The sequence below is a fragment of the Convolutriloba macropyga genome, chromosome 2, assembly GCF_964194025.1.
Source record: "Convolutriloba macropyga chromosome 2, txConMacr16.3, whole genome shotgun sequence".
In the NCBI taxonomy this organism is placed as follows: domain Eukaryota; kingdom Metazoa; phylum Xenacoelomorpha; order Acoela; family Convolutidae; genus Convolutriloba; species Convolutriloba macropyga.
In genome coordinates, this window is record NC_134469.1 from 60855854 (window position 1) to 60981300 (window position 125447).

The 125447-nt window shown below is 36.5% G+C and overlaps 1 protein-coding gene across 4 annotated transcripts; it reads right to left on the reverse strand.

Moving 5' to 3' along the window:
* Window positions 1-22235: 22235 nt before the first annotated feature.
* On the reverse strand, window positions 22236-121480 carry LOC142334576 (ankyrin repeat and EF-hand domain-containing protein 1-like). Of its 4 annotated transcripts, none has more exons than XM_075382706.1 (16): window positions 121343-121480; window positions 120677-120954; window positions 108431-108612; window positions 105222-105344; window positions 104575-104718; window positions 90302-90455; window positions 89136-89326; window positions 84205-84374; window positions 74271-74401; window positions 73500-73698; window positions 66785-66891; window positions 66189-66338; window positions 61158-61292; window positions 58809-58994; window positions 52991-53149; window positions 22236-22512 (listed from the first exon to the last, which is right to left on the reverse strand). In XM_075382706.1, exons 2-16 carry the CDS (start codon window positions 120825-120827, stop codon window positions 22313-22315), a joined length of 2382 nt encoding a protein of 793 aa, XP_075238821.1. In that variant the 5' UTR covers window positions 120828-120954; window positions 121343-121480; the 3' UTR covers window positions 22236-22312. The 4 variants fall into 4 exon arrangements, with proteins under 4 accessions (XP_075238821.1, XP_075238822.1, XP_075238824.1 ...); XM_075382707.1 differs by having other exon boundaries at window positions 120677-120942; window positions 121343-121462; XM_075382709.1 differs by having other exon boundaries at window positions 120677-120942; window positions 121348-121459.
* Between the last annotated feature and the right edge of the window lie 3967 nt (window positions 121481-125447).

The window sequence follows — 125447 nt, forward strand, 5'->3', positions numbered from 1 at the left end:
TTTTAAAGATTAAAAATACTTTTCTAGAAAAGGTTTTCCTGATTATATTACGAGAAGTGGAGCTTTACTGATCCATTTCATTGTAATTTAGAATTATTTGCTGCTGAGTGATTAAATGTCTATGCTTTTGAAGGTAGTTTGTGGTAATTTTTGTATTTCACTCCAAGTTTCACTATTTAATACATTAGGTGTGCCCCCCCCAAGTCTATTAAGAGATCAGTTTCAAGATGTGGTGGAGAAATTGTTTTTTATGATCGAGTGTTTGTCGTGTGTATATCGTAAGTGGTAATACACAAATAAAACTTTCACACGATGTAGAAAGGATGTATTTTTCTGTGAGATTGTTACATTTTTCCTGACAATTGAAGTAATCGTCTTGTGTATCTGGATTTAACTCTAAAAGTAATTCATTGAACTGTTGTTCTAGAAGTTGTTCTTCTGAAGCAATTTGTGTTTCCATATGTTCTGTGTTAGACGTTGTATCATCTGTTTGATCTTGGTTTAAAAGTGAACTAAGGTAGTTTCTTACATTTCTAAGGCAATTACGCGAGAAGGGTTGACGTGAGCGATTGCTATCTCTATTATAATTAGGTGATTGTGGACTAGAATTATTAGAATAGTAGTTATTTTTTTGTTGTAATTGGGTTTTTTCCGAGAGTTTGGTCCTCTTAGGTAGGATGAACCCAACTTACTTGATGATTTAAACGTATTTTTTCCAAAAAAAGTTTTGAGTTTGTAAAGGATGATGTATTGGGACCTCTGTGTCGGGAAATGTCTCGAATATCCCGACTTTTGTTTTTAGAGCGATAGGAAAACGGTAGTGGTTTACCAGTCAGATTGTTTGAGTTCGGGAGATTTTTGTTCCCTTTCTTCGCTTGATTGAAATTTTGTTTTTGGAAGTAGGGATCATCTAGTGATTTTGCGAGAAAAAGAAAGTTTTTTTGAAGCGGCTGTGAGGTTTTCTTTTTTGAGGACTTCGTGATATTGGTCTATTGTTTGTAACATTGTGTCTCTTGTGGTATCTTGGATGAAAACATCATCAAGATATGTGATGACTTTATTTTTTTTTGAATTAGTTGTTTGAAGATGCTGCTCATAAAAGACGAAAAGGCGGCCGGGCCAATAGAGATACCGTAAAACAAAACGTTTGAAACAAAATTGTTTTCCGTCTATGACAAAATTTGTGAGTCGTTGTGACGGTTTATTGAGTGGCATTTGATTGTAGTCAGTTTTCTTGTCAGCTATGGAGAAAACCGGGCCTTTGATACCTGTTAGTATTATTGTATGGGCTCTATTGGCCAACTATATTTGGTTTCGTCAATCGATTTGTTTGTTTGGCGGGCTTCTAGAACAATTTTAAGTGATTCTCCTTTGTTGATGACAATGACCGGAATAACAAAAGTATCTCCTGTAGAAAGGGAGTCCGTGTTTACAGGTGCAAAAAAAATCGAAATGTGTTAAAATATCAGGGAAGTGTTGTACCCTTTCATGTAATTGCAGAGGTATCCGAGAAGCTCCTTGTTTTTTGAACACCGTTGTTGCCTTTAAAAGCAAGTTTAATTCAACTTTGACTTTTCTTACACCAAATTTAGATGTGGCATAGCAATGTCTATATTTCAATAAGAGGCGTTCTAGTTGTTCAATTTGAGTTTAAGCTATCTTAATGTGTTAAAAAATGAAATTTTTGAGAAAATTTTTGTCTGTTTCTGTGGACATTGAGATATCAAATGTTATGTGGAAGATTTTCTGTTGTGTTTTGTATCCACGTTCCTGTTGCTTGGTTGGATTTAAGCAATAGAGTTTTTTTAGTGTTTCGGATGTACCGTGTGTGAGATAAATGGAAGTATGGGCGTCCATGAAATCTGTGAGTTCATTTACGCGATATATCGTTGTTTGAAAATCTTTGAGTGAAGTATCTTGTTTTGCGTATCCTATCAGTCCCTTAACAAGTGTTAGTGGGTGATCTAAATGATTTTGTATAAGAATTTGATTAAAACATTGGTAGGGATATTCGAGATTATTTACTTCTTTTATAGAAAAAAACGTATTTCTACGTAGTGGTATAAATGAGAAGCAAGATTTATAATTTATTCTTCCAGTTGCATTTTTATGTTTGCCTTCGTATGCAGTGAGTGAAAAGGTTAGGATTTTGTGCCCAAAGGATTGAAAATAGAGTGAATGGTCACCAATAACGGGAAATAACCGTGAATAATATGGAGGTAATTTTGTTGACGAATCATATAATTTTAAGGATTTCATATCATCATTTGTGAGAAGAGCATTTTAAAGATTCAACATATTTTTCTAGAAACGGTGTTCCTAGATTATTAAAACTTTGTGTTTGAAACGTGGAAAGAAGTTCGAAAGTTATATTACGAGAAGTTCTGTTTTCCGTCTGGATAGAAATTGAGCTTTACTAATCCATTTGATTGTAGTTTAGAATAATTTGCTGCTGAGAGATTAAGTGCCCATGCTTTTAATTGCAATTTGTGCTATTCTTCGATTTCACTCCAATTTTTTTTATTTATTACATTAGGCGTGGCTCCCGATCCATTAAGAAATCAACTTCAAGATGTGGTGGAGAAATTGTTTTTTTTATGATCGAGTGTTTGTTGTGTATATATCTTAAGAGGTAAACCCAAATATTACTTTTACACGGTGTAGAAAGGATGTATGTTTCTGTGAGAGTGTTACATTTTTCCTGACAATTGAAGTATTCGTTTTATGTATCTGGATATTAATTCTAAAAGTAAATAATTCAATTGTTGGTCTAGAAGTTGTTTTTCTGAAACAATTTGTGTTTCCATATGTTCCGTGTTAGATGTTGTATCGTCTGTTTGTTCTTGGTCTGAAATTGAACCAAGGTAGTTTCTTACATTTCTAAGGCAATTACGTGAGAAGGGTCGTCGTGAACGATTGCTATCCCTATTATAATTAGATGATTGTGGACTAGAATTATTTGAATAGTTGTTATTATCATTGTTATAATTAGGTTTTTTTCCGAGAATTTGATCGTTTTGTCTAGGGTGAACCCGACTTGGTGGTTTAATATTATTATTTCCATTAAAGGTTTAGATTTTTTAAAGGATGATGTTTTGGGACTCCTATGTCGAGAAATGTCTCGAATATCCCGACTGTTGCTTCTAGTGCGATAGGGAAATGGTAGTTGTTTACCAGTCATATTATTTGATGTGATTCGTTTGTTCAGGAGATTTTGATTCCCTTTCTTCACTAGAATGAAAGTTTGTTTTTGGAAGTAAGGTTAATCTAGTGATATTGCGCATCGTTTGTCAGGGCAAGTGTAATTACTGTAACCTGATCGTGATTTTTTTTACAAATTTTAAGCAAGAGGGTTTCCCCTTGACATTTGGATCATTTAAGTACTTGTGTCGTACTTCGTGGATCTAAAAGGCTATATCTTGTCCCTTGTGCGTATATCATCTTTTGTGATATTATCAATGTCTAAAGATGTATTATTGATGGAGGAGGAAAGTGTGGAATTTCTGTTTATTTTAAGTCTATCTATGTGTGTTCTAGTGATATCTTTTGATGTATTTTCTCAACTATGATCAAAGGGGAGTTATGATTCCAATGCAGTTGATTTGTGTTTTGCGATTTTTCTAAGAACCATTCGAGCTATTTGTGGATCAAGTGCTTTAAAGAGTGCGTCATTCATTTGAGCGTTTCTCATATCTGGAGCATTATTTATATATGCTTTCTGAGCCATTTGTTCAATGATTTTGAGTGCTAGTGTTTTTTTTTGTTCTGCAGAAACACGTGTAATGTTTTCTAGTAAAATTTTTGCTTGTGTTTGCGATTGTTGGTTATCAAAAGTCTTTTGGAATTCTGGGCAAAACGCTTGCCAATTTTTCCTAGTTTATAATGTTAAGGGTGCGTACCAAAACTTGGCCATTTACAGGTGTCTGTATCATGGCGATTCGCTTTAGAATCCATGCTTCATGATACAGTGAAACGACTTGCTCGGTTCCTGCTTTCATTACCACACTTGTTGTGATAATATTTACAAAATCTTCTGTTGTGTATGTGGTGTCAGTACCATCAAACGGTCTCAAGGTTTGTAATGCTTCAAGAGATGTATTGGTGTCTTTTGTAATGTTTTTAAAGGTGAATGGTTGATTTTCCGCGTTGTAGTTTTTAATTTCAAAATTATTGTAAAAAAAATGATAAATTTAAATGAATTCTCATAGAATTTCTGTGATAGTTATAAATTTTTCGGGAAATTAGTGTCAGTCATTAATACAATGTAGTGTTTCGGGCAATTTATCCATCAAGTGTGGCAATTGTCGGCTATTAGTTTTGTAGCCTGAAAAATATATTTTCCCGGGTTTTTCCAAATTCTGTGTATGTACCAAAACAAAAGTGTGAGAGAATCTATTATCTCTTCTTGTAAAAAGTCTGGGTCTTTTGCAGAACTTATTTAAAAATTTATAAGGTGAGTAAAACCTTCTAACTCTTGTCTAGCAATTTTACGGACGCTTTGTTTTTGTGATTGTAAAGCGGCAGTTTTTATTGCCAGCGCTAGGCGTTTTAGAAATTCGAATGATGATTTCCTAATCGCGTCAACTCGGTCTGGAGATAGTAATTCTGTCCAAACTCCATTGAGAAACTCAAATAGTGTATCTGATAGTGGATTAAATAATGTATCGTATATAAGTTTAAAGGATCACAGATAAAGAGAATTGAGCCCTTTATGAGTTGATTTCCAAAAATTTCAATTAAATATGAGAGGAAAGACATTCGTGAGATTTGTGAAACTTGTCTGGTAAAGTGATAAGAGGCTGCTGCTCAACTGCAAAATAGTGGTATTTAAGTTGTTTTACTGTGTTTAAAAGTAAATTTTTTTCATCTTGGTATTGATATTGTGCAATTTTACACGGTGAAATTTCTTGTACAAGAGCTTTGTTCCGTTGTCTAAGAACAGCGAATTGTAATTCATCGGAAGGTTAATCCAACTTTGATGACGTTTGGCCTGTGGGACGGCTCATTTTGCTATTACTAATGTTTTTTTGTTATTTTCTGAAGTATTTGTTGGGGTTGTGTTCCCCGTTTTCTGAACTTTAAAAGTAAGAGAATTATAAAACTATATAAACTAGTTCTAAGATTCTTCCTCGAAAAACAATTTTGTGTTTGTTGTGAGTCCTTTTCGTAGTTATAGTTTGTTAACTCACTGGTCGCACCAGTTAAGGCAGACCCAAGGTTTAAAAAATTTTTTTGCAACCTTAAGGTATAAATAGCTAGGTCTAATTATTCCTGTGCGCGAAGTAGGTTTACCTTTATCTCACAGACTAACCGACTCTGTACAACAATGAAGATAAACTTCTCCTAATACGGTGGTAAAACAATTAAACACCTGAGTCAAGAGTACACACATGGTGTATCTAAATTAACGGACTGACAACAGTCAGTGAAGTTACTGCTATATAAAAAAGAATAGTGTCTTCTCAGCCTCTGATTGGTTGGAGGAGTACATCCAGTATTTCTACTGCTACATAGCTTATGAACATTGATAAGTGGATTTACTTTTACAACAAGTTTCTCTTTTTTTCCATTTATATAATCTAGTAACAATATTTATATATTTTGGTCAAATCAAGGAGATGCTTAGTTTACTTCGGTTTTTTGGTAGCACGCTCTTAACTTTTGACCTAAAAAGCGGGATACACATGTACGTTTGCTGATGGAGCTGAGGAGCGGATCCACATTCAAATATATTCAGCTATTATCCAGAGGAACAATAGAAGCTACAATAGAATCACATACCTTACCTCTCGGCTATCACGCCACGTACAATAGAAGCTCCACTGCATTTATTTTTAGTAATTTTGGTGTCGAGATCAATTCCCGGGTCGAGGTTTGGTTAAAAATAATATAAGATTAGCGGTGAATTTTTGTAAGATTAGCGCTGAATTTAGCGGTAAACTTTTGTAAGATTTGCTATTTTAGCGGTGAAAAAATTTTTTTCACCGCTTCGTGGAAGCGCTGAAAATTTTTTTCATCGCATTATGCTCGTAGCGGTGAAAGAAAATTTTTCATCGCTACGAGCAGAATGCGGTGAAAAAATTTTTTAAGCGCTTCTACAAAGCGGTGAAAATTTTTTTCAGCGCTACCGTCAGAATGCGGTGAAAAAAAATCTTTCAGCGCTACCGTCAGAATGAGGTGAAAAATATATTCAGAGCTCCCAAATGCGGTGAAAAATTCAGCGCTGGTCGTACAAAAATTCACCGCAACATATTTTTTACATTACCTGAACCAGCACACAAGCTAGTTTTGTCAATGACAATCCGGACAGCTGCAATCATATGTGCCTATCATCTGAATTTTTTTATTCAAAGTTTACGTTCATTATTGTTCTGCGACTAGGGGTTTTCAAAGCAACATCATTTTTTTACATTACCTGAACCAGCACCCAAGCTGGTTTTTGACAATGACAATCTGGACAGCTGCAGACGTATGAGCTAATATTTTAGTTTGTTTTTTAATGCCCCAAACATTTTTAGAATTCATAATCGCAATTTATTCGAAATAATCGCAAATTTCCGTATGAAATACAAAACTTTTTTCTTAGGCAAGCTATAGCAAAAATTCTTTTTTCGTCAGACTCTAGGTACATAGTGCATACTCCATACCGAGTTTGGTGTGATTTGGACAACTCCTTGACCCGATGAAAAGGACCTATTTTTAAAATTCTTTATTCGCGAAATTCGCAAATTTCTGTAGTGAATTCCAATTTTTTTCCTAGCAAGTTATAGCAAAAATTCTTTTTTCGTCAGACTCTAGGTACATAGTGCATACTCCATACCGAGTTTGGTTTGATTTGGACAACTCCTTGACCCGGTGAGAAAGACCTATTTTTAAAATTCAATGATCGCAATTTACTTCAATGAGCGCAAATCTTACACTTTTTACTCAAATTCACCGCAAATCTTACATCTTTTAGCGATTTTTAGCGGTGACACCTCAACCCGGGTTGGTTGTATCCCAACCGCCTTTTTTCTCTGAAATATGATGTACATTTTATTCTAGAATTCCTCATGATGTCACATGACGCGAAATTTCAGATCTCAAACATCATTTTTTTGTTTTTAGAGCAGTTTCATTTGTTTTGCAAAAGATACTTGCGTATACAAATAGTTTTTGTGTTATCTGCTTTTCCGACAGCAATCAGGCTTTGGCCACCTTAACTAAAGAGTTAACAGGTGAAATAGTGCATTTATCGAACATATGTTGCATTGATGTTGATGTTCTTGTGTTAAAAGTTTTCCGTCCAGCAGTCTTAATGCCATATTTCTGATGAACACTTTTCACTTCTTCCATCGCAGCAGGAGGTTGTGTCGTGGAGGGTTGTGGGCAGGGTGTCATCACAACATTGAATCATTAAAAATTTTGTGTTTACAGATAACTTGCACGTTAACAATATTATTATAAAGGATTCATAGTAAAGTGTGATGATATTTCCAGACATATTTTTAGAATAAGAAATCGACTTGTCAGGTGGAAAGAAGGAAGATTTCAATATCCTCTTTTTGTCTCCAAAATCTAGAAATCGAAAAGTTTTGTTATTAGCGCTCAGATTCCGAAGCCTGCAGGGCTCAGAGTCCCTTGTTATGTGTGGTGGTAGACTTAGATTATTGATGTCATACTTTCAATTGCACGTTCCTTAAGGATATTAGATTTCCGGCATTTGCATTTACGCAATTGACAAACGGCGCGCTCTTCACTCGCGTTTCAGAGAGATGTGTTCAAAAATTAATTCACGGTTAATTCTGTGCAAACGGAACTGGTTGTTTGATCCTCAAAAGCGTAATGGTTGTCTGAGGCGAAGTTCCAATAGCAAAATGGTTCATCTTAGAAGCTTTAGATTTGTGCTTACATGGGAACCTTATATGTGAGAAGCCATTTGGTTGACGAACAATGCTGCTTGCTGGAGACATCAAGTGTTGGTTTTTGATCCGCGCTCTTCTCCACTAGTTGTTTGTCTTCTTGTGGGAAACAAAAATTCGTTCAGTCAAATCCCTCTTCTTCTTATCAGAGTGATCAGGGCTAATGTAGTAAAAGACTGTTTCAAGCACTCTTATCTCTGGTGAAGTTTCCAAAATTTTTCGATAGATGTTAATCTTTGTCTCATTGACTCCGTGCCTGTAGCAAGTCAGAACCTAGAATGGCTCCTAAAATTGAGGACTGACTTAACTCGAGTCGCTGTTTTTGCGCTCCTGCCGTTCAATAAAGTGAAGTTTGTCAATGCAAGCGAATGATTAAACTGCACTCGAAGCATCATTCATTGGCTTTATTTTTACCAAGGCCACATAAATTTAACTACAAAATGTAGCTGAGTTGTTTTCACACGTTGCCAAGTTTTAGCGTGCCAAAATGCCAAAATACTTAGCTGCAACTGTGTGTTGGCTCATACAAATTCCTCCATGGCTGATGTAATTCGCAGTTTTGCAAATTAATTCTTTGGAAGCAGTTTTTGCGAAGTAGCTGATAGTGTGTACGATCTTTGAGATGGTTGTCGGTTGCCAGTGTTTTTCAGCAACTAGAGCGTATACCCAGTGTCTTCGATTACTGTTCGGTTTTACAAACGGGGATACCAGTCCAAAATATAGATTTTGTATGGGGATGCAGTTGATCGTTAGAGACGTTACTGGATTGTAGCAGTGCTGTTTACAAATGATTTCGACTCTTAAACACTCTCTATACCACGAACCGGTTGTCAATGAAAAAACCAGCGTTCTTTTCAAACAAAGAAGACGGAGTGTCTACTGATAAAGGCGGTTTCACTCTCTATAGATAAAGTGCAAAAACAAGTCTTCTCACGTGATGATCATTGGGTAGAAGTACTTCTCTTTACATACAGTCATTTCAATGCACCAGCTCAGCGGATAGACACTCCTGATAGTGATAAATTTTGTGTCTCGAGTGACGATTGTTAGCCTGACTTCTGTGCTTAAATGTTTGCTTTCGAGGAAGTGCTTAACTGAAGTTCAATGATCATTTGGATGTAAAGTTTACATGAAGCTGTGGTTTATTCGAATTCATTTTCGTTCCCTATTTTGACTGCGTTCAAAATACAGCCCAGGTTGAGGTCCCAGACGGAAAGTCGATATGTCCAGACCCAGATGAACGCACGACGGGGGTGTCGTGCGTTCAAATTTACATGGTCTGGAAACAAGGAAAAACGCACGAAAGTCTGGACATGAACGCATGAATAGTCTGGTGAACGCACGAAAGTCTGATCATGAACGCACGAAAGTCTGGCGAACGCACGAAAGTTTGGTGAACGCACGAAAGTTCTGGACATGAACGCACAAAAGTCTGGTGAACGCACGAAAGTCTGGTGAACGCACGAAAGTCTGTCGAACGCACGAAAATCTGGACATGAACGCACGAAAGTCTGGACATGAACGCACGAAAGTCTGGTGAACGCACGAAAGTCTGGACATGAACGCACGAAAGTCTGGTGAACGCACGAAAGTCTGGACATGAACGCACGAAGGTCTGGTGAACGCACGAAAGTCTGGACATAGGCACTTTCCGTCTGGGACGGTCTGGACATAGGCACTTTCCGTCTGGGACGGTCTGGACATATCGACTTTCCGTCTGGGACCTCAACCTGGGAGGCTTTGCTTAGACAGGCTACAAATTTTACAAAAATTTTGTCTGATGTTTTTTTTTGGTTATTTGGGCAAGAACATTCAATTTCATGGCTTATTTGTCCCGGACTTTTCACTTTGAAAGAAAAAATTAAAAACAGTTTAAAAACGAAATTGTCATAGTACGTCAGATAATAAAATTTCAGTGATTCAACACTGACTATCAGCTGTTTTTCTTTTTCTGGCCTGGAAACCTATTTGTGTTTTCCTATAATGTATTCAGTAAAGCTCTTTCGCTAAGCATTCAGTCGGTCTCGGAGTGAAGTTATATATAGGACGGTGCACACAGTTGCTATGTCACAGTAGTGATGTTTTATGCATTCCTAATTTTAATATTTGTAATTCCATCTTCCTTTCCCGGATTTTCCTGTCCTAACTTTTGGGAATGGTCGGTCCGGCCAATACCTATCTTGGGTGGCCGACTTCATCCTGGGCAAAGCTGGCAAGAATTTCGCAACAAAAATAGATTTATGAGCACTTGAGCACTGATATCGGTCAGAAAAATCTGGTTGCTGTTCTGTTAGTACGATCTTAGAATGTCATTACGGACCAAAATTTCTCAACCTATTACTCTAATCAGAATTCATTTTTGAATTGACGATAATTTCTGATTGACTTTTTATCTCTTTTTTCTCGTTTTGTTTAAATTATAGCATTTTTCTGCATTAAAAAAACTTGCAAAACGAAGCGTTCTTTTATAAATATCAACAGCTATAAAGGTCAAATGGGTTTAAGGTGTCGTTGTCGTCTGAGTTTTGAGTTACTGTTTTCTTTTTCTGAACTCTATTAAATCGCAATGGTATTATGGTTTCCTTTAACTGACCGAACGAGTCTGTCAACTTACAAACGTTTGCTTGCCCCGAAAATCTTAAAAACAGCCCTATTTTTACACCTATAGTTTTTTTGCAGGTTCGAACTTTTTCTTTCTTTGGGACAACTATTCATCCAGTACATTTCTCTGTGCTAAAAATAATGTTTTATCAGATCGCGTGTCCATTTTATCATTGCATAAGGCACTCAGGCTTGAATAAGAGGCTTGTGAAAACGCATAGCTCCAGAGCTTTATCAAATAGCTTATTTAAGCGAACTGTACTGAAAGTACGTCATATCTTACATTGAAATATAGAATACTAAGCTAAATTAAGCTAAGTATTCAAATAAACTCATTCTAAAAATAGATTGAGGCAATTGAATAAATCATTCAGGTTGTGTAAAATGTCTAACAGACATTTTACCGTTGTATTTTTTGCTGTTTTATTAACAGAAACGGATTTATCCCAATATAGAAACTATATATACCGAATTAAAAAGTACAACGATTGATTAATTCAGATTTAGGAAATTGAAAAGTAAGAAATCAAGCAAAGAACTAACTTTCAAGGTTTTAGAAATGAGTCTGAAATCAATTATTTAACACCGCTCAATCTTTACAACAATCAAGTTAATAATAAGTTGATCGTAGTTCTTCCGTTTTTTACTCGAACGGAGTCAACTTGACTAAAAATCTAACCTTAAGTAACCTACAAATAATTGAAATTATATTAAATGCTAATTAGATGATTAAATTATATAAACTTTGTTATAAATCATTTAACTAGATTATATCTCCAAATTTACTTATTCAGATCGTTAAATAATTTTAATAGGCTTATCAGGCTTAGAAAAATAGCTTATACTAGGGGTTCGACCATCGAGTCAGAGGTTCGGATAAACTTCGCACCCCTTGCCCTCTAGAATAAATTGTTGCCTAAAGTGAGGCACGCATAATAACATCGATCTTTCTTAAACAAAAATCAGAACAAAAGTTTCAACACAATGTCTTCCAGAGGAACGCCAAGTAGTGCAGCCTCTTCAATTGTCGCGGCACAACAACTGTGAGCTCTGAATCAGGTACGGCTAGCACTGCTACTGTAACACGAGCATTAATTGATACCCCCTCTCTCATCCTAATATATTAAATGTCACATTCTCTGGAAATAACCCATGACAAAAAGCAAGTGATTTTGTGAGCTCCGTTGAAGAAAAAATAAATAATTTCTCTTCAAGTGCCACGCTACCTACAGACACCGTAGCACCAACAAATCGCCAAAATTTATTCAAAATATTTGAATCACTACTGTCCAAAACCGCATTCGAGTGGTTCAATACTGTAAACCCCACACGAACCATCTCAACCAAAGTAAGGGAGATTTCATAAATAGAGTCACAGATAGCCGTGATGGATTTAAATGTCGACTAGAAGTGGAAGGTGCCACTAGACAAAAAGGGAAATTAAAAAAATTTATGTTTCCATTGTTTTAAACATGCTGTTGATTGGGGATGGTCCGAGAAAATACTTGCAGGGTTAAACAACCTTGCCCATTTTACAACCAAAAGAAAAGTAGAGTAGAGGCATAGAGAGCAAAAATACATTGATTTTTCTATAAGAAGTCTGCAGCCCCCATCTTTAAAACGCAATGCTTCTGAATACAGAATAAAAAATCCCGATAAAACGGGAAGAATGGGAGAAATACAACACTTCTTATTAACATAAGACCTAAATTTTACCATTAGCACTGGCGGCACAGTAATACAAACAAAAGATGAAATTATTAGCCCTGAAGCACAATTTTAGGAGGTTACCAGCCTAATAAAAACTAACGAAGTTAGCGCTATTTACTCAAGGTCTTTCAAAGACCCCAACGTAAAAGAATGGCCAAATAATACACGCTTTTGCGACTATTGCCGTAATCATTGGCATTCAATTTCTAATTGCTCTAAACATGGGATTGATGAAGGGTTTAGAGCAATGAAAAGAGAACTCACTGAGGAAAATAAGAGAAAACCATTTTTCATTCCAGACTACAAGAAACAAACTAACAGTAAGCCGTATTTCAACAACCAATATCGCTTAAACAATACTAACAGCGGGAATGACAATCGCATATACGGAAATAAACATTATACCAGCTAAAAAAATCAACCCTATGAACAAAGATTCCCCCAAAACAACCAGTTTAGTCCGTATAAAAGTGACAGGAGAGAATAGTATGAACGTGGAAATCAAACCGCACCCGAACAAATTTCAGGCATCAAATAGTAGTTAGTATGATCAACAACCCCGCTCGTCCCACTCTGTCCACTGAGTAGAGGATCAAATCAAACAAACAGAATACTACGATCGAAATAATTATACCGATGCTATCACAGATTTCGTCCATTTAAACTTCTAAAGTCTCCTCAAGTCAATACAAATAGTAATCCAAAATCTAGGATTTACCTAAATACGTATTATTTCACCAACGTAGACATAAATCAAATTGATGTATACCTATTGAATACCTACGGAAATTGAAAAACCAATCGACCCAGTCTCGACATGTACAAGAATAAATAACCCCACATTTTTAGAAATGCAAAAATTGAACCATGGGGTCTTTCTCAGCCATAAGTATCACAAAATCTTATAATGGATAAAAGATACAATTGCTTGGCCATGCTACAGTAACATCATACATTGACACTTGCGGAAAATAAGAACCAAACTATAAAGTTTGGTTTACACAAGAAGGGACGTCAACCTGATTGGCGTTGGTTTCTGTCACATTTTATTTAAAGCTCTGTATTCTGATATTCCTGCTGTAGAAATAAAAACCACACAGCAGTAATAAGTTACGGAACACTAAATAGCAAAAAACAGTATCCACAGGTATCAGAGATAGAAGCAAAAATCTTGTCTCAGTCATTTTATATACAAGCACGATCAACTTAATTATATAAACACCATTTATGTTACCCTAAAGGCACTTGTTCTCTACCACACAAAAATACAGTTAACACAGAACTAGTGTATTCTAACAAATTCTGTAAACATAAAGAGGAACATCTTAACAAGAGGCTTTAAATTAGTCAGTTTGTACAGAGGCATTGGAGATTGGAGAGGTCAAATTTTACTACTACTAATATCAACTATGACTTCGCCAAAAAAAATTGTTACAAGGAAATTGTGACATTCTACTTTTCCCAATTATTTTCCAGAGCAAAGATTTTCCTTGGAGGCAAACAAATACAAATGACGCATTTCTTCCCATATTAAGTTGACTGACAACACCAGCGAGTTGCAGACCCATTATGAACTTATCATTCAAAGTTAGTTGAAGCGTGAGCAACGATCAACAGAATACGGAATGGAAAAAACAAGTCTTGTTTTTTTTGTTTCGTCTAAACGTGCGTTTCCTCTTTTTTCTATTATCTCATATTTAGACTATGTTATAAAATTCTTGATCTAGAGTCTTTCCTTTTGTGGTATAAGCTTTAGCGTAACTGCTGCCTTAGTGTTACAATTTTTTCATGAAAATGTTGATCTTTTTTTTGTTTTCAATTTCAAAAAGCTAGAATTATGTACCTTTACTTTGAATGAAAATATCTGCAATTTAGAGGCCCTTATTGTAACTCAAATCAATTTCTTCAAGGGGCCAGAGAAACCACCAGAAATCTGATCAAAGAACTTCATATTTCTTTTATGTTGTCCTCTTGTTTTTTAAAGTTTTCTTGTAAAAGAAGAGTATCATAGTTGATCATTTGAAAAAAATCAGAGTAAGTATTTCTTTAATATAATTAAATAAAAATTGCTGTAAAATCTGAAAATATAATTGATGACTTCACTGAAGAAAAAGGCGTTGAATTTTTTTGTTCTCCTTTTTAAGTAAAATTTTAGATTTTGTTTAATTTTTCGATTCCCCATGGTCCTAAATGTTGTTCTGTTTTGATTGAAATGGGAATCTGCTGATTTACAAGACAGTGAAAGACCTAAAATGGGAACCAAGAAAAGAAAAGGCCCAGGAAAATTTAAAATCTGTTGTGCTCAAAGCCTGTCACGCCTGAGAAAAGAGAATCAAGTGACTATCCAAAAAATGTGTGGGTGGCTATTTCTATTGAATGCATTTCAAGAAAATCACGAGACTGCTTTATCTGTGATAATAACTTTCTATACAAGCACTTTAAGGCCTCTGTGAAACTTGCGTGTCCGAAGCCCTACTTGACTGGATGTGCCACGAAATGGGACTGGAGAAAAAGGAAATCAAGAATATCTTTTATTGAGTTATTCAAAATAGGATCTCGATTGTTTTGTCCAAGTTTTTTTAAGAAATCAAAAATTTTTCATTAACAGCTGTTTTGAGGCAGCCTGTCCGTTACGGAAAATTGTACAAAAGCCGTTGCATTAAAATTTTATAAGTTTTCCGCGGTAGGTCTGACGAACATCTTAACAAAAGGCTTTAAATTGGTCCTTTTGTCCACGGGCATTGGAGATTGGAGAGGTCGAGTATTTAACTTCTACAAATGTCAACAATGACTTCGCCAAAAACAAAAACTTTGGATGAAGATTTTTGTAGGCTATGATGTGGGTTTTTTTAGTAAGAATAATATTTGACTATAAATTAAACGCGAGAAGGCGTAAGCTACGGTGGAAACTAAAATTTGAATTAGTGTAGGTTTTTCTTTGTTGCTTCAATGAGCACAGCTGCGAGTTTAAAAAAAAAGAAAAATATAAGCAAGAGAAATCTCTCCTCAGTGAAAATGTTTAAAGTTTTAAGACGCTTTTTTGTGTTTTTGACTACCGTTGTGCATGTTAACTTCATTTTGTATGTGCACCGATGTATCTTTGGTCTTGATCTTTTTGATCATGTTGCCTTTATTCAATTTAAATGGGTAATTTCGATTCTAGTTCAAATCTTCTAAGAAAGCAGTAACACTTGGATATTGGACAAATTTTCTTCCCAAAAGCACTCAGAACTTTTTAAAAGAGAATTGAAATGAGCTGTGTTAACTTTCATGAGTGTAAAAAATGAAAGTAGTCAATTAACAAAATATCTAAAGATAAATAAAGTAACTATAGAAAGAAAAATGCATCGTGTGTACGTGATTTACATTACTGGGCAAGAGCGAACGAAAAAGTTTCTCTGACATCACTTTTGATTTTTATTTTTTATTTCGCTTTGATAACAGGTCATTGATAGGTTGTCTCTAAAAAATTGAAGTTAAATCACGCAAACTTGGTCTCTTGAGTTTTGTCGCTTCAGAAAATCTTTGACTTGGTGTCGGTTGTTGAAATACCAATTGAAAATGCGCACTGATAAGTGTAAAAAGACGTTCAGGAATTTGATAGAAATTTTACAAGTAGTACCAAGATGTCTTTTTTATCAATGTTGGCTGCTTTCTCGTGAACAATCGCTCAATCTCAAGACCTCAGAGCGAGTCTGACAGAAATCTGATTGAATGCAGCCGGCAGAGCACCAGAAAAAGATTCATAGCGCCAGAAAAAATGACAGAGAAAACGCACAAAACTGGTACCTTAATTCGCTGTGAAAAGTTTCACATAAATACAGATAAACTTGATCTTTCGTGTTATAAATAATTGTGGCGAAAGAGAATAAGAGGTTGTTCATTCAGCTGTGTGCTACAGTAAGTATGTTTGGATCATTTTTTATTTGGCAAGGAAGGGGTTGAGCTGGGACAGGGCATGTTAGAATATCGATCAAACTAAAGTCTTAAACTTAGTGAGAATTAGAAAGAAAGTTTAACTTACCAGATTAGAAAGACAAAAGCAAATTGATTTTGATCAGAGAATTTATATAAATGAACCGTCAAGAAATGGTGCTTAGAATCAATATTAGTTTCAAATTGGTGAGTCTAAATAACTAATATTAGACTGACATTATTTGATGTAAAATCTTCCCAGCATGTATCGAATGATTATAATACCACAGGAAATGTGAACGAATTCTTAGAAAAGTGTAAATGCATACCATCTATGGTACCCCCTGCGACTGATTTCTGGGAAATCTGCAGAAGCAAACCACATTGGGTAACCCTTGCAACCCCATTGTAAATCATGGTGCTAAGATTAGTTTTGTATCTTGACTTTCTCGCACTGATAATGGGTATATATACAGCTGGTTTTTGAGCCTTTTTCATCCTCAAAATCAAATCACCATCTTGATCTAATAATCAGATCTCTCCTGTAAATCTCTAAATTCCACAGTAAAATATCATTGTTGTTATTCTCTCATTTTGAGAAATTTGTTTTTCTACTTAGTTTAAAACGCTTTTTATTCCGCTCGCGAAAACCCATAACCCAACAGGTTATGGGCCCAGCAATTTTCAAAGTCATAAAACTGATTTCTAAAACAAAACTAATTTGTTGTTGAAAGTCATAATCCTTTTCTGCTGAGTACCTTTTCTTTTCACAATTGTTTTGCCTGCTTAAACTACGATGGATCAACAGACAGTGAAGCTGCTGACCTACAGAGGAAAGGCACAGGACTTTTCAATCTGGAGCACAAGATTTGTGGCCATGATGCGGACGAAGGGACTCTACAAATCACTACTTGGGACAGAGGAGCAACCCAATGAGCCTGCACCACTAGCCAATGGGGCGAGCAATGATGAAAAGAAGAGCCACAAGTAGCTGAAGGATGAATATGAGAAGCAAGTTGCAGACATCATGGAGAAACGGCAAATTGTGTGGTGCCATCTGGCACTGACTCTAGATGCAAAAAACTTCATGCTGATAAGACTTGCTTGTGTCGGAGATCACGGCATCGGAGATGGAGTAAAGGCTTGGAAGCTTTTGCAAGAGATTTCAGAGAGTGGAGACGCCGACAGTGGTGACTTTGGTGGCACAGCTTGCTCGACTGCAGCTCGAGGATGCTGAGGATTTGGATAGCTTCTTCATCAGAGGACAGGAGTTGCTCACAAGGCTACAAGAAGCAGGGGAAGCAGTCTCAGAAACCCTGTTCAGCGCCTTGGTCCTCAATGGTCTGCCAATGAGGAATGAAATTTTGTTATACAGGAAAGCTTTAACCCGGCAACGAACTTATAAGAGTTGAGCAAAAGGCTGTCGAACTTCCATGAGAGCACAGCACAGAAGCACAAGGGACAAAGTGGTTCAGTGGCACTGGCAGTGAAGCGTGAATTCAAGAAGGGACCCATGAAAGGAAATTGCTTTGTGTGTGGGATCCCTGAACGCTTTGCCAAGGACTGCAGAAGGAAGGAGACAACACAATGCAGCAAGTATGGCGAGAAAGGTCACCTAGACAGGGCATGCAGGAGACAAAGAGACGGAGGCCAACATGAGTTAGTGGCAATGGGTCCAACATTGGCTTCACCAGACGAAGAATACTGGGCAGCTCTTACCCAGTGGAAGACAGCAGGCATGCTAGTGGACAGTGGTTGTACAGATCACATAGTGACGATCATCAATGCGTTCCTGGACTTTGTTCACATTCAATCAGTGGTCAGAAATCCCAACGGAGAGGCTTGCAGAGTAGTGGGCAGAGGCTGTGTGAGGATCAGCATACCCTCAAACAAAGGGGAATGCCAAAGAGAATTCACAACTCTTTTGTGTGTGCCGGACTATTCTTCAAACCTCTTATCAGTCCCAAGATGCACGGAGTGGGGATATAGCTTCATTTTCGAGAAAAGAAATAGCTGCATGAAACTCCAGAAGGCAACTCAGGTAAAACTAACACAAGAAAATAATTTGATTTACTTACTCTGCAGCGTTCTAGAAATCAAGATGAGTTCCAACAGCGTGAAACTTGACAGAACAAGGAACTGGCACAAACGATTGGGTCATTTGAATCCCCTGGATGGGGTCAGGAATGAAACAGAGGCAGTCGGGGAACTCAATGATGTATGCAATGTGTGCGCATTGGCCAAGATCACAATGACTCCAGTACCAAGAGTGGCAGAGACCCAAGCAAAAGAGAAGCTGGAGAGGGTGTTCACAGACGTGATGGGACCTTTCAGAGTCGAGTCACTGTCAGGGCTCCGGTTCTGCATTGTGTTTGCAGACCAGTACACGAAGTTTGTGTTCGTGCACTTGCTTAAGACAAAGAGTGAAGCACTGGCTAGCCTGAAGAAGTTTATTCTCAGTTTGGGGACACCCAAGAAGATGAGACAAGACAATTCGAAAGAGTTTCTATCAAAGCTGTTCAGGATGTACTGTTTAGATCCAGGCAATCTACTGGAGAAGACCATATCAGAGACGCCACAACATAATGGGTTAGCTGAGAGGTGCAACAGGACACTGCTGGAGATGGCAAGATGCTTGCTCATTGACTCGGGTCTTCCCAAGATGATGTGGGGAGCAGCAATTCTCCAAGCAACAAGGATCAGGAACTTGGTTGTGTGACAAGGAGAAAAAAATGCCCAGCAGAGCTGATGCGTGGTATAAAACCTAAGCTTTCAATTAATAAACTATCTATTTCTGGATGGACAGTCTTCATGAGGAAGCGGGACAGAGATGTCAGCAAACTTGAACCCAAGGCACTGGAAGGAAAGTTGTGGGTTACACTGAAGGGGACAACGGATACCTGGTGTACGTACAAACATACGCAAGGTTATGGAAGTTCGAGATGTGATCATTAAGGAGTCCGAAGTGGGCTCAATCCCTGACAACAGAGAGACGCCCGACCTTTTGGATGAGGGGTCACAGCAACTGGGGATCTGTTACCCTGATGATGGTCTTCAAAATGATGGCAACAAAGAGGAGCAGGGCACATCTACTCCAATAAAGGAAGAGCGGCATGATGCAGAGAGCGTGAACACTCAAGAAACGACAATGAAATGAGATGCCTCAAATATTGAAGAAGCAGCCCTGGATGAAGAATCTACTGCAACAAGAGGGAGTATCAGAGACTCGGAGTCACTGGAAGACAGTGAAACAGAGGAATTCTCACAGTCAGAGACAGTTGGCTTCTTTGAAGAGGCGCTAGAGCAAGCGGACAAGGCAGAGCCCAGACGAGGGACACGCGCAAGGTTTGTTCCGCATTTTTTGGAGAATACAGGACCCATCTTGCAGTGACCGAGGGTGACTATGTGGAACCCGAAACAATCTACGAAACCAAGCATGGTGACAATTGGGACCAGTGGCACCAGGCAATAAAGGACGAGGTCAAGGCACTCCAAGACAACGAGACTTGGAACCTAGTGAGACCACCCACAGACGGGGACGCCATACCGGAAAAATGGGTCTACAAAGTGAAATTGGGACCCAGTGGTCAAGTGGACAAATAAAAAGCACGCTATGTGGCGAAAGACTTCAAACAGGTCGAAGGACTGGACTACTTTGAGACTTTTGCGCCTACATGTAAGCCAGAGACATTCAGGATTCTACTTCAACTATCAGCGAAGCAGGGCCATGTGATGCACGAGTTTGATGTCAAGACGGCTTTCCTGCACTCACCAATAAGGGAAGAATTGTATCTGGAACAGCCACAGGATTTTGTAAAACAAGGATCAGATGGATAGAATTTAGTATGCCGAATTGTTAAATCAAAATACGGTTTGAAACTAACAGCTGGTATAGGGAACTGGCAAACTTCCTACTGAGACAGGGGTTCACCAGAAGCAGGAATGGCCATTGCTTGTTCGCAAGAACAGAGACAGAGGGTCACACCTTCATCTTGGTCTGGGATGACGACATCATCGTGGAATCAAGAAGCATAACAGTAATCTCCGATGAGCAACATTTCGCATGGAATACAGAGGGATAATACATGTGATTTCTGTGAGAATACAATGATTGGTCTAAGAATCAGACGAGAAGAGGGCAAGGTCACAGTCAACCAAGAACGCTACATAGAAACAATGTTTGATCGGTTTCAAATGGATCAATTCAAATCCTCAAGAACTCCAGCTGATTTGAATTTGAAACTTCAGACAGTACAGAACGCAGACGAAGAAGTAGACCAGGAGATCTACAGAAGCTTGGTTGGATCGCTTTTAAATCCGGCCAAACAGACGAGACCAGATATCATGTTCACAGTCAACATTCTGTCCAGACACATCAATGCAGCTAGCAATCAACACTGGATGTGCGGAAAAAGACTTCTGCGATATCTTCAAGGTTCAAAAGGTTTAAAACTTACTTTCACAAAAAAGGATAGTTATGATTTAGTGGGGAAAGTGATGCAGACTGGTCTGGTGACGTGAACGACAGAAAATCAACAACGGGCTACTACTTCAAGCTCAACGGACGTGGCGCAGCACTCAGCTGGGTGTCAAGAAGCAGGCCACAGTTGCTCTGACTTCATCAAAAGCAGAATATCAGTGCATGACAGCAGCAATTCGAGAAGCATTGTATCTGAAACAACTTCTGGAGGATTTCGGCATCCTACAGAAACATCTAATAGCAATTGGAGAGGACAACCAGAGTTGTATTAAATTATGCCAAAACCCAGTCATGCACAAGAGGAGCAAACACATTGAGACAAAATTTCACTTCGTTCGGGACAAGACGGAAGATGGGATTATTTCAATTCATTGCGTTCCTACTGACAAAATGGCAGCCGACATTTCCACGGTGGAAATATTCAGAACTGTTTTGATGGGAACAGTCTCTACGCAATCAGCTCAAGTCTGATTGGGGGTGTTTGAATATCGATCATTTTTTATTTGGCGAGGAAGAGTTGAGCTGGGACAGGTCATGTTTGATTATCGATCAAACTATATTCTTAAACTTAGTGAGAATTCGAAAGAAAGTTTAACTTATCAGATTAGAAAGACAAAAGCAAATTGATTTTGATCAGAGAATTTATATTAATGAAACGTCAAGAAATGGTGCTTAGAATCAATATTCGTTTCAAATTGGTGAATCTAGATAACTAATATTAGAATGAGATTATTTGATGTAAAATATTCCCAGCATGTATTGTGTGATTTTGATACCACCGGAAATTCGAACGAATTCTTAGAAAAGTGTAAATTCATACCATCTATGGTACCCCCTGCGACTGATTTCTGGGAAATCTGCAGAAGCAAACCACATTGGGTAACCCTTGCAACCCCACTGTAAATCATGGTGCTAAGATTAGTTTTGTACCTTGACTTTCTCGCACTGATAATGGGTATACATACAGCTGATTTTTGAGCCTTTTTTATCCCCAAAATCAAATCACCATCTTGATCTAATAATCAGATCTCTCCTGTAAATCTCTAAATTCCACAGTAAAATATCATTGTTGTTATTCTCTCATTTTGAGAAATTAATTTTTCTAGTTAGTTAAAAATGCTTTTTATTCCGCTTGCGAAAACCCATAACCCAACAGGGCATTAGTAAGTCCGAAGGCGGTAGAGTACAAAAAACAGCAAAACAACAATATTTTGCCCCGAAAGTCAACAGAAGTTAATGGTCGGAAAGAGAAGAAGTCAGTATTCGGGGGAAAAAATTGGATATGGGGGGAATAGATCCGTTTTGTCATGGAATAGAACTGCATTCTAAAAAGTTTTTAATTATAACTCTTATCACTAAATTGCCTGATTGTCATTTAATTTCAGGTAAATATTAATGCAGCCTCGCCAAAAATGTTTGGGTAGATTTTAGATTTTTGTTAGCGCATTCCAATGAAATGCAGCCAACAGAAGCATACCAACCGTTCATTTTAATTCGGCTTTTTAGTGGTGATTTAACGTGAACTTTTTTTTAGAGAAAACGTATTTCTTTCTGTTTCGAATTTGCTTCGCAAGAAACTATTTTCTCATTCTGTTTTCAGCTGTTCTGAGGCAACGTCATAGAAAAAGTGCGGTTAGTATTTTTTTATTAATAATACATTGAGTTTGAATAAAAAATATAAGTGAGTTAAATTCAATTTAGCAATCTAATCATCCCCTCCCAATTTGTCAGCTTTGCTCTGTGCGTTTTCACTGAAAGGCTTTTTGAATGACTTGGGGAAGTCCTTGCCTGTGCCCCACTGCTTCCTCAGTGCTTCCCTCTCTCGCAACAAGTCCTGTGATGATGGCATGTTGATCCAAGTCTTCTTGGGAACATAGGCTATGTTTTGAGCATGTTCCGGTACACCTAAGTAAGCGTAAAGGGTCAAATTAATACAGCCAAATGGGCTGAAGAATTATCCAGAATCGATCCAAGAAATGAGTTGAAATGAGCTAAACTGTGCTGAGATTATTTATGATTTTGAGCTGAATTTTAGGAAAGCTCTGCTTATTTCAACTCATTTCAAAAATGTTAAAATTATGAACAATATTTTCAATTTTAAAAATTGTTAAAACTGTGAACAATTTTTGAAATTCAACTCATTTCAAAAATTGTGGCCGAGTTCTCAATAATAATTTATGATATATAATGAACACTTGAATTAAAAACATTACAAATGCACCTTTGATTTCAGTAGCAATTAATCACTCATGTTTTCATTATATGTCCTAATCTACTGATGAGAACTCGGCCATATGTTTACAATTTTATTTGTTTATACCACCGATGCTTCCATCAGTTTTGTTTTGTTTCTGTGGATCAACTTGGTCACAAAACAAAGTAAAATACAATCTTGAAGCAAAAAACAGCTATTTTTTTCAGGATAATATTTGATGAATGCTGAAATCCAAATTTTTAAGATTGCTAATCTCTAGTTCGATTTAAAAAGAGCATCGTTTAGCTTTCGAATAAATCAAATCACTTAAACCTTATTTACTTTGGTTTATCTTTTGAATTTCAATCAGTTATTTTTGTTTATAAAATGATTATTGTAAAACAGGACAACCGCTCAAATACTCTGATTAACCCTTTTTAGATCATCAATTGCCCTCAAAAACGGTTCCACGAATAATGACACGGAGAAGACTGAGGAAAAAGTTACAGGATCGGTATGTTAGAATCGATTTTTCTTGCTGGCGAAATCCGCTTTATAGTTTTGGTATTGACATTGAAAAGCAGAAGTTACGCAAAAATCAAAGTCTAAGAGATTGCAAGGTTATTTTGTAAATCAGATTGAACAAAACATGATCAAAATACAATTTCAGTAAAGCAGGAACTAATAAACAGCAGGACAAGTCCTGACGTACAATTCAAAAACTAAACAGACTAAACAGAACACTAGACCTAGAACGTACTATGAATGGATTAGGAAAACCATTTAGAAAAAAAATCCGATCCAAAAAACCGAAACTGTAAAAATCAAAGTGAAATTGCCGCATGTGAACAAAAAACCACTAGCGAGAAAGCCAATTTTTGTTCAAACACCGTTTTCTCACTCTGCTTTAAATTTAGAGCAAAAAAATTTCACGCCGCAAAACCACTCGCTTTTTCGCTCTACTTCCTGTTTTGGCGTGACCAAAATCACTACTCCAATTTGACTTCAAAAATCATGAAAATGTGCGAACAGATCATAAAAAAAGACAGCGCCCCAATACAATTCAAATTCCTTGAATTGTAAAAAAATTCTTTGAATTGTAATAAAAGAAGAGAGAAATGATATGTGAAATAAGTCTAAAAAACAGAAGGTAAAAGAACTAAATTATGACATCGAGTTTGATTTACTAAGTTACGAACACATGTATGACATGCCCCTGTTTTCAATTAAAATTGAACAAGGATTGAAATTTTATTAGAATATTTACAGATGTTATTACTTATTCATCGGATAAAAATAATTCAACAATGTATGTACTGGTTATGAATAGCTAGTTAAAAAAACAGTTTTAATGTTTCCTGCAGTTTAGTATGGATCATTTTCAACTACACTTCCGTCATCCAATTCTGCCTCGTGTACTGTTAACTACAATAAGTCATGGGGTGCCGAATTTCGAGAATCATAAAACAGCGCATTTGCGCGTCAGGATGTGATTCTGTGCCTATGTTTGGCTAGATGTTTGTTCGCTCACAAGTTTGTGAGGATGTGTCCTGTATCGTCTCCAACATAGTAGTTTGGGGCTATAGATTTTCCAGATCTTTGGCTCCTCGGCGTCGTTTGGGTTACGGCTCAAGATTAAATTGAGTCCGAGGAATTTTAATTACGGCCAAAATAGCATGGACTCCGTGGCACTCTTCCGCTGGACTGCTTCAGATTGATCATGGGATTGCATTGATGGTGAAAATTGTTGTAACGCAGAAGGAGGAGCGGCGTCTGACGATGAAATTACTGTTTCGGGCAGCGCCCGTGGTGCTGGAAATTAATGAGGAGAGTTCTGCTTTGCGGAGAAGTTGGGCTTCTTTGGTAGGCGTAACGCGCGGTCAACGTTTGAACAAACTAATGAAATTCCGCTTCGAGGCTCTTTTTTTCTGGTTTTTCACTCATTTGTGGCCTTTTTGGACCCAGATGAAGTTTTTGGTGTGGCTCAAGACTTCTCGTGTGTTGATTTTCGGGCGCCAAGTGGTCGTGCGTTATCTTTTGAGCTGGGCGGACCTTTCCTTCTGCGTTGCAAATTTTGCTATTATTGTTCTTTCTTACAGTTACAGCGGCACTCCCCGTCTCCTGAATCTTTACGGTTGTAGGGTTTACCTTTACCATGGAAGAGCCAGTGGTGGATATTTATTAAAGGCCCTACTATTCATTGTTCAATCGTTTTTTTCCATAAATTTTTTGTGACCAATTCAATAGTACAGGTTTTCCGCACGTGTAACTAACCGAGAGACATTTTGTGATCTTAATTTGATTGCATACTTGGTTTCCGACACTGTCATATGAATTAAATAAACTTGAATTTGAGAATATTGGGACGAGATTTTTTTTATTCGAGTGATTTTGTTTTTTATAATGAATGCATGCGGGGTGCAGATATTTTAAAATTTATTTTTATGAATTTGAAATTGCAAAATTCTGACCTAATTTTGCAGCCAGGAATTTTGCATCATAAGAAGAAACTTCGTTGACTTGCTGTTTTCTCTTAAATTGTGTTTATTTAAGAAAAAGTTTGAAAACTTCTCAGTGCAACCAAAAATTCGTAAAATGCTTAATTGCTTGCTAAACTTTTTTCCCAATTTTGTCAACTTTATTTTTGATCTCGCAAAGCGGCAAGTAAAGGATTTTGTCGCAAGCTTTTGGACTTATATATTATTGACAATGATGAGTTGCTATCTCGGTTTAAAATGTAAGAACAAACCGAGTACTAAACTCCAAGCTTCCAACATTTTTTTAAATGTAGCTAGTAAAATTTTCATAACCTTTACGTATAATCTTTGATGATTACGATGTCTTTTGCTAGAGACACTTGAAAACAGGCTAACCTTGGCCTAAAAGTGTTCTCCTGGAGTATAAAGGCATAAATGAATTTCGATATTAACTTCTAAATGTAAAAGAGCAGGTTTCTTTTTTTCTAATCAATACTCTGGAAACAATTTATTATTATTATTATTATTTTTATTATTACTATTATTGTTATTATTATTATTATTATTATTATTATTATTATTATTATTATTATTATTATTATTATTATTATTATTATTATTATTATTATTATTATTATTATTATTATTATTATATGGGCGACGAGAGTTTTTATCAACGATGCCCATTTTTGCGAATGGTACTTTTTCAGTTGAAAACAGATACGGTAGAACGCGGTCAACTCAACGTGAAAGCCTCTTGTTTGTAAAAAAAATTTTAAGAGCGATGTTCTTTAAGAATAGAGAGTAGGGCCCTATAGTCAGTGAACATTTCAAATCATTATTCATTTAGATAACTTTAAAAGTATTGAATGGAACAGAACACTCCTACTCCTAAAAATCTAGTTTGTGATAATGTAGCTTTCCCCACACGAACTTATGAAAGGTGATGTGAATTCTATGGTTTTCCATACGTCTACAGTTAATTGTTCTAAGGCTGCGCCAAAATCCGAGCGAGAATTATCACAATTAACAACTAGTTTTTTTTCAGACATTGGTACTAGTAATGGACGGAGTGAATGACAAATTTGGGCTGGATTTTTCAGGTGATCTTCATTTGAGCCTTTGTTTACAATCGAAATATCAAAAGCCGTTAAATATTATACCGAAAGGCAACGTATAAATTTCAGTTAGATTAGCGTGTAGTTCATGAGTTTTTGAAACTTTGACCTGCATGTCTGTAATGCCGAGATTCCCAGTCTCACAAAGAATTGTGTGTGCTTGTCCTTTCTACGCTTCTTTTGTTAAATATACTGTTTTCAGCCGTCTTGGGAAGTAGATTTTTTTCTATATGCTTAATTAAAACAAATAGTAGAAGAACAAATAAAACTTTGCGAAGCGGAATTACTATTTTGTTGTGAGGTGCTTGCCATTTGATTTTCTTATGAACAGATTTATTAAGGAGTTTCGAATCAAGAGCTAATTTTTTGACTCATCTTTTTTGAATTACACAGGGGGAAAGTACTGATCAGAACACTTTCAAGATCAACTTGATTTTAACATGACAAATTTTAGATTAATATCACTGTAAAGTAATAGTTCTTTGTTCACTGTTTCCGGGAAAATAATCGGTGATTCCTCTTCATTTGTAAAACGTTAGCTTACTTTTTGTGAATTTTTAATCATGCGACATGCTTATTTGAGCCTTCGGTTTTGTTTGTGAGATTAGGAATTTTTACCACCTGTAACCTAATTGGACCTTGAGTTCTCATCTTTTTCACCCTATTACTAGATGAAGATGAGGAGAATTGTGTAAATACACGGCACAATGTACTAAATGGATCCCCTCCAACCATGGGTTTTATTCCTTGCGACACAATTGTACACTCCGACCCGGGATTGTACCACCCATTACTAGAAATTCGGGTGCTGTTTCTCCCTTGAAAGACGATTGGCTCTTTGCAGAATTATTGTAATTGAGGTTGGTTCGCTTCACAAATTTTCAGAACGCATTGGACGAGTTCTCCAGATTTTGTGCCGCCAATCTTTTGTTCACAATGCTACAAGCAACAGGCAAAGTGAATATCATGTCGTCTCCATTCGTAAAAGGCATTTTTAATAGCCAAAATATTCGGCTATTACAATGATTACGGATGTTAAATTGTCATCAAAGTTGATCTATTCTGATTATTACAGTTCATTGTACGGATCCTTTGGAATGAAGGTCAAGGAATTTTTGTTTGAAGCTTCTTAGCCACTTCGTTTATACTTTTTTTGTTGTTGATATTGTAAAGGTAAAACTTTTGTTGTCAAGTCTACGATGTTTTCTGCAAACCTTCTCATAATGATTAAACAGTCCACATTTTTGGCATTCTTTTCCGCGTGCAATGTGTTCTTCTTTGTGACCAGGTGTACACTGGAAGCCACAATTTCGACAGTTTGATCCCGGCGTTTTTTCATAACAGCACATCTGTTGGGCAAGAACTATTTCAAAAATTAACTGCCTTCAAGCTAGTCAAGATTATAGTCTTATTGCCAGCTTGCAATTGCTGCTGATTTGTAATCAATACTCCATTTTTATACTAACTTCTAATGTTTTACCTGCTTAGAAAGTTTCTCTATGAGTTATTTTTGCAATCTGGGACCGGTTAGATTTGTTTTGAAAGCATCTCGAAGTAGAGTTTTTTCTTTGTGTTCTAAATCACAACAAAAAGAGCAACGCAGCAAACAGTCGGTTCTTCTTTCGTTCTATCTTTGAAGCTTACGCTGTAGAAAACAAACCATTGCTTACGTCAATTTCAACTTATATCTTATAACACGTATGACAAAAAAACTTCAAGTTGAATGTTTAGAAACTGACAAAAAAAACTGTGCTTGAAGCGTTTTACACCGGAACGCGAACCCTTTTCCCATACTATAAAGTTGCATTATATCTCAGTTACAACAAAAAAACTATGAATTTTGAGTAATTTTTTTCGAACACTTTTACCATTTATTTGTTAAGCAAGGTGCATTATTTACAAAATTGAGTGTGGTAACAACGTCAAGTCATGGACATTCGAAAATCTTCAAGTTATTTTGCAAACGACACATCAAGTATGAGTGGTGATACAAATCTGTCAAAAAAACCTTTTGACGAACTATCAAAAACTGTTGTTGGTCTGGTCTAAACTAATAAGAATCAGGAATTAAAAATTTAAGAATTGGAAAAAAGCAGCAAGAGATGAACGATCGCTTGAGAGCACAAGAAGGTTATACTAGCAAAGACTGTGTGATCATTTGTAATCCACCATTAGATTCAAAAATTCAACGGAATGTGCTTAAAAATACATTAATTTTTTTGATAAATATCTTGAAATCAAACTGCGGGAGGACCGAATAAAAGTCTGCCATATTCTTCCTGGCACGGGGTCACATGTTTGCCCTGACTCAGTAATATGCAAGTTCGTGTATTTTGACGAAAAAGATCGAGTATTTGGGGCCAAAAAGAAATTGAAAAAGTTGAAGAACCCACTGAACAATCTGAACAAGTATATCAACGAGAGGCTACCAAAACATGAAGCGCAAATCAACAGTGAAGCTAAAAAGATGGGCATGATTACATGATTACATCCCCAAAAAACTGTGCAGTATCCGTAATAGTCCGGAATTCTCAAAACGAAGCTTCGTTCCAACCCGTTAACTATGTCAACGACCTCAATAAAGTCAAAAATGCCGTGTTGAGAGACCCGGCCAGAGAAAAACCAAAGTTTGGCACTAATTACTATCAAACGGTAACATCAAACGAACAAGAAAAATATTCTCCTGAAATGAAAAAACAGAGGAAATACTAAACTGGAAAAAATCCTGCCACATTTCTAAAATTCAATAATTTTTGTTTATAATAATTTGAAAATTTGAAGCTGTAACTTTGATTTTTACTCAGTACCAGTACTTCACTTTATTGTAAAAAAGTGGCTCATGCATAATTTAAATGTGACATTTAGTGCCTTCCACTAGCAACTAGCTGCATAAAACGCAGCCTGTCTTTTTTCGGCTAGGGTTTTTTCTTTTTTTTTCATTTTTTTTATTATATGAGGTTCTTCTAATTAAACTTTAGAATGTTCTGCCTTAGTGCTCGCGATATCCGCAGCCTAAAGCAGGACACACACACACACATATATATATATATATATATATATATATATTAACAGTGAATAGAACATCAGGAGGAACAAAAGTCTTGCGATATACGCAGATTAGTTGTTTACAGCTCGAGATTCATTTCTAGTTGTTTGGAATTTGTGATATTCGCAAATAACGAATGACAACTGATAATGAATCCTTGAGAAAACCAGAAAAATTTATCAAATACCGACTGGAAACGTGTTTTCTGTGATATTCGCGGAAAATGTGTCAAACAGTCGGTGTTCTTTCGTTTTGATTTGATAACCGTGTAAAAAAAGAATGCACAGGGAATTTCATTTTACAAAGAACGAGTGGTAAAAGTGTTCTAATTCAGTTAAAAGCTTGCATTAAGTTAAATGATGAAAAATAGTGTTTTGTTGCAGAACATCAGATCAATCTATAAAAATTTAAATCATTTCGAGGTTTTTTGGCGCAACAAGAAACACAGCCATTGGCTATATGCCTAACCGAAACGTGGCTAAAAGATGACAGCAACATCAAATGTTTATCGCTGAGTAGTTACCAGCTGCTTGATACAAGCAACCGGCAAATAGGAAAAGGAGGAGGAGTTGCAAAATTTGTGAGGGAAGGCGTGGTGAAAACGGTATGAGAGAAATTTTCAAGTAGGAACTGTCAATTGCTAACAACCCAAATTGAACGCAAAAATTACGAAAACGATCTCATTTTGACTGTTATATACCTCAAACCTAATACAGGTTTATCAGAGTTGTCAAAAACTTTCCAGGAATATTTTGAAAAAATAACACTCAAGACAAAACAGATGCACCTAATGTGTGGAGATTTAAATATTGATCAATCAAAAACAAATGCAAAATTTTTGACTTTAGAAAATATTCTCGGAGGGTATGATCTCAACAATGTGTCTCTGACAGGATTCACCAGGGAGACCATTAATTCTCAAACAAGAACTAATATAGTATATTGCTCACAGGAAGTGAAAGTTGAAGTACTAAAATCTAAAATAACCGATCACTACACTGTTAAAACTGAACTAGCCGAGGAAACAGAAGAAACAGGTTCAAGAAAGGAACAGTACTACAGACATTGGGCTATTCTGGAGAAAAATTCTGTGTTAGAAAAGCTAGTGTTCAAACTGAAACACAAATTACAAGGTTTTCAAGATAATTTTTGTCTCTTGGACTGCAACTCATCATTTGAAAAATCTCAACAAACTATTATTGATGAAATAAAACATTACGTGCCAGAGAAGAAATCAAAGGCTCTCAGACATAAGTCATGGATTGATAACTCAATTAAAAACCTTGCAGCAAAAAAGCAAAAACTTTATCAAAGATACATGCAACAGAAAACAAATGATAATAAAAAAAGATTTAATAAAATTAGGAAATTGCTACAGAAAAAAGTGCTTAAAAAAAGGAGAAACTTTTATCAAACGTTTTTATTCAGGAACGCCAAGCGTACTACCAAAACACTTTTCAAGACTATCAAAAGATTAGGAGGAGAGTCACAAAAAAAACAACAAGCTACTTTAACGCAGGAAGAAACTGAAAATTTCAACAAATTTTTCACCACCATCGGAAAAAAGTTAGCTGATAAACTGGTTACAAAAGGAGAAAACAACACAAAAAACAGAAGTGTCAATAGCATGTTTCTAAATAAAATCAGCGAAAAAGAGTTATCCGTGGCAATCAGAAACCTGGAAAATAAATACAGCTCAGTCTTTGATGGACTCAATAATTTTATAATCAAGAAAATACAGTTTGCTATTGTCCCGACTCTTACCTATTTGGTCAACAAATGTTTTGAAAACAGTGTTTTCCCTAACTGCTTAAAGGAAGCCGTAATTATTCCACTGTATAGAAAAGGAGATCCTAAAGTTGCTGAAAATTACAGACCAATCAGTTTGCTGCCAACAATAGGAAAACTGATTGAGAAATTGGTTCAGAAAAGAATGCTAAATTTTTTGGAAAAATTTAAACTTCTAAACAAAAATCAATTTGTATTTAGGCCAAAAAAGTGCACTGTTGAAGCCTTGGTATCTTTTATCGAGAGCGTCAGGCAAGATTGGGAGGATGGTATTACAGAAACTAAAGCTGTGTTCATCGATCTCAAAAAAAGCAATTGATACAGTTAAACATAGTATTTTTTTGGAAAAACTAGACAACTTGGGATTGAGGGGTCACATGCAAAGTTTTTTGAAATCTTATCTGAGCAAAAGGCAGCAATGTGTAAATTCAGGAAATGTACTTTAATTTTGCGGAACTCGATTATGGGGTACCACAAGGGTCAGTACTTGGACCAATTCTTTTTCTTGGGTATATAAACGACATAGATGATTACTGTAGTTAGAACTGTTTGACCTTATACGCTGAAGATACTGTTGTTAAACAAAAAGGGGAATCAACAACTGAAGTTTCCAGTCAATCTTTGAACCTGGTTAGTGATTACCTCATGAAAAACAAACTGACTATAAACTACGAAAAAACTTGTTTTATGAGCATGAAAGCCAGACGGAAAAATTCAAAGCAACAAATAAATATGAAAGAAATAAACCTAACACAGAGATCATCACTGAAATACTCAGGTATAGAATTGGATGACAATCTGAATTTCGGCGAACATATTAAAAACCTTTGCTCAAAACTGAAAAAATTCTCATGACTTTTTTACCGGCTCAGATCGATTTTAACTGTTAAACAAATGGTATTAACATACAAATTTTATGTCCAGCCTGTTAGGAGCTATGGCGTACTAGTCTACGGAACAAATAATAAAACATTAATTTTGCCAATTGAGTCAAAAAAAATAAAACAAATTACACGAATTATTTTTAATAAACCTAAATCAACCTCCACTGGCCTGGAACGCGAATCAAATCACATTTATTCGACTAGAGTCATGCATCTTTTTGAACTTTTGAAAAAATTAGCTCAAATTTTCAGAGCAGAATGCCATATTGATTGTCTCAAAAACTTAATTACTAGAAAAGAAATTGAAACACTGCAAGCAAAAATAATCCAATCAAAGCAACTTAAAACTGCAAACAAAAGCAGCGGCCTAAGTCCTAAAAGATTAGGAGTAAGAATACGAAAATTGCTTAACTTCACTTTAAAATTTTATGCTAATTTTGTTTTAGAAGTGCAACATCTGAGTGCAAGAGAACTTAAGCAGTTCTTATCTAGTTTCAGGGACAATTTTTTCGTAAACAAGTTAGAACTGTTTGCTTTGTTTTATTAACAATAACTCCATAGATCTCATAAAGTTCAGAATAAGATTTTGAGTTTTCCCCCTATTTTCTCTTAACATGATACGCCACGCATTCACACCTTGCTCATAGTAATGGTACTGGTCATCGCTAGACTAGGAACTTCTGGACCTATTGATGACCTGTCGAGTAGATTTGCTACTTTGGTACATAATTTATACCATATGTGTTGCAAACAAGTGTACATCCTACTCGAGAACAATTTATTATTATTATTGTTATTATTATTATTATTATTATTTATTATTATTATTATCGAAGCTCACCGATGATTCTAATAGTTTGACCTAGAAACGCTTTTTCAATTGCCTTGTAATGAAAAAAGACATGCTTGATGAATATGATGTTATGGGAGACGGATGAAGTCAAACCTAGATGCAAACCTGGAGGGAAAAACTTTGATCAGACAATCAATTCAGTAAAGCAGAAAATAAAAACAAATGACTGAAGGAAACAACATGAGTGACACGACTGAAATAAGTTTAACAAATAAGGAAGTAAACTAATTGAAATAAATTACGATACCAAATAAGGTCTAGTGAACTAAATTAAGATCACATATGTATGACAAGGCCAGTTAAGCTATCGTGATTCTTGGAATGCCTCACAAGCTTTTGAACAGACATTCGAACAGGACAAAAATTGACATGAAGTTGCTCCAAAGATACAAGGGGTTGTCAGGACCGAGAACTTCCATATTTAAATTTGAGCATTTTCTTACTTAAGTTCCATTTTCTGTAAAGAAGAATTCTTTACTTTAAAAGCTTGCCGTTCACTTCCAAGATCCATTCTCTAGTCATGCCACAAGGTCCATCACAGAAAATGGTACCAAACCTTTGAACGTTTTCCACTAGTGTTGCTTATTTGATACAAACTTCAGAAGAAGTGGTTTTAAGGAGTGCTCATTTAGAATAAATCTACCTGCTTTTCCATATGCAAAAAACCTTGACGGCTAAAAGTGGACGATAGCATTAAATACAGCTAATTTTCTTTTGTACCCAGCTGGAAATATCAAGGTTACTTTTTCTGTCAAATCAGAAGATCACAACTGATTTGTGGATTAAGATCGTTTTTTTGCTTTGAGTCAAATTAACTTTTTAGGATAATGAATTCACTGCAGGCGTCTCATTTATGATCTTGCAGGCTCCCATTTGGCCAAAGCGAAACTTAATAATGGAAACTTATTTGTCTTCAAAAGTCAGTTATGGCACATTCTCATCGGTTGGAAGATTTTTGATAGAGATCCTTCTGCTCAAGATGTAGTAGTTGTTGACGCTAAGGATCCTGAAATTTTCAAAAACTCAGGAAGGAAAAACGAAATTTTGGGTTTGCGAACAAGTCTTTTTGTTCAACACCGATTTCTCCTTTTAGAGGATTTTTTTCTAACGAAGTTTGGAGCTCGGTTGTTCTTGCTCTTGCTCTTGTACTTGCTCCTGACAATTTCAAATTCAGCTGGGGAGAATTTTGTTATTATAGATTGGAGGAGTTTGAGCTCTCATCGATGTGAGAATGTTTATCTTTGCTTACTGAACGGTGGCTCCTCGAGTAACCTGGGAACAATGTGAGACAGCATTGATTGCTATTGTATCATGTCTTCTCAGTGTTCAATTGACACCTCACGAAATTCAACAAAATGTTGCAAACTTAGGCAAATTGATGCACGGAAAATTCAAAGGTCCACAAATTTAGTTTGAAAAGATTTCCTGGATACCATTTCAGCGTCATTGAGTTTAAAGTCTTTTTTTATAAAACTGTTGGTTTTGTTAAAATCTGCAGAAAAATTTCGTACTGACAAAATTTTGTCAGCAATGTTTTATAATCCTCTCTTGCTTGTGCTCCTCTACCATTGTGCAAACAAATAGCACCTCTAACTTTTAAAAAAAGTATGTGTCAAATTTCATAAGGTGGAGGCGAAGTTGTGCATAAAGTAGCCTTTACGACAGATATGAACTCGAGACACTTCAAAGGTTTGCCTTGCGATCAGCCCATATTAGCCCCAATAGTTCAGGTGTCTAATCATGGAACGTGGTGAGCAGCCATGGGAAAAACGCCGCAGAATATTTACGTCGCGCCATTTGCACTCGTACTTTTTGCTCTGGCTACTTTTGGTTAACGTTACGCTGTAACCTTCGTATAGAACTGTTTGTTTAATATGTTGGTTAAGATGGGTGCGAACATATTCGCACCGATGGAGATGGTCTCTAGGAATTAGTAATTAGCGCTAGACTTATGCTTCCTGGTTGCGCTACACTTCCAGACCTCCAGTTAACTGAGTATTGAGGCTAGAAGTTCTGTGGACATCTTCAGGGTTTCCTTAGGGAAACATATCTCTCCTTGCATTCATTCCCTCCCGCTGCCAGTATGACGTTTGTTATTGGTTTTGCAGCTCGGAACCTTGTTAGTTTAATTAGGTTGTTCACATGTTCGACTGGTCTTCTGTTTGAGGGTTTAAAACAGTTACACAAGTTGTTGTTGCCACAGACGGTATAATAGTGGATGATATGGAGAACAACGTTATGTTTTTGATAGTCATTTCAGTACAAGGTCGGATATTGAGGTTTTCAGGTATTAATTTTTTTTTGCTGTAAACCTGCCATCAAAATAATTTAGAAAACTCTCTCATTAACAAAAACTAGTGATTGGCAGCGTCCTCTGCTTTCCTTTCCAGCCTATCAAGTTTCCTTGCAGCAGTAAACAGTTGGCGCCCTTGATATTAAACCTAGTCAGAAATAATCATTTTTCATGAAAACAAATCCTTCAGATCGATAAAAGGTTTGGTTTTCCCAGTTGACCAAGTGGGGTGACTTTTGTAGCTTGACTGCTGATTTGACCCATAGAATAGTTTTATAGAACCCTGATACTGATTTTCTTTTCTGAGATTCCTCGTCGTTCTATCAACTGTTTTAAAAATCTTTGCTGCCGACTGGTTGCTGCCAATAGGAGTCCCGATTGGCATGAAACTCAGCTGCTCAAGGCTGCTGCTGATGGCTGGTTTATGTTGCTGAGAGTCCTCGTTCCTACACAAAACTTGTTTACAGAACGCAGCATCCGAGTAGTTTTTGATGCTGAGACTCCTGGTTGACTTTTGAAACTGGTTGAAAGAGGGCTGTCTCGGCTTGATTGGGCTCTTGCATGGCTCCTGGGATTTTCTTTGGCATGTAACGGGGCTGTAGATTGCCGGTGTCACTTGGATTTTCGCCTGCTTGTTGGCCAAAAAATGATTTCTAGAACCAGCTTCCATCAAATTAGAGCGGGCTGCTTAGAACAAGATCTCTTTATGTATGCCGATCTAACTTGTCAAAAGATATAACAAATCGAAGTCAAAGATATATACCTAAAACATGTTTGTGCTATAAGTCTCAATTTAAAGACTGGGGACTGAAAGTGTTAATTTTTGAAAAAGAGAATCGAAATAAACACGCTTACTAATTGTTAGTTGAACCGAGATGAGCTGTTGTGGTGATGCGATACACACTTCTTGTTGTAAAATATGGTGTCGTGATTGTGTGCGAAAAAACTAAGAGAAGGAATAACTTAGAAAATTTGTTTGTTAACAAGTTGCTGAATTATAATTTACCGTTTCAACAGTAATGTTGTCAGTTTTTTTAGTTCAATTTCTGCAAGTGAAAGGACCCTTGTCTGTGGTCAAAATTGGAACAACAATAATTACGTCCTGTTTCTTTTCATAAATATCATCAGCGAAGCATCGAGCCGTAAATGAGCGGAAAACCATGTCCACGTTCACAGTGAAGCGGTTTCCTAATTTTCCTATTGGCCTAGAAATCGAGAAAATTAACTCTGCTCATCTCAAGAAATTTTTATTGTTTTTCCTTTAAAAATGATCTGAAAAATGGGGACCTTTCAGCATGTTTCTTTATTGCGTAGGCGCCTTAATTGTTCACCTTCTGCTCATATAACGTTGAAGATTTTAAGGGAATCTATTGCTTTTCTTTAGACACACCTGCTTTGCTTTTAGTAGTTTACCTTGGTTGCAATTGTCAGTCAAAGGACAGTGCAGAGCAATTGAACAAGATTAGCGGTGCCTACTAAAGTTTAGTTCTATTTACAGTTTGGATTCAGTCCTGGATAATTCAGGCCTAAACAGAGGCTCCTTAATTAATTACAAAAACCAAGCTCAATTGCTACAATATTTTAGGCCTAAGCGCGCGATATTTTTGGCTTAGCGGGTGCTAAGAGTTGTGGTAATTAACGCCTAAAAGTAGGAGCCGATATGCGAGAATAATTATCTCCTCAATTCTAGCAGCTCTGATACTACAGCTCACCCCAATTTTAAGATGAAAAGAATTTAAAAAAAGAACTATATTGCATTGTATATAATTTTAATAAGTAAATAGAATGAGTTATCTTTTCAAGTTTTATAACAATAGTATAATAAAGTTGTCATTCGCGGGCAGCCCAGCTGTAGTTAGGAAGAGGCTGCCTAAGTGTATAAATGAAACAGCAAAAGGCGATAAGGTTGTTAGAGAACAAAATTGATCTAAAACGGTTAGTCTAATGATTACAAAAAGAGTAAATTGAAGCATTTTGGCCACAATATGACTGGGTTTGGGACGGGACCGGTTCCGTCGTCTACTATATCAACCACTTCTATAACATTCTCTTGCTTTCTCTGAGTATCGCCATTCGGCAATTTCTCAGCGATTAATTTTAGTAGTTGCTTGTGAAGTTGTTTTAGCTTCTTTATCTGGTGCTGTAGTTTTCTTATTAGCTTGTTGACTTCCTTCTTTATTTCCTTATCAGACTCTTTAGCATTTTATTAAAGTTTTCTAGAGTCAGTATTTTTTCATTGAAAAAGATTTGGCCATTGCTTGGGCACTCGTTTCTGAGGCCATTTTCAGTCCATTACTAATTACAAACTACCTTTTCCAATACTCGTCGAATGCTTTTTTCCGTATCTTCGTTTTGCATTTGGAGTTTTTCAAAATTTAACTGGAGTTCCTTTAACTGGTTTTCGTTCAAAAATAACTCTTGTCAAAAACGGGTGCTTTCGTTGATTATGTGGTGACGGTTTTTTTTCTGCAGCTAGCTCTGTAGTCCTCAGAAATCCAGTGAAGACTTCATAAGGAACGTCGAAATAGCAGTCGAAGTTATGATTTTGTATCTTGTAAAATCGTTGCTCTTCGTTCTTGTTTTTGATTTGGCCCTTGTTAATTGAAATAACTGAATGACTGGCAAATTGTCCGTCCGGAGTTGTCGGACTGAGTTAGTTGGGACGTGGCAAGTCGTTATTCTATCTGTCAATTCAAATTTTTCGAAGGCTAGTTTGAGACCATAGAGCAAATTTGTTAGCAAGCGAGGGTTAATTCAATCTAGGTCTTCTTCACGCGCTTTTTGGAGTTTTAAACAGAAGTGAGGGGTTTTCCTCTGGTTTTACGGCACAAGATCATCGCAGTTTTTCTCTTTTTTTGTGAGGCATATCTCTGGTTGATCAGTTGTCAAAGGTCTTTTTTTACGGTTGATTCTTCGATTATGCTGTGGCTTGTAATTTTGAGGAGGTTGCTCTGAACCATTGCCATTAAACGATTCAAAGGGAGGCAAACAGTTTGGTGTTTGAAGTTCGTGGTTTTGTTTAGGGCTAGATTTGCTGTTTTGCTGTTGATTGTTGGGGGAACAATGGTGCCTGAACGACGACACTTTAAATGTTTGGCCTGCTGTTTTTCTTGGTTCTTTTGTTTTTAATCTAAAATATATTTTCAGTTAATTTGCCTATGTCATGACTTGCACACATTACGTAAGCAGTTCTCGTATATGCAATTAAATTGATAAAGAAATAATCTACAGTAAAAATGTTTTTAAATTGTTTTGTTGCTAATTGCGTTACTTAACAATTTTTATGCTAAATTCAGTTAATAGTGGCATTTGATAGAAATGCTTTGTTTTTCTGATAGCATTTTTTCCTAGGTTTTATCTTTTTGTTTATTTTTAGTTATGGCGCAGTTCTCACAACGGGTAAAACAATAGAGAAATTAAAAAGGGGCTAGGAATAAAACGATATGTTGCTGCAATTATTTTTGTTGCCAATTTATATTTTTTTGAGCTTTTCCATCAGATGTATTCCAACAACACTGGTGGGATATTTTTAATTGAAAAGTCGACCGCAGGAAATTTGATGATAGACAATTGCTTCAACCAGTAATAAAATTAATTTTGCATATTGGGCATTTATTTATAAAAAATAGTACAACTTCTGCAGAAATTTTCTTCATGAGTCTTGAAGTGTTTGTTTTTTGTTAATGCTATATGCGTTCGAATTTTTCTGGAAGAGTAATATATAGAAAAATATGTTACCGTAAAGTCCAAGCATGGGCTTAAACAGTTGGGGCAGTTTGGATCTGGGTATCTTTTTAAAAGACTTCTTTATAAAGAATACGATTGAAGTGGGGTCTTACATTTGGTTTAATATTATGTCATTTTTCAAAATTTTGCCAAATTTTTGAACAAATCGTGGCACAAGTTCTGCTATATCCTTTGTCCGGAGGCGCAAGTCTAGGAAAATGTGTTGCAATAACACTGCTGCAACGACACGTGCAGCTGGGGAGACTTTGAGAGCTGAAAGAGAAACAAATAATAAACGTCTTTGTTTTCTTCAAATTGTTTAGCTCCGTTGCCAAAACTTGCTTTAATTGTGAACCAAAAACTCAATCACAGTAAGAATCAGGGTTAGATCTGTGATAACATTTAATAAAATAGGTTTCATTTCTTCTGTAGAGAAGGTAAAAATTGTATGGAGAAAAGCGGGTACTAATAAAATGGTGAAAAAAAGCCATGACATGGGATATCAAATAATACAGTAGGAACGGATCAATAAATTTAAATAGACAGCTTTAAAATAATTTTCGCATGTGGAGTATTCGCTAACACAGCTTTCACAAAAATTGATGGAAGGATGAGCCAAAAAAGTGACATTTTTAGCAGTGGAATTTTGGCAGTTTGTAAGATTCGCACTGAGGCAAGAAAACTCAGAGAAAAATGTATTAAACATTGTACATTTTGAGCACATGTGGCATCCTATATCAGTAATGCCATTATTATTTGGCTGTTCATCGTCACCATTTGCGTGTAGTTTTTTGAAGACAGATACGCTTTTATGACAGACTTAGCACCGAAATGGTCCTAGTATGGAATTTGTTATGTCTATCGTTTTGTTTTGTGTATTCATTTCAAGAGGAAAAAGTGAAGGGGTATTGCCATATGATTGCTGTTCTTGTTATTTTTTGCGTTTGACTGACGATAAAGCGAAGCAAGGGGTGAAAAGAAGAGAAAAGCTTCAATTAGAAAAATGTAAACTGTTTTGGGGAGCATGATGAGGGGAATATTTCGCAGAATAAGAGGTTATCGAGGGAGAAAATTAACAAGCTAATCAAAATTGTGGTGAGTATGTCATTAGCTGTTATCGAGGGTATCTATAGGAGATATTGGAAGGGAATGTTCGAGATCAAGGATATCTTACATAACGTGCACTTCCTTGTGTTGTAGGTCATACAGTTACTTTAAATAAATTGAGTAAAATAGGTGGTTTTGAAATGACTGTGGGCCGAAATTGACATCTTAATCTGTTGGCAGGAGTCGCATTGAAAATACCGACAGTGTCTTATGATATATATGAGGGTCATAAAAATGGGACAATTAGAATTATCCCAATAAATAAAAAGCTGGTTGCGGGAAAGGATGCCAGCGAAGTGAGGGAACTGGCCCTGAAGATTATGATGTAATTTTTTTATTCTCCCGGGCAGGTAACAAATGGGGCATTCAACCTTGCGAGAGACGTCCATTTGACGAATCCTGAAGGCGTTGAAGATGTTGCCCAAGAAAAGAGTGCTCTCAAAATAGGAGATGTGGTGTCATCAATGCTCTATTTTTGTAAAGATTGGTGATGTTTTGTTATTTGTACTGAAGAAGAATTCTCAATGAGAGTGATCTGGTTCTAGCGTCATATCTTCATTTTTTTGTTTTCAGTATGACAAAAATGGATTTTTATTGACGGTATAAAACCAAAGTTGATTATTGCGAAACTTCCTTCAACTGGACTAATTTTAACAAAATTATTATTCAGATAAAACAACATTTTGCTAGTTGCTATTTTCAGAGGAGAAAGATTGAGTTTGATGTACATAAAATGGTCAAGATGAAAAAAGCAAAAGAAAGAAAAGGAGAACTTTTTAAGTATAAAAAAGAAGAGGAAGTTCTGTTTACAGAAAAAAACTTTGTGCTGATGTTTTGATTTTGAGTGACAAAAAAAATAAAATTTGACATCTGAGAGATAAATTTAAAAAACCGTTAGTTACACTATTGGTAACGTTGAGAAAGAGAATTCTCAAACATGCTGCTAATTGTCCCGTTTGATTTTGCTGAAGCCATCTTTGAACTTCTATTTATTTGATCTTTTTGTTATTTAGGAGACAGGGTGGGATAATCATTTTAGACAATTTACTTTTTAATGAAAATGTGTTCAGTTGGACGGGGAATAGCTATTCTAGATAAATAATGGCTAGGAAGAATTCCCAATACTTCAATCCCATCGTCATTTTTGTTGTGTATGCTCTACCATTTTCCCAATCTGCGAGGTTTATGATGACGAAAGGTGTCAGCTTGCACGTTGGGGTAGTATTGAAGGAATTTTTCAGTGAACTGATTTGTACCAATCTTTCGTTAAATTGGAAGATCATTATCTGAGATCTAAATCAAAACGAATGGGGTAAAACAGGTCCATTGTGTTTTGTAGGCTCGTGAAAATTTCCCAATGAGCAGAAGCAAGGTCTAAAGTAATGAAGTCGTCAATCCAGGTCACTGAGTCTACAAATTGTCATACGAGCAAAAGCGTAACTTGACCATTTTTGGAAATTTTGAACAATTTATCAAAAAAACTAAATTTTTTTAAAACGATCATTGAGGCAGAAAATCATTCTAAGGTTTTAATTTTAGAAAAAGATAAAATAGTTGGGGCAATAAGAAAGTACTATTTTGTTTGGATGACGAGAGGAAAGTGAATTCCATAAACTTGGAATTGCTAGTTAGGACCGTTCATGTTTTACAAACAGTGCTATTAGGTAGTGTTACAACGAACTACCATTCATTCTGAAAAGCCTTGTATAGCTAAAAACAGATTTTCTTGATTATCTGCTTTTATCGATAAGTCTTTCTCTGTTATGTGAATCCTTGTTGCAATGATACGTCGATACGTCTTTAGGTAGGGTTTTTAAATAGCACTAAATACGCAATTTTTTTCCGATATGGGCATTGAGGAGTAATGATAATGCTGCAAGTTTCCCAAGTACCCCAAAGTCTATTCAAAGTCTAAAACCAATAGGGAGTTATAATGTTTTATTCATATACGAAAGTTTTTCTTATCTGATGAATTGAGACTGAACGGTTCTGATTTAGAAAATACAGTTCTCAACTATTACAGTTTTCTTAGAAAGTAAGGTGATGTCGAAAATAAATGAAATGAAAAATATATAAAAAAGTTAAAAATATTCTGTTTTTTGGGTAGGTTTTGACAATTTAGAAAGTGTTACCTCAATTAACAAAGCTGAGTGATTCCTCAACTATTGCTCGTAACAGTAAAAAAAATTATATTTTTGTGCAGGTACACTCAAACTAACTATATAGTCATAGTGGAATGAAGCAATTCTGTTTTTTTGTCTCTGCATGCAATAATTGAAGCGTATACTTTGCAGTATTTTGTCCAAGCTGGGTAAACAGAACGTTGTATTGTTTGACAAACTTTTTTGCATATTCAACCGTCCTTTTTCATGTCTGAAGTAGAAAATTGAAATTTTATGTTAAGGATTCAATGGGGGTAAAAATTGGTTCCTTGTCTCCAGATCTCTTTGTAAATTTAATTTCAGAATTTTTTCTTTTTGTTTCATTTGTCAATCTTCAATTAACATCGTGCGTGTTAGAACAATTGTGCTTTTTTTCTGTTGTACTCCATGTGTGGTACTGGTCTTGAATTTTGTTTTGGGCAATTGTGGCATTGAGCCCATTTTCGACTGAAAAGACCGGTGTAAACGGAGATAAAATGAATAGATTGTACGTTGCTCCCAGCAATATTTTACAGAATGGGAGTGTTTTGTTCGAAGTGGTAAGAGTTTCGAATGCTCTAATTTTTTGACCACGCAAAAAAAATTCAATTTTTTCAAAATAAGCTTTTCTACTGAAATTTACGCTGGAACCGATTTGAGAAAATGTGTGGCGACAATAAAAATTAAGATAGTCTTGTCTGTTTATTCCCATTGCTAAAGCAAAAACATCGTTGTTCATGATCAGTTTGTCTATCTATTAAAACTTCACTAGAAAATGTTGTCAAGAATGCTTTCAAAAAAACTGAATGGAAATTGTTGTTCCAACAAGCTTTTAGTTGATTAGGTGTATAAATGCCAAAACGTTGCGATTTTTATCGCGTAATTTTGGGAACGAACATGTAAAGTTTGTTGCAAATATTCTAAAAGGTTGTAAAAAACACAGTATTTGGCAGTATATGGTAACACGGTTTATCATTATCGATACCAATCTGTAATCTGCAACACATTACTTCGTTAGCAACAGGATACGTTTGTCTAGTAAAAGCGTCCGCAAACATTAATCTATCATTAAAATGAGCAGGAATCCTGACACAATACTAATCAAAAACTTAAAGTGGTTAATTTCGTACTGCGCATTGATAAAACAAGCCTGTGCTAGCATCTGTGTCGAGAAACATTGAACGGTTGCCGTTGAGCCTGAATACAGCTAAACGATTACTTTGAGTTCATAACATAAGTATCATAAGTATCGTTTTTTGGGTGCGGTTAAATTGGCTTTGATTCATGACAACAACTATCCATTCTTGTTTTATTTTCAAGTAATTATGATAAATTATGTAGTCCATTTCTATCGCGAGATCAAGATCATAATCAAATTTATCCTTTCCGAAAAATTTTCCTTATTGGAAATCGTTAAAGGCGGCTGAATTGTGTTAATCAGCAGATGGCACTAGCTTTAATTCATTAAAACTTAAACTATTGTCAAGTTTAAGACAAAGTTAATGAAGGAATTGTTTTACAATTTTTTTATTTGGTACACTAGTTTTCATATTAAATCCACCAATATAAGAAACATATAAGGAATCTAAATTGATTCTAAAAAAAAATTTAGGTTTTCCACGCGTATTTTCTTTATATTCTAGTTTTGATATCCAGTTCAGCGAGAGGAAAAATTAGAGGACCTTCATATGGCGTCTCCGGTTTTCATTACTCTCTTTAAAACACTATAATTTATCGGGTTCATTTTCATTTTTTAGGTTTCTTCTTTTTTGTGAATGTATTTTGGTAACTTTACAAATTTCCGGTGAATCTGAATTTTCAGAGAAGGAGTTGAGCCATGTTGAAGAGCACAAGGAAGTTTATGTCCCTGATTTTTTTAATTGGTTCTATCTTTAATATCAATATCCAGAACAAATTGTTTCATCAATGTTTCAAACGAGGAGTGTCTTATTTTTCCACGACCATCAGGGAAATATTTTCTAGTCTTGTTTCTCTTTTGTGGCAGGTCACTCCGCTAACTCCGTGTTTGCTCATATGTTTACTCTTATATCATCACTAATCTCTGTTTTTTATTCTTCCTTTTTTGTTAGCGTTCAAGTATTGTTGTGTAGAAATGATTAAATCTTAAGTAGTTATGGGAGCATTGTGTACAACAAAGGAATGTGATTGCATAGCACATTGGTAACGAAAAACCATAGTATTTGTCCTCCACTGCTTTAACAAATGTGCAGTAAGATCTTTGATAAAGGGTTACTTGCGAATGTATTAATTGATCTTTTTCGGGTGTAATTTTAAAAGGCGCTACTTTACTTAAGGCTTACATGTCACTTTCATGGGGTTGAGAGCAATTGCAGTGAAAAGCTAACAGTTGATTAGAAACATCATTTAAATCAACATAGGAAATAATAATGCTTCAATATGAGTAATAAAATAAGAAAAGTATAAAATGATGACATTGAAAGAATTAAAGTTTACTTTGTTATAACAAGGATTTTTGTTTTTAATGTTTTTGTCAGCTACCAGAACCAAAAGAGCTTTCATAAATTTGGTTAGGAATAGGTACGTCGGTTTAAAACTGTCCGGTTTTATTGGTACCTAAAACAGAGTTAAATAATTCCAGCCTGGTGGAAGGAAGGAGATTTTTTGAGCGGTTAGAAGATCTTACGTTTGCACTGGTATTATTTTCTGCTTGATTATTTCGAGAACCTTGTCGTTGTGGATATTGGGCATTTGGGTTAAAACTGGCTTGAGGTCTTTGGATCGGACTTAGATTAGGGCAGTATGTACGTCTAGAATACGATTGATGTATAGGAATTGATAAACGGGAAAGATTTTTTCAACATTTCTTGAATTTGTGTTAGAGCCACTTGGGCGGCCTCCCTCGAAATCTGAATCAAGTTTGGTTGAGGTTTTATCTAATTCAATCTCTTTATTGAGACTTTCAGGATTTTGTAATAATTGTTCCACTGGAAGGTGTTCAACATTACACGGTTTTTAAAAAGGAATTTTTAGTTGAAGGGCTGTTTGTTTTTTGGATTTGTCGTGTCATTAAATTTTGTAGAAAATGTCAAAATTACTACTACAGGTTTCATTTTCTATAGTAAATCTGGAATTGTTCCCTAATCTAAATCTGGAATTGTTTTCGGAGTAAAATTTATAATACTTAACAGTAAAACTGATAAAATTTGAGTAAAATTTAATTTATTTTGGTTTTGGTGGATCAAATCTGAATAAAATTCTTTTGGGTTTTGTGAAAAGGCTAATATTCAGTCGAAAAATTGTTAAAAATTGATTAAAAATTACGCTAAATACGGTTTTGGGGGATAGAACTTAGTTGAATCGTTGTTAGTTTAAGTGAAATTGCTAAAATTTAACCATAAACCTTTGGACGATCGGGTGAATTTTGAATTTAGTTGGCTTTGGGGGGATGAATGCTGGTTAAAATTGTGTTAAATTTTGTAAAAATACTACAATTCAACGACATATTTGGTAAAAATTTTGGTAAAACTTAGGTTATATATGTTTTAGGGATATCAAATCTCTTAGAATTCTGAATATTTAGAGTGAAAATGCTAAAAATTAACAGTAAAAATTTTGAAAAGTTGGTGAAAAATGGGGTGAAAGGGTTTTGAGGGGATTATTTATGGTTAAATGTTAGCTACAAAGTATGCAAATACATCAAGTTGTCTATAAATTAACTAAGAACGGACATAGAATATCCCCACCCGGGTCAGAACATTTTTACAGTAGCAAAGAAACAACTGCCTGTCACTTTTCTAGTATAAATTTATTGCATTTGGCTTGAAAAGATATAATTTACGCTATTTGTCTTTTTTGTAGTGTGTGTTCACTGCTGTGCATGTGTTTATTTTATTATTTTTTTCCGATCGGACAGAAAAATAAAAAATTCAGAAGTGATTTCTTCCTCTGGGCGCACCAGTTATCAAAATAGATTAGGCTGCTACAGATCACACAATAAGGGATCTCTTTATTCACGCCAATCTAACTTTACAAAAGCTATAACAAATCAAAGGCAAAATATATGCCTCAGACCTGTTTTTGCATTTCATCTACATGCTTACGAACTGTTAGTTGAATCTAGGGGCGCAGGAGTGGCCCAGGGTCATGAGTTCCACACCGTGTCACTCAGCAGTCTCTCATTTTGTGCTGTTGACTTCTGTTTGTTTGATTATCTACTCTCAACCCACCATACAGGAAAATACAGACATTGCACACACTCAGAAGTCTTATAGAAGCCTAGAACTCCAGCACAGGAAAACGAAAAGCTATTTAAAAACGTTTGTCAATTTGAGTCGTTCCGGCTCGGATTAAGAAGAATTAGCATAGATGTTTCATTGTCCATTCACTATAAAATGAAAATGTCTGGCGGGGAACAAGCCCCATAGACAAACCCTGTTTGGATTAAAGTAAAAATATATATAAAAATTGCAAATAGCATGTATTTAGACATTGGTAAATTGTGCTCCTCAAGTGTGTCAAACATGAAACGCTCAAAAAGAATGACAGCGAGGGGTTTCGTAGACATCCAACTGACACCTACATCGTAGAACAATCATCCTCAACCACTGCAACATGTTACCACTGATTCAAAGCATTTTGAAGTTTCAACAATGCTCAGCTCCCTATGCGGTCTATGTTTCCAATCCTCAATGTGTAAGGTCCAGTAATGACTGTGCTACCGCAGTTTTGTGAACACGCTTATTTAACGTGTCATCAACAGTGGACGTCACCAGTGGACAATGGACTGAGCAATTGTTTGCGCTGCCGGGCCAAGATCCACGCATTAATCAATTCTTCTATTTCCAAAATAATTGTTCTACAAGCAAAATTACAAAGGTACGCAAAGTTGGCAAATCCAACGCCTAATTGTCCTAATTTCCGAGTTGCTTTGAACGACGACAAACGAAATAATGGTGTGTTTTAAGAACTCACAAATGCAGCAGAAAAGCTCGCAAATTATAAGAAAAAACCTTGATTAGAAAACTTTATTCAATGGTTGTTTTCCATCCTGGTCAGAATTGATCTGAAAACCGGCGGCTTGGGAGGCAAACGCGTATCCCGCACTGCGCCAATTTTCTAGTGAAACGCTTTCCTAATTTTCCTCTTGGCCGAGAAATCGAGAGAATTAACTCTGCTGAAGAAATTGTTATTGTTTTTCTTTTAAAAAATGTAGCAAAATTGGGAGCCTTTGAACCTGTAATTCTTGCCCTTCTGCTCATATAGCTTTAAATTTTGTGGGGAAATTTCTTGCTTTTTTTCAGATGCACCTGTTTAGCTTTTAGTAGTTTCCCTGGGTTGCAAATGTCAGTCAAAAAGCAGGGAAATTGAACAGTATTAGCGGCGCCTGCTCATATTTAGTTCTAGTTCCAGTTTGGATTTTGTCCTGGATAATCCAGGCCTAAACCGAGGCTCTTTTATTAATTAGAAAATGAAAGACGCAAATTCTAATATATCGTTAGCCTTAGCGCGCGTTAACTGGTTTGGCGGGTGCTAAGAGTAATGATATTTAACGCTTAAAAGTATGCGCCGATATGCGGGATTAATTACAGTTCATTTCTAGCAGCTCTAATACTACACTATGTAGAACTGTGAGTTGCTTGATGCCGCTTGAGATTCCGATTGGCCTGTAAAATATGTGGCAGAAAACTGCTGCTGAACGCTTATTTTTGCGGAGATTCCTGCTATAGGCTAGGAAAGTTGTTTCACAGAACGCTGTTAAGGTCTCATTCTTTCGGCTGAAAATCTTGTGTGGTCAGTAAAAGTAGGTTGCGGAATCTGTATGTGTTGGCTGCGTTCAGTAAGGGACCACTGTATCTAACTCCAAACCTAGCTGGGGTTCCACCGCTGCCTGTGTGGTGGTTGTCTCATTGGGTTCAAACTCTGTGTGTGTCTTGGCCGGACCGAAAATGGTCAGGAGTCCCGCAGCTGCCTAGATTGGTCGGTTTGCTGTCTCTAAAGGTTGGTCGAAAAGCACTACAATCATTATGATCTGATGTTGGTCGAAAAGCACTACAATCATTATGATCTGATGTTGAGTTAGATTGACCAAAAATTGGCTGGGGGGTTTCATCGATGCCTGGATTGGGTTGCTGTCAGAAAAAAAAGTGTTTCTCGGTGTAAGAACGTCGTTACCATGACGCGTGTAGTAGTCGCTTTTTTGTTTTCATTATTGCTTTGCTACTGTGAGAAATCATTTTGCAGGGTCTTGTTTTTTGTTCCGAACCCACTTGTGGGGGGAGGAACTATATACTCAAATGGGTTTTTTTTGTTCAGGCAATTTTTGCCGATCGATATATTCATCGTAGAGAAATGTTAGTGGTATCATTAAAAAGCTCGTCCTGCCTAGAATTCGACAAGAAAAAGATTGTTCTGAATTTCGCCTTTTCCGAGGAGTTTTCGATGTTTAAAATTTTGTGTGAACAAGTGATATTTGGCATGATTTTGTTCACTTTTAGGTGAATTTTCATTCAAATTAAGATTTCTATAAAAATAGTAATTCAAAATTACATTTCACTAGTTGTGGTCTCATTGGCAGAATAACTACAAAAAAAATGATTTCTAATTGGGAGCTCCTTTTTTAGAAAGGGTTTCATATTTTTTGTTTGTTTCAAGTCACCTAAAGACTAGTCGCTTTTCAGATCGAAGTTCCGTTGATAATAAAACCTCATTTACAGTCAAATGAAGCCCAATGAACAAAAAATTTGTTTTCAAGGAATCGCTCATGTATTTTTTGGCTTCGATTCTGAGTTATCGTAAATTCAATAGAAATTTTGATGTTTTTTTTTAGGTTTTACAATCTTTTTGGGGTCCTTTGGCATAAATTTTTTGACTTAAAGTGCAATAGACTTCATTACGAGCAATAAATGAACCTATCTAGCGCTTTAAATGGACATCTAATGGCTCTTAAGACTCTGAAAATGAATTGTTGGAAACTTTTTCAACGTTAACCAATCATAAACCTTTTTTCGTGAACTATAAGTCAGTTTCAGTAATTACAAGACCCCTTGTCTTCCCACTGCAACCAAAATTAGTCTGCTTAGCAGTTCTATCTTCTAACTAACGGTCATTTGACTTCAATGCCACAAAATTTCAAAGAAATAACTTTTAATTTTTTTTGCGTATTAATTGTTCCTTTTGTAATCTTATCACATTATTCTATTATTGATGGCTTGTATTGGCTTAGCAAACACGTTCAGTGGATCAGAGATAAAATTTTTAGAGAAAAACGTAGGGTTTAATTGGCTCCGACACTTTCCTCTCGCACTTTTCTAATTATTTTTGGTTTTTGCCTATTTTTACTGTTGTTTTCATAGTCATAAGACTTTTCGTTATCTCTTATTGATTACCTGTGCTTGGCAAGCATATTTGTCCGCCCATCGAGACGTTACTGGGCGTAATTATTGATATCCGTTGAAAGTTATTGAATTGAGTGTATGTCAAGACTTTAAAAAATATTTTTCCGAAAAGTTTTTTGATCATTAACCAGTCCAAAACTTATTTTTGTGAACAGTATGTCAGTCTCCGTAACAATGGGGCCTTTCTATTTTCTACTTCAACCAAAAATTTATCTAGTTATTGGTTTGATCTTTAACTATTGGTTTTATGACTTCGATGCACTTTTTTTTATTTAATTTTGCAAATCTTTTTTCACAATTTTGGTTCCCTTCGAAATTTTAACACATTATCCTAAAAAATAGTTCCAATTGGCTTAAAGAGACGTTCAACGGATCATAGATCATGTTTCCAGAGAAATGTTTATGGTTAAATGGCCCGACACTTTCTTTTAGCACTATTTTACTGAGATTTTGACTTTTGCCTTCCAATTCCTTGTATTTCACAAATTAAAATGTCTACTGATATTACGCCGTAACTGATGTTTTGTTTGTGGGAAAATATTCGTTTTCATGAAATTTTTTGAGTGGTATATTTTTGTTTGTTTTTCTCTTCTTTTAGCATGTTCGGGTAGTAACGGATCCCAATGTTCTTCAAATATGGCCCAAATGAACTTTTTTTTCAAAATGATTTTAGCTGAATTAGTATAAACAAATAGTGAAATAAAAGTACATATTATTAAGATAATAACAATCATAGATAATGGGATTTGAAATCAGTTTTCCTGTATCTTTAGTCCGTTCCCATGGCATAGTCTAACAAAGGACACATCCCATTTGTTTCATAATGTTTTTTTTTACTAAATTTTTTTAATAACAGTTATAAGCTAATGATTATTAAGAGTTTTGAAATTATTTGGTTTAAAAAATGTTCATTGAATTTTGAACTTCGCTTCATTATTCCTTCTCTTTGTCGACTTGTTACCTGGTCTCATAAAGGAAAAATTCAATCTGCGGTATAGAAAGGAAAAAAAGTTTGAGCAGTTAAGGTTTTATCTGATTGCATTTTGACGTTATTACTAGTTGCTTTTAAATTTAGATATTGAGTTTTTGCCTTGAAATCATAGTTTTTAAATTTAGATATTGAGTTTTTGCCTTGAAATAATAGTTTTTCTTTATTTTTTTCTCGTAGTCTTTTTAGTTGCAGATCTCGTGAGTGTGGTAATGTGGCATGGCATTATGTAATTCAATTAATAGTTAGGTTTTGTAACGAGTTTTTTCAGACTCAAACATATTTTTTTCTTCTTCATTTGGTTAATAATTAAGTCGAAAATGTAGGAGCGCGGGTCGGAACATAATGTGCGAACGCACATTATAGAGCCTCCTTGTTACACTTCATATGGAAATTTTTTGGCTGGATTATATCTTTTTTGATGTACATATTTAGAGTCAGCTTACAGAACGACTGCTACAAGAAGTCCTTTTAATCAAAGACGATGACAGTCCGGTACCAAGCCCGGTCATTTTGCCACCAGAATTTTTTAACTAATATAGCTCAACATTATCGCCCTTTGCGAATGATTTTAAAGCACACCAATATCGCCCTTTGCGATTGATTTTTTAGCATACCTTTATCGCCCTTTGCGATTCATTTTATAGCACAACATTATCGCCCTTTGCGATTGATTTTATATTACGACGCCATCAAACCTCGTGACTAACTGACTTACAACTTTTCGCAACCAACCAACATTTGCCACCTCCAACTCAATTGATTGCCGCCATCTCAACACGATCAACGAAAACTTGAACAGAACTCAAAACTTACCTGATCTTCAATTAAAACTTTTATATGATGTAGATTAATGTATTAAAATTCTTTCTTACTAAAAATCGGGGTCAGCTGTAGTATTACGAGAGCCGTTACAAATGAATGGATAATTAATCCCGCATTAGAGCGAACGTATTTAGGCGCTAATTAACCATTCTTTTGCCGCGCGCTAAATAAACTAACGCTTGTTAGGACTACCAGTACACAAGTATTTGAACAACTCAGTTCGACTTATTTAAATAACACAACTTTAGGCCTGGATCTCCCCGCTTATATCCAGGATAGAAAACGTACATTGTTGAACGTAGGCGGCCTGTAAAACCAGAGTTTCTTTTGATTTAAATTACTTCTGCTTTTGACAGTTGCAATGCAGATCTTTTCCCCCAAGTTCAATAAAGATGAAGCAGATTGCTTCAGGGGAAAAGACAATAGTATCATAAAAAGCCCCCAAGAAAACCATAATTGTTGCGGTTTTAGAAGAGGGGGAAAGCAGAAAACAGGCGCCTACGAAATCAATAATTGATGCTCTCAGCTTTTTAGATTTTTATTATTTTGTGGAGTTTCAATAATTTTTTTTTTGAGATAAAAAAAGAGTTAATTCTCTTGCCTTCTCGGCCAATAGGAAAATTAAGAATCACCTCACTATGAACGTGAGTTTGTGATTCGCTCCCTATCGGCCCAAACGGAGCTGAGGGGGATTCATTGTTTCTCTCAGCGAAGTGGGACGGAATAAAATTAGAGAGACAGAAACAACTTCCAGAAGTCAGCAGCAGACAACTGCTTTCATTTTTTCGAGAAATAACTTAAAATTTTGACAAGAAAATAATCGAATAACATTGTTTAAAAACTTAAACAAATATTTCTAGATTAAACTTTATAAATTTCTTTTCCCGTCAAAACTGAAGAACTACCCAACTGAACAATCGCCTTGCAGCTCATCTCGATGTCACCACAACGTAACTGGTAATTAGTAAGCTGTAACTTTATATTTACTCATTTATAAATTAAAAACTTTCAGCCCCCCAACTATTTTAAATTGAGACTTATAGCACAGACAGGTCTTAGGCATATATCTTTGCCTTCGATTTGTTATATCTTTTGTCAAGTTTGAATGACATACATAAAGAGATCCCGTATTGTAAGATCTGTAGCAGCCCAGTCAAATTTGATTGTACGAAAAATGTGTGTTTTTTTTTGTATGTAGTTTACACAATATTAAACATAAAGACGGGAAACATTTTCAAAAGCTGCATCTCAAGAATTTCTCTTAATAAATTCATCTCTTCAAACCCTCACTAAAAATAGAACTGAAAAACCAGGTTCACTTTTAGATTAAAAAAGTTTGATCTGAAATCCAGGAAGCGACAAACTTGAATGCAAAAAGTAAGATTTAGTCACGGGCTGGTATTCAGAATGTATTCAGATTAAACACTCAGCTTAAGGAAACTCCAGATTATTTGATCGCCGAACTTATCATTGACGTGTACATGTACTGTATGATTGGCCCGGGGACCTTCGATTTGAGCAAAAAATCGATTTAAACATGTTACATTTTAACATGACGGTGACCTACCTGCTGCGATGGCGGTGGCAGTTCGAATGATACTAATCTGTTGGTACTTGTCGAATATGGACTCGGGCTCTTCTGGGACTTCGTCATCTGCAGACCCCTTCTTCTTCTTTTTCTTCTTCTTTCCTTTCTTCTTTCCACTCGCTTTTCCACCTTTTTTCCCTAATCATCATCACAGCAATGAAAACTTCAATATTAATACCTTAGATTCTCATCATTGAAACCTCAAGGAATCCGATTGGGGTGATCAATTCTCAGTAAAAATTGATTCTACAAAAAATATGTTCGGCACTGTATTTTCAGTTAGTTCACGCACATATCTCTGTTCGAAAAGTAATATTTAAGTAATATGAAGTATATAGTTTAGAAAAAACAGAAAATTAAGTTCAGTCACCAGAAGTTTTTTTGTAAAAAGTCCTGCTAGTAGGTTTTTTTGGAAAAATGTAGCGATTCGGTTACAGGGCCGACATCCGGGTTAAACGTGTCCAACGAGATAGAGAATCACAGTGTGAAGTACTTCAAGTACTCTGTGCAATTGATAATTGGGTGGCCGCCGTATTGGCCGACAGGGTGTTTAGCCGACAGGCAAAAAATGAGAAATTTAGCCGACAATTTAAGTAAAATGACCGATAAAATTAATTCTAAAGCTGTGATTGGCCAATTTAAATCACTATTTCGTAAGCTGACTAGCGTAACGAAGGTCTATCTGTGGTCGCAACCCCCACCCCGTCAGGGGGCGGGGGGTTGCGGCCACGGAGAGGCCGATAGGAGGGACCAATGAGACTTTTTTGACCGATTATGATAAAACTGTCGGCTAAATTTCTCATTTTTTCCTTGTCGGCTAAACGTCCTGTCGGCCAATTTTCCCAGCACCTGATAACTGATATTATTGACGCTAGGAATAGACCTCCGTTACGCTAGTTGATAAAAACTGTGCCGCATATTTGCCCGCTAACGAAATACCGTTTTAAATTGGCCAATTAGAGCTTCAGAATTAATCTATTAGCGCATTTTACGGTAATTGTCGGCTAATATTCTCGTTTTGTTTGTCGGCTAAACGAACTGTCGGCTAATACTGCGGCAACTGATATTCTACTAGCGAGTAATCCCTATCACTGGGAGTGCCGCTAAGAAGAACAAATGGAAATTTCAACTCGTTTGAAAGCTTCTCAGCGAAAAAAATGTCTGAATAGATACCTTGCTGATTCCACGAAAACTAAATTCCAGTACTCGAGCTCGCATTAAAAGAACTTACCCAAAGTGTCAATTCAAACCAGATAGTCGATACAGGAAAAATCAATTGACGAATAAATTTAAAACCCCATGTCGAAAACTAAAAGAGCAAGGGGGGTATTATGTGATGGCAAACCATGGAAGAGGCACCATGAAAGTATTTTTTGTTCCGACCCTCTTGAGGGGGGAGGAACTATATACTCAAATGGGTTTTTTTTGTTCCGTGAATTTTCGCCGCTCGATATATTCATCGTAGAGTTGAGACTGGTATCATTAGAAAGCTCGTCCAGTGTAGAATATGGAATTAAAAAGATTTTTTTAATTTTCGTTTTCTACAGGGAGTTATCGAGGTTTAAACTTCTGAGAAATGAAGAGTGAATTCACGTTGTTTTTATTCACATTTTCCGGAATTTTTGCCTAAATTTTCGTCAATTTTGCTAAAATTTGTTATAATTTTCATGAATAGTGTCGTTGATTTTTTTTTGAAGACGAACAAGCATTGTTGATTGTTTTGATTTAATTTTTTTGGTCAAAAAATCTGGATAAACATTTCAAAATTTAGCCTTTTTCATCAAAAACAGCACGAAGTAAGCTACTTTAGTCCACTTTGATTAAATTTGGCGACAGTACACCCCCAAACAACACACATACAATCTTTGTAGACTCAGAGGGGGGCTATCTCTAATTCAGAGTCCGCTGAGAGTGCACTGTAATTAAAACTTTGCCGTTTTTTGCTAACTTTAGATGCTAATAAATGCTGAATTTATTTAGAGTTTTCAACTAACAAATTATCTATATCTACAACATTCGAAAAATCAATTGTTCCGAACGGACAATAAGTATTAGCAGGGCTAGTTTTGGGCCAATCTTGGAATGTTACAATCCAAAAAAAATCGGGTTGTAATCAGTCGGTCTTTTTTTTTTTAAAAAAAGGACTTGTTTTAATAATAAAGAACAGAACATATCAAATCAAAGCTCAGGAGTGATAGGTCCAACCAATTCGCTCGCTAAGCAGCTCCAAGCTAATGCATTTAGTTTTTTAATTGAATGTTTATGATCGTTTCTTTTTTAAAAATAATTGACTTTTCAATAAATAATGGCTGAATTAACTTTTCCTCTATTTTTTTCTTAATATGTTCAACTTCCAGCTTAGTGTCAGCAAAGAAAGACTGCTTCTTCTTTCTACTAATTTAGCATTTTTTCTCGGTTGCAGTTTTAAGCCTGAAGTTATTGTTTTCTGTCTTTGATACTACAAGATTTCAGATTTTTGTTTGTTTTGATATTTGCCAGTTTTTCACGTTTTCTAATTTTGTCACATTATCACATTATTGACAGTTCTCATGTCACCTTATTAGCATTCAAAACAAGACACAATGGAACATATTAAAATCCTGAAAGATATACATCATCGTTTTAACAGCCTCGACGACTCTTTCTTGAAGAAATCAATTGAATTTTTTTAATTTTGTCTCTAACTGTCATTTATACTTTGTCGTTTCGGTCGTATGAAATTTCCTTTATAGTGATAGTTTTCATTGCCTTTTCATGCAAGAATAGAAGAACCGATATTCTGATATTAGTAGATAGCTGATGGCTTTCATGACTTTGAAAACAATCGTTTTCCAAAATTTAAAAAAAAACTTTTTAATTTCGCAATTTTGTTCTTTTTATGTTTCTTTTTGTTACCTAATCTCGCTAGTTAATTACAGGTCAAATACGACATTATGGGTGTCAAGGGAATAAAAGGGATTGGTGGCCCAAAATCTTTTTTCAAAGAATTTGTTATGACCTTACTGGCTTCGACAACAAAAAAAACTAAATTAATTTGATTTTTGTCATATTTGACGTTCTTTTTGTAGATGCAAGAAATATTCTGGATAATTACAGGTTTCGAGGGCTTCTTTTTCATGAATAAACGACCCTATTTAAATAGCTCTTTTTGTAATTAATGTCTTTCATGACATTGAATGTAATTTTGTTTCGAAAAAAAAATTAAAAGTATTACATACTTTAGCACTTCGCTTTTTTGTCTACTTGTTACCTAATCTTACTAATGAATGGCCACGTACTACATTATAGCTGTTTGAAGAAGGCGCAATCAAATATATTTTGAGTGCCAAAATTTGGCTTGACGGTTTTGACAGCGTTTTCTGGCAAGTTTCAATTGAAATTTTGTTTGTTCTTTGTTGTTCTTTTTAGCCGCTTTAAAAAATGAATAAGGACAGGTCCTAATGCCCTTCTATAGAAGCAGTAGTAATCGTAAATTTGTGGTAATATTAATTGATTCCTAATGGTATTTATTACTTTGAAGTTAACTGTTTCAAAAAAATAATTCAATTTTTTTTACTTTACTGTTTGTGTTCTTTTTTTGTATAATTGTTACCAAACCTTTTTATGGACTGGTCGCATATGTTTTCTGGTGATTTATAAGTTATTTTTGTTTAGTTTTAGGTTTATTTGACGGTATGTTGACTTTGTTATTAAATTTAGTTTTTAAGAGTGACATAAATTTTTTGATGTAATTAATGTTTGTTGTTGTTGTTGTTTGATTTTGCTGTTCGTCTTGACTCGCTTTCTTAATACTGAGATATTACAGCAATCTAATGCATCAATAAATTGTTACTCCACTGAGTTATTTGCTTCGGAGTCTATCTTATCGTTCATACAGAACTTTTTGAAAAAGACTTGGGCTTTTTTGGGATTCGCAAAAAATCATTTTTGGGTTTTTCTATCTGTTCATCATTTGGTAGACAATTATGCCAAAATTGTGGATGGGCGGGGTCGGAACCTTAGGTGCCATTGCACATTACCGAGCTGCCTTGTTGAATTAATAAGTGTTATGCACCTGAAAATGGAGTGTATTCAATAGAGAATTGCCACAAAGGTAATGGGACTCAAGAACGCATTATTGCAACAGACAGTAATACCGCTCAAAGCAATATTACAATGAATGCTGCAAAAAATTAACCGATATTTAGAATCACAAATTTCAACCAAACTCGAAGTAATCAATCATCGCAGTAATCAAACGTTAATAAATCGCTAAATCATTGAAAAAGAATCAACGCCGACAGGACAGACCTCAATTTTCATATGGAGAAAAAAGCATACGAATGAAAAACTACGGTGCCAAAACTGTCTTATACGTTGTAAAAGGTGATTGGGAAAAAAACTAAATCTAATTAATATAATTGATAATTGTTTTCATTGATTATAATAGAGTATGCTGAAAGCAACCGCTGAGCAAAATCTATGAACAAGTTATTGACTGAAAGTTTTCACAGAAAAAGAGCTCAGCTTGGAAAATCAGTCCAAAACTAGAGAAACTACTCAAGGTTTTAATATTTTTTTAGAAATACCACTTTTCTGATCCTTATATAAAACTTTGAAACATCAAGTGGTTTTGAGTGTCGAAAATATTCTATTCGTAGAGTTATTCAAAGTTTCGTTTTCTTAGGCAGAAAGTTTGCTTTGTTTTGAGTAAACTTATTTTCTAAGCTTTTCTTGGGCCAAAAAATTCTGCGGACTATGCGCATTAGTCGCTTATTTGGCACAATCTTTTTTACCCATGATCAAAAAACGGTCACAAAAGCGTGGAACTGCACGCAATAGCTCTCAATATTTCTGTCTCCTTTGGTTTTGAAAAAACCGATAATTTAATCGTCGTTTGAGATTTAATTTCTATAATAAAATGTCAGATGTGGACATTATAGTGACAATTCAGAGCTCAAAAATTTGCATCTGCATAATGGAACAACTGGAAATACCAATTTCTGTAAATTTTTAACTGTGGGTGCAATGCTGATCGCCAGAAACCCCCTGCAATGAGACTCATTAATGCGACAACACCCTGAGCCCAACAATAGTTAATTTATAGTCTTGGCTCAAATTTTAGTTGCCCATTTATTGTTTTACGAGAGCTTGTTTGTCACCCAATGAGTGGGGATACTGTTCAAGCCGACTGTGTGGGTTGTTGAGGACGAAATTTTGAAGACCCGAATGTGTGGGTTTTTGGGAACGAACAAAAAGCAAAGACTCAATTGCGTGGGTACCAACCAATCTGTGGTTACAAGCCTAATCGTTAAAAAGCTTTCTGAGAATCAACTCAACTTCGAACTGAATTCAAGCATGAGTTCCCCATTTTAAAAATTTTCCCCATGAGATTGTAAAAATATTCAAAGTATGTTCCGCTTTTTTAAAAGAAAATAGTCGAAAATAATTGAAACCGACCAAAATTCACAATAAAATTGTCCTAAAATTTGACCAAAACGGCTGAAAAAATGCAAAAATTGTCACCAAAATGAGCTGAAAGCGCAATTGTCTGAAATTTGTCCCCAAAAAATAACTTTTGTTTTTTGTTGCAATATATATGGAATTTGCTGAATTTAGAACCGGAGATGGTTAACGCTCTGACAAAGAAGATCTTTCAAAAAGACCTGACATGTTATAAGAAGTTGTCTGAAGTTGTGTGAACAAAATGAATGGGTCTTGCATACATTCAGGACATTGTGGGAACAATTACACATGATGAATAATGCGATTTAAGGGTTCTGACAACGCTCGTGTGCATTTGTGTAGCTCAACTGACCCTTTTTGCCGCCCTTTTTGTCTTTGCCTCCTTTTTTGCCCTTTCCCTTTTTGTCGTCACTCATCCCTAGGAATCCCATCTTGTCAAACTTGTCCATCATCAGGTGAGCTACCCTCGGGTCTGCCCAGAGCATGGCCACATCTAGTGCAGTGTGTTCCTTCGCATTCTCAATTGTTAATTTCACACCTGAACAATAATTAGCGTTGCCAATTTCACCTTCTGAGGATAAACTATTTTATTTCATGCATCTGTGAAATAAATTTTATTCTTGTATGCTAGAAGTTATTGAATATTAGACTCATATATAAATCAAACTTCAAAATTCGTAGTAAAAAAGCAAGCTGACTGCACTAAGAAAGACTATTGAACACTTCCAAGGCTTTCAGCAGCTTTGGTTGATCTTTTTCAAGATTTCCTTTTTTTCTCGCTAAGAGTTAGCGTTTTTGGCAAACTCAAACTCTTTTTTTATTATCAAGCAAATCTTTTTGTTATGTGGAACAACATCATCAACATCGCAAAAGCGTAAACAGAAGGCGAAAATGAACCTAATCGATTTTGCATTCGCGGATTTTGGTTATGCTGTATTGCGGAAATTATTATTGGACATTTTTCTGTAGCCTCGTTTGAGAAAAAATGGTTCTTTGCAATTTGGCGGAAATTAGTGGCATTCAAAGACGGAAACCACTGATAAAACTTGGTTTACTAAAATCTATAAGTTAGGTAATTAATCTTAAACGGGTGATTTCTGCTTTTTTGAAAGGTGGAAAACAGCCTACAAGGTATGCAGCATAATTTCTACAATTCTTAAGTTAGCCACTTTTAGCTCGATCAAGGTTGAAGTTCATGATATATATCTGCGGTCGATGATAATAAAACATGGTGTCAGGATCATTAAAACGTCTGTAAACTAAGATAAAGAGTTGAAAACTAAAATGTTTAGTTCCAACTCTTTGCTTCAGCAAGACTTAAAAGTAACAAGCAAAAAAACATTGGAGCTGATTTCCCACATCAAGATAAAATTTTGGTGGATTGAAAAGTGGAGGACTATTTATGTAAGATGATATACCATTATATTTGGCATTGTAGTATTGCTAATTGGATAATTGCCGCCGCAATTACCGATACTACAGAGAGTATAATTATTTAACCGTCGCCTTTGTGAACACTTTAGACTTAGTCTAAACTGACGGAATATTAAGAGAGAGCTATGCTGCGTAAATTGCGTTGAGTGAATGAATACATTATTCATAGCCAAATACTGCTGTGTGTTATTTAATACACTATGGAGCAGGCCATACCGGCTGATTCACTGCCGCTATTAATACGCGTACTAAGTGAAGGATACTGAAGCTATCCAGGCCGCTCTTCAGCAGCAAGCCTGAAACGAATATATGACTAAAGACAAGTAATGGTCGGCTCCACGAATGACCTAGGAATTGATTCGGAGCTAGTCATAGGTCTTGTGATTTTTTAGTCGTGTTGACTCAGTTATAAACACGCACGAGCTTAGAGCTTGCTGCTGAAGGAAATCAGACCAAACTCTACCAGCGCGAACGTAAGACGCTTGATTTTCAACCAAAAAAATTTCTCTCTCTCTCTCTCTCTCTCTCTTCCTCTCACTGCTCTTAGAGCGAAATATCTGCTCCTCAGCTAAGAGGGAAATATCAGCAGCGATTGTAAGTCTGCCAATTTTATAGCAAAATAGAGTTAGAATAATGTTCACATCCAGCAGTAAGATGGATTCAATTTATTGATTAAGATTAGATATCCCACCATATTTTCAAGTAAGATTTACCCCTTAATTGTGCTATATCCTTTCTATCTATTTTCTAATTAATCTTTATATCTTATCAATTTTATTTTCTAGCAAACAACACATAGATTTGGAAATTAGCAAAGAACATTGTGAGCATATAATGAGACTTATTCTAGCACGAAATTAAGGTCGCTACTATAATATAGGTTTAGCTCTAGTGTGGTAATTAAGATCAAGCGAATAAAATCCCTACCACATCAGAGTTAAAACCATCCTCGTAGAATCTTCATCAATGAGCAATTCAACGGCTGCGTTTTCCTGATAGCTCCCCTGACCTAGTCATATTAAAAAACCGGAAAATTCCAATGTACTGCACTGCAAAGAGTAGGCTAAAATGATATTAGGCGAATAATTTGTTAAATACGGTGCAGTTGCTGATTTATGTCAGTTAAAATTGCAAGTTGCAGATTGTTTCAAATGTATCTTTTGCTAGCGAATGACGCCTCTACCAGCAGTAGAATTATGGTTATCAACAGTATCATCCTTAAGGATAGCTATGAACCCTGTATTATAATCAGCTATTCTGCTCGTACCCTTTTCGAGTAAGTACTCGACTACGTCTGCCCTAGATGACTCTATGGCTCTCATGATAGGGCTGGCTCCGTGCATTGTCACTGCATTCATGTCTGCTCCCGCGTCTATTAACATCTGCACGATCGGCAACTGACCTGCAACAACAAAAAAATACTTTTTGCAGCTCTGTTTTTAAAATGATACTTAATCAAACTACATGATAAAAACAAAATTTTCTTAGTTCGATATTCTTTTTAAAGACATTGCAAACTTTCATCTGAAATTTGAAACATCAGATTTGAACAAACATTAAAATTTGTGAGAGCTAATCCTAAACCAACTTCAGGTTGCGCGCTGAAAAATACCCAAAAAATAATCAAACTTCCCAAAGAACACAAGCAATTCGCTTTTATCGTTGTCGTCATTTCGGCAGAATAGGAAACATGTGTTGAAAATTCCATGGTGTTTTGTTTCAAAGCTTCGGTCCAAACACTTTATCACTTTATTAGACATGGCCGCAGCGCTTCGCAAGTAAATTATTTTGAAATTCTCCTGTCAATAAATTGTTTTCACTTTGCTATTTTCATCTTCACTTCCAATGTCCCCATCACATTTCTTTTGTTCTGGACTGCATTTGTCATATTAAAGAACGAAACGGAGCATTTAGCCCAAACAAATTTATTGTGCAAGTCACAGTCTGGGTCAAGTGAAAATTTCAAATTTGGTTGACTTTCTGTTCCGACCCACTTGTGGAGGAGGAAATATATACTCAAATGGGTTTTTTGTACAGTCAGTTTTCGCCAATCGATATATTCATCCTAGAGAGTTGAGACTGGTATCATTGGAAAGCTCGTCCAGCGTAGATTATAGAATTAAAAAGATTTTATTTTAATTTTAGTTTCTTACAGTGAGTAATCGAGGTTTAAACTTTTGGGAAAAGTAGAGTGAATTCCGTTGTTTTTGTTCACATTTTCCGTAATTTTTGACAAAATTTTAGTCAATTTTGCTAAAACTTGGTTAAATTTTTCAAAAAAATGTTTTTGGTTTTTTGGTTTTACGTTTAAGGATAAAAAAAGCTCGCCAATTTGTTTTATGAGTTTTTTTGGATTAAAACTTTTGCTAAACTTTTCCAATTTATGATTTTTTAAATCAAAAAAGGCTCCAAATACGCTTTTGTTTTCTACTCGGTTTAAACTTGAAGGAAATAAAGACCTAACATCTTCCGCCACAATCGTTGAGAACTCCAAAAAGATAGCGTTACCTTCGCTTCCTAGGGTTTTGTGGAATTCAATTTTTACCGGTTTTCGAAAAATAAACCTAATAATTATACAAAATGAATGATTAATTTGTGGTTTATTGGAACCTTTCATCTGCTAAATGATCTATTTCGCCAACATGCGGAATAATTATTTTTCTTTGTGGTAGGCGCAGAAAAATCAGGACTAGGTTAGAGCGCGGTCTTTTGAAAAATTTTTTGCAATTTTGTTTTTTATGTTGATTACTGACCAGACAGATATCAAATCACGGCCCAATGAATGACAGATGCTATTTTCAACAAATAGAGAAAAATTCATGGTTTTTATGGAAAGGTATTTTTGAACATTTTAAATGATTTTTTATATTTGCATTCATTTGTCATTTTTTTCTGCAGCCCCATGACAATTCCTTACTATTTAAAGATTCGATTAGGTTCTCAAAGAGTTACAAGTGGGCCTATACAATGCCTTCAGTCTTTATCTAGTGCCGATTTTGAATAGATTTGTTTTAAGAGAAGGTCAAAGAAGTTTTTAAATTTGTCATTTTGTAATCATATTTTTGTCCATATGTAGCTTAGTCTCATTTTAGACAGGGTAAAATCTATTCCAATCGAAAAAAATAATCCTTATAGTGATCTTATATTAAAATAATGGTTTTGCGCTTTCTTACTAAGAACTTTCAAAAAAACTTTGTGCATATTTGCATATTTTCCTGTATTGTAGATAAAAACATAGCAAGTGGGCGAATACAATGCATTCAGTCTTTATCTAGTGCCGATTTTGAAAAGATTTGTTTTAAGAGAAGGTCAAAGAAGTTCTTAAATTTGCATTTTGTAATCATATTTCTGTCCACATGTAGCTTTGTCTCATTTTATACAGGGGAAAATTTATTCCAAGTGAAAAAAAAATCTTTATAGTGATTTTATATTAAAGTAACAGTTTTTTGCTTTCTTACTACAAAATTTCAAAAAAGTTTTGTGCATTTTTGAATATTTTCCTGTATTTGAGGTGTTATTTATTTTTTGCGGCAATCATATTAAAATTGGATCCAATTGGCATTAGGAGCAAAACAAACATTTTCAATGATTTCCGTGAATAGCTTTGCCGTTCTCTCAAAAAACTTTGTTTTTTTTTGTCTTTGGTTTTTGTCTTTGTCTGTAATTGTCGTTCTTTTCGTTTTCGCGCGGCATATTCCTGTCAATCAAAAACTCTAGCTGCTTTTATAGATTTTTTCAATGAATTTATTTACTCGTATCAGACTATAGCTAACAGTTTGTAATGATTTTCTTTCAATTTTTTCAAATAATTTTGTATTTCACAATTTTTGCATTTTTCCTGTATCTTTGGTTGTTCTTTATTACCTTTTCAACTTATCACATTAAAGATAGCCCCATTGGCGTTGAAAAAATGCGCAAAGGAACCTGTTTAAAGATTTCAGTGAATAGCCTATAGTTTTAACGGCTGCGCATCCGTGCTCTCCACATATTTGAAAGGATTTTTGTTTTTAACTCTAATTGTCGTTCTCTTAGTTGTTGTTAGGAATATTGATAAAAATCAAAGGCCTTGATTGACCCAGAGATGTTTAACTGAATCTATATCCTGTCCTTTCTGGTTTATAGCTGACGGTTCTAAAATTTTTCAATTAATTTTTTTAAATATTTTTGTGATTCCCAATTTTTGTTCTCATTGCTGTCAACAAGTAATTACGACTATTTATTGACAAAATTCATCATTTTTCTATAGCTCCTAACAATAATTTTGCTCTTGGTTATGATGTGACAGATGTCTACTGAGCTTAGAAATGGGTTTTCATAGGATTTTCGTGAGTTTTTGATACTGGTCAATATTTTTTCTTCTTTTTGACGTCTTTTCCTCAAAATTACTTTACCTTGAGAACCCAGTTGAAATCAGAAAACGCCCAAGCTAATTCTTCAATCCATTTTCCCCTGTTTAAAGTTTCTTATGGTTTTCAATGCAATATGGATATAATGGCTTCAACACTGTGGCTTCTAAAAACTGTTTGTGAATTTTTGATTTCTGTCCGTATTTGCTGTTTTTGTCATTCTATGTTTTGGTCTCAAAAATAATGAGCACATTTAGTTTCCTGAACTGTAACAAATCGATCTGATTTTGTTTCAATTTGAAATCTTATGGTTTATTTGAGTTTTTGAAAAAAAAATCAGTGAAAAATCAGTGGGTTTTTGAGCTTTGTCCCTTCTATGTTATTTTATTCATTTTTGTAACAAGAATTATGTAACGACAAGTCGAATTCTCTTTCCAGTAAACCAAACTTCAATCTTTATAATAGTTTTACTTTCAAATAACGCTTTCTTGGCTTCGGCTCTACGCATTTTCATGAGAAAAGTGTGATTTTCGAATATTTGCCCATTCTGAATTTTTTTGTTTCCTTTCCACACTATCATACTAATGGGTTGGAAAAAATAACGTTGCATAAGTTTAAGATTATTGATGCTTAATATTCTCCATGAATAGCCTTCAGTTTCAGTGGTTGCTGCACCGCGTTCTTGTTAAATTCATTTTTTTTTGTTTCGTTTTTGCTGTGGATTTTGCAGTCGTCCGACATATTGCGGATAACGGCAATCCCAATTGCTTCGTATGACGTATATATTAGCCTTCCTAATGAGCCGAGCTGATACGAAGTGGTTTCAATCAATTTGAAATTGCTTGTTTTCAAAAAGAGAAACATATTTTTGAAGTTTGTCCTTTTTTGCTCTTCTTTTTCGTTCTGCCAACGAGTCGCATTATTGAGAGGTCTTATATTTTATCCAATGAATATCCAATGAAGTACCGGTTGATTTGTTTAGATCGGATTTTATCTGATTCCTTTTTCATTTTGTTATTATGTGTTTTTTTAAATATAGTTATCGAGTTGTCGTCGTAATTAAGGTTTGCTGTTATTTGTTTTTATTTGTGTGTGTCTTGTTAATTGTTTGTTGAAAGATATGTAACCTTGTTTTTTTTGTTTAACCAAATTTAACCATATTTAACCTTGCAAGAGATAAAGGCCTTATAGACTTTAAAGATTATTGGCAAATATTCGTGAATCATTTTTTCTCCTGCAAAAATTGTTGATCCATCATAAGTTTCATTTCAAAACCGCGTTCTTGTTAAATTCCTTTCTTTTGTTTCCTATTTTGCTGTGGATTTTGCAGTCGTCCAACATATTGCGGATAACGGCAATTCCCAATTGCTTCCTATGACGTATAAATTAGCCTTCCTAATGAGCCGAGCTGATACGAAGTGGTTTCAATCAAATTGAAATTGCTTGTTTTCAAAAAGAGAAACGTATTTTTGAAGTTTGTCCTTTTTTGCTCTTCTTTTTCGTTCTGCCAACGAGTCGCATTATTGAGAGGTCTTATATTTTATCCAATGAACATCCAATGAAGTACAGGTTGATTTGTTTAGATCAGATTTTATCTGATTCCTTTTTCGTTTTGTTATTATGTGTTTTTTTAAATATAGTTATCGAGTTGTCGTCGTAATTAAGGTTTGCTGTAATTTGTTTTTATTTGTGTGTGTCTTGTTAATTGTTTGTTGAAAGATATGTAACCTTGTTTTATTTAACCAAATTTAACCATATTTAACCTTGCAAGAGATAAAGGCTTTATAGACTTTAATGATTATTGGCAAATATTCGTGAACCATTTTTTCTCTTGCAATAATTGTTGATCCATCATAAGTTTCATTTCAAACCTTTGTATTTCTATCTAAGCTTCTACAAAATAATTTACAAGATCTTACCCAAAAAATTCCAGAATCTGCGGGGTTACTAACCACTGTGGCACGCAAAGTGCAGTGGGGTCCAGAAGAAGTTATCCTTGCTGTTCACGTCGGCTCCTTTTTCCAGAAGGAATTGTGTCATTTGAATATTACCCTGGGCACAAGAGGCCATAAGAGGGGTCTTATAGTACTTGTCACGTGTGTCTAAACAAATCAATCTCAGAGTAGCATGATTCAACCGATATCTCCTGCATCGTGTATATAACTTCAAAAAGATGCAATTAACGAACGGTATTATTATCAACCAATTGAACAAATCTAATCACCGACCAAATCAGAACTTTTTCATGCAGACATAAAATTAGCTACAGCTATTGTAACGACTTGTAATATAATTGACGAGAAAACTGGGCACCAGATTGTGATTCAAAATACCCGGACAAAAGTTCTCTTCCAGACTGTTTGTTTTCCCATAAAGACCCCCCCCCCCCGTTGTTACGTCAAATCATATTCCAGGCACACCTCACGAATTACCTTTAGGTGTGTCAATTTTATTGGCCACTTCTACCACAAATGATTTTAGTGAGTTACACTTTACGACGTAAAGGAAGAAGAAGCAATGGCTATAGCAGAGAGAGAACGAAAAGTACCTGGTGGAATTTGGGCAATGTCTATTGCGTATTTGAGGGATTCGAAGTCATTGGTTCTGGTGGCATCCGTGATGCCCACATAGGAGTTGCCTGGGTCTGTCATGTACCTGCAAATGAACAAGCACACTTCACGTTAACTTCAAATATATATGTAAAAAAACATCATTGCACAAGACATGGATAGACCAGTTTGGCATATCTAAAATAGGCCTACAGCTTTGCTCTAACTCATACTATGAATACTTTGACCCCGATAGATAAGTCTATTTCACGCGCAGAAATACGTAACTATAGCGAATCTTAACGCTGTAGAAAAAGAGCTCCAATCGGATCCGCCTTACTTGATTTGGTTTCTTTTTTTAGCAGGTAGTTAAAAATGCTAGGAACACGAAGCAATTGCCTCTCTGTTTCGCAATCAGAATTGCCATTGTTGCCTGCCTGCTCTAACACAGAGTTCTCACAAGCTATGCCGCATGACTCAAGAAGTGATATTTATGTTACACAGTGCGATGCTCTGCAAATCAAATAATGGTCGTTAATAATTTTTGTTAATAACAAGGAGGCTAACTAATTTGCATTGGCAAATAATAATCTACATTCTTATGCCTTATTACAACAAAGAAAGATTACATTTAAAATTTTAAAAAATGGTGTCAAATTTTGATTTAAATTTTGGTAGATTCTTTACAAAAAAAGAGACGTGTGATTGAAAAAGGGTTAAGCTCAAACTTCCTTATTTCATTAGAATGGACACTAAAACTAACGAAACGACAAAGTTTGTCTAGTAAAAAAATCGCTAAAGTAAGCGTTTAACTTTACCAAACAACAAGAAGAGATCAAGAAATGAACTTTTATCACGTTTGCAAATTAAATCGAAAACAGAAACGTTCCTTAAGTAACAAATTCATTATCATCAATTTTCTGTGAACATATTTAATTTCGATTAATTTTAAAGTTTTCAATTTAGAATTATAAGCAAATGCGGATTTTTTAAAAATGACCTCTGCACTCACTTATAAAACTTGCGTTTACTTAATTTAATGCAATTTTAAGCTTTTATAAATCATTTAAAAATTTAAGCGTATCACGTTGCTTGTTTTGGGTAACATTTCTTTATACAAGTATAAAGCTTGTTTTGAGTTCACGCCATAACAATGTCTCTAAAAGGCTGGCAAAACCAAAAAAATGTACTTTGCATGATGATCAGATTTGCAAAATTTTACAAATGAGCAAAGGTACTGCACAGAACCTACTTGACTTTACCCTCTGTTTTCTGGTTTGTTGTTCTTAGATTAGGAATTTCCACGCGCCAGCTGAACCATTAACATTACGAAGCAGATGTATACCCAAATCGTCACGGGCAGATATGCCCGATGCGTGTATCTCGTGTTCATTTTTACTATGTTAATACATTGAAAGTGGAACAATATTGCGGAAAAAAGCTACTTTAGCAGAAACCGGCAAAATGGAATGAAATATCGTATCCCGTGTTCGCAAAAGTGTCCTAATTTTAGCCGCGAAATACAAGTACAAACTTAAAAACCTATTTTTTGCACAAGTTGTATCACGCATCTGCTCCAACTATGTATCGATTTTTCGCACGCAATGTAGCTCGATTTCGCATATAATCCGCAATTAAGCTTAACTTAATTACTACTTATTTAATTAAGCCTAACTTATTACTATTAGTAGTACTTTATTACTACTTTATTACAACTTATCGTCTTTTATTACTACTTATTATTACTTATTAGTACTATTTATTACTACTTAATAAACTCGGCCAGTCCCACATTGATATACAAAGTTTTTGATGTGCGAGGGATTTTTCGGGAAAAAAATCAGTTTTTGTGATTGCATATATTTAAAGCAATTTAAAACTTTCAAAGCTGTAACTAAATCTTTATTGCATGCTCGAAATGCGCGCGAATAGTAGATACCTAAATTGAGCGGAAATGTGCTACAAGATTTGTTACCTACTTTTCGCACCGAATGTTCTTTTATTTCGCAAAATTGCCGGAACCCCTTTTGCGAAAAGTAAGATACAAAATATGTCTCCTAATTTCGTTCATTGTATGTATCTAATTGTCGAGCCAATTTCTGATTTAGCGACAATTTAATGCATTAAACGAGCCGCCCAATTCAAAATTATATTATTTGTCTGATGAAGAATTCATTTCCTTTGACATAAAATTTTAATGAACAAGCATTAACAGATTTTGTATCGCCGTTAAGCAGCAACTCTGAAATTCTTGATTCTGGCAAGGAAAAATCACAGGACATGAAAACAGATATTACATGAGATGAAAAACATTTCACGGAAACACCATTATTAATAAATACTTGAGTTAGATGTAGATGGTAAGAATAAAAGGACATCACTGTATACCTGAACATAATACATAATAATTTGTAGACGAGGGGATAATTGTTTTCAGACTGTACAAGAATATCGAAAAACATGAAGACAAAACACACTCAAGTTTTTTCGACTGAAAAAACCTAGAATTTCTGCGCAGTGAATATTCAATGCAAATTTACTCTTATGGTACCTGGAGTCTAAAACTAAATTTTGGCACATCTTCTTATGCAGAATAATGGATGTACCAATAAACCACCCTTTCAAAATGTAAGTTGATTAAAAGACAATCATACAACTAAAATTTTCCAAATTTTTCGAGTATGTTGCATCTTTTTATTGGTTGACCGCAAAACAATCTTACAACGAAATTTAGCAGCAATTTATTATGAACCTGTTCACACAATGAAAACTTCAAGACAATAAATAAACTGGATAAATCAGAGGAACACGTCTAGCGACTTTTAGTATAATTTTTTTCCTTATTATACACAAAATCAACAAAACCACAAGAGTTCAACAGAATAGCGTAGTCTGCCCGCATTGAGTTCCAGACCGAAATGGCCTCTGATCAGACCATCCCAGACAAAAGTGACCTCTGATCAGACCAACCCAGACTGGTTTGTCCTCTGATCAGACCAGAGTGCGCTCTAAGCTCCGTGTGCGCTTAAAGTGGGATCGAGAAGTTCCTCTGATCACACTAGTATGCGCTCAAATTTCACCCCCTTATCAAACGAGTGTGCGCTAGAATCCGCCTCTGATCAGACTGAAGTGCGCTCAAAATCGCCTCTGATCAGACTGAAGTGCGCTCGAAATTGCCTCTGATCAGACTGAAGTGCGCTCGAAGTCGCCTCTGATCAGACTGAAGTGCGCTCGAAATTGCCTCTGATCAGATTAAAGTGCGTTCAGAATAGTCTGATTAGAGAAAGGATTTGAACAAGAAAAAATGTCAATATTGTTAAAATATATTCATTTCATGTAAATTGATATTTTCAGAAATACAATCAACTAAGGAAAAGCTTATTCTAAAAGTATTGCTAATTTTAAAAAATTCCAGGCGCAAAATTTCGGTAAATGGAAAGCAAAAAATTGTAATTTTGACAGACTGTGAAAAGTCTGAGATTTCATTTTTTCGATGCCGATATGTTTTTTATCAAGTTTCAACAATCTCGAAACAACATCACAAAGCACAAGCAATTCAGTAGTTTAATAATTTGGGCAGATTTCAAGACGAAAACTTTAAAATTTAAGAAAAAATTTTTGTCCAATTTTGTTTCAGTATTCACCATTTATACATAAACATAATCTCGACAAATCTTTGAAATAGTTGCTGTATAGGTAATCCTCATATTAGTTTAATAAATTTCCATTTGTTTATTGTGATTCCCATCAGAAGTTGTAAGAGATAAAAAACATTTCACGGAAACAAAATTATTTAAAAATACTTGAGTTAGATGTACATGCTAAGAATAAAAAGACAGCATTATATACCTGAATATAATACATAATAATTTGTAGACGAGGGGATAATTGTTTTCAGACTGTACAAGAATATCGAAAAACATGAAGACAAAACACACTCAAGTTTTTTCGACTGAAAAAACCTAGAATTTCTGCGCAGTGAGTTTTCAATGCAAATTTACTCTTAAGGTACCTGGAGTCTATAACTAAGCTTCGGCACATCTTCTTATGCAGAATAATGGATGTACCAACAAACCACCCTTTCAAAATATAAGTTGATTAAAAGACAATCATACAATTAAAATTTTGAAAATTTTTCGAGTATGTTGCACCTTTTTTATTGGTTGACCGCAAAACATTCTTACAACAAAATTCAGGAGCAATTTATTATGAACCTGATTACACAATGAAGACTTCAAGACAATAAATTAACTTGTTAAATCAGAGGAACACGTCTAGCGACTTTTAGTATAATTTTTTTCCTTATTATAAACAAAATCAACAAAACCACAAGAGTTCAACAGAATAGCGTAGTCTGCCCGGATTGAGTTCCAGACCGAAATGGCCTCTGATCAGACCATCCCCGACAAAAGTGACCTCTGATCAGACCAACCCAGACTGGTTTGTCCTCTGATCAGACCAGAGTGCGCTCTAAGCTCCGTGTGCGCTTAAAGTGGGCTCGAAAAGTTCCTCTGATCAGACTATTGTGCGCTCGAATGTCATCCCCTTATCAGACGATTGTGCGCTAGAATCCGCCTCTGATCAGACTGAACTGCGCTCGAAATCGCCTCTGATCAGATTGAAGTGCGCTCGAAGCTCGAAGTTGCCTCTGATCAGACTGAAGTGCGCTCGAAGTCGCCTCTGATCAGACTGAAGTGCGCTCGAAATTGCCTCTGATGAGATTAAAGTGCGGTCAGAATAGTCTGATCAGAGAAAAGATTTGAACATGAAAAAATGTCAATATTGTTATAACATATTCATTTCATGTAAATTGATGTTTTGAGAAAAACAATCAACTAAGGAAACGCTTATTCTAAAAGTATTGCTAATTAAAAAAAATCCCAAGTACGGGAAAAACATTTAATTGAGTATGCCATCAATTCGTTTTTTGACTTAATAGATGAACTTAGACAGCTTTACATAATAATGTCTTGATCTGAAGTTAATCCCAAGCTTTTCAAAAGCGGACCGACCGGAAGTTGCTATCAGCTGGGCCTCTTGTTTCTAATCCACCCATCAGGCTCTCGATGGGTCTCTGATCAGAATGCTTCTGTATTGTTGACGCTTGGGAGAGACAACCACAGTCAGTAAAACAAAAACAAAAAAAATGAAGAAAAAATTTGCTCGAATCGGCCTCTGATCAGACTAGTGTGCGCACGAATCGGCCTCTGATCAGACTAGTATGCGCTCGAATGGGCTACTGATCAGAAAATTGTGCGGTCAAAGCTGCTTCTGGTCAGACCGTCCCAGACCAACGTGACCTCTGATCAGACAAATTCTAGATCATTGTCCAGCAAAAGTGCGCTCGAAGTCTTCTCCAGATCATGTAATTCGAGCGCATCGAGAACATGTGTGCGCTCAAAGATGGTCTGATCAGAGGTAACTTCGGTCTGGCCACCTCAACCTGGGTGTCTGTCCCGGAAACTATTTATGCCGCCGAAGTGTTTTAGCTTGGATTTTGTTTTAAGTTTTCCCAAAAACTCAAAAATTTTCGTTTAAAGAACAAGTGAAATATTTTCATAAATATGTATTCTTTATGTTCTACGAAAAAACTCCAACCCAATTCCTATCTGTTGCATTCGAGGCGCAAAATTTCGGTAAATGGAAAAATATTTGCTTCGAAATTATCGAAACAAAAAATTGTAAATTTGACAGACTGTGAAAAGTCTGAGATTTCGATTTTTGGATGCTGATATATTTTTTATCAAGTTTCAACAATCTCGAAACAACGTCACAAAGCACAAGCAATTCAATAATTTAATAATTTGGGCAGATTTCAAACCGAAAACTTTAAAATACAAGAAAAAATTTTTATCCAATTTTATTTCAATATTCACCATTTATACATAAAAATAATCTCGACAAATCTTTGAAATAGTTTATATATAAATCATCCTCATATTAGTTTAATTAAAATCCATTTTTTAATTGTGATTCCTATCAGAAGTTAGGGCTGTATCTTATTTTGGCAAAAAGAGCAGTAAATTTTCAGAAATTTTGGTAAATAGACTATAAAACGGCGTAATAACCTTTAAAAATGTCTATAGCGCGTTACTTTCAAGGAGGTTAGTAATTCGTATTGTTGAGACAATTTGTTACAGATCGTTTTTAAAGACTTTTATAAAATTGTATCTTATTTGGGCCAATAAAAGCCTTGAAAACTGGTGTAAATAATTTCTCAAAAATAAATCTCTCTCATTTTGCTATTCTGCCAATGACATTGTACTAAGAAGATAATTTGAACAGAAACTGCTGAAATCACCAGAATGTCAAAAATCCGCGGACGAGTAGCCAATTGTAGCGCCAAAACATTATCGAATTAGTTCAAAATGATTCCGCCAAGAAAAAGGGGAATTCAAAAACCCATCCAATTAAAATATTTTACTCTTGACCGCCTTTCTTGTAATACTTCTTCCCACTTCCCCTGTAAATATATCGACAGTCCAAAATTGACAGAATAATGAAAAACAGTTGAGCATATAGTTCCTACTTGACTATTTGGGTCAAAACAATGAACTGAAATTTGAAAGACACATTTAATATTTGTAATTGATGAGGTAAATTGATGGTTAAAAATAAATTTTTGTTGTTAAATTGATATTGGAGAAACTCATGATTTTTTCTTATCGTGAAAAAGTTAGAACTTGTCAGCTATAGTGGGAACGTAGTTTTTACCATATACAGTCGTCCATAATTGGGTTTGAGGGTGCATTGTCCCTCGAAAACTTTGACCAGTCTGTGAGGGGAAGCATTTTGGGAATGAAGTTGATGGGAGGAGCCCCAAATTTCATTCTGGGTCCCTCGGGCGCAGTACAAATTGGGAAGGCCAGCTTGAACTTGCCCTTCTTCTTGCCCTTCCCTTTCCCTTTTTTGCCTGAAACAGTTGTCTTATATAGGATCCAAGAAAAACCTTGGTCCAACAAAGATTCCGAATTGAATCAAGACTTTTAATCATTAATCAAGATCAATCTCATCATTCTAAACTGTAGACGAACAAATATAGCCGTCATTAAAAGACATGATCAAGTTCATGAATTTATAAAGATCGCTTTTAAAGTAATTCCTTAACGGAAAACCCGAATTGGTCATTTTTGAGGGATGCGTGGCTTTCATAAAATTTTTCGAAGAACTGTCATTGGAATCTTTCAAAAGGACATGTAATCAGACATCTCAATTGAACATGTCAGATCAGTTTTCCCTAGATCATTTGAACGCCTTTTGATCGTCGCCTGACTATCTGGTGCTTGTCATAGGATCTCTGCTCTATCCACCAACATCTGTACCAAAAGATGCAGTACTAAATAATGACCGTCAAGGTCTATACCAAAATTGCATTTCGAAGCCAGAGAAAAGAAATTTTGGACCTGAGAGCCACAAACAAGTCCGGGTAGCCAGAAATAAGCTATAAGAAAGCAAAAATACGAAAGACCAAGTGGACTTGGTTACCTTTCTTCTTTTTCTCTTTCTTTTCGAATGCGGATGCCAAATATGTCTTGTGGATGTACTTCTTGCCAGACAGGAACTCTTCATACTTAATCACGCCCTTGTTGTCCTTGTCGTGCATCCTGTATATCTTCCTAAGCAAAGGTTAAACATTAGTTATGTTTCTGTTTTCGCCCGTTCAGCTCAATTCCTGCCGTTTTTCAGCTCTATTTGACCAAAAAATTGTTTAGTGGTTTTTTGAACCCCTATTCTTAGAATAAATAGTTCTGGTTCATTTCAATATGTAAACATAGCCGGCAGATTGCCGGAATAGCTGCGAAATAGACTTGCGTGCCGTAAAATACAGATGGAAAAAGATACAGAAGTGAGTTGATAATAGTTATCGCCGCCGCCTATAAAACTTACAAGTTTATTTCAAAGGAGGTTGTTTTTGGGTGCAAAAAAAATTTCCCTGTCGCGTCTCGAACCGGCGATCTCCGGATTAACAGCCAGTCGCCTTACCCACTCGGCTGTCGGACCATACAATCTGTTTTCTTACAATCAACTTTGTTTTAGGAACAGATTCTGTTTCTGAATAACCGCAATTTAGGTCACGCAGAAAGCGTGAAATCAAGCGCGAAAAAGCCATTTAAGCAGTGACGAGACAGAATGTTCTAGAACAAATGTAAAACGAAAATAAAGCGTCAGACGACGACACAAAAAAAAACCAAGAGCACCGCAATATAGCTACGCTCAGCTTACAGCTTCGCAGCTATAATCAGACAAATTTTTATTCTTATTGAATAAACGCTGGATGAGCCCACCGATCGTAAAGTAATGGTTAAGTGACTCTGCTTGAAGTCACTGAGAACTTTTGGCGTTTATCGAGAACCGCGAAGCGATTCGAGATATTAAGTCAGAATTTCGGAGTGACTTCCACAGAGTCACTTAACCATGCTTAAAACACGAAACGCGCACGTTTTAAAATGACGAAAGTCAACGAAATTCAACTTCTGCCTATCAGCAACTTCTGGCATTTTGACTTCTGGCACTGCAGACTTTCGGCATTTTAAGATGTGCACGTGCTGTTTAGGAGGTAAACAGCTTTACACGCTCAGCTATGAACGCGTTCTAAGGAACCTTTCTCCTAATTTTTAAATTAAGCGTCAAGTTTTTAATTGCTATGGATTTGGACAAAAAGACCGCTGTACCAAAGATATCAAGATAAACGTTTGCCATATTTCTGCATGTATTAGGAAGTTGAGCTCAAGGTAAATTATATTCAATGTGATCATGCCTTCGATGATTTGAGCATGTACTCCAATTGACTTCGACATATTTTTGATGAAGTGGGATTAATCGTACGGTGCACGTTTTACTGAATTTTTCTGATAATAGATTTGCCATTTTTGCACAATTTAAGACCTAAAAAAAATTCTCATTGTTTTTTTGCCAAATTATAAAACTTTCTAGAAAAGACGGATTCTTTAAATTTCATCCAAGTACGAATTTTTTGCAATTGCAATGAAATCAACTTTTTTGTATAAGAACCAAATCAACTGCAAACAAAAATTGGAGCTTAAGGACCGCATAAGTTGATGGAAAGAATGATGTTGTGGAAGTATGTGTGATTATAATGTCAACTCAAGAGCGGACACCCGACAACTCAAGAGTTGAAATTTTGTCCAAGGAACAACTCAATACGAAAAATGTTTCCTAAAACATTGAATAATTTTAGATTCGCCAAACAGTAGGAAATATCAAAATGCATCCAGAATTGTCAGAGCAATTATCATTTTGCATTTTGAATTAATTAACGACAACTTGAAAAAAATACTTCGAGTTTATATTCCTAATTGGAATGTCGAATATCGTCTATCAAAAGCTAGAAAAATCAGCCGATTGTGAGTATAGCTGAAAAAACATGAGATCCTTATTCGTCAAAAAATATCTTATTTTTCAATGAATAAGTAGTTCAGTGGACAAATATCGTTGGTGTGCGGTTAGATGGCAATCCATTCGGCCTATCTGAGAGCGGTTTTGAGTGCAACCAAGCAAACACTCGAAAACTCAATAGTCGAGTTTTTGTCCAGTAAACAAACCACTAAGGAAAAAGTTCCTAAGACATTGTAAAATTTTATATTTGCCAAAAAGTAGGAAAAGTTACAATGCATCCAGAATTGTCAGAGCAATTATTATTTTGCATTTTCCTTAATTCACGAAGAATTGAATAAAAATACGTTGAGTTTATAATTTTAATTGGAATGCTGATAATCTTTTATCAGGAGCTAGAAAAATCTGCCGATAGTGAGTTTAGCTGCAAAAGAAAAAAATGAGATCCCTATTTGTAAAATCTATATTATTTTTCGATAAATCAGTAGTTCAGTGGACCAATATTCTTGCCGTCCGGTTGGATGGCAATCCACTTGGCCTATGAAAGAGCGGGATTGAGGACAACCAAGGATAAACTTTCGTTGCGCTAGTTGATAAAAACTGATCTGTATATATCCCCGTATACGAAATATACATTAATATCGGCCAATCAGAGCTCCAGAATTAATCTACTGGAGTATTTTCCGTAGATTTTCGGCTAAGTATTTGCGGCTAAATTTCCGTAAAAATAGTGTCAACTTTGAGATAACTTTAAAACGGAGCAAAAGCGTAAGCACAAAAGTTCCTAAGTGGGTTTAAAAAAACTCTGTGAAACAAAGTGAATCCCAAAATGATCTAATATGAAGCTAACTTTTAATTCACTCGTGTAACAAAGTTGGGACCAAAATAATCGAGAATGTCGAAAAACTGGTCTTTAATGACAGTGTTGGTCTTCTCGTCCACCTCCTGGCTCTATGTTAAATAATATCAAGGTGACCATGCCTCCGTTAATTTAAGCGTATTTTCGAATTGACTTCGTAATATTTTTGATGAAGTGGGATTAATCGTACGGTGCACGTTTTACTAAATTTTTGTGATAATAGATTTGCCATTTTTGGACAATTTAAGACCTATTAAAATTCTCATTGTTTTTTTTTTGCCAAATTATAAAACTTTCTAGAAAAGACGGATACTTTAAATTTCATCCAAGTACGAACTTTTTGCAATTGCAATGAAATCAACTTTTTTGTATAAGAACCAAATCAACTGCAAACAAAAATTGGAGCTTAAGGACCGCATAAGTTGATGGAAAGGATGATGTTGTGGAAGTATGTGTGATTATAATGTCAACTCAAGAGCGGACACTCGACAACTCAAAAGTTGAGGTTTTGTCCAAGGAACAACTCAGTACGAAAAATGGTTCTTAAAACATTGAACAATTTTAGATTCGCCAAACGGTAGGAAATATCAAAATGCACCCAGAATTGTCAGAGCAATTATCATTTTGCATTTTGAATTAATTAACGACAACTTGAAAAAAATATTTCGAGTTTATATTCTTAATTGGAATGCCGAATATCTTCTATGAAAAGCTAGAAAAATCAGCCGATTGTGAGTATAGCTGAAATAAAAACGAGATCCTTATTCGTCAAAAATATCTTTTTTTCAATGAATAAGTAATTCAGTGAACAAATATCCTTGGTGTTCGGTTAGATGGCAATCCATTCGGCCTATCTGAGAGCGGTATTGAGTGCAACCAAGCGAACACTCGACAACTCAATAGTCGAGTTTTTGTCCAGTAAACAACTCACTAAGAAAAAGGTTCCTAAAACATTGAAAAATTTTAGATTTGCCAAACAGTTGGAAATGTTACAATGTATCCAGAATTGTCAGAGCATTTATTTTTTTGCATTTTCCATTAATTCACGACGAATGGAATAAAAATACGTTGAGTTTATAATTTCAATTGGAATGCACAGAATCTTTTATCAGTTGCTAGAAAAATCAGTCAATTGTGAGTATAGCTGAAAAAAAATTAGATCCTTATTCGTCAAAAAATATCTTATTTTTCAATGAATCAGTAGTTCAGTGGACAAATAGCCTTGGTGTGCGGTTAGATGGCAATCCATTCGGCCTATCTGAGAGCGGTATTGAGTGCAACCAAGCGAACACTCGACAACTCAATAGTCGAGTTTTTGTCCAGTAAACAAATCACTAAGGAAAAAGATCCTAAAACATTGTAAAATTTTAGATTTTCCAGACAGTAGGAATTGTTACAAAGCATCCAGAATTGTAAGAGCAATTATTATTTTGCATTTTCCAATAATTCACGACGAATTGAATAAAAATACGTTGAGTTTATATTTTTAATTGGAATGCTGATAATCTTTTTTCAGGAGCTAGAAAAATCAGCCGATTGTGAGTATAGCCGAAAAAAATAAGATCCTAATTCTTCAAAAAATATCTTATTTTTCAATGAATCAGTAGTTCAGTGGACAAATATCCTTGGTGTGCGGTTGGATGGCAATCCATTCAGCCTATCTGAGAGCGGTATTGAGTGCAACCAAGCAAACACTCGTTAACTCAATAGTCGAGTTTTTGTCCATTAAACAACTCACTAAGGAAAAGGTTCCTAAAACATTGAAAAATTTTAGATTTGCCAAACAGTAGGAAATGTTACAATGCATCCAGAATTGTCAGAGCAATTATTATTTTGCATTTTCCATTAATTCACGACGAATTGAATAAAACACGTTGAGTTTATAATTTTAATTGGAATGCTGATAATCTTTTATCAGGAGCTTAAAAAATCTGCCGATATTGAGTTTAGCTGGAAAAAAAAATAAGATCCCTATTTGTCAAAAGTATATTATTCTTCAATAAATCAGTAGTTCAGTGGACCAATATTCTTGCCGTCCGGTTGGATGGCAATCCACTTGGCCTATAAAAGAGCGGGATTGAGTGCAACCAAGCGAACACTCGACAACTCAATAGTCGAGTTTTTGTCCAGTAAACAACTCACTAAGAAAAAGGTTCCTAAAACATTGAAAAATTTTAGATTTGCCAAACAGTTGGAAATGTTACAATGTATCCAGAATTGTCAGAGCATTTATTTTTTTGCATTTTCCATTAATTCACGACGAATGGAATAAAAATACGTTGAGTTTATAATTTCAATTGGAATGCACAGAATCTTTTATCAGTTGCTAGAAAAATCAGTCAATTGTGAGTATAGCTGAAAAAAAATTAGATCCTTATTCGTCAAAAAATATCTTATTTTTCAATGAATCAGTAGTTCAGTGGACAAATAGCCTTGGTGTGCGGTTAGATGGCAATCCATTCGGCCTATCTGAGAGCGGTATTGAGTGCAACCAAGCGAACACTCGACAACTCAATAGTCGAGTTTTTGTCCAGTAAACAAATCACTAAGGAAAAAGATCCTAAAACATTGTAAAATTTTAGATTTTCCAGACAGTAGGAATTGTTACAAAGCATCCAGAATTGTAAGAGCAATTATTATTTTGCATTTTCCAATAATTCACGACGAATTGAATAAAAATACGTTGAGTTTATATTTTTAATTGGAATGCTGATAATCTTTTTTCAGGAGCTAGAAAAATCAGCCGATTGTGAGTATAGCCGAAAAAAATAAGATCCTAATTCTTCAAAAAATATCTTATTTTTCAATGAATCAGTAGTTCAGTGGACAAATATCCTTGGTGTGCGGTTGGATGGCAATCCATTCAGCCTATCTGAGAGCGGTATTGAGTGCAACCAAGCAAACACTCGTTAACTCAATAGTCGAGTTTTTGTCCATTAAACAACTCACTAAGGAAAAGGTTCCTAAAACATTGAAAAATTTTAGATTTGCCAAACAGTAGGAAATGTTACAATGCATCCAGAATTGTCAGAGCAATTATTATTTTGCATTTTCCATTAATTCACGACGAATTGAATAAAACACGTTGAGTTTATAATTTTAATTGGAATGCTGATAATCTTTTATCAGGAGCTTAAAAAATCTGCCGATATTGAGTTTAGCTGGAAAAAAAAATAAGATCCCTATTTGTCAAAAGTATATTATTCTTCAATAAATCAGTAGTTCAGTGGACCAATATTCTTGCCGTCCGGTTGGATGGCAATCCACTTGGCCTATAAAAGAGCGGGATTGAGTGCAACCAAGCGAACACTCGACAACTCAATAGTCGAGTTTTTGTCCAGTAAACAACTCACTAAGAAAAAGGTTCCTAAAACATTGAAAAATTTTAGATTTGCCAAACAGTTGGAAATGTTACAATGGATCCAGAATTGTCAGAGCATTTATTTTTTTGCATTTTCCATTAATTCACGACGAATTGAATAAAAATACGTTGAGTTTATAATTTCAATTGGAATGCTGATAATCTTTTATCAGTTGCTAGAAAAATCAGTCGATTGTGAGTATAGCTGAAAAAAAATCAGATCCTTATTCGTCAAAAAATATCTTATTTTTCGATGAATCAGTAGTTCAGTGGACAAATAGCCTTGGTGTGCGCTTAGATGGCAATCCATTCGGCCTATCTGAGAGCGGTATTGAGTGCAACCAAGCGAACACTCGACAACTCAATAGTCGAGTTTTTGTCCAGTAAACAAATCACTAAGGAAAAAGTTCCTGAAACATTGTAAAATTTTAGATTTTCCAGACAGTAGGAAATGTTACAAAGCATCCAGAATTGTCAGAGCAATTATTATTTTGCATTTTCCAATAATTCACGACGAATTGAATAAAAATACGTTGAGTTTATTTTTTTAATTGGAATGCTGATAATCTTTTTTCAGGAGCTAGAAAAATCAGCCGATTGTGAGTATAGCCGAAAAAAATGAGATCCTTATTCTCCAAAAAATATCTTATTTTTCAATGAATCAGTAGTTCAGTGGACAAATATCCTTGGTGTGCGGTTGGATGGCAATCCATTCGGCCTATCTGAGAGCGGTATTGAGTGCAACCAAGCAAACACTCGACAACTCAATAGTCGAGTTTTTGTCCATTAAACAACTCACTAAGGAAAAAGTTCCTAAAACATTGAAAAATTTTAGATTTGCCAAACAGTAGGAAATGTTACAATGCATCCAGAATTGTCACAGCAATTATTATTTTGCATTTTCCATTAATTCACGACGAATTGAATAAAACACGTTGAGTTTATAATTTTAATTGGAATGCTGATAATCTTTTATCAGGAGCTTAAAAAATCTGCCGATATTGAGTTTAGCTGGAAAAAAAAATAAGATCCCTATTTGTCAAAAGTATATTATTTTTCAATAAATCAGTAGTTCAGTGGACCAATATTCTTGCCGTCCGGTTGGATGGCAATCCACTTGGCCTATAAAAGAGCGGGATTGAGGACAACTAAGGATAAACTTTCGTTGCGCTAGTTGATAAAAACTGATCTGTATACATCCCCGTTTACGAAATATACATTAATATCGGCCAATCAGAGCTCCAAAATTAATCTACTGGAGTATTTTTCGTAAATTTGCGGCTAAATCCCTCATGTATAGGCTGTTGTCTGAACGCCCTGTTGGTCAATACGTCGGCAACCCTACTATCAACTGTTGTACACTTTATTTAACAAAGTACAAGAGAGAATGTTAATTGAGCGCGGCATTGGCTCATCTTGTCTCAGATATCTTCATTGTTAACAAAAATTACATTCTTTTTGTCATCGCAATTTTAATCTAAAGTTTCTAAACGTGTAATAAAATCAAAAACCAGACAAAAGTTGTGAATTTGTTTAAGAACTTAAATTGGTAGAACAAACTGTCGACAACATGCAAATTGTAAAGCTTGTCAACGATTAGGTCCAAAGAAAACATACTAAAAACCATCAGATTTAAGTAACTGTTGCAAAGTGTCATTTGACCTCTTTATGTGGACTACAAAACTGTATGCAGTTCTGTTCATTTTTAAATGCTACCTACAAAAATTTTAATAGTTTTACTTTTAAAGATTGAAAAGTAGTGTCAACTTTGGGATAACTTCTAAACGGAGCAAAAGTGTCAGCACAAAAGTTTCTAAGTGGGTTAAAAAAAACTCTGCGAAACAAAGTGGCTCCCAAAATGATCTAATATGAAGCTCACTCGTAATTCACTCGTGTACCAAAGTTGGGACCAAGATAAACGAGAATGTCGAAAAACTGGACTTCAATGACAGTGTTGGTCTTCTCGTCCACCTCCTGGCTCTATGTTAAAAAAATTCAAGGTGATCATGCCTCCGTTAATTAAGCGTATTTTCGAATTGAATTCGACATATTTTTGATGAAGTGGGATTAATCGTACGGTGCAAGTTTACCTGGATTTTTTTCTGCTAATAGGTTTGTCATTTTTGGACAAAGTTGTTTACGACATATTGAAATTCTCCTTGTTTTTGGTCATTTTGTATAAAACTTTTTTCTGAACAAAAGGATTATATAGAGTTTATTCAGATACGGCTTTTATGCAACAAAATCAAGTTTTTTCTAAAGGAACCAAATCAATGCCAAACAAAAATTAGAGCTTTAGGAGCGCCTAAGTTGTTTGAACGGATGTTGTGTAAGTATGACTGCTTATAATTTGAACTGAAGAGCGAATACTTTGACGAATTTATGTCCAATGAATATCACAATACGGAAAAGGATTTTCGAAACTTTGAAAAATTTTAGATCCGCCAAACCGTCGGAAAGATTACAATGAACCGAGAATTGTCAGAGCAATTAATACATTGCATTATTAATCAATTCACGACGACTTGAAAACAAGCTACATTGAGTTTATGTTCTTGTTTGGAATGCCGAATATCTACTATCAGGAGCTAGGAAAATTAGCCGACAGGGAGTTTAGCTGAAAAAAAAATGAGAAACTTAGCCGACAGTTTTATCCTTATTCGTCAAAAAAATTTTATTGGTCGATAAATCAGTTCGGTGGACCAATATCCTCCATGTACAGTCGGGTGGCACACCAATCGGCCTATCTGAGAGGACTGTTGAGTGCAACCAAGGATAGACCTTAGTTACGCTAGATGATAAAAACTGATCCGCATATTTTCCCGCTTTCGAAATACCCATTAATATCGGCCAATTAGAGCTTCAGAATTAATCTACTGGAGCATTTTCCGTAAATCGGCGCCCAACTATCTCATTTATGGGCTGTCGGCTAAACGTCCTGTCGGCTAATACGGCGGCCACCCTACTATCAGTTAGTTGTACATTTGAGTTCACAATGTACGAGAATGAATGTTAATTGTGCTCGGCAGCGGCTCTTCTCGTCTCAGTGCTCATTATTGTTAAAACAAATAACATTCCTTCTGTCATCGCAATTTTAATCTAGCTTCTAATCAAGTTTTCAAAATGTGTAATAAAATCAAAACCAAAACCTGACAAAAGTTGTGATTTTGTTAAACAACTAAAATTGGTAGAACAAACTGTCAAAAATATGCAAAACGTAAAACTTGTCAAAGATTAGGTTCAAGGAAACCATACAAAATAGAATCAGATTTAAGTAATTGTTGCAAAGTGTCATTTGAACTCTTTATCTGGACTAAGAAACTGTAGTTCATTGTTTAATGCTGCCTACAAAAATTAAAATAATTTCACAGTTGTTCAGTCTTTTTACAACATACTAGATATGTTTTTATACCAGATGAGCGTGGTCAGAAGAGAAGACCATATTTCGATTACAGGTAAAAGTGCTTTCTCCTGCTTGTTACTCGTAATTAAGTTGGGTAATTTAATATTATCACGTATAAAAGATGTTCAATAAAGAGAGGGCTCCCTTATTTTGCATGTAGTTATTAGAATTGAAATTCGAAAAAAAATTCAGCTTCAAACGAATCTTGCATTTTTCAATTTTCATATGGAACCAATTGAATCAAAATAGTTATATCTTTATAGTTGGTGGTTAGAGAAATTTATGTCCCCCCAGCCTTGTGAGTATATTACTTCGGTAACTTCCAAGACACACGTGCTATTTTTTCTACTCAACGTTCTATATAACAACACAAAATTTTTAAGTGGGGTCACAAAAAACTCTTCGAAACAGTAGCTCCCAAATGAATTAATATGAAGCTAACTCGTAATCCTCTCGTGTGCCAAATTTGGGACCATGCTGCTCGAGAATGTCGACAAACTGGTCTTTGTTGACAGTGTTGGTTTCCTCCTCGTCCACATCCTGGAAGAATGCCAACAACTCATTCTCAAACTCACAAATCCAGTCGTAGATATTCAGAGCCCACTCTTCCACCTAAAAACACATACAACAATATGAGCTTGAAACGAGCAACATTTTATTAAAAAATAACATTCCTAATTAAACGAAAAGATTGTACCATTTAAATTAGCAACAGGAAAAGGATATGAATGCACTAGCTTGAGCTTCCACAAGTATCTTTCCATATCTCCAAAAGCATCCTAAAAATATTATCCAGATGTACGATCATTTAACCTGAACATGTTAACTCTGTAGTTAAAAAGTAATGATGCATGGCTAGAAATGATCATATTATTTATTTCTTCAAGTGAAAAAAAACTTGATAAACATTACCGATGATCTGTAGATCTAAGTGATCTCGAAAAAAAACAAAAAACAATCTGTCGTCAAACTAACACGTCACTACTTGGGAACATCATCCTTAGCAAAACGGAAAGTCGACTCTAAAAACATGCCACCAATATATACGATTGAGAATTTTTCCCCCAAAAAAAACTGATTTTGATTTTTAAAAATGCACTTTCTAGAATTAAACTTGTTGTGATTTTCGGCTTTGTCGAAAATTAAACCGAAAATAAAAAAAACTAAGACTATAATTACAAAAAAATGAATGCAATTGAACAGTAATTGTGATGCTTTTTTATAACCAACTCATGGTCGAAGGCATTTGTTTTTGGTACGGCAATGAAGTCTTATTTTTTTCTATGACTATGCATTGATCCGCCATAAAAGTTTCAAGTTGTTCCTTAACTGTAGAAGTAAAACACGATGAATGAATTTTGACTTCCATAGTAGACAGTGTCGCATTCTCCGAGAATAACTAGTGTGACTGCAGTATCAATTCGCTTATTCTAGTTAGAAAGAGCAGTCGCCAAGCGAATCACAAAAATAAAATTCAGCCAGGGTCATTTTCAGAACTCAGTTATTCGTCCAGTATAAAACCAGACAAGTGGAAGTCAAAATGTGTAACTGCACTGTAGTTACAAAACTGAAGAGAACAGACGACTTCTTATTGAAAACAGACCAAAAAAATGGAATATGAAGATTTCATGCAGCAGGAATATGAATATAAGCGAAACGGCAAAATGCCAGGCCAATCAATGATGATTAGCTGACAACCAAAAATGGGAGGTCAAAGTGAAAAAAAAATAAATTGAATCCGCATACATTACGTACCACAGATTACGTTGAACTGAAAAAAGAACAATCATCACACGAAGTAAGCCAATAAAAACTAATCTTACCACTGGCCAGACAAAAAGTTGTGAGCTAAAAGGGTTAAGAAATGTATTCAAAAAACAAGCAGTGATCTTTTTGCAGCAGATTTCACTATGAGCTTTTAATTCATCTTATTATGAAGTACTTAGAGTCAAACCAATTATACTGTAAAAATGAGAACAGTTTGGTGACGCATTTCATTTCCTTACATTAAACTGCTTCAAATTAAGTTTAATCTGGAATTCCTAATCAAGATAATTCACCTAATCGATTTCGATTGAGAACAATTTAGATCACACAAGTTAAGATGTTTTGGGCACGAAACTCCAAAGAAAAATTAAATTGATCTCAGAGGTTTTGCGTTAGTACACCAGAAGGACGGAAAAAGAACAGGAAAAGGCAATTAGGGAAAGCAAACAATTTTTGATAACAAGAAATAGAAAACCATATAAAAGATTTTTGAAATTTTGCGTGCCAAGCCGATACGAGCTCAACATTGTCGATTTACAATTTTCTCAGATTTTAAAAAGCTGGTTCAAGTTCTGTGAAGCAATAACTGGTTCATGTCTCTGAAGAAAGCATTTTGGTAAAGGTTGAAGATGAGTTTACGAAATGAGCAACTGCAACTTATGGATTTATGAAGTAGTAGAATAGTAGAATTAACCAAAGCCCAATCACTGTTCACGCTTGTCAAATACATTTATTATTTTTTTAAATACGTGAATATCATACACGAAACAAAACGCAAACATCAACTCCAACTTATCTCACTATCACAAAGTCAGTACTGCCACACATTCACACAACAGGAAAATTCTCTAGTTTTAAAAAGTCCAGCTCAATTGAATTTTGAGATACCAATCTTGGTATGACAGTTATTTTCTTGATAATTTTAGCAATTCACAAAGCGCGGGTTAATAGATGATATAACGCAAGCCCTCAATCAGTCAGCATCAAGAACCAATAAATTTTGGACAGCAGTAGATATAATTTTGGAAAATTACTAGAAATCAGTTGAAACGAGTAATTTTGTTATGATAAACCAAAACAATCGTTTCCTTGATCAATATTGAAACAAATCCTTCCTTGATCGTAAATTTATTTGTTACTGTGTCTCATTTCTGTAACTCAACATAGTTATTGTACAGTTTAAAACAAACTTGACTGAACTGACTTGTTGAAAAGTGAATCATATTTGATATTGTCAAACTGTTCTTCTTTCTCAGAAACAAATTTCCGAAGTAAGAGAGCTTTTTGAGTGCAGAAAAAGCATCTCTTACTGGCTTTAACAAATCGTAGCCTATATTTCAACATTCTTGTCAGTGAAACCAAGTGAGAAAAATATATTGGTTGATTTGTTTATCTCGAATACTATCTGTATTAGATCGAATTTATTATTTTCACCTGCAAAATGTAGTAGATAAAAACTTGGTATGATTAAAGCCCAGAAACAGGTTAAAACTGTTTGTTCCAAAAATTCCAAAAATTGGTTTATGTTATGATTTTTTAACAATCATAAAATAATTAATAATGAAAGTAATTTCAGTTTCAGCTCTTCGAGAAAAAAATTTCAACTGCAGATTTTTTTTAAAATTTTTTTAACACGAGAATCTAAAACCAACTAATTTTAATAAACATGCTGGCTTTTCTCATATGATATCGTTTCCTTGTCAAGTTATCAAGTATCTGCTAGCCGACTGAAGAGTTTTCTCAGTAAACGACGCTGTAACTTTATTCAATTGTTGCTGGTCTGCTTTTGTCAATCTTTTAGGTTAGATTTGGAAAACTTTTAGAAAATTTTTTTAGCAATTTTCTAGCGTGACGCTGCTTATCATTGCTTTCATTTATGCCATTGTGCATTGTATTAGTTGGTCTAACGATATTGCTTACCCTAATGTTCTGCACAACTATTTCCAAATCTAATATAGTGAAAGGAACATTTTAAAAAATTGTCGATGAATCCTATGTGAATAAATAGCAGTTTTCCGGTGTTTAGCCGTTGTTGTATGCGTTGTGTCGATAATTTATTGACAAAGTTCCGAACACATAAACTGATAAGTTTGGCAGTATAAGACTAACGCAGCAAGAGTTCATTCGACTGCTTCTCATAAACGTAAGACACTGTGTGCATTTTTTCTTAGCGTTCATATCTGAACGTGAGATTAAGGTCTGGTCATACCAGACGGTTTACAGTAGCAATGAGTGTGTAGCATATTTACAAAAGATGAATAATTATAGTATCAATAAAACTCCGTAACGATTTTATAATAGTAAGTTTAGGTTATTGGTTCCACGTGAGCCATTGGCTCACCACATTCCTCCTGCAGAAAGTCGTGAGATGTACTGGTTACTAAAGTTTTATGGCACTGGGTAGCTGGGACGTCCGGAGTTACGTTCAGACTGGGCGCCTCGGACGTCCATAACTGTGTCTGAGTCCGGTGGGTTGGGGTTGGGCTCTTGGTTTGTCTCGATGATCCGAATGCGCAGCACGGAGTTGGTGGTTATGTGAAAGGATTCACAAGAGGCTTGTGAATCTGATGAGAGCATGACAAGAGATTGTCCAAAACTGGAGGTTGGCGGATAGATCGTTAGGAGTGGGGGTTCCGGTTGAGTATTTATTGAAGTGTCGATGAGGTCGACCATTGATGTGGAATCCTGTGGAGGTGACAGTGGGAGTTTAGACGTTGTGTTTTCTATCCACAGTTTTTTCTGTGGGCTCTGCTTTCCGTCTTCGTGTGTTTGGGAGGGGGTGCGAACTAGTGTGATTGGTTGTGACTGTGCCATGTTGAGTCAATAAATTACCGACAAAGTTCCAATCAGATAAACTCAAAAAGTTTGGCAGTAAAAGACTAACGCAGCAAGAGTTCATTCAGCTGCTTCTCATAAACAAAAGCCACTATGTGCACTTTTTCTTAGCAATCCAATCGGAACATGAGATTGAGGTCCGGTTATACCTGACGGTTTACAGTAGCACTGAGCAAGTACCATATTTACAAAAGATGAATAAATATAATAGGATCCAAAAAAATCCGTAACCAGTTTATTATAGTACGTTTAGATTATTGCTTCCCGTGTGGTCCATTGGCTCACAGTACTCATAATAACCTATTTATAATGATCCAATAAATTATGAATTCGTAATTTAGCGCAAGGGAAGTAAAGTTACATCTATTTACCTGGTCAGCGCATAACTTATAGTTTCTATAAACTGACGTGTCAGACTTAATTTTCATTAGTACGGAATCAGTCAGTGTATACCACAGACTGTTCATGGACAGTCTTTATTTGTCAATTCTATTATCATGTCAAAATATAGACTGGCCAATTTACTTCAGGAAGTAAAATAATTAATCTGATTTTAAATTTATTTTAATCCTTCCATTTCAATGGAACATCATGTTATTAATATTGTTAGCCTGAATAATAAAGTTTTTCTGAGCATTGTCGAGAACTTTATTTACGGAAATGTACTCTTAAATGTACTCTTTCAGTACTGCTTAAATGAATTTCTATTAGAATATACTGATCCAGTACTGAAACAGGCTGGGTGGTCACTCCGGGTAAGGTCATGCTCACTTTTTGTTTTCCCTCCAATCTCTCAGCCTTCCTGCAATCCTTCATAGCAGCCTTGTGACCTTCGTCCTTTGCCACCTGTCTGGGAATGGCCCCTTCAGAGTTCTTACTCTTCGCAGGGCAACCCCTCGTGCTCAGGAATCGCACGCACAGTTCGTGACCGTTCATAGCAGCGTAGTGCATTGCGGTGTTACCTGAACATAATGGCCTACCTGCCTTATACCAGATATAGGATACAATGGCAATGGAAGTGCATACGCAATGAACAGTTGATAGTTAAAAAAGATATAACTGATTACACAAACTAATAGTGTGAAACCAAAACTTTATATTTTAATAAAATAACTTAAGTAAATTGACCACTGACAATAAAAATTGATTTGATCATTCCATTATTTTGCAGTGGTTGCAAGAAAACATGCAGGTGTTTTGCAACTGGACTCGCATTAAGGATTAAAGTGAAGAAAATTAGTGCGACTTTATTGTTTACAACTGTTTTACCTGTGAATAAGATGTGCTAGAAACGTGATTGAAAACAACTTGCAAAATCAAAACAGAAATTTGAAACTAACACATAGTTTAAGGTCTTCTGGATTTGGTCTTCTTAGTTTTTAGTAACTTTACTCACAAAAAACATAGCTGAAAATGGTGAGAGCTAGCTCATTCTCTCCGATGCTGATAATTTACTTATTTCTGCGGGGGGGGGGGGGGGGGGGGGGGTTTGTAGAGACATATTAGGGCTGCTGCCCGATACAAACTGGCCCCTATTCACATTACGCTATAAATAAATGACAAGACATATGTAAAAAGCTGCCTGCCTTTTTAGTTTCTGAAGCTGAAGTCGAGTGGGCACATCATATGTGCAACCTATACACGCATTTCGTACATTAATAGAAAAATGACTTACGCTGTAACTGCACAAAATCTGTAACTGAGGCTGCATAACGTACGTATTGGAAACCCGACAGTGTGGGATTCAGGTTCAAAGCGTTTCCCAAGTGTCGATTTGATTAGTTCATGATTTAAAAGGTATTTCTGATTAACAAAGAGGGTTTAAAGAGACGTCTAAATAAAAAATTTCGATTTCACCGTGGATAGGGGGAATACCATAATTTAAAAGCTAAAACAATTCATACAAAAGACTGTGATAAGTATTCAAAAGTTCATACTAAGAATGTCCACGATGTCAGACTTGGCCCTGTGAGCAGCCAGAACTCGCATCACAGTCACGTGCCCATTCTTGGCTGCCCTGTGGTATGCATGGATTCTCTTCTTGTCCAGGGCATTCAGATTAGCACCCGCCTCTATAAGACCGCGACACACCTGAACAAAAGGTTAAGAATCCTGTAAGAACAGTCTTCAAATGTCATCAACCTCTGCTCATAATCCAAAACGTCAATGTATAATCATAAAAACACCACAGCAGATACAAAGTATGAAATAACGCCCATCGTTATTCGTGCACGTCTCGTCATTTGCTCTATATGCTGGCCAATTTTCTTTTCGAATTTGCTCTCAAAATGTTCTCAAAATGTGCTTTAGAAGATGATCAGAACGACTTGATGAAATGTAACTGCTTCCGCTACTGGGGGTTCATAATATTCAATTTTTCAGTCGGTTGGGTCATTTCTCAGAGAAACTGTTCAGACTTCTGGTTGATACCTGCTCCCATTTGACCAAAGAGAGATTTAACTGGAAAGAAATGCAGAGATTGGCACCTCTCAAGACAAATTTTGAGTAGATAAAAGTTAAGATCAGAGTGTATATTTCATTATTAAATTTTATCAAATGAAGCAGCTCATCGCATATGTCAATATAAATAAAAAAATAAAATTTCATATCTGTGATAAGTCGTATCAATGGTGGGTAGCCCATTAATATTAGATTTCAGACAAATGTATATGACAATTATTTTTCACAGAGTTGATGGATCGTAGGCCATTAGTTGGTCTTGAGAAAATAATAAGCAAATTTGCCGCAATTTGACAAAAATTTAATCACCCTCAATTTACTTTTCACAACCCTTTTGATTGCGAACGTCGACGTGGAAAACGTCCGTCTTGAATTTGTTCTATAGTCAGTTTTGCTATGGTTGTCTTAGCTCTTGCTAACTGCTGATAGATTTAATAATTTATTCAAAATTTTTTTTAATATTTACACCAGCCATAATTAATGCAGCATCCAAAACATCAGGTCCGCTTGCAGATTCGCGATTCTGTAGCAAAAATACTGATTACACAAGTTTTATGTACTCATTCATTAATACGGAAGACAAAACTAATATTTAACTCAAGAAACTGTTTTTGTCGGTAATGTTGAATTCTCCATAATTATGGAAACTCAGCAAAAGTAAAAAAAAAACACATTACTGCAGCATTCCACTAAATTATTATCAATAAATCGGTGATACTCTTAAACTGGTCTTCAGTCAGTCGTACCTCTAAGACAACGTGTACCTAGAGTTCGGCATATTTTTGCAGCGTCACTATAATAGACTTTATACTTTTTTCATATTGTAGGATCACTAAGACTACAGAAATAGGTCAGTCCACATAAGGGCGCAAAATGGACAAGGTTGAACTCAAGGTTAAAAAATGAAGTTCAAAAACATCTGAAATCTGATAATAATTTCCAAAATTATACTATGTCTACCCAATTAGAATTGAATGATTCTCTTTTCCGATTGGCGAGAAGAATTTCACCTTGTAGTTTGCAAAATAACTTAGAATTCCTAGTTTTTTTTCGAAAAATCTGTGCCTGATGAACAGTGCGTTGTAGATTGGCGCATTTTCTGGAAGAGGGCAAGATTGTTACTGAGTAAATAAATGAGCAACGCTTAGATTGAAATGAACAATCTATCCAGCGAGAAAGAATTGATTACATCATATCCCTTAACCACGTCAGCCTTACAAAAGATTAAGTGCACACAAAATACGTTCTATTTGGCATAGAAAGCTCGGAAACAGTTCGCTTGACATAATTTTCGTTGAGCCTACTAATATACTAAATCGATTGCGCTCTTTGTAGGCTTAATAATTTTTTGTTTCAAAAACTTCTCGGTGATCAATCTTAAACTAAGACCTGCCAAAAAATGTTACTAGATCTGCCGGTTTGATGCACTTTGGCCGTGATGTGTTCCAATACAGTAGCTTTATCGTGGTTTATAAATTGAACAGATTACGATTGTGTGTTTTAACACCTATATTTTTGGTGCCGCGAGCACAGTGTATTACGTAAGAAGGTTTGCATTGGTGTTACGTAGAACAGTCCACCCAGAGGGCCAATATAATGTCCTTTATTCACACAACCAAGGATTTCCTTCCATTACTGCTTGCTCCGAGTTTCACAAACAAGAAGGGGATGAGAACGAAACGTGCTTGACTGAGAGTGGCGTCACTTCCAACGGAATGGCAAATGGACATGCAAATGGGACTACCTCCTGTTCCGAGTGATCAATCCCCTACCTGCGCCGAATTCGGAAGAACCCACGACTATCACCATCTGCTATTGACTCCCCCCATGGGTGCTGGTCGCTGTTTGCTTAGTTACACTTGGGTCAAAAAACTTGATGAACTGAAGTAGAACAAGGTGGATCAGTTCGAACCATTTCTCCTTGGATGTGGTCAAGTCACCTCAACAACGGGCGAGAGTTTTGGTCTGCTGTAAAATTGTAAGACACTTCAAACAAAACAAAGACTTAAACTTTAATTTTGATGCTAAAAAACTGATTATCTTATCCGGCAAATCTAGTTAACCCCCCACAGATTTTTTTTGGTTTCATTTATTTTTGTTTGTTACTTTGGAATCTTCCTGGTTACCGATAACCCACCCCTTACAGTGTTTTTTGAAAAACAATAGTTTTGACAAATTTTCGTCAAAATTCAGAAATAACCAAATTGCGGCGTTTTTCTTACAGTTCTTGACATAAAAGCGAAGCAAAATAAAAAAGTGTGAAAAAATTGACCAATTGTGAAAAAATTCCTTAGAAGCTTATAGAAAAAGGTTATTAATCAGGGATGCAATAATTGCATAAAGTTTTCAATTTAAAAGAAAAAAAGAACAATTTGGTAAAGTTTTTCAAAATTGGAAAAAAAAACTCAGGTTTTTTTTCCAATTAAGAGCTCATTCTTGGAAAGTCGTGACAATTGTGCATTTAACATCAAGGTTCGGAGTCTGTGCAAAGCTCACATCAGTTATGTTGTATAAAACATTATATGGTTTTTATATTAACTGCCAGTTCACTGCATCACGCCATAAAAACATTGCCTCAAGCGTTACAAGACCATTATAAAAACGGAATTTACGCATTACCGGATCTGAGTTTCAATCCTAACGCGGTAAAAGTACGAAAAACTGCTCAGTTCTAATTGAGTCATTTCTTCCGTGATAAAATTAGGCTAGTTATTTGGCATGACGTGGTGAACAGGTCATTGTCCCGTCATCGCAGTAACAACAATAAGCCTTTAACACCTTCGCAGCTTATTGCAGTGCTTGAAGAATATCAGGAGCGCATAGAAGCTATAGTGTATTGCCCCAAAGAGGGAACTTTTGATATTTACGATCAACTCAAGCGTAGTACTCTAGTTACCATCCACATAGTGAAAGACATTGTGTCTAAACGTAAACAGAAAGATCCTAGTTTACTTAAAGAGTACAGAGCATTACACCAAAGGCCTGCGCTTGAGCTGAAAACACTCACTACAGTGTTAGCACATAAGAACAACTTTTGGTCCTTGATAACACGCTCCCGACCAAAAAAGCTCGCTAAGCGCCGTCGTAAAACGCTTCGCACCCGTCATGCGTTCGAGGAGGCGGAACTCTCTCAAGCCTTTGATAACCTGAATGTCACTTAGTCTTGCGTTGTGAGAGTCTACCCGCTGGCTGGCGGTGTGACTTAAATTTACTCAAGAGTTACGGGTTAGTTTGTGGTTGGTCCTCTCCAATAGCGTTTTACTAAACGTATCGCTCTCCCCATTCGTTGAGTTATTCACTACCGTACGTTTTCCGCAGGTTATCTGGTTTCATTTTTCAGTTTCCGTCTTTTTGTTTTCGTGTCACCGTGTTTCGCTCTATCCCCCGTTTATCTGTCGTATGATGTAGTATGTTGAGTTTTTGCTGTAATAATTTTTTTTCTGCTATATTGCTGGTTGGTTGTTTAGTCTCGTTGCTTGCTAGGGTGTGATTCAAGTTCAATCTGGAGTTACGGCTGGTAAGTTTCGTGACTTTCACCACACTTTTTGCTAGCAATTGGTTGTAGCTTTAATAATTTTGGTAGTGCACTTTTATTGTCTGTGTAGTGTGGTTCGCTAGGGTGTGACTTAAGTTGGTTCTGGAGTCCAGGCTAAAAAATTTCCTCACTGTTTCGAATTTGGGTATACTACTTCGTTGCCGTAAATTATTCAAATGTTTTGTTGTTTTGATGCCGTAGATAAAGTCCCATAATGTTTTGTGCTAGTTTAACTGGCAGTAGCTTCTCTCCCTCTTTCTAAGGTGTGACTTAAGTTTATTCTGGAGTTACGGCTTGTTTGTTTGGTTGAGTTTGTTGCTGTGGTCTGCTAGCATTGATCTTCCCGCCTCCTTGCTTGTGGCTTACCGTCTCCCTCCCGTGGTATCCCGGTTTTCCGCCCCGTTGCGCGCTACCCGGTCGACGTTTCTTTCTTGTCCGTATCGTTTTCCGTTTCGTCGCGTGCCGTCCACCCGACGTCTCTGCCCCGCCCGTGCCTTTTTCCCGCTTTGTCGCGCGCTGTTCGCCCGACGCTCCCGTTCGTCCTTCTGGTTTTCCTTTGCGTCGTGCGTTACTCGTTCGGCGTCTCTTCCCGTCCGTCCCGTCTCCCGTTCTGTCCCGTGTCGCGCCTTCAGTGCTCACATTTTTTTCTTTCTTTCTTTCGCCGGGTACTATTTTACTCGACGAAAACTTTGCTCTTTGGCGGTTTGCTAGGCAAACAGTCACACTAGGGTTCGGTTCAACCCATTTGTGTTGTGCTGTTGTATGTGCATGTGTACTTTTGTATTAGTACCAAAATAAACTTGTGGTTCCTGTTTTCATAGGATCATGGCAACATTGCAGAACAAATTTAACAAACTTTATAGTGCGAGGGCAAAATTAGAGGCTGAACTTAATAACATCTTTGGTGAAATTAACAATGCTGTTGATAAGCAAGACAGGAAAGTTAAGATCGAACGTCTGATTGTGAAGTGCAAGGATGCTTTTACTAGAGTAGTTGATAAAAATGAAGAGCTCTTTGATCTGGCACAAAAGACTGAAGATCCAGATGCTGCCTGTAAGAACCTTTAAAATTGGTTAGAGACTGTAACAAAGAAAACTCATGAGTTCATTGCTGCTGCTCAAGGGTGTATCAATTCGGTCCATGACAAAGAGACAGCAGAGCTGTATACCTCTCACAATTCAAGATCAAGTTCACATATGACTTCCTCAAAAAGTTCAAGTCAGCGTCAACGAGACTTAGAACTATCAAAATTCAAAAAGGAGGAACTTGAGAAACAACATGAGGCAAAGCTTCGCATTGCTAGACAGCGTCTTGAAATTGAAAAACAAACGAAACTGCGGGAATTGGAAATTGAGCAGCTTGATGAGGATCATCGCAAGGAAGTAGCTGCTGCAGCCCTTGAGGAAATTGAGTTGATGACAAAATCATCAACAGAGGGGTCTGGTACAGGCAAAATGAGTGGGCTCTTTACGGAAAGAAGTTCAGTCAAGAGCAAGAAACTTGTGCAAGGCTGGGTTAATTCGTCACCGGCCGGGAACATGGCTGATGGTGTAAACGATCCGAGTTTGCACTTTTCTGATTCCATCGCCCAATTCAACCAGGCAATTGTCAAACGACATTCTTCAGCTCAAATTCCAAACTCACACTTCAGTCTCAATACACATGGTCAAGTTGAGGCCAACATTAACTTCCCTGTCCATGAGCCGCAAGAACCAAGTAGTAGAACCAATGTAACCAATAATGCACATGTTGCGAACAATATCATGCAAGAGCAGCGACAGCCTCAATATACGCCTCCATCACCAGCAATAAACTTTGGTATGCCAACTCAACTAAACGCCCCAAACACAGCCCGACAACTGTCTCAAGCACAATGCACTTCGATGGTTTACAGTTGGATCATCAATTCCCTCGCAGGTCGAGCATGCCAGGACAGTTGAATTTAGTCAGCCCCCCGCGTTCACCACCTTTAAATACACTTGTTAATGCTCCGCTAGCACTTAATCCGCAACAAGCACACATAAATTTACCAGCCCCTCCATTCTCCGTTCTAAACCCCGTACTACCGCATTTCCCGTTAAACCCACCAGCATTCCGCTTTCCTCCTTCGCCGCCACAAGCACTCCCACCACACGCCACTATCCCCGTGGCGAAAAATGTCAATCTGTTACCCCATTCTCCGCCTGCACCATTCATTTCCTCAACAAACGTTTTCGTACCTCTATTAATTCATCCACCACACCCACAAAAGAGCTTTCAGCCCAAAATTCTGTCACTATAACCCACGCACCTCCTGCTCCTCCGGATCCAAATGTCTGGCGTTTTCTGGCAACAGTACCATCTGATGCAGTACCACTTGTACGTACATATGCAAATTTATACACCCTACATTCGGCCCAGTTAATAAACCCTCAAATTACTACATCGCTCCGCTCCTCTCATGTACAAGCAGCAGCAGGCGCTCAAAATTACGTAACATCAGACTTCATGCAAGCGAATCCATTTAGTTCTTCCACAGGTACCGCCCCCGCTTTTGTCACTCCAATCATTCCGCCAACGTATGGAGCTACCGTTCCGAACCCGTTTGATAAAGCAGTTGGCGGACGCAATTACTTGTAAGAAGAACGATCCACTGCCCGAGTGGAAGTTGTCACAATACAATGGTGATCCCCTGCAGTGGCACGAATGGTTCGGACAATTTCAAAAGCGCCATAGACGCACAGTCCTTGACTGATGATGTCAAGTTAACATACTTAAAAACTCTTGTAACTGGAAAAGCTAAAACCGCCATCGCTGAGTTCGCATACTGCGGTGTAATGTACAAGGACGCACTTAAGACACTCGAACGTAAATTTGGCCAACCACAGGCAGTAGTTCGTGCATCCTTAGACAAACTCAGCTCTTTTCCTCCACTAAAGATGCACAATAGTGATAACATCATAAACTATTCTGCAACAATTTCAAGTCTTGTTGGAATCTTTAAATCACTTTCATATGACTCGGACCTTAAGAGCGCCTCAATTCTTAACACGGCTGTGCAAAAGTTGCCGCCCAATCTAAAAGAGTCTTGGTCACTCTTCACAGTGAAGAAACATTGGGTTAAGCCAACACTCCTTGACTTCAACGATTGGTTGAATGAGAAAACCGAGGCACACGACCTAATGAGACAATTTTCATCAAAGCAAAGAACTGAGGATAACACCAACTCAGTAGTAAAGACCAAAGTTGCCTCAAGAACTTTTGCTGCTAAAACGCAATCTAAGGGCACAAAGAGACCAGCCTCAACATCGGCAACACCTCCAACCCCTCGCTGCATTGTGCGTAAAAGTAACCACCGCATCTGGGAGTGTAGGATATTTAAATAAAAGTCTCCCACTCAGCGAGCAAAGGTAGTGGTGGAAGCAAAACTGTGTTTCTCATGTTTGAGAGAAAAGCATATGTTCAGGCAATGCCCTAATCCCAGGAAATGCGGGAAGGACGGTTGCAGCAGCTCCCATAATACACTTCTTCATGGAGCTGAGAGGGTTTATCCATCAAAATCCCCTTCAAACAACTATAGTAATTCTAATGCTGACGCAAATCAAAGTAAACTTTCAAGTGTCCAATCATCGAGTAAGACCACTACTTTATCATCTGTGAGTAATGTGAAAGGCCTCCTTCAGTTGACTGAATTACAGTTGAAGAGCTCTTCTGGTAAAAATACCACGGCTTTAGGTTTGTGCGATACCGCTTGCAGTATGTCTTGGGTGTCCAATGATCTTGCAAATAGAATTGGTTTACACGGTACAGCACTGAAACTAACAGTAAAGGGTATAAATACCGAGGAGGATATAGACACTAAGTTAGTTGAACTAATTGTAACACCTTGCGACAGCCAAGCATTTGAACCATTTAAAGTAAGCCCTTACGTAAAGGAAGATTTGAATGTAGGCGCCGATGTCATCAACATTAAAGCACTTCAGTAAACATACCCGCACCTAGCAGTTCTAGACACAGTTACATATTGCTATGGAAACATTGAGATGATACTTGGACAGGATGTGTATTATGCCATCCGCCCGTTAGAGTACTTCGCTGCCGACGAGAAGTGCTCGCCCTTCGCTGTTCACTTACCCATAGGTTGGGTCCTAAGCGGCCCTCCACCGTCGTCATCAGGTTTAGTCTCGACTTGTTTTAAAGCAAATATGGAGCAGAATTTTGAACTCGCTAGTCAGGTAAAATCTTGGTACGACATGGAGTCGTACGGCGCACTTAAGAAAGTAGACCCACGATCCGCCTCGGATGCGCGTGCGCATGATACTCTTGAAAACACCACCTTGCATAATGGAAAAAGGTACGATGTAGGAATGCTATGGGCTGAAGACAACATCGAACTGCCCAACAATTATTTCTCAGCGCTGGTTCAATTAGAATCTTTGGAAAAGCGGCTAACGAAAGATCAGACTTTAAGGGAAAAGTACTCGAATACCATCAAAGAGGACTTAGACAAGGGCTACGTAGTAAGGGTCAAAAATGCTCATAAGGTGTAAAGTCGCTCGGAACGAGAGTGTTACCTACCACACCATCCAGTTGTTGACGCGAGCAAGCCGGGCAAGGTCCGTAGGGTACTAAACGGAGCAGCTAAATTCCACGGCGCATCTCTTAACAAGTCATTACTCACCGGACCTGACTTACTGCAAAACCTAATCTATGTAATCCTTTGGTTCAGACAACATCCATTTGCCGTATCCGCCGACATCGAGGGAATGTTCCTCCATGTTGGAGTGTTAACATGTGATCAGCCATCATTGCGCTTTTTGTGGCGGGAGGACCCCACATCAAATGTTGTGGTACACCAGTATACACGCCACATCTTTTGGGCAAAAGATTTGCCCACCTGCGCCAAATACGCAATTCAACGAACCCCAAGTGATAATGCTAAGCAGTACCCAGAAACTGCGAAAACCGTCCTTGAGAACTTCTACATGGACGATTACTTAAACTCAGTGGAATCCCCCGAGAGGGCCCTCATTAGGTCGAAGGAATTGGAACATCTTCTCCATCTAGGTGGGTTCAAGCATACTAAGTTTGTAAGAAATGTACCAGATCTGGCTGACCCAACTGATGGGTCTGCTCAATCCACTGAACCGAAGGTCATCGTTTCATCCAAGGAGGAATAAATGCACGTGCTTGGGCTTAAGTGGGATCACAACAACGATACTCTGGTTGTGAGTAGGGGTACTAACAGCACCATCACGAAAAGTTTAACACAGCGCTTGGTCCTAAGTCTTGTGTCAAAGGTCTACGACTCAATTGGTCTTGTCGCACCGTTTACTGTTGGTGCTCGGTTAATTTTGAAAGACATTTGGCGTGTCAATGGACAAAGTTGGGATGATGAGTTACCTAAAGACGCAGTTGACAGATTCCTTGCCTGGTGTGTTCAACTGCCGCGGTTAGCTGAGATCACTATACCGAGAAGTTACTTCTCAGGACCACTCCAACATCTTGAACTCCACATGTTTGGTGATAGCTCGCAAGACGTATTCAGTGCAGTAGGTTTTCTTAGGGCTCAAGTAATTTGCACCTCCGGGGAGATTATAACAGAGCTGGCGTTTGGCTTGGGCAGGGCCCGTGTTGCACCTATGAAGGTAATGACAGTTCTTAAGTTGGAAATACAAGCCGCTCTCCTCGCAGCCCGTTTAAAAAGGGAAATCTGTCGATTATTAACGGTTACTGTGGATAAAGTCTTTATGTGGACAGATAGTACCATCGTCTTGCAGTGGATAAACTCAACAAACAAACACCCCATCTTCATTGCAAATCGTGTTAGTGAAATCTTGGAGAACACCAGCGTTGACCAATGGAACCACTTCGCCACTTGTAATCCGGCAGATGCTGGCACGCGTGGCATGTCCGCTGAAATTTTGCAATCAAGTAGCTGGGTGAGGGGTCCCGATTTCATGAGAACTAAGCAATTCCCTTTTCTGCCCAATACTGACGTCGTTGATAACATCAAGCTCGGCGTTGTAACCAAGGAACAAGATGATGATTCCATCTCATCTTTAGCCGCAACAGTAACCAAGCCCCCTAAGGAACAAAGCACTAGTCTAATCCCGTTTGATAAGTTCAGTTCTTATCAAAAACTACTTCGTGTCATCGCATATGTGCTCCGTCTTTTATCATCTCATGAAAGTTACCGTACCGTAGACGGCAGCATAGCGGACCCTGCTGAGCTTGCCGAAGCCGAGTGTCATCTCCAGTACTTGGTTCAAGGAGAGTCCTTTAAAACTGAAAGAAAGGATCTTCTTGACAACAAGTCCGTTAAGAAGAGCAGCCGCATTGCTCAGTTTACTCCGTTTATTGAGCCTCGTGGTCTCATCCGTTCTTCTGGTCGACTCCGACGGCTAGTGAAAATGGACTTTGACACTAAGCATCCTATCGTGCTGGATGGGCGTCATACTTTTGTTAAAATGTTTTTGCGGCATACTCATTTAAAGATCCGTCATCAGGGCATCGATTACTTAAGGTCAAAGGTACAGGAACGTGATGCCATCCTTAAGTTACGTTCCACACTGCGTTCCATCAAATCAAACTGCGTCTTGTGTAGAAAGTTCCGTGCAGCAAACATTCAACCTATCATGGCAGACCTCCCAAAGGAGAAACTCGCATACCAGTCTCCTCCCTTTACCAACACCGAGGTTTATTACTTCGGCCCATTCTACGTCACAGTTTGTCGGACTACCGAGAAGAGGTGGGGATTTCTCTTCACTTGTCTCACTACTCGTACTGTCCATGTTGAAGTTGTCCCGTCCATGGACACTAATTCCGGTGTAGTGGGAGTGGAGCGGTTCATCTCCCGCCGGGGTACTCCTGCTATGCTTTGGTCGGATAATGGTACGAATTTCATTGGAGTGGAAAAGGAGCTCCGTGAATGTGTGGAGAAATGGAATACGCTTAACATTGCTGCCGAAATTGCACATAAGGGCATTAAGTGGAGGTTCAACCCACCCAGTGCGCCACACCAAGGTGGAATCTGGGAGAAGTTAGTTCGTAGTTTTAAAAGAGTACTGTACACTATCCTCGGTACGCGTCGCCTCACAGATGAGGTGTTGAACACTACTTTTTGTCTGGTCGAATACGAACTAAACTCACGTCCCTTAACGCCTGTAAGCGCCGACCCGTGCGACCTAGGCGCAACAACACCTAACCATTTTCTACTCGGTAACCAAGCAACCAGAATTCCGTCTGTCGTTGGCGTCGACGAGTTCGATCATCGTCAGCGGTACGCCCGTGCACAGTCCTACGCCACTGCAATTTGGGCACGTTGGCTTAAGGAGTATGTACCTGCGCTGAACCGTAGATCTAAGTGGCAGACCCCTGCCGAACAGCACCTCAAGGTTGGTGAATTAGTTTAGATCGTTGAAAAAAGCAACCCTAGGGGTTACTATCCGACTGCTCGGATTGAAGAACTCCGACAGCATCGCCCACTCCGCCGTGGTACGCACGTCGTCCGGATCGCTCGTCCGCCCACTCGTTAAGTTTGTACCGATCCTCCCAACATTTTCTTCCGGGCCGGAGGATGTTACTGAGTAAATAAATGAGCATGGCGTAGATTGAAAAGAACAATCTATATAGCGAGAAAGAATTGATTACGTCATATCCCTTAAACATGTAAGCCTTACAAAATATTAAGTGCACACAAAATACGTTCTATTTGGCATAGAAAGCTCGGAAAAATAATTTTTGTTGAGCCTGCTAATATATTAAATCGATTGCGCTCTTTTTGGTCTTAATAATTTTATGTTTCAAAAACTTCTCGGTGATCAATCTTAAACTAAGACCTGCCAAAAAATGTTACTAGATCTGCCGGTTTGATGCATTTTGGCCGTGATGTGTTCCAATACAGTAGCTTTATCGTGGTTTATAAATTGAACAGAATACGATTGTGTGTTTTAACACCTATAAAGAGAGTGGCCTGATTTTTATTAGCGTTTGAGAGTTTGGATCGATTTTGATTAGCGCAGTTTTGTAATTGCTTGTCTTCTACACAGTCAAGCTAAAGCATATTATAGATCTGACGAAACATAGATTAGATAACGACCCCTTCGATGCATCAGAGATACTCAATGGGCGGTGGAAACGGACAGACAAATTAGGAATCGGATCCGCAGAAGAAAATTAGAAACGCCGCAAACGTCGATCCCTAATTTGTCTGTCTCCTTCTACCACCCATTGAGTAACACCAATATATGGAAGGGAGCGTCATCAAGTCAATGTTTGACCGCATCTTCAATCTGTTTTAACTTTAATGTGTAGAAGAAAAGCTATTACACAAAATGCTCACCACAATCAAGCCAATCTCTTTCACGCTAATGAAAATAAGGCCAATCTTTCGCGTTTTCTACTAAAAAAAAACTCGCCAATCTGTAAAGTATAGTCCATCAGGCAGATTTTCTTGAAGAAAACTGAGAATTCTGCGAGTTTGTTTGCAAACCACAAATTGAAATCCTCCTTCACAGATTGGACAATTGACATATTCAATAAATTCTAATTGACTAAATATAGTGCAAATTTGGAAGCCATTATCAGGAATACCAAAAATTATAAAATTCAATTAAATAATTTTTAATTTCAGAGCTCATTTCTGAAAATTACCGAGGGAGAAGGTAAATTCTTGTAAACATGCTAGATCAATATGAAAATTTTAATGTCTTCATCTCATCTACGCATTCTTTTTTCACAAAAAATGACAAGAGATAAACTGCTCAAAAGGAAAAAACTCAGAGCAGAGTTCAAAAGATGCCGTGTTCTAAAATTATGATGCAGAAATTGATATCAAGTCAGTTGACAGACCCACTCACGGACAATGAAATTGCAGAAATCTGGAGACAGAACTTGTAGGCTTTCAGGCACAGGGAGCAAAAATTTACTAACGAGCACAAAATAAAGCAACCAATAACTACTTGGGGTCAATCTTACCTGGAATTTTGCAAGCATCAAACAATTTCTTGCTTCAATTTTGTCTGAGAGTTCTTTTAAAATCAAGATGGATGAATCAGATAAATATAGTCGCTAAACTTTCCCCCGCAGACTGGCCAGTTATAAAAATCTGCACTAATTTGTATAATTAGCTAATTAGCTGACAGTATATTGTTACAGTGTCGATGTAGTTGACATCTAACTCTACCTTACATTTTTGATGCAGCACTCAGTCAGTTAGTGCTGAGCGTTGTTTACAAATTGGTAGGCTTACCCTCTGCGCAGAAATTATAATGACTCTACGGTTGACCCTGAGCGAGAAAGCAGAGTTGTCGTACCCAGATTGAGAAGTTGCAACTTCAAAATCAGAATTCAATTTTCTGTTTATTTATTGTTTGCATTGTATAGAACTTCAGTTTGTTTCCTCAATCAAAGATTTGTGATCTTTACTTCAATTGTATTCAAAGGTGATGTCGATTTTAATGCATTAATTTTTTTAGCTTTTTCATGAGACCTTAATGGAGCCTTCCTGGTGGCGGTGTGTGAGGTCTGTTCTATGTACATACGGAGCTTGTATCCACTCAAAAATTTCATCAAACTGGAAAAAAGGCTCAATTGTTGGCTACTAAACAAATAGGAGCTGAGTATTCCGACATTTCTTTATAATTCATGATAATTGTAGATAAATCTTGATTTGTCTTGCTTTATTTTATGTTCTATGAATTCGTGCTTAAAACTTGTTGATATGTGCTTTTTCATTTTGGTAGCTTTGTATGTCTTTCATGTCATGGTTAGTGATGTTTTTTTACTTATTTTGTAAAAATATTGTTTCTTTAAACGCATGCAAGGTTCTTGCAAATTACACGTGTTGATGTTTTAAGAGCAAATGTCTTGTCAGTATGCTTTGTATCAAGATATATCAAGTTTCGATACACTGGGGGACTATATGAAATAAAATAAAATCCAGATGGTGGTAGCTTCACTAACACAAATACATGGTATAGACCACACGTAAATTTGACCCAAGGTCTTGACACAAAGTTTTTCATAGCCAATATCCATCAGTCGACCATGGTCTGTTCATGTCAACCGGATATATTCTGAGATAGGATAGAATCAGCCGTACTAGCGATTTTCACGTTTAGAACATAAACAATGATACTGAAAAAATGAAAATGAAATTGCATTTATCGTCTAAGATGAAGCCATGGTAGAGGCACTTTTCTCGTGCCTCTATTTGGGTGATGTCTATTGACCTGTGCAGATCCAGAAGCAGCGGAAGCGTGTAGAGCTGTCTCCATTTTGGCCTCGAAGGTGGAGTCGGGGTTGGCACCTCCGTCAATTAGCTTCAAACAGATCGCTTCGTTATCAGCTGCAGTGTAGCACGCCTGCACCAGCACCTACAACACACCATTAACAAAATAATATTCTTCCCGTAAACTAACTAGAACCATAAATTGCATAGTGACTACCCAGCAGGTCGACAAATCATTCGACAGATTAGGTTTACCGTAGCCTACACCTTGACATGAAAAAGAAGAGAACCATAAAATCTATTTGGAGAGAGGGGTGGGGGGGGGGGGTGTGGTGGCTGGAGCCTGGCATTCTTGTTAAAGTCGAGCATAGTCTTTTCATACCAATTTTCGGCCGAGGATGATCTCTTCAAAAGTCGAGGTCTAAAATAGGGAACTGACCCGCGGATAATGAGAAACTTGCCAAAACTTTATCTCTATATCGGACGAAGCGCTTTTCAGAAAATTCCTCTTATGAACATAGGAGCCCCATTATTGATTTAAAGGTTAAAAAGGGTCACTTGCTTAATAATTTCATAAATGTGAAACAGTTTATTGGGAGGGATAAGGGAGAGAGGAGTGGGGGGGGGGGGGGGGTGCTGTTGACTTACAGGTACTCCGTTGTTGTCGACATTGTTGCAGTCGGCGCCCTTCTCAATACACAACTCAGTACACTGTGCGTGTCTCTGTGTGTTGTTCAGACAGTAGAACAAGATGCCCCTCCCCTTCTGGTCCTATTTCACATATAATCACAGTTACGTTGCAATTAATGGACAAATAGATAGAAAGACTACGATTTTGTACTGCGCCAATTTTCTAGCGCCAATATAAATTTTTAATAAAATGCAACATGTTACCAAAAACCCAAGTACAGCTTAGTTTCTGCTCTTTAGACATAATTTGTGATGTATGAAAACTATACAAGCAATCTACCAGAAGTTTTTAAAAAATCATAGCAGGATGTCCTGAAATAATTCAAAGAATTTTCATTGACTAAACAAAAACAAAGTCCAAGAATAGACTATAAACAGATAGGATAAATCATTTACAAAAAAGTTAGATGAAAGAAGTCGAAAAAACAGTACAAATCAATGTCAAAATGCCGCATGTGAACACAAAACCACTAGCGAGAAAGCGAATTTTTGGTCAAAAACCATTTTCTCACTCTACTTTAAAATTGGAGCAAAAAATTTCACGCCGTAAAACAACTAACTTTTTCGCCCAAACAACTAGCTTTTTCGCCCCACTTCTTCCTGTTTCGGCGCGACCAAAATCATCACTTTCTTTTTGACTTCAAAAATCACGGAAATAAGTGAAAGATCTTAAAACGAAGACAGCACCTCAATACAATTCAAATTCTTTGAATTGTAAAAAAGGCGTAATGAATCGTTGCAAAAATGATTTGAAATTAGAAAGTTAATTGCGTTTTGTGTATAAAAATTTTAAATGGAAATCTGTACCCGAACCCAGCTGCAAGCCCAAATCAGTACTAGGCAAGCTTAATTGCAAGTTTGCTCATATTTCAGTACTGAATAGTTATAAATACAAGTCTTACAAGTCTTGGCCAAGATTTGGAAAACATTTGCCCGGACTTGAGTCGTAGAGCTTTTCAGCGCTGAACCAGCACATTTAAAGGGTAAAAACTTAATTCAGCTCTGAAACATTTTATCTCCAGAATATTCTAAGTTTCTTTATGTGCAGAATTTCTTCATGATGATTGTTTTGAGGTCATAGAGTTCGCCCATGCTAAACTTATCCTTAATAATCTAAAAATTACTCATACCCCAAATTTTAGTCTGAGCAGAGTAATATCATACTTTTGTAGCTTATAACTAGTAATTATTAGAGTAGTATACATACTATTTATATTTAAGCTGGTTTTTAGGCAATTACAACAAAGCCCATTTTGCTCATTGGTAACGACTTGCTACGCAAATTAGATATTACAAGTACCCATGCGGAATTTCGAATCGCATATAAAGCAAACTTTGTTGGCGGGAGTTAAGCTGAACATATTGTTTTTCATGAAGTAAATTTTACTCAAAAATCAGACTGCCCAGTGTAAATAGGACATGAACAGAGTACTGGCCATCCTAAGAAACAGAATATCTGTAGACTGATTCAGCACTGATTTGCTCTGCCAACAACCTCCGGGTGCAAGTTGATTCTCAAATCAAAACGAGCTTTTCAAAAACTTTAGATCAATTTCGAGGTTAATTTTTTGCCACTTTCCTGGAGTCTTTCAACATTGATGCCAACTGATATAAAATAATAACTTTGATTCAATTTGCATTTTGCTGCAGTGTTATTTTCAGCCGATGAAAAATGTTTAAACGAAGTGGCGCTGCTGCAGTCCACCAGATCATCCGGGGACAGATTGTTCGTAGTGCAATGGCTTATCCGATCAGAAACCTCTATCGGCTCTAATATCGACCCAGAATTACCCCAGGAACGTCGGTCTGAAAGTCGATATCTTGAAATTTTTTAAGACTTGTCTCAGACTTGCGAGTCTTGGCCAAAACGTGTAAGTTTAACTGCAAGTCTTAACCAAGACTCGCATTTACACGTGCACGTGGTGACTAAGGCTTGTATTTAGACTGCTAAGTGTAAAAAGTGACCCGATCATTGCTTCGAATACTGATATTGGCTTGCCGTTTGGTCTAGGTAAATGTGCGTTAACTTTCTGGGTCCTTAGTTTTAGTTTCCAGAGAATCAATTTTATTTCATGGATTATTAAAACCCGGACTTAAAGAAATCACCACCGCACAAAAGTGATCAGTAGAACATTGAAAAGGTTGGAAACCGAATTGTTTGTTTCCTTGGTATAATCTGATTTAGCAAATTTCGCGGTAAAGTCAACTCTTGTTGATGTGTTAAGCAGTCGCAAATTTTGTGAAACTGGATCATGAATCGATTCAAACCAGGATTTTACTTGCATCCCTATGAAATGCTAATCATTACACCAAATGGTCTTATGTTCTCGGAATTGGGAATCTCCTATAATCAATGTCATCTCGTTGTCTCCTGTTCCTCATGGCTTCATCTCTAGCCTAGGATACGCTGATCAAGAACATCTGCGCGTGAAACCAAAAGTACGTAAGAACTTCGCTTAGAAACACAAAAATATGTAAGATCTACAATTAGAAACTCAAATTTAGGTATGATACAGGGTAACTAGCGTTACAAGTTAGAAAACTCACATTTATTCATTCTCCTTGTTAGAGAATTTTCTTACATAATGAGGTGAATATTCTAACTTCTGTGGTGAATTTTCTAACTTCTCAACGCCAGTTACCGTTTATCTTTTTTCCAAAACTCGTCGGCCCCTGAGCCACGTGAACTCATGACAAAAATTAAAACACAGCTTTCAATGAAACCAGGAACCGTTCCTGCTTTTGCTCTATACCATATAACCTTTAGTAATAGATATATGTTGACGGCTTTAAAACTTTATGTATAAATTGTAATGATCCCATCCCAGATTTTTCCCAGATCGGTGAAAAAACTGATTGTTGTGTTGGTGCTTCGCGATAAAAGCAAAAGTTTTGTTCACGGGGATAAAAGGAAAAAGTTTCAGAAACTAATAGCTGGTCCACCCGAAAAAAAGCCATATTACTATCGCGAAAACGGCATATTGAGAAACAAAAATCATTTGCAGTTGATTTACCTAAACGGTTTACAGGTACGCACATTTGAAAAAAAAAATGTGCTGGTATTTTTTTTTGCCAGCACACCACCTTATCTTAACACTGTTGGAGAATTTACCCAGACATTTTTCGGAAAATAATACCTCATGATAAAAAAAGATAATATGGTTCACTTTTAGCTTGAGATTTCTGGATGTTTGCAGAAGGATTTCAAGAGTATTGACGTGTCCAAACTGAGCGGCTATCATGGCTGGGGTACGACCTTGTGCATCTTGTACATCAGGTGAGGCGCCCAATCTCATCAGATAAGTAATAATAGCGTCATTGTTGTTGGCAGCCGCCATGTGGAGCACGCCTGTTAACAATTAATATGTCTACAGCCAGTTCTCTTTTCCACTGAAGAGCTCCATAGTCAAACTCTGCTACTAAAGTTTCATCGAAAACAGGTTTAGGTCTGCTCATTGCTGATCATAGTCTAGATGAGTCCTTACCCAGGTGGAGGCCTCGACTTATTAAAAGACCGATGAAGTCGGGGGGGGGGGGGAGGGAGGAGTAAAAAGACTTAAATTAAATGGTCGAGGACCCAGTCAAAGACGAGCTGAATTCAGATCTATTCCGTTTTGCCCCCCCCCCCACCTTAGTGAGCTTTTGTTTTTTACGCCCCCCAGGAGCACGTGCTATTCTCTTAAATTGTAACGTGCTATATAACAAAATATAATTTGTTACTGGGGGCGTAAAAACATTGGGGGGCAAAACAGGATAGATCCCTAAATTCTTTTCATAACTCCAGCCAAATTCTTTCCATATACAAAAATGAGTCAAACTAAAAAAATCCGCCATCACCCCGTTTCGATCTCGCGACCTTCTTCAACCGTGCACAAAGATTAATCAATTCTGATACATATCGATAATTTTTAAGGAAGTTAAAAACAAGACATTGCTACGGTTGCTGAAAAAAATAGCCGAAAAAAACGTCAAAAATAGCCAAAAAAAACGTCAAAAATAGCCGGGGAAACGTCAAAAGTAGTCAAAAAACGTCAAAAGAGCCAAAAAACGTGAAAAATAGCCGGGGAAACGTCAAAAGTAAGCGAAAAAAACGTCAAAAATATCCAAAAAAACGTCTAAAATCGCCGGGGAAACGTCAAAAATAGCCAAAAAGAGGTCAAAAATAGCCGGTGAAACGTCAAAAATGGCCAAAAAAAACGTCAAAAATAGCCGGGAAACGTTTAAAATAGCCAAAAAAACGTCTAAAATAGCCGGGGAAACGTCAACAATAGCCGGGGAAACGTCAAAAATAGCCGAAAAAAAAACGTCAAAAATTGCCGGGAAACGTTTAAAATAGCCAAAAAAAACGTCTAAAATAGCCGGGGAAACGTCAACAATAGCCGGGGAAACGTCAAAAATAGCCGAAAAAAGTCAAAAATAGCCGGTGAAACGTCAAAAATGGCCCAAAAAAACGTCAAAAATAGCCGAAAAAAAGTAAAAATAGCCGGAAACGTCAAAATTAGCCGGGGAAAGGTCACGAAAAGCCGAAAAAAAACGTCAAAAAAGCCGACAAAAACGTCAAAAATAGCCGAAAAAAAACGTCAAAAATAGCCGGGGAAACGTCAGAAATAGCCGAAAAAAACGTAAAAAACAGCCGGGAAACGTCAAAAATAGCCGAAAAAACGTCACAAATAGCCGAAAAAAACGTCAAAAATAGCCGGGAAAACATCAAAAATAGCCCGGTAAACGTCAAAAAAAGCCAAAAAAACGTCAAAACTAGCCGAAAAAAACGTCAAAAAGCGCCGAAAAAACGTCAAAAATAGCCGAAAAAAACTTCAAAAATAACAGAAAAAAAAGTCAAAAAGAGCCGGAGAAACGTCAAAAATAGCCGAAAAAAAAAACGTCAAAAATAGCCAAAACAACGTCAAAAATAGCCGGGGAAACGTCAAAAATAGCCGAAAAAAACGACAAAAATAGTCGGGGAAACGTTAAAAAAGGCCGCAAAAAAACGTCAAAAATAGCCAAACAAAAACGTCAAAAATAGCCGGGGCAACGTCACACACACATAATGAGCTCACTCATATCAATGTTTGAGCCCAAAACACTCACTCACCAAAAAGTTATTAAAGAACGAGCACTAGGCATGACCATTTTTTTCGGGAACCAGAACTGGTTCAATAGAACCGCCTTGTAAAAAGCTTTATAACCATATTTATGACTATACATTTTGATCTGTGGTCGCGAAAGACCGGCCTGTGAGCAGAGGGCAAGTTGACCCTCGTCGACCCATGTTGCCATGTGCTCACTCGTGAATTTTTTCGTGAAATCAGTACGCAACTAGTTGAGACCTACTAATTTTGTTAGCACACATAGTGAGCTCACGCATATCAAATTTTGAGCCCAAAACTTTCACTCAACAAAAAGTTATTGAAGAACGAGCACTAGGCATGACCCATTTTTTCGGGGTACAGAGTCTGAAATCATGAATATTTCCTAAGATACTGAACCAAACGGAACGAGACAAGGCTCAGTAGGACCGCCTTGTAATAAACTTTATAACCATGTATGACTCTATATTTTGATCAGTGGTTCGCGAAAGACCGGCTTGTGAGCAGAGGGCAAGTTGACCCCAGTCGATCCCAGATAGCTAATCCTCCTTCCATAATAACTCGATTTTTCACCATAACCCATTAAAAAAGCACACTATAACTAACAGAGGGCAGCATTGGCTCCTGAACGAGCTGTTACTTGGGCACAACAAAGTTCATTTTGACAGTACTTTGGCCGTTATGGCTGGAATGGTCTTCCTCTGGTTAACTCAAATTTGTAAGGTTCTGCAGTGCATCAACATTGGGTCGAACAAGAGGGCCTCGCTTTAGCATTGGAATCCTCACGGTGTTTCCTTTTTTAAGGATTTTTCCTCGAGAGGCATCCGACATTTGCCAAATCTGAAAAAGGAAATGTCAATTTTCGGCTAAAATTCGGCTGAAAACGGCTGCAAACGGCTGAAAAATGGCTGAAAACGGACAAGTACTGATATAGACTAGGAGTTCGGTCCGGGTGTATAAAATAGCGCTCCTTGGCAGTAGCAAAGAATATGTACGCAATAAGCTGGACCGGGGGGCGGCAAACAAAAGAGATCCCAAAAAGACATCTACATTTATTCACCTATCGAGTCAATTCATCATAACAATGAACAATATACCAATTGAGAGGAATTGGTTGCCTATTTCGAATTACGGATTTGTTTCGTTCAATTTGTTTATTGTGGACATAACGTTATCTTCCATCAGCGATGGTATTAGTTTTACAGGGATAAATCAAAAATCGTTGTTCCATACAGTTAACATTTCGAACAGCGTGTTAGATCCGCCGAGACAAAAAGACCCTTTGCAAGTTGTCAAAAACAGTGTTCAAGTTTTCAAGCTAATGTTTTTTTTCCTACAAAACTTTTCTCTGGAATGGAATGAGCGCTTGTGAACAAACTAATTCGATATTTTTTGCAAGTCTTATGGTTCGTATGGCCCAGAACACCTGAAATAGTGCTGAAATACACTCAAAATACCCCCCGGGGTGCTTATATTAAATTTGGTATGCCCCGGCATCATTTTCTAGCACCTCGTGAAAGTGGCCAAAAAGTGTTGCCAAAGTCGTGGCACTTTGCGAAATTTTTTTGAATTCAAAAATTTCACTCGAAATTTTTTGAAAAGTTGGTTTTGACTCGGGAATCAACTTACAAGTGTTATCCAGGTCTTGGCTAAGACTTGCCAGACTTGTAAGACTTTTATTTAGACTTGCCCAGTACTGGAAAACGAAATAAGATTTGGATTTAGATTTGCCTAGTACTGATATAGACTTGGAGTTCGGTCCAGGATCCTAATGTCCAATCAAAATTTAAATTAAACAAAAGTACGGTTAGAAAATGTGCACCTATCATAATACGTAAAAAAATAGCTGGTCAAGACAGATACTATGACTAGAAGATATGCTTGGCCTTTGGCAACCCGGATCTAACGCCAAGTCAATTTCAGTACTGGACAATTCCAAATCCAAGTCTTCTTTCATTACTGATTCAGAACCATGATCATGTCACTTTTTACACTTGGCAGTCTAAATCCAAGTCTGGGCTGAGACTTGGCAAGTCAAATCCAAGTCTGATTTAAGACTTGGCAAGTCTAAATCCAAGTCTGATTTAAGACTTGGCAATTCTAAATCCAAGTCTAATTTAAGCCTCGACAACTCTAAATCTAAGTCTGATTTAAGACTTGGCAAGTCTAAATCCAAGTCTGATTTAAGAATTGGCAATTCTAAATCCCAGTCTGATTTAAGACTTGGCAAGTCTAAATCCAAGTCTGATTTTAGACTTGGCAAGTCTAAATCCAAGTCTGATTTTAAACTTGGCAAGTCTAATCCAAGTCTGATTTTAGACTTGGCAAGTCTAAATCCAAGTCTGTTTTTAGACTTGACAATTGAAAAAAACGTCAAAAATAGCCGAGAAAAAAGTCAAAAATAGCCGAAAAAAACGCCAAAAAATAGCCGGGGAAACTTTAAAAATAGCCAAATAAACGTCAAAAATATCCAAAAAAACGTATAAATCGCCGGGGAAACATCAAAAATAGCCGAAAAAAAGTCAAAAATAGCCGGTGAAACGTCAAAAATGGCCAAAAAAAAACGTCAAAAATAGCCGAAAAAATTAAAAATAGCCGGAAACGTCAACAATAGCCGGGGAAACGTCAAAAATAGCCGGGAAACGTTTAAAATAGCCAAAAAACGTCTAAAATAGCCGGGGAGACGTCAACAATAGCCGGGGAAACGTCAAAAATAGCCGAAAAAAAGTCAAAAACAGCCGGGAAACGTCAAAAATAGCCGAAAAAAACGTCAAAAATAGCCGTGGAAACGTTAAAAATGGCCGAACAAAAACGTCAAAAATAAACAAATTCACAGGGATAAAAGGAAAAAAGTTTCAGAAACTAATAGCTGGTTCACCCGAAAAAAAGCCATATTACTATCGCGAAAACGGCATATTGAGAAACAAAAATCATTTGCAGTTGATTTACCTAAACGGTTTACAGGTACGCACATTTGAAAAAAAAATGTGCAGGTAATATTTTTTTTGCCAGCACACCACCTTATCTTAACACTGTTGGAGAATTTACCCAGACATTTTTCGGAAAATAATACCTCATGATAAAAAAAGATAATATGGTTCACTTTTAGCTTGAGATTTCTGGATGTTTGCAGAAGGATTTCAAGAGTATTGACGTGTCCAAACTGAGCGGCTATCATGGCTGGGGTACGACCTTGTGCATCTTGTACATCAGGTGAGGCGCCCAATCTCATCAGATAAGTAATAATAGCGTCATTGTTGTCGGCAGCCGCCATGTGGAGCACGCCTATTAACAATTAATATGTCTACAGCCAGTTCTCTTTTCCACTGAAGAGCTCCATAGTCAAACTCTGCTACTAAAGTTTCATCGAAAACAGGTTTAGGTCTGCTCATTGCTGATCATAGTCTAGATGAGTCCTTACCCAGGTGGAGGCCTCGACTTATTAAAAGACCGATGAAGTCGGGGGGGGGGAGGAGTAAAAAGACTCAAATTAAATGGTCGAGGACCCAGTCAAAGACGAGCTGAATTCAGATCTATTCCGTTTTGCCCCCCCCGCCCCACCTTAGTGAGCTTTTGTTTTTTACGCCCCCCAGGAGCACGTGCTATTCTCTTAAATTGTAACGTGCTATATATCAAAATATAATTTGTTACTGGGGGCGAAAAAACATTGGGGGGCAAAACAGGATAGATCCCTAAATTCTTTTCATAACTCCAGCCAAATTCTTTCCATATACAAAAATGAGTCAAACTAAAAAAATCCGCCATCACCCCGTTTCGATCTCGCGACCTTCTTCAACCGTGCACAAAGATTAATCAATTCTGATACATATCGATAATTTTTAAGGAAGTTAAAAACAAGACATTGCTACGGTTGCTGAAAAAAATAGCCGAAAAAAACGTCAAAAATAGCCAAAAAAAAAGTCAAAAATAGCCGGGGAAACGTCAAAAGTAGTCAAAAAACGTCAAAAGAGCCAAAAAACGTGAAAAATAGCCGGCGAAACGTCAAAAGTAAGCGAAAAAAACGTCAAAAATATCCAAAAAACGTCTAAAATTGTCGGGGAAACGTCAAAAATAGCCAAAAAAAGGTCAAAAATAGCCGGTGAAAGGTCAAAAATGGCCAAAAAAAACGTCAAAAATAGCCGAAAAAATTAAAAATAGCCGGAAACGTCAACAATAGCCGGAGAAACGTCAAAAATAGCCGAAAAAAAAAACGTCAAAAATAGCCGGGAAACGTTTAAAATAGCCAAAAAAACGTCTAAAATAGCCGGGGAAACGTCAACAATAGCCGAAAAAAAGTCAGAAACAGCCGGGAAACGACAAAAATAGCCGAAAAAAACGTCAAAAATAGCCGTGGAAACGTTAAAAATAGCCGAACAAAAACGTCAAAAATAAACAAAAAAAACTTCTAAATTCGCCGGGGAAACGTCAACAATAGCCGGGGAAACGTCAAAAATAGCCGAAAAAAAGTCAAAAACAGCCGGGAAACGACAAATATAGCCGAAAAAAACGTCAAAAATAGCCGTGGAAACGTTAAAAATAGCCGAACAAAAACGTCAAAAATAAACAAAAAAAACTTCTAAATTCGCCGGGGAAACGTCAAAAATAGCCCGAAAAAAAATCAAAAATAGCCGAAAAAAACGTCAAAAATAGCCGGGGAAACGTTTAAAATAGCCAAAAAAACGTCTAAAATAGCCGGGGAAACGTCAACAATAGCCGGGGAAACGTCAAAAATAGCCGAAAAAAAGTCAAAAACAGCCGGGAAACGTCAAAAATAGCCGAAAAAAAAAACGTCAAAAATAGCCGTGGAAACCGTAAAAATAGCCGAACAAAAAAGTCAAAAATAAACAAAAAAAATTCTAAAATCACCGGGGAAATGTCAAAAATAGCCGAAAAAATGTCAAAAATAGCCGAAAAAAAACGTCAAAAATTGCCGGGGAAATGTCAAAAATAGCCAAAAAAAACGTCAAAAATAGCCGGGAAACGTTTAAAATAGCCAAAAAAACGTCTAAAATAGCCGGGGAAACGTCAACAATAGCCGAAAAAAAGTCAGAAACAGCCGGGAAACGACAAAAATAGCCGAAAAAAACGTCAAAAATAGCCGTGGAAACGTTAAAAATAGCCGAACAAAAACGTCAAAAATAAACAAAAAAAACTTCTAAATTCGCCGGGGAAACGTCAAAAATAGCCCGAAAAAAAATCAAAAATAGCCGAAAAAAACGTCAAAAATAGCCGGGGAAACGTTTAAAATAGCCAAAAAAACGTCTAAAATAGCCGGGGAAACGTCAACAATAGCCGGGGAAACGTCAAAAATAGCCGAAAAAAAGTCAAAAACAGCCGGGAAACGTCAAAAATAGCCGAAAAAAAAACGTCAAAAATAGCCGTGGAAACCGTAAAAATAGCCGAACAAAAAAGTCAAAAATAAACAAAAAAAATTCTAAAATCACCGGGGAAATGTCAAAAATAGCCGAAAAAATGTCAAAAATAGCCGAAAAAAAACGTCAAAAATTGCCGGGGAAATGTCAAAAATAGCCAAAAAAAACGCCAAAAATAGCCGGGGAAACGTTATAAAAGGCCTAATAAAACGTCAAACGTAGCCGGGGAAACGTTAAAAATAGCCGAAAAAAACTTCAAAAATATCCAAAAAAACGTCTAAAATAGCCGGGGAAACGTCAAAAATAGCCGAAAAAAACGTCAAAAACAGCCAGAGACGTCAAAAATAGCCGAAAAAAAACGTCAAAATTAAAACTGGGCCCCTTGACAGCATGGGAACCCTCGCAGTCTTCTTCATAACTTTTCCTCGATTCGAATAACCAGACATTTCAAGATCTGAAATATATATGTCGATTTTCGGCTAAAATTCGGCTCGAAATGGCCGAAAAACGGCTGAAAACGGCTCAGAAACACCTGAAAACGGACCAATTTGGTCCCATTTGACCTTCCGGGGTCCCCTGGCATCAGTTGGCACCAGTTGGCATCAGTTTCAGGGACCCCGATAAAGTGCATAAAAAGTAATGCAAACATCGTGGCACGTTGCGAAGACATCCAAGTCTTGGCTATGACTTGCCAGACTTGTAAGACTTGGATTTAGACTTGCCCAGTACTGGGAAACAAAATAAGACTTGAATTTAGACTTGCCTAGTACTGATATAGACTTGGAGTTCGTTCCGGGAAGCGAAAAAACAGCATCGAAATAAATTAAAAACACCTTTTTCTCGTGAAAAATTACTTATAGTAAGGCATTAACAACTAATGGGATTTATAGGACTCCTATCGAGACACCCATACCTTTTATCAATTATGAAGGACATGAACACCAAAACATTCCTGTTAACGTCAGAACCGAAAGGAAAAAATATTTTTGGAGATGCTTAAAAAAATGTATAAATCCAAAAATGATTCAACGAATAATCAAACCATCTAGTAAAAGCTCTCTGCTAATTACGAAGCTACAAGTCAGTTGAAAATTTGGCCGAAAATTGGCAATCAATCAGCAATAGGTAATCACAAGGTTAAGAAGAAGATCAAATAACAGAAACCTCTATCTCCGCACACGTCAGTGCGAGGGAGCACTTACTGACCCTTTACAACAATTAGGTTGGAATAATCATTCCCACTCTTTCTCCAGAAAAATTTTGTCCCATATGAAACAAATGAGACAATGGAACAGATGAAAAAGCAAACAAAAAAACCAAAACCAAATAAAGAACCTCTCAGATAGACTATAGATCAACAAAATATTTCATCAATCCCTCATCAATTAAAATCGATCAAATGCACACGTTGGAGTTAAGTATATCACCGCAGCTAAGAAACTGAAAAAGCTACGCAATTTTGCACACCCATAAACAATCCGATCGACATCCCGGCAGCCCACTCCAACCTAAAGTTTGTTGACCAATTAGAATAAAGAAAATAAACTTGCACTCTAACGGCAGGCAATTGGAAACAGTGATAGATCGGATGTAATAACTGAATACCGTGCTTGAAAGCTGGTAAATAGTTGAACACTAAAACCATTAAAACTGAAGCCGGAGGCATGACTCAATTTTCCGATATTAATCCAGAAATACAAATATATTTACTCCTATATACAGTCCCATCTCGGGAAACAGACGACACAGACAACAAATATTACTTAAAAACTGCAATACACATTAAAAACGGATTGACTTCATACAAAAAACACGGGTTGCAAAACGGCAATTGACATTAATGGTAATAGAGGCTGTCGGGAAACAAATACAAAAGAAAATTGAGTTTGTTCTGAAAGTAAATCATAAAAAGTCATTTTTCAAAAGAAAGTTAGTTTTCAAAAAGTGAGTTTTCAAAAGAAAACGGCCTAGAGCCCGCTTTTTATTACCATTCACCCAAACGGCTATAATAAAAACGCAATAAACATCGTAGGCTCCTTCGTAAAAGTTCATAAAGCCAACGGGCCAGACATGAAAGAAAACTGTTGGAAAACTTTGGAAATTTTTAGATCTTTGCACCATCATAACAAAAAAAACAAAAAACATTAGCAGATTGCCGCAAAGACTTTTTAAAGCCGTCTTTTAATAATTGTATCAATGTTTAAGCAAGTCTACAGGCCGCGGTTATGGCGGAAATCCAAGACAGAATGGGAAATACTGCAAAATCAAAAGCAAACTATGCATTTTTCGTGTTCAATTCCGTAGAGACGTCACATTTGCTTTCAAAAGAAAACGTGGTTAAAAACGGAAATGACTCCGAATCAAAAGATGTTTCAGTTATTAAGAAAACAACCACAAAACAAAAAAACACAAATAAACCCACCTCAAGCAAAAATCATAAAAAAACATTTGCATAGATATTTTACCGTAAAACATTTGCATCTAATAGCGAAACTGAACATACGGCAACAAATAGCCGAACAGCTTTTTTAAAACAAAAAAATCAATAACAGTAGTAGCGGAGAAAGACAGATTGTATAAAGCAAACCCTGGAGCAGATACCACTCGACGGCACTAGTGAAAATGGCAGAAGTACCAAAATATAGAAAATTTATTGGTGGCCAATCACAATTGAGAAAATGGGAATATTGATTTCTGATTGGCTGATTGGTTAACAAATTTTCCATATTTTAAAATAGGATATGAATGTTAACCTAAAATTGCTCAGAAATCGCGATAAGCCGAAAGATAAAAAATTATATTGGGGGGGGGGGGGGGTGAACTGGTCTCACGGTCCGCTGAGGCATTGCCATGGCCCGCAAGGCATGGGCAGATGCGGTAAAAAATCTATAATCTGGCATTAGGCTATGTCAAATTTAGGCTAATTGAACGCATAAAGGTACAGTGTTTAAAATTTCTCAACCAATCACATTCGTTGCAATTTCTACATTTTGGTACGTCTATTTGTTAAGACGTTACCCCGCTCGACATACTGCGACCTTTAAAAATGGTATAAAAAGACATGAAAAGCTGGACAGGAGACTGTATTAACCAAACAAAGACCCAGTTATACCGGAATCTGGGTAGAGAACCATATAACTCTTTTTTCTGTTTTGGGGGATTTCCTCGGGCGTTTATTTTCTTTCCTTCTTTTGTCCTTATCTCCCATGCTTGTCATCTGACAATCAAAGAGTTGCTTTACGGGGCGACTTCTTTTTGTCACTTCTTCCTTGTCGTTGCTTTTTGCACTTTTGTCATTGAAAGTTTTTTATTCGCATTCTGGATTGCATAATCGAAATCAGGAAAACGAATCTAAGTTAACATTCATCCACAAAAGTGCAAAAGGCAACGACAAAGAAGAAATGACAAAAAAGGAAGTCGAAAAAGGTTTTGCAGTATGAATAGATGTACTATGAATTGATGAAGAAGATGTTACTGATTCAAATATTCGCCCCTTAAAGCAACTCATTGATTGTTAGATGACAATTTTAAGCATGGGAGATAGGGACAATGGATTGAAAAAAAAACAAGTGACCAAAGAAATCACCGAAAACAGAGAAAAAAGTAGCAATCCCAAACAAAGAACAAAAACAGGAACAACATCAGAAGGGGAGATAAAGGAACTACAGACAATTTAAGGGACCTCGACAATAGGAAAACAACATAAAACAGGCCCCTTCATGTCGAGTAATTGGACCCAAGTACGGAAGGAGGAAACGTCACCACTGAAAGCGAGTTACCGCTGGAACAACAAATATCTATAAAGAGAAGCCCGCTCAAAAATTCTGGGAAAAGCAGCCTCCGGAGTTCCCTCGGTCCGCAGACCCAATCTTGTACATAGAAAATCCGACGAAGAAAATATAAGAAAAGTTAAGTCAAATGAAACAAACTGTGACCAATTGCTATAGAAAATCAAAAGGAAGGGTCTAAGAAAAAAACCCACGGAAAAATTCCACATAATTTTAGATAAGAAATAAATCCCCACAGAAAAACCGCACATAATTTTAGATAGGAAATAATTCCCCACGAAAACAAACCCCCACGAAAATAAACCCCCACGGAAATGAACCCCATTTTAAATTTGATTTTTGGTCATGATAGGTTGTGATAGATTCATATCAAGTCCCACGGGCCGCTATGGCATGGCCATGGCCCGCGAGGCTTGGCCAATTGCGCCATATCCGCAGTGTGGGGTTTATTTCCTTGGGGGTTTATTTCCTATATAAAATTAAGTGTTTTTTTCTGTGGGGGGGGATTTTTCCGAAACTGAAACGGAAACATCGCTGCCACTTCGAATGACATAACATGATTCCGATGACAATGAAATCCGCAGATCAAATAGATTCAGAACAGCAAACAGAAACGTAAAATACGGAACCAGTTTTAGTCAACCGACTGCGAAGCAATGTTTCGAGCCAATTATCAGTCTTACGGGATTAAATACCCCGAGAAGAGAATTTACAACAGCATTAAAAATCTAGAAAAGTCAATTACGGATGAGGAAATTCAACAATTGCAGGAAGTCTCACGGCCGGCCAACTTAAAGTCGAATCGAGTTTCTCGGAACCAAACGAAAGTTCGGACAAAACTCGTAAAACGCGCATCCCGAATCAAAATATACAATGCACAGGAGTTCGAAAAATGACTAGGGAAAGCGAGAGAAGGACCCTTAAATTCTACTTTGGTTGAGGTCCTTGTTTAAAATGACTCTCATCCCATCCCTCAAACAGACATCTCATCCCTGATTAGCCGATTTGACTACAGTCTTCGTCTGGGTCAATTTGAAACGCATCGTACCCCCCCCCTTATGTGTATGTACAATCGTCTGATCACGTGAGCAAGGAGCTCAAACGGGGTTACTTTACCTTCACTTTTTTGTTTTCAATGATGACACATTGATTGAGCATACATATACCTTGGCCCTCCTCGGACTCTTCGATGTAGTTGAGGAGATTGGGGATGCCATACTCGATCAGTTTCTCAATCTGCTTCTTGTCCTCTTTCAGCACACAGCTCAGTAACTTCCGCACTTGCAGCTGCTCCAAACGAGTCTTCGCTGTCGGCATCTTCAACGATTAACTGTGCCTTCTGCTGTGAAAGTTGAGATACAGCTACTTAAAGATCAACCAATGCCAAACTATGAACTGATATCGAGACCGGAACTGTTTACAGCCCTCAGATCTGGTTAACGCCCTCCAATTTTGTTGACAAAAACTGATACCCTATTGGTGCGCGAATGCAAATCTTGCAAGATTATTCATAACTTGTGAGATTCCTACAGCAATCTTGTTAGATATGAATAGTGGTAAAAATTTGAAAGGTTTTTTTTAATGCGCTAGCAATTTATTTATAAAATTTTATAATTTTTAGTCAGTTTTCACAAGTCACAGAAGTCCTAGAGGTATTCAATTTCTTTCAGAGTACGCATTTTGAGGAAAATGAATGCTCAAACACAAAGTGTCTGTTCGAAAAATAATTTTGTTTTACTCCACTTAATTTAATAGGCTGGCCAAAGAAAAATACATGGTTTAAATTGCTTTCCTAAATAAAATTGGTAGAAGTTGTTTGTCAACAAAATCACCACACAAAAAGATGTGCGGTCAGGACGTATGAAAAGTATAATTTGGATATTTGATCATGTAATATTAGACAATGTGTTGTAAACAACAGCAGCACAGTCACTCGTGGCCAAACTATAAGAATGTACAAAACTTTGAATATTCACGCACGCAGAATTTGAAGTAAACAAAATTGATTGTTTTTGAATCGCTCAATTATGAACAAGCTCAGTACGTATGCTTGCTCTACTTAAGCCAAATGCAGTTAAAATGATTTTTTCCTTTTGATTTTTTTTTGGGAGAGGGTCTCACTCTTGGTTCGGGGGCTCTGCCTCCCTAGCCAGGAGTGTCTATATTTTTTGTGACTCCCCTACTGTCTAGTACTTTTAGCGTGCAATATTTTAAGCATGTTCTTGACGGTTTTTGATTCACCGGCAAGGAATTCCTGTAATATTTGGGGGCAACTTTGTGTTTAATTGTTTATTCATCATAGTTATTTGAGTTCCCTTGTTTGTCCACTTGTGCACTTTCTGTGTCATAACCTCATGTAACTGTAGACCTGATGCGTAATAACAGAATGTAAGTTTTACTATTAAGTATGACAACATGCTGAGGGGGTATTTTAAGGGAGTGCAGCTCTGCATCTCCAACCAGGAGTGTCTAATTGTGTTCGACAGCTTTTAATTCACCAGTTCAGATTTTTTCTTATTTTCTGTGAAATTTCGTGTTTAATTGTCTGTTTATTATTCATAAAAAAACTGAGTTGCCTTATTTGTACCTTGATGCGTCATAAAATTATGTAACTGTAGATCAAAATCTGGATTACCGGGATGTTGGCTTCATTATAAGGTATGACAATATGCTTAAGAACATCTGTTTCTCAAATTGTTATTTTTTTCCTTTTGAATACCTTGGGGGCGTGTCACTCTGGGTTTGGGTGCTCAGTCTTTCCAGCCAAAAGTGCCGAATTTTACCCCTACTGCCTAGTACTTTTGGTGTGCAATATTTTAAACATATTTTTAACGGTTAATGATTTACGGGTTACCATTTTCTGTTGTTGGTGTAAATTCATATTAATTAATTGCTGTTTTTTGTGGATCATAACCTCATGTAACTGTACACCAAATGCGGAATACCAGAAAGTAGGTTTTACTATTAAGTATAACAACGCGCTGAGGAACAATTGTTTCTTTTACGGTTTTTTGTTGGGGAGCACAGTCTCCCAATTGAAAAGTGCCTACTTTTTACCCACACTCGTGTACTTTTTGTGTGCGATATTGAGCACGTTCTTGACGGTTCTGATTTACCAGTTACGATTTTCTCTGTTTTTGGTGTAATTTTTTTTGTTTAATTGTCTGTGTATTCCTCATAGTTAGTTTAGTTGCATTGTTTGTAAACTGATGGGCAAGCTGTGTCAAAAATTCACGTAATTGAAGACCAAATGCCGTTTAACAAGATGCAGATTTCACTGCAAGTTATAACAACACGTTTTAAGTCATGTATTTTAAACCTTATTTTTTCCTTTTGATTTTTTTCGGGTGGAGGATTCACTCTTGGTTGCGGACATCTTTCTGTCTCTGTCTCCCTTGTTTAGGATGGCCTACTGCCTAGTCCTCTTTTAGTCCTACTGCTTATTACTTTTTCAATGGGATATTTTGAGCATGTTTTTTTTATGTTTTCTGATCCACATGTTACCATAATCTGTTTTTGGCGTAATTTCCGAGCTAAATCTCTGTTTATTCATGCTGTTTAGTTGAGTTATCGTTTTGTATTCATTGTTTTGTATTGTGCTGCGCTTGCTGTGTAACTGCAGACCAGATGCAGAACACCACAGTTTCGAATTTTCATATTAAGGATGACAAGACACTCAAAAACATGATTTTGTTTTAAAAAAATTTTTTCCTTTGATATTTTTAGGGTGTGTCACTTTTGCCTTTGGGGTTGTCTCCCCAGCCTAGGATGGTTAAATTTTACCCCGATCTCCTGGTACCTTTTACCTGCAATATTTAAGAATGTTTTTGACAGTTTCTGATAAACAGGTTACGATTTTCTTTGTTTTTGGCGTAATTTCAGGACTAATTCTGTTAGTTCATCCTAGCTAGTTGAGTTGGCTTGGGCTTTGGATTTTGTACCATGCTGGGCTTGCTGTTACTTAAATTTCATTAATTCAACACCACGTGCAGACTACCGGGATGTAGGTTTTACTATTAAGAGTAACAACACTCTGGAAAATGTTTTTTAAAGGTTATTTTTCTTTTGAATTATTTTTGGAGTATCGCTCTTGGTTTGGGAGCTCTGTCTCCCTAGACTAGAGTGACTCTTTTTTTACATCTATAGCCTAGTTTTCTTGCGTGCAACATTTTATGCAATTTTATGGCAGTTTTTGATTGGACGAATATGTTTTTTGGTTTAATTTCAAAAATTAACTGTGAGTTCATTCGTGATGGTTAGGTGAGTTGCCTTGTTTGGACACTGCTGCGTTCTCTGTGTCAAACTTATTTAACTTTAGAAGAAATTCGGATTAAAAAGATGTCATTTTTTTATTAGTTGTGAAAGCATGCTGAAAGGCATCTCTTTAAAACATTTTTTTTCTTTTTGAAGAGTTCTATTTTTGGTTGTGGAGCCTTTTTAAAGTTTATTAAAATGCTCCGCGACTATTTGGTGCCTCTTCTAGACAAAATGAACTGATTTTGTGCCGCACGATATCTTTTGGAGGAACTTGGAAAAATCTCATTACTTGCGAGAAGCACATCAATTCGTTGTAAGTCGTTTTGTAAGTTTAATTTTTTATCCGTAGTTTTTTAACCCCCAGGACACCCTTTTGTCTTCTAAAGGTGCTTATAGCAACTTTTGGTTCCGACAACCACTTCTGAAGATCTTCGAATCCCACGCAGAGCGCTTCCATGTTCGTACAAGTCGTCAACATCGCTGGCAAGATGTGCCGAGCGCTGCTGTGGATCTTTCCAAGATCTTGGAGGTGTTGGCGAGGGTTTTCTGTCTGGGTATATACAGTTTTATCCCACTTTTCCAACTCTAATCACATTTTCCTGAACATTACTTCCTAATGGATATAGTTCTTTTTTTCTTTTTATGGAGTAGAAATCTTTACGGGAACCATGATTGTTTCAATTTTAAAATATTTGAAGAGAGATTTTTTCTTAAAAATTAGGCATACAAATTATTTTTTAAGCTCATATTTGACGAAAATCAAAAACTCATTTATTTAAATATTTCTACGCCATGCAACAAAACCGGAATTTTCATTATGTAGGCGAGGAGATATTCGTTGCAATACCTTATCAAAAAAATTAAGTACTTCTCATACATTTGCGGAAAATTGGTTGCAATTGAAGTTTTTTTTCTCACTTCAGACAATAAAAAATGTGAGTTTTCACAAAATTTATTTTGACTCAATTGGCTTTTTACATTCTGTAGCAACTTTTTAAACTTGTATTTATCTGTTATGATTTAAAACTCGTCAATTTTTCGTTGTACTGCTTGAAAATAAGCCACAGAGTTGGAATTTGTGTTGATTGGTTATCAAAAATCTTTTCGCACTGTGATTACTTTTGGAAGTCGTCTACTTTCTTAGTAAATTTCCATTTCTGATTGCTTCGTAGTTGTTTTTTCATAGTTTGTAACTTAATATTATTTTTTAAATTACGGACACTGTTATAAAGAACCTAAACCACGAAGATTTGAGTAATTTTTTCATTTGAACTCCACAATTTTCGCTTTTTTCCATTAAGACAGTCCAAAGCTTTTTGCAGTTAGCCTATGAGTCATAAACACATTAAAAATATGCTTTTTAACAAAAATTGTCAATATGTTGTCTCTCTCTCTCTCAAGAATTTTAGTTAAATTTTTCTAAGAAATTATTTTTCTGAAAATGAATTATTATAAAAAATTGGCAGCTTGTCTGAACAGTTTTATTCAAGGCTTTCTTCCAAATTCTGCTTGGTTAGAAACGATTCTGTGTGGCACATTTTTAATTTTTTTAAACAAATGTTGATGACTTCGTTACATTTTTAACTTATTAAATTAAAATTAGACTTTCTCCTAATTTTTTCCCAAAAAAATTTGTTTGAACAAGTCACTAAAACAACAGTTGTCGGGGGTTTAAATATG

Excerpts from the sequence above, each read along its gene's own strand:
- LOC142334576 (XM_075382706.1), bottom strand. The coding sequence starts at position 120,827 with ATGCCGACAGCGAAGACTCGTTTGGAGCAGCTGCAAGTGCGGAAGTTA. Across the intron at positions 84,375-89,135 it reads GATTGGAGGGAAAACAAAAA|GTGGAAGAGTGGGCTCTGAA; the intron begins GTGAGCATGACC and ends ATGTGTTTTTAG. Across the intron at positions 66,339-66,784 it reads CATTGCCCAAATTCCACCAG|ACACACGTGACAAGTACTAT; the intron begins GTACTTTTCGTT and ends TGATTTGTTTAG.